This window comes from Bufo bufo, chromosome 2 (assembly GCF_905171765.1).
Source record: "Bufo bufo chromosome 2, aBufBuf1.1, whole genome shotgun sequence".
Taxonomy (NCBI): Eukaryota; Metazoa; Chordata; class Amphibia; order Anura; family Bufonidae; genus Bufo; species Bufo bufo.
Window position 1 is genome coordinate 805,082,404 of NC_053390.1, and position 144,179 is coordinate 805,226,582.

Consider the following 144,179-nt stretch of genomic DNA (forward strand, 5'->3'; position numbering starts at 1 on the left):
TCCATTCCAACAACTCCTTCTTGGTGCGGGATCTGTTCTCAATGAGTGCATGTTCATGCTTGGTATGTTACACCTGTGCAGTGCCGCGCGTCTGTTTGCCCGCGGTGGGGCCTTCAATCACAGACTCCCAAATTTCAGTGAATAAAAGTCTAAACAGTTTTTATTTTCCATCCCACACAAGTCAGAGGCATGGGCGTTCATTACTCACTTTCATGCATCCACTTCCAGTACAACTACAGAGAGATCAGGCTTTGCCCGGCCTCCACAGGTCATGCAGTTATCCCCACAGTATTCAGACTAGCAGCTACTCCTGGGTTCATCTCTGGCTAGACGAAAGTGTGTACAGGAGTGGGGAGGGGATGACAAGTCCCTCTACCAAAACCTACCAAACATTTCATAAAAATCCAGGCCGATGCATACGTTAAACAAAAATGCCTTAGCAGACTACACTTTGCTGAAACCACCCAGCTTTCCTGGATTCTTGTACCTCACCCATCTGAGCATTGTGGGTGAGATATCCACCCCTCCAGTACTTTACTATATATATATATAGTTATTCTTCCTCCTGTATACGCCCTTGGTTCCTCCCTCATCCTCTTGATGCTATCGGTCATCTTAATAATGGGAATGTGATTTCCTCCGTTGACTATAGGGGGCGCGGTGTACCTCGCGCCTCACCGATGTGGCTGTTTTCTATTACATTTCCTATGAAACGACGGTCTCCATTGTTAGCGGGTGATGAGTGTGGCTCGATGTGCTCCAAGGATGGAGGTTTCCTTTGCAAAGTCATATAAATAGATGATCCGCTCGCCGGCTCGGTGACTTCCCCTCCGCCGGCTCGTGGTCAGCTGTAATATATTACATATTTCATGACTGTCAAGAAAAGCCCACCCTTATACTAATAGGCAGAAAATTGGACTTCCTCCTTAAAGGAGAAGACCGGCCTCCCCACCTTTCTGCCACGTGGATGGTGAGCACGGTTTTATGCCGCTCCAGACCTGAAACTACTGTAGTTTCATCTCCTGATCCACTACCATCAGCACCTTCAAACTAATTTTTATTGTCTCAATGTCTCTAAAATGATAAGTAAAACAATGTTGTAATAGGTTTTTTATTAAAAATTCCCTACTGTTTTTCTTCTACAGCCTCTAAGATTATTCATCTCCATGGCGACAGACTACAAACAAACCCTGTGTAGTCTGACCCTGCAGTCGTACCTCCTTCCATGTGTCCTCTACCTTAGAGTAGCGTCAGGGGTGCCTGAGGCGAAAACTGCAATGGCACCCCTCACTCCCCAATGCCAATTCCTTAACCTAACCCCGCTGCCCCCCTCTTGCCCCTGGTGCTGCCTGAGGCCTCACTGGTGGTGCGCCCATGAGTAGCGTATGAGAAGAAGTGGCTATAACTGCAGGAGCAGACTACACAGGGTTTGTTTGTTGTCTGTTACCATGGAGACCCCCAGGTCTGTGTATGAGCCGTAGAGATCAGACACCATATTGTGGCCATCAGACGCCATAAACGTTAGGCTGCGTTCATAGTGTGTTTTATACCCCCCAGGGGGGAGCTAAAATGCAGTGAAAGGGGAATTTCACGCCGCCTGTCCGGCTTCCATCATGGTGTCCGTCGTTTTACTGGAGAAAACCGGCTTATGACCAGAAAGTTGTGTGTAGAGACACACGGTTTATGGCCGGCCTAGCCCACCACCGCTCCTTAGAGTTGCAGCTGCCAGCTGTGAAAGGGGGGGCACCTGTAGTGACCAGGGATGCCAGCGGGGGCGGTCACCACCTCACACACACATAAACTGCAGGATAAAACAGAACAGACTGGATCCACAGCAGAGCTGAGAGGAGCACACAAGCCAGTGATTGTGACAGGATGCTGCTCATGTGTGGGAGTGCAGCTGGGGACGGGGGCGTGGTCGGAGGAGTGATTGACAAGCCGCGCAGCTGGAGAGAGGGGCGTGGCCGGGAGGGCCGCGCCGTTCAGGAGGGGCGTGGTCCGGAGCGGCTGGCGAAGCCTTGGAAAGGGCGTGGTCGGGATTGATTGGGCGGCGAGAAGGCGTGTCCGGAGGGAGTGATTGACAGGCGCTGCTCCCAGGCTCGCCTAGTCCCTTCCTCTTTTCTGTGCACAGGCATCATGGCGGATCACACAGGGCTGTAGCAAGCACACCCTCCCGCGTACCCCCTTCCCACCCTACCCCACGGGCCCTAAGTGGGGGGCCACCATGAGGCTGCTGCACTAGCTCTTTGCGCCGCCAGGATTCGGGTGTCGCTGCAGCCGCCCTTCCATTGCTGGATTGTAACTTCTCCGGGACGGGATCGCGTACACCACCCTGGAGCTCGGAGGAAAACACGGCGCACCAGATCCCCCGATCGCTCGATCCCCTGCCGATACTGGATCCCTGAGGGTAAGATGCTGATCATGGAGGACGTGTTTTCTCCAGTCATGATATTGGGGGGGCCTCTAGAGATATTGGGGGGTGCAGAGTCCAGTCTGCTGTACATTGCATAGGTTACAGATGTAGCAGAGCTGGATGTGTCATGTTGCATTATGTATCTTGTGCTCATGTTACTCTGTGCTGCTGGGAGGGAAAGAGCTTGGATTCTGCATGTCAACAAGGGGGAGACCCCCCCCCCCCAGGCCTGGGCTCTGTTAACCCCTTCCCTGCCTGCACAGTCTTGCTCTTTCCACTTCTGCTTGCTGATCCCTGGGGTCATTTGCAGAGACGCCCTGTTTTCAGTCTGTACGTTTTTTTTTTTCGTTTTACTTAATATTTTTTTTAGTTTTTTTTTTTTTCATTTTTCTTGTTCCATGCGGCGTCACCGTCCATTAAATGTTAAAGGACACTTCCCGGAAGAAATGTGTGGTGAGGATGATGATGATGCTGGATGAGCCCAAGTCATCATGTCCCTTTAATATCCTTTATTTCTATGGCCGGAGTGAGGAGGGTGAGGGAACCCTGACCCCTGCAGCTTACAACCTAACCCCCCCCCCCCCCATATAAATAATTCCCCAACCTTCCAGGCATGACCGGGATGATGGGTGTTGTCTTTTCCGCCGTCCTGTTGTGTAAAGGAATTGATAAGTAGATCTTGGAGCACGTTCCTGTATTTGCCGCCTCCTCCTCCGTGTTTTGGGTGATTAATTAAAGGGGCACACTGCTTTCCCGGGAGTCCGAATCTTCTTTCTCCCATAGCGCGGTGTAAGTAGTCTGATTAACTGGTCAGTGTTCCGGGAAAGTTGGGTGACTGATCTGACTAAGAAACGTAAACTGAGATATTCTATGAGAGAACCCTGACCGTTGGAGCTTACAATCTAACGCAATCTGTACATATGTAATCTCTGACACTGCCCCCCCCAATATAAATAACTTGAATAACTCATGCGTGTATTCGCCATATCCACTTTCACACTTGCTCCGGCAATCTGTATGCAAACGGAAACTATTTGTAGACTAATCCGGATGCGGCTCCGTCTCACAAATGCATTGCAATACCGGATCCGTCTCTCCAGTGTCACCTGGAAAAAACGGATGCGGCATTTATCTATTCTTAGGTTTTTAAAGGTCTGCGCATGCGCAGGCCAGAAGACCGGATCTGTCAATGCAGCAATTTTAATACCGGATCCGCCGCTAATACATTCCAATGGAAAAAAAACGCGGCATTTCGGCAAGTGTTCAGGCAGCATGCTGCGATATTTTCTCCGTCCAAATACCGTAAAAGGACTGAACTGAAGACATCCTGAACGGATTGCTCTCCATTCAGAATGCATGAGGAAAAAACCCAGTATTGAGCCCCTAGGACGGAAATCGGTGCCGGAAAAAACTTTGACGCAAGTGAGAAAGTGCCCTCATCTGTGTCTCTGTTTCTTACTAAGAACTGTGTGAAAATGACGGGGGCACTCAGCTTTCCCAGGAGTCTGAATAGAAAATCTGCCTTCATTCTCCCATAACTTGGTGTAAATAGTCCAATTAGCAGTTTGGTATTCTCGGAAAGCTGGATAACCGGATAAGCCGTATCGGCATGGCTTCGTGAAGGATCGGTCATGTCAAACTAATTTAATCAGTGTCTATAGGAGGTATCTTTAAGATTTCTTAATGATCTTGTAGAAGGCTTGCATAGTAAAATATAAATTTTCGCAGATGACACTAAACTGTGTAAAGTAATTAACACTGAAGAGGACAGTATACTGTATATATATATATATATATACTACAGAGGACAGTATACCGCTACAGAGGGATCTGGATAGATTGCAGGCTTGGGCAGAGAAGTGGCAGATGAGGTTTAACACTGACAAATGTAAGGTTATGCACATGGGAAGGAATAATGCAAGTCACCCGTACATACTAAATGATAAAACACTTGGTTAGGCTACTTTCACACTGGCGTTTTGGCTTTCTGTTTGTGAGATCCGTTCAGGGCTCTCACCAGCGGTCCAAAACGGATCAGTTTGCATTCTAATGTATTCTGAATGGAAAAGGATCCGCTCAGAATGTATCCGTTTCAGTCTCCATTCTGCTTTAGAGGCGGACACCGAAACGCTGCTTGGTGTCCGTCTGATAAAACGGAGCCAAGCGGATCCGTCCTGGCACACAATGTAAGTCAATGGGGACGGATCCGTTTTCACTGACACAATCTGGCACAATAGCCGCCTTGGCTATGTTAAAGAGAATACAACCGGATCCGCTCTGAACGGATGCAGACGTCCACGACGGATCCGCACGAAACGCTAGTGTGAAAGTAGCCCAAGGCCTCATGCACACGACTGTGCTGCAAATTACGGATCCGCAAAACACGGAAGCCACGCGTGTGCCTTCCGCAATTTGCGGAACAGAACAGATGGCCCATTGTAGAAATGCCTATTCTTGTTTGCAAATGGACAAGAATAGGACATAGTAAGCAGTAGATGCGGGAACCGCGCTATGTATTGGTGGTTTATGAAAGTCGTTAGAACAAAAACCCGTAAAAGATGGGGAACTGGGTTCACATCCAGCTTCCGGAAGTACCAGTCACAGGTACGTCATTCTCACATACAGGAAAGCTGCTATACACCTCCAGCCGGTCATCAGATCCCGCCTTGAGCCACTTTCATAAACCACCAATACATAGCGCGGTTCCCACATCTACTGCTTACTTTGTCGTTAAGGGTCCATTCACACGTCCGTAAGTGTTTTGCGGATCCGCAAAACACGGACACCTGCAATGTGCGATCCGCAATTTGCGGATCCGCACATCACAGACACTATAATAGAAAATGCCTTTTCTGGTCCGCAATTGCGGACAAGAATAGGACATGTTCTATTTTTTCCAGGAACTAAATTGCGGATCCCGAAAAAACGGATCCTGAAAAAACGGATGCGGATCCAGGAAATGTGAATTTGCATCCGTTCCAGCCCCATTGAAAGTGAATGGGTCCGCAAATTGCGGAACGAATGCGGACCCAAATTACGGACGTGTGAATGGACCCTAAGGAGACTGAACCTACTCTATTAAGGGCACCGCTGCTTTGTCCAGTCCCTCACACTAAATATCATTGGTTTTGCTAAGAATAGGACATGTTATATTTTTTTTGCGGGGCTACGTAACGGAGCAACGGATGTGGGCAGCACACGGAGTGCTGTCCACATCTTTTGCGGCCCCATTGAAGTGAATGAGTCCGGGTCGGATGTGGAGCACAACGGTCGTGTGCATGAGGCCTAACACTGACATGGAAAAGGACCTAGGAATTTTAGTGAACAGCAAACTAAGCTGTAGAAACCAGTGTCAGGCAGCTGCTGCCAAGGCCAATAAGATAATGGGTTGCATTATAAGGGGCATAGATGCCCGTGATAAGAACATAGTCCTACCACTTTGCACATCACTAGTCAGACCACATATGGAGTACTGTGTACAGGTCTGGGCTCCTGTGAACAAGGCAGACATAGCAGAGCTGGAGAGGGTCCAGAGGAGGGCAACTAAAGTAATAACTGGAATGGGGCAACTACAGTACCCTGAAAGATTATCAAAATTAGGGTTATTCACGTTAGAAAAAAGACGACTGAGGGGAGATCTAATAACTATGTATAAATATATCAGGAGTCAGTACAGAGATCTCTCCCATCATCTATTTATCCCCAGGACTGTGACTGTGACGAGGGGACATCCTCTGCGTCTGGAGGAAAGAAGGTATGTACACAAACATAGAAGAGGATTCTTTACGGTAACGCTCAGTTCACACCTGAGCGTTTTACAGCGCGTTCCTACGCGCTGTAAAACGCTCAACAAGGAGAAACCAATGCTTCCCTATGGGAATGGTTCTCACCTAGGCGTTTTACAGCGCGTACGATCGCGTTGTAAAACGCCCGACGCTCAAACAAGTACATGAGCGTTTTTTGGGGCGTTTGTCGCGCGTTCCCGTACATAGACTTTCGGGAACGTGCGACAATGTGTGTTCGCTTGTCTCTGTATGCGCGATTGTAAACGCCCGTACAATCGCGCATACAGAGCGCTCCTTTCAGAACGCTCAAGTGTGAACCCAGCGTAAGAGCAGTGAGACTATGGAGCTCTCTGCCTGAGGAGGTGGTGATGGTGAGTTCACTGAAAGAGTGCTGGAGTCCTCTCCTGCATAATGGAAACCGGACGGATCGGTTATGCTGGCCATAGACTAATATCATGACAGAATGAATAACCGAATACCTCTAAAGGCATTCTGTCATGTAATTGCTTTATGGTCCGTAGTAACGGAATCCATAATGCAATTCAGTAAATACCACAACACGAACCCAAACTTCAAAATATGAAATTCGCTCATCCCTAGTCTTGTGTATGGAAGCAGTCTCGGAATGTGGTTCCCATGTTGCCATAACAACCAAAGAGCCCTGGTTGCTATGGTCCGCCGGGACAGCGTCGAGGCCCTGGTTGCTATGGTCCGCCGGGACAGCGTCGAGGCCCTGGTTGCTATGGTCCGCCGGGACAGCGTCGAGGCCCTGGTTGCTATGGTCCGCCGGGACAGCGTCGAGGCCCTGGTTGCTATGGTCCGCCGGGACAGCGTCGAGGCCCTGGTTGCTATGGTCCGCCGGGACAGCGTCGAGGCCCTGGTTGCTATGGTCCGCCGGGACAGCGTCACTAAGCTTTGTTACATGGGCTTGACATGTCAAGGTACTTAGTAACTACATGGCTTCTAGGGCCCCATCACAGAAGAGTGAGACCCCACCATAGCCTTCATTATAGGCCATGGCTACCAGATTTTCTGCCATGACTACTTCTAAAATGGCGTCCAGATGTAAATCTTTCTAGTATTTCCCTTAGGGCTCGTGCACCCAATAATAGGGCTGCCATAGGAATTCATGCTGTGCCTCCATTTTTCATTCCATGTGAATCTGACATTCAGTATTTTTATAAAGCGCCTTACGGCCTTGTTCACGCACGTCCGACGTGGAATCCGTGACAAACTTCTGAGGCCGACCCACGTGTCTCTACCACAGGTTTGCATCGGCCATGCCGATTTCTGTCACGCGGACGGCCAGTTATGTGAATTTTGTCATGGACTCCACAGCGGGTGACATGGCGACCAGCCATAAAGTGATCGCGGCGGGAACCTAGTCACTGTCTGATGTAAGAACTACTCTCCGGTAGTTGGGTAACATGCGGCTGAGAGGAGTTATAGTTTCTCAATATTGTGCCGCTTCTCCATGCGAAACATAAAGAAATATAGCCTGCGTCTGTGGTACTACAACACCCAGCAGACCATAACTGTTACCATTAGCCATGTATAGTCACTGTAAGGCCTCTTGCACATGAGTGTGCGCCCCGTTGCCGTATTGCGTACCACATTTGCGGATCCGCAATACACGGGTGCCGTTCCTTGGGCATTTCGCATCACGGATGCGGACCCATTCACTTCAATGGGTCCGCAAATCCGAAGATGCGGAACGGAAGCACGGAACCGAACCCTACGGAGTGCTTCCGTGGGGTTTCGTCCCGTACTTCCGTTCCGCAAAAAGATAGGACATGTCCTATCTTTTTGCGGAACGGCCTGATCCCGGACCCATTAAAGTGAATTGGTCCGCGATCTGCTGCGGCTGCCCCATGGACTTTTGCGGGCCGCAGCACGGCCACGGGGCGCACACGTTCGTGTGCAAGAGGCCTAATAGAGGTGGTGATGCCTATAGCAACTGCGTGTCTCTGATAACTTGTTGCTATGGGCAACAGAACCCCCCACCACCCCCTCTCTGTGGTTTAACCAGCGTCATATGCAGCGGTCAATGACAGCGGAGATGGCGGCACTCTCCGTCACGTCCCACAATGCATCAGTTTGTGGTTTATCAACAGGATATGTCTTACTCAACCATCGGCATCTCTGATGCATATCGATAAAGTTTTTTATTTTTTTTATTCTCAGCATCTACGTCTCACAGCTGGAGGTTTGTTACAGTGACGAACGGTCCGCAATACAGCGCCAGCCCGGATCTCTGTCCTGCTCTGATAACTTTGCTACAGTGTGTCAGTGGCGGTAAAAGTGTCTGACGTCCCGGCTGTTTAGCTGGTAGAAGATTGTCTAGACTGGATGCACTTGTAGCAAACCCTCTGCTGTGAGCAGTTTTGAGTGGCTGTGAAAAAAAAAAAAGATGCTGTGAATCTTCCCCTAAAATGTGTAACCAGAAGCTCTGACCTGAGGTTTGGGGTGCTTTTACATGGATGTCGTTCGGTGCCAAAAGGGTGTTCCCTTCCACAGGATACAGCATAAATGATGGGTGCGGGTCCTATCTTAAGAATGGGGCCCCGTCTTACGCCTGCCAGGAACGGAGAGGTGGTCGCGCATGTGCTTCTCTCTTCATTCAGATCTATAGGACTTCCAGAAATATGAGCAGAGAGTTCAGAGGTCGTAAGGAAGAGAATGGAGAGGTGGAGGGGCACGCCCCATTCAGAGAGGGGTCTTGCGGTCAGTCCCAGCGATCGGACAGATATCACTTATCGTGTGATAAACATCCTAGAGCATCCATTCCTCTATTATTCCTCCTAGAAGATATGAATGCAGTACTAGCTGTTAAGGGCTGTGTGCCTGTACAGTCGGACACTGCCTGCGCTGATGAGGTAGTGTCCGACTGTGCAGGGGCACACCCCTTAACCGGTAACGGCCTTCGCAGACTGCTAGTAATTCATCATTTATAGCAGGAATAATAGAGGAACAACACAACATAGTTATATGACTAGATAAGGAGACATGTCAGGAGAGGAGGGGGGTCTCTCTCTCTGGTGCGGTGGGCTTGTGGTGCGGAAAGCTGATGTGGCTGATAACAGCGAGCAAATAGCTGACGGCAGATACCGCGTATTTACAGACGCTGCTTCTGTTTGTCACATGAATGGCAGCTGACTGGCATTGTGTACACAGTGTTCTCTCTAGATGGAGATGGGAATCCCCGGCACGTCTGACAATCGGCCTTTGGGTTGTCGCATCCCTCCCCCGCTCAGGGTGGTCTCTTCATCTGCCCCCGTATAAATATGTTTTAACCAGACGTCCTCTTCAGTTTGCCCCCATTGAAGTTTTTTTTTCCTTATTTCTGCTATGCTTTGAGTTTCTATCTCTGCTGGCAGTCAGTGAACGGAAGCGTCCTTGTTTTACATCCTCTTACGGACCCAATAGTTTGCTCAGCTGAGGGTCTGTTGCAGTTGTATCCATTCTAACCAATCCAATGGCCTCATGCACACAACCGTATATATTTTGCAGTCGCCAAATATGTACACCGACTGCGTTTTTCGCGTTTGCTCAATATGAGAAATGCCTAGGACGTGTTACAGAATTTGCAGGGCAGGGTCACGTCTGTATTTTTTGCGCCCCCCCCCCCCCTAGAAATGAATAAGTCCGTGTGCGGTCTGCAAAAAAAAAAAAATGCGGATGGGACGCGGATGAAAAATACTATTGTGTGAATGAGGCCTAAAGCAACAGAAATCTGAGTTTTGATCCAACCGGCCTGGTGCTTATGACTGGATACAATTGAAACAAACCCTCAGCTGTTCACATGGGTTTAGGCGCCATTTCCGTCCTGAAATCCGCACTAAATCTGTGTTCCGTTCACACAGCCCTTCCACGTCAGGAGGGGGGGGGGGGGTGTTACCTATTGAAGTGGAAACCACCATCAGGTAGTCCTACGTCATTTATCACCGTTTAATCGGTCTCATCCGCCGTTGGATCCGTGACCTGGCATTCTGTGAATGCGATTTCTGACGCGGATTCCTTTGATTTTCTTCCAGCGAGTATTTTGGGCCGTGTGAACATGGCTTTAGTCGTGTCAAGAATGTTCCCATTGACTGACAGCAAGCAGTGATCTTGGAAACAGGGATCAATTGTAGCGCACAGTATCTAACTCTTTGTTATGCAGGGATTTCAATTTATTAAAATCCACAATGGCAAATCCGGGGCGTGTCCTCCATGTGCAGCTCGTCGCCCTGAGCCGCTTTCCTCCTGGGAGGAGGAGTAGTAGTCGTCGCAGAACCACCAGTCCTGGCAGGAGGATTAGCTGAGGGTTTCTGCGCTGGAGATGCAGCTTCACCAGGCGACGATCTGGCACAATAGATGCCCGCTCCGCCGACTATTAACATGCGCAACGCGTTTCTTTGGAGGAGAACATTCCTGATTCTATAGAGAGTGGATGTATGGACTCTTGTGTGCCGGGTCCTATGGTGTAACCAAGGGCGTCACCGCCCATTCATCTCTGCTGCTATAAATCATGGAGGAGAAACAAGGGGATTAAAATATGGCGCGTACTGGGCGGGAGGCCACAAGTACCCGGGAATACGTGTTGTGTTTTTATAAAAAAATTTGCGGACCGTATGCAGAACCATTTATTTCAATGGGTCCGCCCAAAAAACGGAAGTTACTCCTCATGCATTCCGTTTCTGTATGTCCGTTCCGCAAAAAAGTAGAACATGTCCTATTATTGTCCGCTTTACGGACAAGGATAGGACTGTTCTATTAGGTGACAGCTTTTCCGTTCCGCAAAATACAGAATGCACATGGACGTCTTCCATATTTTTTTTGCGGATCCGTTTTTCGGGGACCGCAAAACGCATACAGTCGTGTGTGTGTGTGTGTGTGAGCCCTAAATTTTAGCTTCTAGACAACCCGTGGAAGGGAGATAGTTTCACTGCAGCTTACCGTTCTGTCGTGCCGCCGATTCTGCAATCTGGGCTTTGCTCATGTGACCTCTGCTCCGCCTCTTGACCCGATCTGCTCATCCGCCAAATGTACATACAGCTGAACAGGAAGACACAGGAGCAGATCCAGTCGACACATCAGCGGAAGAGCCCAAAGCCAGTGTCTGGCAGTCATGTGAGCGCCGCCTACGGTGCGGAATTGGCGCAGTGACGGAACGGTAAGACGGGTAAGTGGTGGAGAAACTAGCTTCCTTCCAGAGCTTTTCTGAAACTAGAATTTAGTCAAAGCCCAGAGAACCTTTTTTAATTAAAGCTGAACTGCAATACCACACACGACCCATGGACAGGGGTGGCGCTGTTTCCAGTCCCGGACCACCCATTCAAAGGCGAAGTCCAGTTACCACAAAATGTTATGTTGCCTAATCTTAAAAATTATATTCAAATTATTTTAATAACTGAAATAATAAAAAATCTATCAGGACCGTTTTATTAAAAAAAAATTCCTAATTGTTTCCCATCATGCATCATTCTGGGTGGAGTTTAGTTGTGTCATCACCTGACAGCAGATGGGGGGATTGTTGTCATGGAGATGACGGCCACGGCGTGGACACCGTACTGTTACTGCAGTTATTTGTTGTTCACCTGGTTTTGTGTTTCTTTGAAATCCCTGACTCGAGGCAGAATTATTGAGAAGCCATTTCTGGAATAGAGGCGGCTGAATGTAAGCGGGCGGTCAGCAGGCCGGGGGGGCACTGCGGGCACGTGCTGGCTGGGTGGCGTGCACAGCGCTCGGCTGGGCTTGTCACCCAGCGGTATTGCTCACACGCAGAGGAAATGTGTCTCCTTTGCTTGCTTCATACATTACCTGCTGATATATAATGTACTAGAAAGAGCCCCCGACGCTGCCCGAATCTGAAGTATCGGCCTGTTTGTGTGTTTATTGGATGTGTTCAAAGGGTGCCCAGGAGGCCGATCCGTGCCCAGGAGGCCGATCCGTGCCCTCGTGAAATTGCTAGTAGTCCTGTATACCTTGGCGGTTACACACTGTTATTTTATGTTTAACTGTCCTCCTTAACGGGGACCTCCACCGCGCCTCGTCCCCTTGACGGGGACCTCCACCGCGCCTCGTCCCCTTGACGGGGACCTCCACCGCGCCTCGTCCCCTTGACGGGGACCTCCACCGCGCCTCGTCCCCTTGACGGGGACCTCCACCGCGCCTCGTCCCCTTGACGGGGACCTCCACCGCGCCTCGTCCCCTTGACGGGGACCTCCACCGCAAATTAGCTGTGTTGTAATGTAAAACTGTGTATGTCAAGACTGAAGGACCTGTGAGCTTCTTTTGGCCAATAAGGGTCATGAGACCATGTGTGATCCAGTTAGGCTATGAGTGAAGGACCTGTGAGCTTCTTTTGGATAATGCAGGTCATGTGATGAGGCCATATTTGCATTTTTGGGGAATATCTCAAGAACGGTATGTCCTGGAGAGCTGAGAACTTCACGAAAACCTTCCCAGACACCCGATGTACCTATGTGCCACATATGCTGTCTTCTGGCGTCTGGATGCCTATAGAGGACAGGCATATTGTGGGAGCCAAACCTGACCATCAATGGTCACCTTCTGGCTGACCATCTTGTATGGGGGTGGAGGCTTCCCGGTTCTTCCCTGACTGCAGATTTCAACATCCTGAGTGTGCATGTGGTGGCATCGGAAAAGATGGCGGCTGGCTGACAACTGTGTAATGTGTAACTTAAACCAGTGACCCCATGCTTGTCAACATTTTAGCTGGTAAATTTGTGTTGGAACACCCCAACCCACCCGTTAATGTGCGGGGCTTGCATTATCCACGCCCATCTTTTGCCCCAGGACAGCCCGAATTTTCTAGGACAGTCCCTGCAAATTTGGGACAGTTGGAAACTATGGTGCGTCTTGGAAATTTGGCGCATCTTCTTACAGTTTGTGTGTCGCGTCAGCGTTTTTAGACCATCACCACAGCGGAAATATGACCAAAGTCTTGGACCCTCCATAATAGGGGGTACCGAAGTGTTAAGCGGTGGCCATTTTGAAGAATGAGGATGTCACACTTAGATGGATGATGGACGTGGTCTCCCAACCCCCAGGACCTCCATATCCCTTAGTAGCGGAAGTGTGCTTTATATTAGTATTTATCAGGACCTCTTAAGGACCCTGCTGCCTCCATCTTGACCAGGGGTCACTGTGATAAGTCTCTTTCAGACACTGCGCCCGTACTGATGGATCCTGTGTGGACAGAAGACTGGCACCCCGCGCCGGGCACAGACGTTCATAGCGATTGTTTGGGATGCGGCAAAGAATGGGAACTGTAGTAGGAAGGAAGGGAGTTTTTCTGTCTTGTACGCGGGGCTCTGCGGCCCGGCCGGGGGAATAACATCATCTGTGAACAGTTTTAGCCTATTCTGGATGACACCAGCTAGTAGGTCAGCGACTATGGTGGGGTGGGGGGGGGGAGCCACGACTAAACATAGGCCGGGATCCCGTTTGAAGATGGCAGGCCTGTAATTTTCTGGTTACTCTGCGGTTACGTTAGCAGAAACACACACCACAATGACATGTTTGGTGGCCGCGTCCACACCTCCGCTTTCCTACTTTCACGGTATGAGGAAGGAAAATACCGGTCCTGGTAAACATGATGGATGCCGCATGTATGAAAGTCAACTGGCGACCAGTCGCCCTGTTGCTTTTAATTAATTGGTTGCCATGGGCAACAAATTCTTTTTTATTTTTTTTTGTCTATGCTTTATAAAGCACATTCGAAGAAAAAAAAAAATGTTGTCCCTAGCAACCAGAGTCTTTGAAGGATATCAACCAATGGGCCTTGGGTATAAACGTGGAGTGGTTTCCCTTGCTACCAATCAGATCTCAGCTTTTATTTATTTTTTGGGCGGAGTTGATAGGCAAATGAAATATCATTGGTGTTGGTTGCTATGGGAAACCAGGCCTATTGAACCTGCTGCTGACAAAAGGCAAGGAATTTCCCATAGCAACCAAGTAGATTGAAGATTGTGATGTTATAGGATGTGATTGGTTGCTATGGAAAGTATTCACAAATTTGCCAGCATCTTGAGGCACAATAAGTCTTATGTCTCAGGAAAAGATAGCCTTGTTGCCTATAGCAACAGGGATCTGACTGGTTGCTATGGACAGCCTTTGCATTTCTTTACATGTATAGGTTGCTATGGGCAACCAGGCCTGTTGAGCCTCAATAATAATAACTGACAGAAAGCGAGAGGTTTCCCATAGCCACCAACCTGATTGTAGATTGCATTGTTCGTCGATTGGTTGCTGTGGACAATTCCTCTAATTTGTCAGCATTTTTTTTTGTGGCTTGAAGTACAGCGGCCCAAATTTACGAATGTGTCGGCGCCAATATTGGCGCAAATTGGCGGACCTGGAGTTTCTACACCTTTTTCTCCGATTGTAATCAGGACTTTTTTCTGATATGTTTGCAGCAGTCTTATGTGCCACTTTTGAGACTACTGCTCGTTAGAAGTTTCTCACCGTTTTTCACCAGCTCCCTGTGTGTCTCCATGGTAACAGACAACGAGCTAGCCCTGCGTAGTCAGTTTTGTAGTCCTACTCGCTTCCTCTGCTTCTTCCTAACGTGCAGCTGGTACAGGGGACAAATGGAGGGAGCGTGACCGCAGCATCGGACTGCACGGGGTTGGTCGTCTTTTATCATGTGGAGACACATTGACTTGCCTAGGAGCTGCAGACCTAAAACGGGAGAAGTAAAAAAATATATAATAATGGTTGTGAAGGTAGGAACATGACAGCAACCTTTCACCCCCAAACCCCCCCGCCCCCGATGATCAACTGAGCGCCCCCTGTGGTTTTTGACCCCACCGCCATGGTCCTGAGCATGCCCCACTGTGTAACGTCCATGTGGAACGAGGTTGTCAGGATTATTCTAGATGTATTTCGAGGGACATTACATTAGTTTTTGTATAATAGTAAACTTTATGCTACGTCGGGGAGCGCACGTGGCGCCAGGTACAGAGAGGCGTTTCCGTATTCCATGAGCTCAGGTTTCCAGAACTTGTCCCTTCTTAAAGTTGTCGCCTAAGGCAAAGGTAGTCGCTAAGTGTCGTAATTGCCTCTAAGAACTTAAGACGCTGAAATTAGTAAAGCTCCCCCCCACCCCCCACCCCTTAGGCCCACAGATCATAAGACGCCAGACGAGAACAGGTTGTGTGGCACAGAAAGAGCGTGTCCCCTTCAAGAGGAAAAAAACTCCCTTTTATAGTAGTCCTCTTCTGTGTCGGTTTCTGAGAAAGCTGGGTGACAATCAATATGGCTGTCCTCCACGTGGTGGTAGTAGTGGTGGTGGTCACCATTGGGATTAAGCCATGTTCGCCAATGGACACCAACTGCAGCTTCCAGTGGCGCACGCCCTGGCTCCGTGCCAAGAAAGGACACGCCCAGTTGCAGCTTTAAATCGCCAGGAGCGCAATAAGACAGAACACTACATGTTTTGGCGCATTCCGTATTACAGATTCAATGTGGTTTCCATTCAACAAATCAAATGTATATATAAAAAAATCTAAGAAAAAAAATAAAAATCTAATAATAAAAACTTAAGACTAGACCTGAGCGCTGCTGTTTCACCTCTATTTTATTTTTTTTCTGCATGTGTTCCTCTACTCCGCAGCTGTGCACGTGGATTCCGGCCTCGCCGCTGCTTTCCCCCGTTCCCTGTCATTTCCCATCTCTCTGGATTTACTGCATGCTTGCTGAGTTGTGCTCGCCTAGATGCGTACGGCTTCATCTGTCCGGACACGGAGCTCCCCGCTTCCAGGGTCTGACATTTGCTGCAAGTCGGAGAACAGACGCGCTGTCACAACTCGTATTATCTGCACGCTCCATGGGCCTATGAGCCTGGAGGTGCAGGAGCGTGGCGCTCATACCGCCTGGAAACGCGCTGTGTGCGGAGAGCGACAAGTTGTAGTTTACCTTGTTCGTATTGTCAAAAAAATTATCAGATAGAATCATTCTTGTACATAGGAGCAGTATTATAGTAGTTATATTCTTGTATATAGGAGCAGTATTATAGTAGTTATATTCCTGTACATAGGAGGCAGTATTATAGTAGTTATATTCCTGTACATAGGAGGCAGTATTATAGTAGTTATATTCTAGTACATAGGAGCAGTATTATAGTAGTTATATTCTTGTACATAGGAGCAGTATTATAATAGTTATATTCTTGTACATAGGAGCAGTATTATAGTAGTTATATTCTTGTACATAGGAGCAGTATTATAGTAGTTATATTCTTGTACATAGGAGGCAGTATTATAGTAGTTATATTCCTGTACATAGGAGCAGTATTATAGTAGTTATATTCTTGTACATAGGAGCAGTATTATAGTAGTTATATTCTTGTACATAGGAGCTGTATTATAGTAGTTATATTCTTGTACATAGGAGGCAGTATTATAGTAGTTATATTCTTGTACATAGAAGGCAGTATTATAGTAGTTATATTCTTGTACATAGGGGCAGTATTATAGTAGTTATATTCTTGTACATAGGAGCAGTATTATAGTAGTTATATTCGTGTACATAGGAGCAGTATTATAGTAGTTATATTCGTGTACATAGGAGCAGTATTATAGTAGTTATATTCCTGTACATAGGAGGCAGTATTATAGTAGTTATATTCCTGTACATAGGAGGCAGTATTATAGTAGTTATATTCTTGTACATAGGAGCAGTATTATAGTAGTTATATTCTTGTACATAGGAGCAGTATTATAGTAGTTATATTCTTGTACATAGGAGCAGTATTATAGTAGTTATATTCTTGTACATAGGAGGCAGTATTATAGTAGTTATATTCCTGTACATAGGAGCAGTATTATAGTAGTTATATTCTTGTACATAGGAGCAGTATTATAGTAGTTATATTCTTGTACATAGGAGCTGTATTATAGTAGTTATATTCTTGTACATAGGAGGCAGTATTATAGTAGTTATATTCTTGTACATAGAAGGCAGTATTATAGTAGTTATATTCTTGTACATAGGGGCAGTATTATAGTAGTTATATTCTTGTACATAGGAGCAGTATTATAGTAGTTATATTCGTGTACATAGGAGCAGTATTATAGTAGTTATATTCGTGTACATAGGAGCAGTATTATAGTAGTTATATTCTTGTACATAGGAGCAGTATTATAGTAGTTATATTCTTGCACATAGGAGCAGTATTATAGTAGTTATATTCTTGTACATAGGAGGCAGTATTATAGTAGTTATATTCTTGTACACAGGAGCAGTATTATAGTAGTTATATTCTTGTACATAGGAGCAGTATTATAGTAGTTATATTCTTGTACATAGGAGCAGTATTATAGTAGTTATATTCTTGTACATAGGAGCAGTATTATAGTAGTTATATTCTTGTACATAGGAGCAGTATTATAGTAGTTATATTCTTGTACATAAGAGCAGTATTATAGTAGTTATATTCTTGTACATAGGAGGCAGTATTATAGTAGTTATATTCTTGTATATAGGAGGCAGTATTATAGTAGTTATATTCTTGTACATAGGAGCAGTATTATAGTAGTTATATTCTTGTACATAGGAGGCAGTATTATAGTAGGTATATTCTTGTACATAGGAGCAGTATTATAGTAGTTATATTCTTGCACATAGGAGCAGTATTATAGTAGTTATATTCTTGTACATAGGAGGTAGTATTATAGTAGTTATATTCTTGTATATAGGAGCAGTATTATAGTAGTTATATTCTTGTACATAGGAGGTAGTATTATAGTAGTTATATTCTTGTACATAGAAGGTAGTATTATAGTAGTTATATTCTTGTACATAGGAGGTAGTATTATAGTAGTTATATTCTTGTACATAGGAGGTAGTATTATAGTAGTTATATTCTTGTACATAGGAGCAGTATTATAGTAGTTATATTCTTGTACATAGGAGGTAGTATTCTAGTAGTTATATTCTTGTATATAGGAGCAGTATTATAGTAGTTATATTCTTGTACATAGGAGGTAGTATTATAGTAGTTATATTCTTGTACATAGGAGCAGTATTATAGTAGTTATATTCATGTACATAGGAGCAGTATTATAGTAGTTATATTCTTGTACATAGGAGGCAGTATTATAGTAGTTATATTCTTGTACATAGGAGCAGTATTATAGTAGTTATATTCTTGTACATAGGAGCAGTATTATAGTAGTTATATTCTTGTACATAGGAGGCAGTATTATAGTAGTTATATTCTTGTACATAGGAGCAGTATTATAGTAGTTATATTCCTGTACATAGGAGCAGTATTATAGTAGTTATATTCTTGTACATAGGGGGCAGTATTATAGTAGTTATATTCTTGTACATAGGAGCAGTATTATAGTAGTTATATTCTTGTACATAGGGGCAGTATTATAGTAGTTATATATTCTTGTACATAGGAGCAGTATTATAGTAGTTATATTCTTGTACATAGGAGCAGTATTATAGTAGTTATATTCTTGTACATAGGAGCAGTATTATAGAAATGACTTAATCATTTGTTTTTACATTTCTTTTCACAAATGACTAGATTATATAAAACAGTTTTGACTGGTTTTCCTTTTCTTAGTTACCACCACTGTTTGCATACTGGGGCATGCTGAGACTTGTAGTGTCACCAGTCACTGCCCGCCTGACGTGGTTAGCCATATCTTTCTGCTTGATTACCGGCAGTCAGGACGGTTGCCAGACGTCTCTCTTTCTGCAAGATGTCTCTATCCAGTAATTACATAACCGCCGCTGTGCTGTTATGATGATCATATTGGAGCTGGTTGTTACCCACTTCCTCACCCACTCTCCAGTTATATACCCAGGCTGGATGCCAGCTTGCTGACCACTAACCCCAGCATGCAGCGTGTGCCTTGCCTGTGCTGTTGGTTCGCTACTCGCTATTCCGTGTTTTATACTCTTAGTCTCGCCGCCGCGGCCTTCTGACGGAAAGATGACTATAGTATAATGTATAGCTGGTAGATTGATTCTTACAAATGAAGCTCCAATACCTACACCCTGTTGCAAAAGTCCTAGCACCCTCTCCTTTATGATGAGTGATTGCCTTATGCTACACCATGTTGATTCATTTTTCCGTCACATTATGCAATGCTCGTTTCCATGGTTATGACGACCCCGCCATCCAGCAGCGGTGGTCGTGTTTGCACAATATAGAAAAAAGCACCAGTTTATGTGCGCTCCAATGGTCCCAGAGAGGCTGGCGCTTTTTCCTATAGTGTGCAAGCACGGCCACCGCTGATGGATTGCAGGGTGGTCGTAACTATGGAAACGAGCGGTGTATAATGTGATGGGGGGGGGGGGGGAATGAATCCAACCAGCAAAGGAGGCAATATGGACAATCGCAATACATTAGAAAGTGCTTTGAATTAACTTTCTCTACATGATAAATGCCATTTGCTGAAGTGAGACAACCCCCTTTAATTTTACCGAGTAGAATGCCATAGCTTCAGTTGAGACTGACACGCGTGAAGATCAGTAGGGGAGAGGCGTTGGGGATGAAGAGTCTTGTTGCTATACATATGTATTCAGATCCTGGAGCAAGTCTAGAATCTGTAGGCCCAATTGCAAAAGTTTTGGCTCCCCTAATTGTCAATTTTACATCTTTTTCTGCTAATTTACTGAAATTCTGAGGCCTGAGGAGGGAACGGCTTGGCGGGGTACAGGAAAGCGGACTTCCCCTGACGGCTGCCATGCTTCCGTGTTGTGGGCGGTGTGTTACCCCCCTCCCAGATGCAGCAGTGATGGAGGGTAACACGTCCTAGACCTCATGTCCCTCTCGTTTGGAGAATTCGCCGTGGAAAATCTGTGCCGACAGCAGAGGAAGTATTTCATGTGCGAACACTTGTCCGGGGCTGGGGAGCAGATGCTGGCGGGAGGCGTGAAAAGCCTCAGTGTGCGCCGGCAGCTGAATGTCTGGATGTGATGGGACGCCGCATGGTGATCATTCCTCTGGATATAGCCCAGTCACGTGGAGGAAACTACAACTCCCAGCAGGCTGTTGCGTGTCTTTGTACGGGTTATTGTCGCATTTCACTTGTTCCTTTGTTTTATTTATGACCACACAATACCCGTAAAAAAAATGTAGTTCTGTACCTGGCACGCCCGTCTGCCCGCACGCCCTTCCTGGCTTTGAGCAGTATTCTTCCAGGTCACATTATTTTTGTACTGCATTAGCGGGTAGAGGAGAGAGAGAGCTGGAAATGGATGAAGAGGAAACCGTCAGAAAGCAGGCACTTGAGTATCCGTTGTTTTTAGAATGGACGAGATTTACGGATTTTCCGCCGCAGATTTCGCCCTTCTGCATCGCTGAAGAGTAAAATTCCTCCTCCTAAATTGTCTGCGGGTTTAAACACCGCACTACAGGTCAATTTCCGCTTCTGCTTAGTAGGCCCAAGGGCGCATTCACACGACCGTGGTTTGGTTCCGCAAAAAAAAGATGCGGACCCATTGACTTCAATGGGGCCGCAAAAGATGCAGACGGCACACCGCGTGCTGTCCGCATCCGTATGTCAGTTCTGTGGCCCTGCAAAAGTGATAGATCATGTCCTATTCTTGTCTATTGTTTTGCGGACAAGAATAGGCATTTCTATAATGGGCCCCCCATTCCGCGATTCGCGGACTGCAAAACGAGCCCTAAAGCTCGTACTAAGGGATCATGCACACGACTTTATGTATTTTGCAGTCCGCAATAAACACGGATCCGCAAAAGAGAAGGATGACATCCGTGTGTCACCCGTATTGCATCTTTTTGTGGAACGGACATACGGAAACGGAATGCACACAGTCCTTCCCGTTTTTGTTTTTGCGGACCGATTGAAGTGAATGGTTCTGCATGTGGGCCGCAAAGAAAACTGAATGGAAACGGAAAAAAAAAGTTTGTGTGCGTGAGCCCTAAGGCCCAAGGCTCCTACTAAGGCCTCATGCACTGATTTTCTGCGGACCCATTGACTTTCAATGGGTCAGTTGAAAACTCGGCTAATGCACCGTTTGTCATCCGCGTCCGTGATCCGTGGTTCCAGTCCGTCAAAAAAATATAACCTGTCCTATTTTTTTCACGGAAAACGGTTCGAGGACCCATTCAAGTCAATGGGACCGTGAAAAAACGCGGAGGCACACAAGATTGTTGTCCGCGTCCGTTTTTTTTCCTATCATTTGCATGGCAAACTTGACTTAGACTTTTTTTTACTTTCCTTCATGTCTGGTGATCCTCCAAAAATAAAGGAAGACACACGGAAACGGATCACGGAACCCCATTTTGCGGAACGGAACACAACAACGGTCGTGTGCATGAGGCCTAAGGGCTCATGTAGAGTTGTTGCGATACCAAATTTTTGATTCGGTTTCGATACCATGAAAAAGTATTGCGATACTCGATACCATTCGATACCACGCGAAAAAAATAAACAAAAAAACCCACGTGCATTCCTCATTTTTAAAAATGGCGAATCGCGCAGTTTTTATTTTATTTTTTCTGTTCCGGCATTCACCACCTAGATTTTTTTTTTAGATTTTAATAGTTTGGACTTTTCTGATGTGGCGATGTAATATGTTTATTTATATATTTTATATGTGAAATTGGGAAAAGGGGGGTGATTTATACTTCATATTTTAGTGGGTTTTTTTTTTCACTTTTTATTTAATAACTATTTCCCCCCTTAGGGGCTAGAACCTGGGATCTTTCATCCCTTTTCCTATTCACCCTGATAGATCTCTATCAGGGTGAATAGGACTCCACACTGTCCCTGCTGCTCTGTGCTTTGTGCACACAGCATCAGGGATGTTACCATGGCAACCAGGGCTTCTGTAGCGTCCTGGCTGCCATGGTAACCGATCGGAGCCCCAGGCTTACACAGCTGGGGCTCCGATCAGAAGCTGCCACTGCACCACCAATGAGGGGGAGTGGAGAGGTCCCTGTGGCCACTGCCACCAATGATTTTAATACTGGAGGGTTGAGAGGGGCCGGCGCACTGTGCCACCAATGATTTTAATGGGATGGGGGGATTGAGGGGGGGGGGCACACTGCACCACCAATGATTTTACCCCTTTATACAGGAGGCGGGTACTAGCAGATCAGCAGCTCCCTGTCAGGGGCAGGGTGCCGGCAATGCGATTCTGCTGCCGGCACCCGCCTCCTGTATGTGTTAAAGACTGACTACTGTATATGAGTCCAGACTTTCACTATTAGGCCACACAGAGCGGCGCCCAGCGATGTCTCAGCACTCACCATTTAGTCCTGGGCGCCGCTCCGTTCGCCCGCAGTGCCCCATTACTGTCTCCTCTCCTGCTCCACATGCTGCTGATTACTATCGGAGCGATGGGAGGAGACATCAGCTTCACTAGTGGGCGTTCCTTCTCCCTGGCTGTAGCGCTGTCCAATCGCAGCGCAGGAAGAAGGAACGCCCACTAGTGAAGCTGATGTCTCCTCCCATCGCTCCGATAGTAATCCTATCATTGGTGGCGCAGTGCGCCCGCCCCTCCTCCGCCCCTCTCTTCTCATTGCCGCCCCTCCTCCACCCCCTCTCTTCTCATTGCCGCCCCTCCTCCGCCCCTCTCTTCTCATTGCCGCCCCTCCTCCGCCCCTCTCTTCTCATTGGTGGCAGCGGCAGCAGCACAGGGGGAGGGAGGACAGCTTCCTTCTCCCCGTGCTGCTGAGAGAGAACATGAGCGCGCCGATAGCAGCGCGCTCATGTTCAGAGATACTAGACTGCGCAGAAGCGCAGCCCAGTATCGAAAAAACGGAAATCCCGGTATCGTATCGATACCGGGACAAAAGTATCGATTGGGTATCGAAATTTCGATACCCGCAACAACCCTAGGCTCATGTACACGGACGTATTTTTTTTTCGTCCAGTTTTTTTTTTTTTACAGGTCCGTATGCGGAACCAATAATTTCAATAGGTCCGCAAAAAAACTGGAAATGACTCAGTGTGCATTCAGTGTCCGTATGTCTGTTCCACCAAAATAATTGAACATGTCCTATTCTTGTCCGTTTTGCGGCAAGGACAGGCATTGTTACAATTGATCTGCAAAAAAAAACGCATGTGATACGGACGTCACCTACTCCTCTGCGTGTTCCTGTAGCATCAAGTATGGATCACTGCTCCGTGTTGTATGAGTCTGTAATATGGCAGCCGTACTAGATTTTCTAAGTCACATACCCTTGGATTCCGCAGAGATTTTGCGGTATACTGCGCCCTATGGCGGCACACACGGTATGCTTGATCTCCACTGGTTCTGATGCTGCAGGCGACCTCTCAGCCGGTGGTCCCATCTTGGGCCTTGCTCCTCCTCAGCATCGTATGGTGTGTACAGGGTTCCTGGTGTCTGCAGTCATTTCCACGTATTCGCCGGCTGACCCCCCCCCCCCCCCCCCTCCCTCGCACAGGAAGCCGCCCGCATCCTCGCTGGTCCCAATCAATATTCCTTTGCCATGTAAATTAGATTAGGGCCTTTCATATTTATAAGCAGCGGCTCCGGAGGTTCCTGCACAGATCTACTGCGTCCTCTGCCAGATGTTTAACCCTGGCGTACCGCACACGAAAGGCTTAGATACACAGCAGCCGCAGACATCGTACATGATGGGGACTGTAGTCATGTAGGGTCCTCTGAGACCGTATCGCATGTGCCAGCTCGGATACTATCACATTTGACAGGCTAGCTGTATCACACAGGATAGTTTGGGGTACAGCTGACTGTATCACATTATAATCTTAGATACTATCCACTGTATCACAAAAGATATGCTTGGATACACCAGCTCAGCTAACTGTATGACGCCGAATGGTCTCGGATACACCGGCTCAGCTGACTATATATCGCATTACACTCTTAGATACACTGGATTGTATCACAGAAGATGCTTGGATACATCAGCCTTGCTGACCGTATCGCACTTCATGGTTTTGGATACACCGGCTCAGCTTACTGTATCACGTATTAGTGTCTTAGATACACTGGTCTGTATCACACATGATAGAATTAGATGCACCAGCTCAGCTGACTGTATCATCACGATGGGCTTGGATACTCTGGTTCAGCTGACTGTATTCTATATCCTAGTCTTAGATACACTAGACTATAGGACATGTTACAGGCTTGGATACACCAGCTCAGCTGACCATGTCTCACATGATGGGCTTGGGTACACTGGTCTGTATTACACTTGATAGGCTTGGATACACAGGATACAGTCCAGCTGAGTGTATCGCATATTATGAGCTTGGATACACTGGCTTACTGATAGTATCAAATACTCTAAATAGTATCACACAGAACAGGCTTAGATACACCAGCACCTCGACCCTGTAGGTTTTCTGCAGCACACTGTATGGTGGGCTTGGATACATGGGATCTGCAACTGTATCACACATGATAGGCTTAGATATAGAGGCTCAGCAGACTGTGTCATGTATGGTGGGCTTGGATACAGAGGTTTAGCAGACCGTATCACATGTGGGCTTAGATATAGGTGCTCAGCAGACTGTATCACACATGATGGGCTTGGATACACAGGCTCAGCAGACTTTATCACATATATGCTTATATATAGGATCTCTGCAGACTGTATCAACGCTTAGATATAGAGTCTCATCAGACTGTATCACACATAATGGGCTTGGATACACAGGCCAAGCAGATTGTATCATACATGATGGGCTTGGATACACATGCTCAGTAAACTATATCTCACATAATGGGCTTAGATACACAGCTTTAGCAGACTGTATGACATATGGGCTTAGATATTTGAGCTCACCAGGCCGTATCACCCATAATGGGTTTAGATACAACGGCTCAGCAGACTGCATCACACACGGGCTTAGATATAGGAGCTTCTCAGACTGTATCACACATGATGGGCTTGGATATACAGGGTTAGCAGACCGTATCACACATGAGCTTAGATATAGGTGCTCAGCAGACCGTATCACACATGATGGGCTTGGATATACAGGGTTAGCAGACTGTATCACACGTGGGCTTAGATATAGGTGCTCAGCAGACCGTATCACACATGATAGGCTTGGATACACAGGTTTAGCAGACTGTATCACACGTGGGCTTAGATATAGGTGCTCAGCAGACTGTATCGCACATGATGGGCTTAGAGACTGTATCTCACTTGAGAAGCTTAGATTCTCCAGCTCAGCAGCACAGTGGCCATTAAAGGGTGGCGGCTGGGAAGTACAATGTTCCTATCCCTTTAAGAACACAGAACATTTCTTGGAAACGCGCCGCTGAGTGGATCGTGACTAACGGAACGTTTTACGCCTCCAGATTAGTAACGTGGAACAAGTGATTTACACAGCGCAGAGTGTCCATGTATTGCCTCCAGACTGAGAGATTTTACCTGCGCTGACACACTGTAGCAAATCCTCAGGACAGATTTCCTCTTCTGATATGTTTAGCTCACAGAATGTTGTCTGCACTGATGCATTGTAACAAAACCTCAGCTGTGTGAACAGAACTAGGTCAGTCTATTTCTGTTCGCTGACAGCTAGCAAATGTATTCCTTTATTTGGCTCCCACAGGGTTGCTTAGACTGGGAACAGTTGTAGCAAACCCTCAGCTGTGAGAAGTTTTAGGCCTGTACGGTATTTCAGCCTCGATCACGGGCGGCTTTTCTCCAGATTGCCCCCTTGACAACCTGTTTTAATGTAGTGGGGTCGTCGGTTGCCATGGAAACGCTGTGACTCACGCCTTAGGCATCGAATCGTGAAACAGCCTCACAGAAAAATGTCCTTGTTGCCCATAGCAACCAAAAAGAGCGCAAGTTTTGGTGAAATTGAAACTGAACTCTGGTTGCCGTGGGCAACAAGGACATTTAGTTTTGATGCATGAAACTTTATTTGTTTCTATGCTGACGTGGTGTCCGTGTGATTGGGGGATGTTGGTGGCATCTCCATTCAGGCTGATAGGCCCTGCGGCATCCATGAATCATCTCCCGGTGGACACTGACAGGGATTGTAGGATGTTATTCACTTCCCCTCCTCGGGATGACGGGGCCGGAGCTGAGGAAAGCCCTGCTAGATGAGGCAGCCTGATTCACAGCGTGGGGCTGGAGGCCTCCATTATCACATGGAGATGGCTCCTGTCATTAGTGCAGGAAGTGAGTGCCCCCTCCCCCTCCGGTCACTGGGGGTCCCCGCTGACCACCTGGAAATATTCCTGGGGACAGAATGCGTATGAATGGCGGAGGGTCAGTGGAACAGAAGGGGGATTGAGGCCGCGGCAGCTGAAAATATAGAGTTTACAGGTCCGGAAACGACATGTAGACCGGGGGAAGTGCAAAGGTAAAAAATATCATTTCTGCATCGATGTTGTGGATTAAAAAAATGTAAAGTGATATCTAAAAATATCTAATAATTATATAGTAATTCATATATTTTTTTTTTTTGCTGCATTCGGCTTTGCTCGCCCCTTTCCCCTCCGCCACCTGCTCGCCCCTTTCCCCTCCGCAGCCTGCTCGCCCCTTTCCCCTCCGCCGCCTGCTCGCCCCTTTCCCCTCCGCCGCCTGCTCGCCCCTTTCCCCTCCGCCGCCTGCTCGCCCCTTTCCCCCTCCTGCCGCCTGCTCGCCCCTTTCCCCCTCCTGCCGCCTGCTCGCCCCTTTCCCCCTCCTGCCGCCTGCTCGCCCCTTTCCCCCTCCTGCCGCCTGCTCGCCCCTTTCCCCCTCCTGCCGCCTGCTCGCCCCTTTCCCCCTCCTGCCGCCTGCTCGCCCCTTTCCCCCACCTGCCGCCTGCTCGCCCCTTTCCCCCTCCTGCCGCCTGCTCGCCCCTTTCCCCCTCCTGCCGCCTGCTCGCCCCTTTCCCCCTCCTGCCGCCTGCTCGCCCCTTTCCCCCTCCTGCCGCCTGCTCGCCCCTTTCCCCCTCCTGCCGCCTGCTCGCCCCTTTCCCCCTCCTGCCGCCTGCTCGCCCCTTTCCCCCTCCTGCCGCCTGCTCGCCCCTTTCCCCCTCCTGCCGCCTGCTCGCCCCTTTCCCCCTCCTGCCGCCTGCTCGCCCCTTTCCCCCTCCTGCCGCCTGCTCGCCCCTTTCCCCCTCCTGCCGCCTGCTCGCCCCTTTCCCCCTCCTGCCGCCTGCTCGCCCCTTTCCCCCTCCTGCCGCCTGCTCGCCGCTACCAGCTCCGTCCACTACACAAAGTGCGGCGCTGTGTAGTTACAGCACCAGATCTACTGATCAGCAGGGGTGCGGGATTTTAGACCCCTGTCGATCTGATATTGATGGCCTATCCTTAGGATAAACCAACATTACCAAAATCCTGGACAACCCCTTAAACGGGTACTTTCAGAAACATTGGCAAAACTCCACCACAGACTTTGCAGCAAACCTGTGGCAACACAACGGTGAGATTGCTGCAGATGTCGCCTTTTTGTAGTTCACACAAATCCAAATTGCCTTCCAGCTCCTCTAGGGGCGGTCACCCAGCTCTCCTGGTATCCTGATAGGGCTCTCTGCACCAGTCTCTCAGGAGCCGTTACTTTACGGAATTGCTTTTTGAGCAGTTTCCTGTTCTTCTCCTTCGTGGCCCATGACGTGCACCGTAGTTTAGATAGCTGTGCAGTTACTCATCATGTAATGGACCTGCCTTCTCCTCAGCTGGCGTTGTGCCCGCGTAGGAGTAGTCTCTGGCGGTGTGTGCTCACAGAGATACGCGGGCTGCGCTGCTCCGTCCCTGACCCTGCCTATACACATGTGCTGGAGGAGGTTGCAGCATATTCCAGGTATTAAAGGGGACAGGTCATCGCAGCCAAAAAATGCCAAGATTTTCATTTTCTATTGGTAGAAGGTCTGACCTGCAGGCGGCCCTTTCAGCCCTCTGACTATTCTTCTGTGCCGCCATCTTGTTGTGAGGTTTGCAGTATGTGGTTTGTCTTGGTACAATGTGATGGAAAAAGAATCCAGCCAGCAAAGGAGGCAATATGGACAATCACAATACATTAGTAAGAGCCTTGTAGTAGTAGTTCTCTACATAGTAAATGCCATTTACTGAAGTTAGAGGACCCCTTTAACTTGCTTTTATGGGTTGTACGGTGTTCTGGACGTGTTCCCGAGCCCCCGCAGTGATTTCCAGTACAGAATCAGGCCTGTTTAAAGGGGTTGTCTCATCGTGAACAATAAAGGGAATATTGCTAGGATATGCCCCCATTGTTTTATAGGTGCGGGTCCGCCCCAATATCGAGAAGGGAGCCCCGCAAGGTGGTGGCTGGAGGACTGGGGGTCATTTGTTATGGTCGTCTGGCGTGAAATTAGTCGCAAAGAGCGACTATTTTAACGCCCCTGCGACAATACTTTTTTTTTTTTTTTTTACACCATGCTGGGGCCGTCCCGGACTACTTCACTACTACAGGTGAAATGGTAGACGAAACACTCCGCCAGCATGGGGCATAGACGGCTATGTATGCAGATATAGCGCCTGGTTTATCACATACCCCATCATAAATTATATGCAATATAGTATAGATATATGGCAGTGCAGGGGGCACAAAAAAGCCGCTCCATTCACAGTCAGAAAGCAGAGATCTGCACCGCATTAACCCTCAAAATATATTAGATGGGAGCAATACGATTAATTGTATAATGATTCAGCTTCACAACCTCAGCTCTGCTACATATATTACTATAACAGCACCCCGCAGCATAGTGCTGCCCCCCCCCCCCCCATATATTTTCTCACCCTTGGTTGCCCCTGGATCCCGCACTGGTGGTCCCATCACGTACAGGTGGTCTGTAGGAGTACGGCAGCTGGGAGATATGACGCTTTCGCTGCAGCGACTGCCAATATTCCTGGAACACGGGCCCTTCTCTGTTCCCCGCCGCGCTCGCCGTCTTCCTGTTAACGCTTCAGTAGTGGGGGGATCGGGGGGTGATATCATGTATCGTGTGAGATCCGCTGCATGTTATGGTGCTGTTGAATTTGGGAAATATTACCGCCACACAGTGCACAGCCTAGTCGTGTCTACTAGTTAACCCTACACTGTATTTTTCTGAATATAAGACAGGAAAACTGAAAAAATAGGTTCTACTTTACTAAACCTTCCCTGAGCCGGAGGGGTGAAAGGTCACCGCCAACCGGGTTTGTTAATCTTAGAGCAGGAATCGGCAAACTTCATCACTCCAGCTGCTGTGAAACTACAACTCCCAGCATGCAAACATGCGCGGCTGCTCTTCTAACCCCCACAGAAGTGAATGAAGCATTCTGGGAGTTGTAGTTTCTGAACAGCTGGAGTGCCGGAGGATGCTGATCCCATTCCCTACCTTAGAGTGTCACGAGACAGATAGCAGTGGAGCATGTCCTCATTATACACACAGCTCTGCGGTGCCCACATTGCGCGCACCTTCACAGCTCTGCGGTGCCCACATTGCGCGCACCTTCACAGCTCTGCGGTGCCCACATTGCGCACACCTTCACAGCTCTGCGGTGCCCACATTGCGCACACCTTCACAGCTCTGCGGTGCCCACAGTGCGCACACCTTCACAACTCTGCGGTGACCACATTGCGCGCACCTTCACAGCTCTGTGGTGCCCACATTGCGCGCACCTTCACAGCTCTGCGGTGCCCACATTGCGCGCACCTTCACAGCTCTGCGGTGCCCACATTGCGCGCACCTTCACAGCTCTGCGGTGCCCACATTGCGCGCACCTTCACAGCTCTGCGGTGCCCACATTGCGCGCACCTTCACAGCTCTGCGGTGCCCACATTGCGCGCACCTTCACAGCTTTGCGGTGCCCACATTGCGCGCACCTTCACAGCTCTGCGGTGCCCACATTGCGCGCACCTTCACAGCTCTGCGGTGCCCACATTGCGCGCACCTTCACAGCTCTGCGGTGCCCACATTGCGCACACCTTCACAGCTCTGCGGTGCCCACATTGCGCACACCTTCACAGCTCTGCGGTGCCCACAGTGCGCACACCTTCACAACTCTGCGGTGACCACATTGCGCGCACCTTCACAGCTCTGTGGTGCCCACATTGCGCGCACCTTCACAGCTCTGCGGTGCCCACATTGCGCGCACCTTCACAGCTCTGCGGTGCCCACATTGCGCGCACCTTCACAGCTTTGCGGTGCCCACATTGCGCGCACCTTCACAGCTTTGCGGTGCCCACATTGCGCGCACCTTCACAGCTCTGCGGTGCCCACATTGCGCGCACCTTCACAGCTCTGCGGTGCCCACAGATTTCTTCTCCTCCTGTTCTGGCTCCTCCCACTGGTGACGTCATCAGAGATCCTCAACCTGCATTAGGCCTCATGCACACGGACGGTTTTTTTTTGCGGTCCGCAAAAACGGTTTCCGTTGTTCCGTGATCCGTGTCCGTTTTTTCTTCCGTGGGTCTTCCTTGATTTTTGGAGGATCCACGGACATGAAAAATGAAAAAAAAAATCTAAGTCAAGTTTGCCTTTGAAAAAACGGACACGGACGCGGATGACAATCTTGTGTGCATCCGTGATTTTTCACGGACCCATTGACTTGAATGGGTCCGTGAAAAAAATAGAACAGGTCATATTTTTTTCACTGACTGGAAACACGGACACGGATGCCAAACGGTGCATTTTCCGATTTTTTTCCACAGACCCATTGAAAGTCAATGGGTCCGCGGAAGAAAATGGAAAACGGAACAACGGCCGCGGATGCACACAACGGTCGTGTGCATGAGGCCTTACTCTGAGCTTTCCTCTCCCTTCCCTGCAGGTTGGGGACCTCCTTGATACAGGGGGCGGTGTTTCTCACAGTCCCGTCCATGTTCTGAAGGTTCAGCCTCCCTCCTGCCGGCAGTGGTCACATAGACCGGGGTCAGGCAGGGTGCAGATGTATGGGTGCTCTGCAGGACCATGACTGAAGCAGTCAGGGAGGTCTGGCACTGTCTTATAGTCCAAAAAATACGGTAATATAATTTTTTAATCCAGAGGCTGCTCTGTAGTACTAAGGAGGTAGATTGCTGCTGCAGAAACCTTCACATCTGTCAGCAATATAGACCATAGCTCCGCCCCTTTACCAAAACTCCGCCCCATCCATAAACATGTGATCTACTAGTGGGGAGAACAGTAAAAAATTGTGATGTGGCTTTTTTGAGTCTTTTGTAAGTTTCAGTGATTGATATATATTTTTTATTTTATTGATAGTATCCCTTTAAATGTCTCAACGTTACCTGTCATGTTTCTGAATCTCAGGACGCTGAGTGTTTTTGTATAGACTCCTTCAAAAATTGTATTCCTCGCCATTGCTGATCTGTCCCCTTCAGAGCCTTTGTTTAGTCTGTGTGCAAATCCCAGAAAAGGAAAGGAAGCTTCAAAGAATCCGATGTATCTCCAGATGGATCAGGAGGTGGTCACACTGGTAATGGGGCGAGCGCTCAGCCCTCCTCGTTTCCTGCTGGTTCAGGCAAGACAACATCTCATTCTCAGGCCCATATGATAGACATTTGAAGATTTGTAGGGGTATTTGGAGTTTCCCTTGGCAGCCGTACCCCCCCGACCGATCACTTCTCCAAGTCACATAAAGATGCAAACAGGATCCCAGTCAGGAATTATCGCCATCCCCTGATGTATCCCATTCATTTCTACACCATACTGCAATCCTCTGTAGTTCAGGACTGTATCTTCCATTTGTAATTGATTTACAATATTAATGTTATAAACTGGATCATCGGGATAAAAAACAGGAACGATTATAAATGTGAAAACACCTGTACTGTATTATAATCACCTGAACTACCATAATACTGCTCCTATGTACAAGAATACAACTACTATAATACTGCTCCTATGTACAAGAATATAACTACTATAATACTGCCTCCTATGTACAAGAATATAACTACTATAATACTGCCTCCTATGTACAAGAATATAACTACTATAATACTGCCTCCTATGTACAAGAATATAACTACTATAATACTGCTCCTATGTACAAGAATATAACTACTATAATACTGCTCCTATGTACAAGAATATAACTACTATAATACTGCCCCTATGTACAAGAATATAACTTCTATAATACTGCTCCTATGTACAAGAATATAACTACTATAATACTGCTCCTATGTACAAGTATATAACTACTATAATACTGCTCCTATGTACAAGAATATAACTACTATAATACTGCTCCTATGTACAATAATATAACTACTATAATACTGCTTCTATGTACAAGAATATAACTACTATAATACTGCTCCTATGTACAAGAATATAACTACTATAATACTGCTCCTATGTACAAGAATATAACTACTATAATACTGCCTCCTATGTACAAGAATATAACTACTATAATACTGCCTCCTATGTACAAGAATATAACTACTATAATACTGCCTCCTATGTACAAGAATATAACTACTATAATACTGCCTCCTATGTACAAGAATATAACTACTATAATACTGCTCCTATGTACAAGAATATATCTACTATAATACTGCTCCTATGTACAAGAATATAACTACTATAATACTGCCTCCTATGTACAAGAATATAACTACTATAATACTGCTCCTATGTACAAGAATATAACTACTATAATACTGCTCCTGTGTACAAGAATATAACTACTATAATACTGCTCCTATGTACAAGAATATAACTACTATAATACTGCCTCCTATGTACAAGAATATAACTACTATAATACTGCTCCTATGTCCACGAATATAACTACTATAATACTGCCTCCTATGTACAAGAATATAACTACTATAATACTGCTCCTATGTACAAGGATATAACTACTATAATACTGCCTCCTATGTACAAGAATATAACTACTATAATACTGCTCCTATGTACAATAATATAACTACTATAATACTGCTTCTAACCCATCTTCTACTAGTCACAGATTGAAGGATCTGATTAGCGGCGGCTCGTTACCTTTTATGATAGCGTCTTTTGGTGCTGCGTGGTTAACCCCGCGCTCGTCCTTGTTTTTCTCGTCTATTGACACTGTTATGGTTTCCACACCCACGCTCCACTCCTTCCTCTCTATAAGTCCTTGGCTCTGTGTGCAGACAATAAGCGGATTGTTAGCCCGGACTGGCGTGATCTCTACTTCGTGTATTCCGCTCCCCAGGTTTTAAAAGGTTTTCATTTTCCTTCACAATTTCATCATTGACTCTTCAGAAATAAAACCTGTTTTTCCTTTTGATGCTGACACCAGACCGCATCTTCCCCTATGTAATGTCTGTGTGATTGAGCAGTGCCCAAAGACCTGGGATCCTGGAGGGGTCCCTGGACGCCCATGCTGCAGGGATGAACTAGCGGCCTCTGGTTCCTCTGCTTCTTAGCTGTGGAGCGTCTCCATGGTAACAGACTACAAACAAACTCTGTGCAGTCAGATCCTACACTTCATCTGTCTTCTACTTCTTGGAAACATACATTTGGTAGATTAGCTAGAAGTAGGGTGCAGATACTGTGTCAGGGGGTATCGCGACGGGATTAGACTAGACTACACAGGTTTGTTTGTAGTCTGTTACCATGGAGACGCATAGGCCTGCATAGTTTACTGGTACATGTGGATTGTAAATTGGGGGCAGAAACCGCACTGGAAATCTGCAGCACATCCGTGAAGGTTGAATTCATCCTGAATGATTAGAAAAAAGACTCTGCTTTCTTCTCCCCCGAGAAGCAGCGCCACACTTTGTCCATTGGCTGTGTCTGGTACTGCAGTGTATTTTCATTCTATTAAATGGAGCTGGACTGCAATACCAGACACAGAACATGGTTAAGTCTAGCGCTATTTCTGAAAAAAAAAAAAATACAAATCCCGCTTAAAAAAAAAAAAGCAAAAATCCTGGTAATCTCTTTTAAAATGGGTTCCAACCTTTATAACAAATTTATAATAAAAAAAAAATAAAAATTTACATTTTTCCGCCCAGAAATTTATATTTTGGAATTCTATTTTAGGCGAGGAATGTCATGTAGGGGGCCCTGGATATGCTACTCTCTTTCATTTCTGCCAGCATAGTACAAGATCTGTGTCTGACAGACTGGTTGCTAGGGACACCATGCTTAACAACCACAGTAATGTCAGTAGTCGTCAGGCAGCAGATCACTAGTAACTAGCGTCTTCATCTTTAAAAGAGGTTTTCTGGTAAAAATGATATTTTTTTTAATTAAGTTCCAGCATGGCCTCTGTTTCATACTTAACTGCTCCAATCCGCTCCAGTCCTCCATGCTGCCTCTGCTCTCCCCATCTTCCAGTCCTCCATGCCGCCTCCGCTCTCCCCATCTTGCAGTCCTCCATGCTGCCTCTGCTCTCCCCATCTTCCAGTCCTCCATGCTGCCTCCGCTCTCCCCCTCTTCCAGTCCTCCATGCTGCCTCCGCTCTCCCCATCTTCCAGTCCTCCATGCTGCCTCTGCTCTCCCCATCTTCCAGTCCTCCATGCTGCCTCTGCTCTCCCCATCTTCCAGTCCTCCATGCTGCCTCTGCTCTCCCCATCTTCCAGTCCTCCATGCTGCCTCTGCTCTCCCCATCTTCCAGTCCTCCATGCTGCCTCTGCTCTCCCCATCTTCCAGTCCTCCATGCTGCCTCTGCTCTCCCCATCTTCCAGTCCTCCATGCTGCCTCTGCTCTCCCCATCTTCCAGTCCTCCATGCTGCCTCTGCTCTCCCCATCTTCCAGTCCTCCATGCTGCCTCTGCTCTCCCCATCTTCCAGTCCTCCATGCTGCCTCTGCTCTCCCCATCTTCTAGTCCTCCATGCTGCCTCTGCTCTCCCCATCTTCTAGTCCTCCATGCTGCCTCTGCTCTCCCCATCTTCTAGTCCTCCATGCTGCCTCCGCTCTCCCCATCTTCCAGTCCTCCATGCTGCCTCTGCTCTCCCCATCTTCCAGTACTCCATGCTGCCTCTGCTCTCCCAGTCCCCGTGCTGTTTATATCTAGCTGGCTATGGACATGGTCGCATGTACCGTTCCAACCGATGACTGGCTTCGGCGGTGATGTGGCCACAAGCAGCATGTCACCGCTGTAGCCAATCATTGGCTGGAACAATGCATGTGACCATATCCATAGCCAGCCGGATGTAAACCGTGCAGGGACCAGAAGACTGGGAGAGCAGAGGCAGCATGGAGGACTGGAGCGGTATGGAGCAGGTAAGCATTAATCTTCTGTTTTAGGGGCCGTGCTGCAGGATCTTGTTAAAATAAAATAATAATTTTTACCACAAAACCCCATTAAAGGGTATGGAAACCTTCAGGGTAGGGGTGCACCGAAATGAAAATTCTGGTCCGAAACGAAAATTCAGGATGCCCTTGACCGAAAACCGAAACTGCCTTTTTGCCCAAATACTTTTAAAATACTTTTTTTTTAATGATTGGCTCTGTTATGGAGAGGGGGATCTGTGGGTGGTGCTGTTATGGAGAGGGGGATCTGTGGGTGGCGCTGTTATGGAGAGGGGGATCTGTGGGTGGCGCTGTTATGGAGAGGGGGATCTGTGGGTGGCGCTGTTATGGAGAGGGGGATCTGTGGGTGGCTCTGTTATGGAGAGGGGGATCTGTGGGTGGCGCTGTTATGGAGAGGGGGATCTGAGGGAGGGGATATGTGCACTGTTATGGGCATAACAGTGCACAGATCCCTTTCCCCATAACAGTGCACAGATCCCCCCTCACCATAGCAGTGCCATAGACTGATCCCCCTACCCATAACAGCCCCGGCCCTGCTGCTCACAGCAGACTAATCACTCACTGCATCTTTATTTTACCTTACAATCGTGACGCTCCAGTAACAACTCTGCAGGCAGAGCGGAGAGCGGCGTAACGTCACTTACTCACGTGACGCACCTGCTCCGCCCACTTTATGAATGAAGGAGGCGGAGCAGGCGCGTCACGTGAGTAAGTGACGTTACGCCGCCCTCCGCTCTGCCTGCAGAGTTGTTACTGGAGCGTCACGATTGTAAGGTAAAATAAAGATGCAGTGACTTAAAGTAAACCGCCCGCCCGCAGATGGTGAGCTACTTGGTGGGTGACAAATCCCACACCCCATATTTTCGGCCGATATGTAACAATATCGGCCGAAATGGATTAGGTACATTTTCGGCCGATGTTTTCGGCTGCCGGAATTTCGGTGCACCCCTACTTCAGGGTACTTTTTTGGTATGATTGCATTTTACTCATTTTGGGCTAAAGTCATTTTTTTCAATTGGTGTTTATTTTAAAATTTTTAGCAGTTTTTGCGATACATTAGGTTAAAAAATCTGTCTATTTGCAGACTGTCCCTCCTGAGTTCTTTCAACTGACTGCTCATGTGACGCCTCATTAACACTCGTTTAAGCCATCTTCTTATCAGTTTGATAAGTGTTTAGCTATAACATGAGATCAGAGGTAAGAGCTACACATGAGACGTCAGCTGAAGGAACCCAGGAGGGACAGTCTACAAGTAAACTGATTTTTAACTGCATGTATCACAAAAACTGCTGAAAATGTTTAATAGAGCCCAATTAAACATTTTCAATAATTGCAATAATAAAAAGAAACTGCCCCAAAGGTGCCTTTTCAAGGGGTTGTTTCGCTTCAGTAAGTGGCATTTATCATGTAGAGAACGTTAATACAAGGCACTTACTAATGTGTTATTATCCATATTGCTTCCTTTGCTGGCTAGATTTAGTTTTCCATCATATTATACACTGTTCGTTTCCATGGTTACAGACCACCCTGCAAACCATCAGCGGTGGTCGTGCTTGCACACTATAGGAGAAAGCACCAGCCAATGTGCGCTCCCACGGTCCCGGCCACCAGAGAGGCTGGTGCTTTTTCCTATAGTGTGCAAGCACGACCACTGCTGATGGATTGCAGGGTGGTCTGTAACCATGGAAACAAACAGTGTATAATATGATGGAAAAATGAATCCAGCCAGCAAAGGAAGCAACATGGACAATCACAATACATTAGTAAGTGCCTTGTATTAACTTTCTCTACATGATAAATGCCACTTACTGAAGTGAGAGACGACCCCTTTAAGCTGACCGTGCACATTAGATTAATGTCTGCCGAACCCATGGACTGACCCACCGTGTAATATTTCTGTGGGCCTCCCGAATGACCGCCAGTCGCACGTGTCAAGCCAGAGAGCGATCAGGCCTGGCGGCGGCCTTCTTCTCATTCAGGACATGTGCCCGATTGGCCGAGCATGCATGTGTCGTGAGAGATGGCTGATGAACAGCATACTTGGTACTGCTATGGCGGTGGGTATAATCGGCCCTCTCGTGTCATCGCCCCAGATCCCCGGAGCTCCTCAAAGGGAAAATTTGATGAATTTGCGTACGACGTGCAGTATGGGTTCCCATAGTGTTGTTTCATTGCTGCTGTAGACGAGCAGTCATCATTTCTGCCATCTGTCCCCTACTACTTCTTCTTACCCTGTCTGAGTGTGTGGAAGGTCAGGGGTTAACGATCTTTTTCGGTTTTTGTTTTCAGTTAAAAAGACGGAGTAATGGAGCTTCCGGCTTGTTAACCGCCGGCCGCACATTTCCTGGCAGTTAACGCACATGGCGCTGCCACTTGTGATGTGCTCTTTATTGCTCCTTGGTTTGTCCCCTTTCCTCTGTGACTAGAGGTCTCTTCTGTGGTCACAGCGAGAAGACAAGTCCGTGACAAGGAGAGAACCTGACGTGACTTGCATCGATTCTTATGACTCTATGTTGTGTCATTCCTCTATTATTCCTTCTTGTAGTTACTAATGAATTGCCAGCAGTCTATAGAGGTCCAGGTGGGTGTTAGCTGTTGGTTGAGCGTCCCTGCACAGTCTGACCCTATCCTATCAGTGCTGCCAATGTCAGACTGTGCAGGGACAGACCTCCAGTTGGTAACAGCCTTTATTGCAAACTGCTTAAAATCAGTTTGTGAACTTCTAGCAGGAATAATAGAGGAATGGCACATCGTTGTTATATGGAAACATTCTCCAGAATTTGTGTTACATGAGAGAAGTTACTCAGACAGACATGTCAGGGGAGGTGACAGATTAGCCTTTACTGTACTTACAGCAGCTTTTCACCCACATCCTGATCCTAGGAGGAGCGCGTTTTTGGGCTCATTTTCAGTCCTTGCCGAGTAATGCAGCAAACTGCCAAAAGGAATATGGAATGGGAAGTCCTTTCTGGTGAATATTATGGGGGTCATTTAACTTCTATAATACTGCTCCTATGTACAAGAATATAACTACTATAATACTGCTCCTATGTACAAGAATATAACTACTATAATACTGCCTCCTATGTACAAGAATATAACTACTATAATACTGCTCCTATGTACAAGAATATAACTACTATAATACTGCTCCTATGTACAAGAATATAACTACTATAATACTGCTTCTATGTATAGGAATATAACTACTATAATACTGCTCCTATGTACAATAATATAACTACTATAATACTGCCTCCTATGTACAAGAATATAACTACTATAATACTGCCTCCTATGTACAATAATATAACTACTATAATACTGCTCCTATATACAAGAATATAACTACTATAATACTGCCTCCTATGTACAAGAATATAACTACTATAATACTGCCTCCTATGTACAAGAATATAACTACTATAATACTGCCTCCTATGTACAAGAATATAACTACTATAATACTGCTCCTATGTACAAGAGTATAACTACTATAATACTGCTCCTATGTACAAGAATATAACTACTATAATACTGCTCCTATGTACAAGAATATAACTACTATAATACTGTCTCCTATGTACAAGACTATAACTACTATAATACTGCCCCCTATGTACAAGAATATAACTACTATAATACTGCTCCTATGTACAAGAATATAACTACTATAATACTGCCTCCTATGTACAATAATATAACTACTATAATACTGCTCCTATGTACAAGAATATAACTACTATAATACTGCCTCCTATGTACAAGAATATAACTACTATAATACTGCTCCTATGTATATGGAATAAATATTAAACCTGTTTTTTCTAGTTGTCACTATAGCAGGTATGATCGTTTTAGGTTGAGCAGTGTATGTTTTCCATCGTGTATAATGCCGCCACCTCCTGATGTTGCTTTGAACCTCCTGTCTACCTCATTTCCCAGAGGTGCCATCTTTGATGAAAGCTAAATCTGTAACGGTGCAGTAGCCGTGGGCTCAGGAGTCCGGCGCTTGTCACCATCCGGCTCTGTGACCTCGTTCCATGAATTAGTGACACCGCTCCAGTATGACTAATTGATTGCTTTATCTACCCAACCGCTCCGATCCCTCATCCCCGATCTCTGACTCTGTCACCGAATTCTGTATAAAAGGCATTGAAGAAAAAAATGAATGGAATTGATGGGATGTTAATTTAAAAAATTTTTTTTTTGTAAATATGTATGTTGTGTGTGTTTTTTTTATTTTTATGAAATTGAGTTGCTCTAAACCCTAATCGAGGAGCCCCTGAATGATGCCTGTTGCCATATCTCCTGAATCGTGGCGGTATAATGTCCTAGTCTCGTACCGCCTGTACATACGGTATATGCGCTGTATAGGTATCTGTTTGAAGTGATTTCCTTTCATATATCTTGCTCCCAGAATAGCCGCAGGCGGATGTGGCCCCCGTCCAGCTGCGGCCAGAGCTGCATTGGGTTTTGAATAGCGACATTATTACATTATGAATCGCTGTTTCCTGCAGAGGATTTCATTGTGTTTGATGCTGTCCAGTTCATGCCTCTCCCTCCGAGAAGCCGCAGCCCGCCCCCATCCATCCTCTCTAGTCTTTGTGGGCCTATATGGATCCTTGGACACATCGCCACCTGGCAGATTACAGCGTGTAGTTAGTATGGGGAGTATCAGAATAGAGGGGGAAGAGGGCTCAGTCTGCTAACAAGGGGACAGTGACATCACTAAGTGTGGAGCCAGTGGACAAGGGGGCAGTGACATCACTAAGCGTGGAGCCAGTGGACAAGGGGGCAGTGACATCACTAAGCGTGGAGCCAGTGGACAAGGGGGCAGTGACATCACTAAGCGTGGAGCCAGTGGACGACAAGGGGGCAGTGACATCACTAAGCGTGGAGCCAGTGGACGACAAGGGGGCAGTGACATCACTAAGCGTGGAGCCAGTGGACAAGGGGACAGTGACATCACTAAGCGTGGAGCCAGTGGACAAGGGGGAAGTGACATCACTAAGCGTGGAGCCAGTGGACAAGGGGGCAGTGACATCACTAAGCGTGGAGCCAGTGGACAAGGGGGAAGTGACATCACTAAGCGTGGAGCCAGTGGACAAGGGGGCAGTGACATCACTAAGCGTGGAGCCAGTGGACAAGGGGGCAGTGACATCACTAAGCGTGGAGCCAGTGGACAAGGGGGCAGTGACATCACTAAGCATGGAGCCAGTGGACAAGGGGGAAGTGACATCACTAAGCGTGGAGCCAGTGGACAAGCGGGAAGTGACATCACTAAGCGTGGAGACAGTGGACAAGGGGGAAGTGACATCACTAAGCGTGGAGCCAGTGGACAAGGGGGCAGTGACATCACTATGCGTGGAGCCAGTGGACAAGGGGGCAGTGACATCACTAAGCGTGGAGCTAGTGGACAAGAGGGCAGTGACATCACTAAGCGTGGAGCCAGTGGACAAGGGGGCAGTGACATCACTAAGCGTGGAGCCAGTGGACGACAAGCGGGCAGTGACATCACTAAGCGTGGAGCCAGTGGACGACAAGGGGGCAGTGACATCACTAAGCGTGGAGCCAGTGGACGACAAGGGAGCAGTGACATCACTAAGCGTGGAGCCAGTGGACAAGGGGACAGTGACATCACTAAGCGTGGAGCCAGTGGACAAGGGGGAAGTGACATCACTAAGCGTGGAGCCAGTGGACAAGGGGGCAGTGACATCACTAAGCGTGGAGCCAGTGGACAAGGGGGAAGTGACATCACTAAGCGTGGAGCCAGTGGACAAGGGGGCAGTGACATCACTAAGCGTGGAGCCAGTGGACAAGGGGGCAGTGACATCACTAAGCGTGGAGCCAGTGGACAAGGGGGCAGTGACATCACTAAGCGTGGAGCCAGTGGACAAGGGGGCAGTGACATCACTAAGCGTGGAGCCAGTGGACGACAAGGGGGCAGTGACATCACTAAGCGTGGAGCCAGTGGACGACAAGGGGGCAGTGACATCACTAAGCGTGGAGCCAGTGGACAAGGGGACAGTGACATCACTAAGCGTGGAGCCAGTGGACAAGGGGGCAGTGACATCACTAAGCGTGGAGCCAGTGGACAAGGGGGCAGTGACATCACTAAGCGTGGAGCCAGTGGACAAGGGGGCAGTGACATCACTAAGCGTGGAGCTAGTGGACAAGGGGGCAGTGACGTAATTGCCAATATAGCCTATGAATTAAGAAGAGGCTGATGGTCTCACTGTTGGTGCAGACTATGATATAAGGAGGCCGATGACATCACTGATTATGCAATGTAGTAAATAACAGAGGACAATGACATGACTGATTGTTCTCGTGTTATTTACTACTTTGCAGAATGACATCACTAATTGTCCAGTCTATGAAATAATAAAAGGACATTGACATCACTGATTTTGCAGGGGCTGATGACATCACTGACGGTGCAACCTATGAATTAAGAAAGACTATGACATCACTGTTTGTCCAACCTATATTTTAGCTATAGGTTAATGACATAAATGACTGCCGAAGCCGTGACCTCACTAGGTACACAGCCTATTAAATACCCAGGGTGAAATGACATCACTAACCATGCAGCCCGTTACGTAGCAAAGGGGCAATGCCCTCACTAACTGTGCAGCCAATTAAATAACTGGGGCAGTAACATTACTACCTGTGCAGGTCATTAAATGACCAGGAGAACAGTGATCTGGTTTAACCATGCAGCCTATTCAGTATCGAGGGACTGATGACATCACTGTGTGCAGTGTATGCATTAACAAGGGCACAGTGACCTCATTAACCATTCAGCCAGTTAACAAGTAGATATAATTGGCACTGCTGCCTATGAATTTTAACAAGGGAACAATGACATCACGAACCATGCAACCTATTAAAAAGGGGATAATGACATCACTTGCTAACAGCTGATTAAATAACAGGCTAATGAGGTAACAGCCAATCAATCAACAAGGGGAAGATGACATCACTGACAGTGCATTCCGTGACACAACTGACTGTGCAGCCAATCCATTAGCAATGGGAGGATGACATCACTTACAGCTCAGCCTATGAGTTAACAAGGAGCTGATGACATCACTGCTGCTCTTCCTAGGACAGTCTGAATGCTGTTGCTGTGCTGTAACCCAGCTTTCCCAAGCACGGATACACTTTAGAGGACACACTGCGGCCATTGGCCCATCTCGCCTTTGGCACGCGCTCCCTCTGCTAGCGTCAATGAATTGATCTTTTTGGATCCTGAATGAGAAGCGTTTTTCAGCCTTTGTCTTAGATTGAATTCTAGGACTGAGATGACTAATTACCAGGACGTAAAATCTATACCTCCCCTTGTCTCACCACGTGGCCCCGTTCCAGCACTGGCATCCCTGCCAGGGATCTGCACCCGCTCTGTACAAAAGGTGCTTTATTGGGAAATGAAGCAATAATGTGGACGCTAAACTAATCTCCGCATTAACCCCGTCATTGCCAAGGGTGGCAGCCAACACTCGGGCGTTGTATGGGGGGGTGCGGGTAGGTGCCCTGACTGGCACTGTAGAGGTAATGAGGCATGATCTTGCATGGGCAGAGGCAGTGTGGTTTTGCTACTTCCTCTAACTTACTTTGTGTTCCGATTTTAATGTCTGCTTGCTGTCTATGAATGAATCCAGAGGCCTGAAACCTGTACCTATCTAATGCGCCTCACAGCTGAGGGTTTGTTACAGTGGAATCAAATCTAAACCAAGCAGGATTAATGCATTTTATCTGAACTGATACATTGTAACGGACTACCAGCCCCTGGAGCGAGAACTGACTTGATGGTGTATTTGTTACAGAACTGCAGCAGTGTGAGCAAGGCTAGGCAAAAGGATGCCCTTTCGGCGATGCTTCCGTGCACTGAAAGCAAGCAGAGATCTTTGAAATGGCCAGGGCTTATCATGGCAAATAAATTACACATTTGCATTTTACTTTTATATAGATTTTCAAAGGTTTGTCCAGGATTTTAAAAACATGGCTGCTTTCTTTAAAAAAAACAGCGCCACCCCTGTCCATGGGTCGTGTCTGGTATTGCCGCTCGACGCCATTAGAGTCAATAGGGCAGAGCTGCAATACCACACACAACCTGTGGATGGGGGTGGTGCTGTTTTTGGAAGAAGGCAGCCATGTTGTTCTAATCCTGGACAACCCCTTTAAGGAAGTGATGAGTTCCACTATTATTGCTGTATCCCGGTGAATTCCGCGTTTGGGTCTTGGTTCACGGTCGTGTTCTTCGAGGGGATGAGTTAGAGGAAGTCCAGGTCCTCTCCGGGGACGTGTGTGACTAATCCCACCTCTGCCGCACTGTTATGAGGTGCCAGCTCTTTAAGCCTTTCCCGTGTCCTGGCAGAGAAGGGCATGTCAGCAGGCATGTGGATAGAAAGTGGCACAGCGGGGTAGGGCGTGACCTGCAGGGGGCGCAGGGCGGCCAGGATGTGAGAGCTGGTTATAAATAGAGCGCTGCGGAATTCCTGCTCGGAAATCCAGGCTTTACCTCTGACACGACGCAGACCCCCGGCTCTGTCGGGCTATGAAGCACACTTGCAGAATATGACGTCTGTACACACTGTGGAATCTGTACCGCTCTCTGATGATGTCACCGATTCCTTCTCGTCGGCTTATAATAGTGCGGCAGTGATGGAAGAGGAGCGGCTGAGGGGTGGGGCAGAGTTTATGGCTTTCCTGTCAGTCATCCCATTGATGTATGGTATAGTTAACCGCTCCCCATTCTAAAGTGGCTGATAACTAAGAGTAGTACATGAGTTATGATGGAGGTGAAGGTTAGTGTCCCTTTAAGTTGACGGTGTTAACAAGGGGGCAGTGACATCACTCACTGTGCAGCCTATTAAATAACAAGGGGGCAGTGACATCACTCACTGTGCAGCCTATTAAATAACAAGGGGGCAGTGACATCACTCACACTTCAGCCTATTAAATAACAAGGGGGCAGTGACATCACTCACTGTGCAGCCTATTAAATAACAAGGGGGCAGTGACATCACTCACTGTGCAGCCTATTAAATAACAAGGGGGCAGTGACATCACTCACTGTGCAGCCTATTAATTATGACCAGGGGGCAGTGACATCACTCACTGTGCAGCCTATTAATTATGACCAGGGGGCAGTGACATTGTTGCCTTTGAATTAGTAAGCGGCTGCACTGTCAGTGATGTCATCAGTCTGTGATATAACCAGTGGTCGATGGTGTAAGTAACTGGGCAGCCTATCAATTAACAGGGGAGATGGCATCCATTACTACACAGCCAGTGAGGTGACAAGTAGCTTATGATATCACTAGAAGGGATTAGTGACATCATCAGAGAGCAGTACAGAGCGTGCCAGTGCAGTACTTCATTTCACCTGTGGTGGTGCTGAACAGTAATTTAACCCAGGTTCATCTGCAGATCACCACTGACAAGTGATGGTTCCAACGAGGGGGAATCCTTTTGCTCACTTTATCATTTGGGATGGGGGGGGGGGGGGGGGTGTTGTCCAGAGCATACAACCCCCTGTAATGTTGCACCCTATAATGCTCATGTTCACCCTTTCTATAGTTTACACCGTAAGATGGTTTTTAGTGCTGTATAGAAAATGTCAGGTGTTAACTGACGTGGAGTATGGGGGAATAGGTTTATTCTTCCTAAAAAAAAGAATATTTTTATTCAGTTGCAGTACTGCATTTTACCACTAGAGGCAACAGATTTCTTTCTTTCTTTAGTGGTGCGCCCTCTTAGTTTGATTAGATTGAACCTTACTGCAACTTTAGCTGTAATTTTGGCAACAGTTCCTCTTTGTAGGGTGACATAAAATGCCCTTGCTGGGTGCGCTCCTCTCCTGAAGAAGAAACCTGGGATGACTCTGAAGCAGGACTCGCCAACCTGCGGCCCTCCAGCCGTTGTAAAACTACAATTCCCACCATGCCCTGCTGTAGGCTGATAGCTATAGGCTGTCTGGGCATGCTGGGAGTTGTAGTTTTGCATCAGCTGGAGAGCCGCAGGTTGGTCGCCACGTGACTGAAGCGGTGCGAGCCTCTTCCTACCGCTTCCCGATACTGGCAGGAGGTTTTCCTGGAAGCCAGGATTCCAGAATGAGTCATGTGACCTTTTTGTTTTCCCTTTGAATCTGAGACAAAAACTGAGCTGTTGGCTTCCTCTTTAAAGAAAGTGGACGTGGGCCCGTCCCAAAATCCCACCCGCCATCCCACGTATGGCAGGGCTTGTTTGATGGTTAACCCTTGACTTCCTGGGCAGGTAAAGATGGACTAGGGGGTCAGAGTGAATGCCAAAAAATGTGTGACCCATTTCAGAACCTGATACTTGTGTGAATGAGGAGCCCCACCTTATGTTACTATCCTAACCCTATGCAAAGGGCAGTATGGACCTACACAGTACCCCAACGCCCCTTCATATCCAAAAACGAGGGGGAAGGGGGGAAAGCAGGGGCTTAAAGGACTTGTCCCCTCTGCAAGGAAAGGGGGTATGGCCGACCATAATGTTTGGCCAACAGCTCTCCCCCCCCCCCCAATCCCTCCATACACATGCATGCTCTGCCGGGCTGAGCATGCCTGTATCCTGATGGGGGATGGGAGATAATCTGGCTGCGGCCTATGTCCCTGAGGGCTGAAGGATTGGGCATATTGTAATCCAACTGCTCTATCCTTATCTTCTCCACATCTGTTGTGGGAGGAAGTCGGAAGGCTGGTCCCGCCTGAATCGGTGGGTTTGGCGCCCATTTTATGGTGGGGTCCTTAGTTTTATTTATTTTTTCCCCCTTTTAAGGACCTCCTATAATTTGAGGACCTGTTACGTGTCTATTTCAGCAAATCTTTGTGTTCTTTATGAAATCACACTTACCTCATTTTACCTTAGCATTCAATGTTGTGCCGCCCCTCTGTTATTCCTCCTAGAAATCGGTCCATTATTTGACAGCTGGGTGTTACTAGATGGGGTGCGTCATTGTCCAGCCAGCACTGACACACCCCATCAGCAGGGCTAACGGTAATAATGAAATAGGAGGAATAACAGAGGAGCAGCACATTGAAGACTTAGTAGAAAAGATGCTCCTGAATTATTTTATGGGTAACAGAAGTATTTACGTAGAAGGACATTAGGGGGCGGTCATCTATTTAATGGAGTGCGCAGGACTCATACTCTTCCTTCTTGCAGGTGAGAACAGCACGGTTCCTACAGATGATTCTTTATGGAATACGGCTTGTGAGGACTGACGGCTGACCGGACTCTTCTCATACGGTAAGGCCACGGTTACGTGGAACCTCCCGTATCTTTGATTGGAACTTAAGAACTTTTGACTGTTGGACGATTCCGGGCCACAGTTGAGTTTGGGACTAATTTTTAAAGTTTTTTCCCCCTCAGAAGCCTATTGATGTGATTCTCCTAGATGTTATGTTTCTGGCCGGTCTGATATATTCAGGGTCCGTGGATAACCGCCAGGGGTAACAAGGATGTGACCAGGTGGATTATTTTTGCCCAGATGTCTGTGGTCACTCCTTCAAGACGAAGATCACAATACCTGCCTTATTTAGTGGCCGGAGTGATGAGGTGGCTGGCTATTAGTCGTTACTGGGGAGAGCGATGCAATCAAAGCTTTTGTGAAGCTTTTATCTGGAGTAGTGAGAATATGAATCTGTAATCTGCAAGAGCCCAGGAGGAGCTTCACTGTGAAGTGCTCCCTGCTCCGAGTGACAGCTGTAGTGGTCTCCTGGTTGGATGCTACAGCTGTCACACAGAGGGGAGGGGCTGTGAAGCAGCTTAATGCAGGGAGCACTTCACAGTAAAGCTCCGCCTCCTGGGCACTTGCAGGAGCAGAATCTGGCAGAACAAAGCGTCATATTCTCTCTACTCCTGGGTAAGAAAAGCTCCACAAAAGGTAAGTTTGTCCAGCTCTCCCTGCCTAGTGGCTGTCAGCGATTTAACATGGTCAAAATGCTGGCAGGTTCCCTTTTTAAATGTAAGCCCTATCTACTGGATAGAGGACGGGTGTCCAATCAATGAGACCTGCACCGATCACTAAACTGGGACTCCTGTGTCGCTCTCGTATGAATGCACCTGTGCGCGAGCATGCACTCTGTCCCATTCATGAGACTGCCACAGAGAAGCAGAGTACAGCTATCTCTGGAAGACCAATGGAGGTGAAGGAAGGGGCAGCGTGTGTGCTCAACCGCCCCTCCCTTCTTAGAACAACCTCTTTAAAGGGGTTGTCCGAGTTATTTTTTTGTTCTTTCTATGTTCCTAACTAAGCAAATGTAACAGCTTTCCAATTCACTCACTTTTTCTCCAGTGGCTGGTTTCTCAGATTTCACTGAGGGTCACATGACCTGTGATGTCAGCTTCTCTCCCTGCTCTGATAAAGTTTGTTTACAAGCCTGTAAAGGAGACGTCACTGTGCTGGCCACGCCCCCTTCACTGCCATCTACTCTCTGCTAGGATTCTTAACCCCTTCAGCTGCACAGCTCTGCAGGCAGTGAGACAATTCTGGGCACATGATCTGACATACTAGAGAGAGCATTTCACAAGAAGGTAGGGGGAAGATCCTGTGTGTATTAGCAGTGTCATTATACAGGTGGGACATGTAGTCCTACACATACAACATGCTGCAGAGTCTCCCAGCACTCAGGGCAGCTCTTGTATCCACTCCCTTAACAGTGTCTTTATACAGCTGGGACTTGTAGTCCTACACATACAACATGCTGCTGAGTCTCCCAGCAGGCAGACATGTCACTCAGGGCAGCTCTTGTAGCCACTCCCTTAGCAGAGCAGGGGGAGGGGCAGAGATTGTTTGTTTTTATTGCATGTAAACAAAGGACCAGAAAAGAACCAGGGAAATGAGGAAATATATATATTTTTTGGCATAAAACTTGCTTAGCTTAGTTATATATTGCTGCCTATCAGATTTTCAGCGCTATATATTTTTTTTTCATAACTCGGACAACCCCTTTAAGGGATTGTATAGGATTAGAAAATCATAGCTGCTTTCTTAAAAAAATAAAAATAAAAACTGGTCCACGGGTTGGTATGCTAGCTCATCTGTATTGCAGTCAATGGGACAAGCCTCAATACTGCACACAACCTATAGAGAGGTGTGGCGCTATTATTTGAGGAAAGCGGACATGTTTTTTTTTTTTCTAATCTTGTACAACCACTGTTAAGTCAATTCACTTTAAACTCCTTTCCATATACATTATTCTGGATTAGTAGAGGGGGGTCCTCTCTTCTGGATACTCATCTCATGGCCACGTAGAAGAGTTGTTACAAAGAGTGTCTCTTGTACTGGAGGACCGGTCCTGTCCTGCATTACACACACAACCCATTTATATGAATAGACACGGTGTAATGCTTCATTTCCCCTGTGGTGGCGCTGCAGGAGAATTGAACACTTACTGCCAGGTTTCCTCACAGATTACAGGTGATTGCATTGTGATCTTCTTATTATCAAGAGATTCTTCTAGCAACTAGATTGTCCAAAGCTCAGAAGCCTTTTAAGGAGGTTCCTTGATATTGGACATTGAGTTGGCTCTCCACGAAATCCCTTCAACAGGTGTTGGGACTTACTGAGAAGGTTACCGAATGACGTTACTGGTGGTGTCATTTTGGGGAGAGATCTACTGGGAAACGTAATGGTTGATGTCCCGAAGAAAAGAAAGTGATGTTTTTGGATGTTGGGTCTACTGGGAAAAATCATGGGCTTTCATTGCTCTTCTGTGATGGTTTGGTCAATGAGTTATGAGATCATGACTTAAGACTCCCATGACTTTTTTCTGGTGTGTGGTGACCGACTATGCACCAAATAATATTGGACTCATTTGCGAGTGTAGATATGACGTGTTATCCTGGTAATGTTTGTTACACCCATACTCTGCCAAACTAACACTGCCCCTTTAAGGATGTCTACTAGACATCCAGTGCATGTAGCCTTACCCCCTGTGGACCAGTTTGCTACATTGGCACATAAGAGCCAGTGTAGGTGACGGGAGGTTTGTGGATTTTTTAGTAATGTGTATTCCGCTTTAACATACATCACTTGACTGGAATGTGTGTTCTTGGGTGTATGTTGACCCCATGGCGGTTCCCTCAGAGGCTGCATGTAAATCATGAAACGTATCGACATTCCTGAAAGATGTTGTATATGTATTTTTTTTTTTTTTTTTGTTAAAGGCATTTTACAGGACTATAAAAACACCACTCCTTTCTTACAAAAACAATGCCACTCCTGTCCATGGGTGTATCTAGTAATGCAGCTCAGCTCCAGTGTAATGCCACATATAACCTGGACAGGTGTGGAGCTGTTTTTGGAAGAAAGCAGACATGTTTTTCTTAGAGCTCATGCACACGAACGTGTGCCAGCCATGCCCGTACAGGAAGCAGTGCGGATACCGGACACCATTCAAGTTAATGGGTCAGCATCCGCAGACGGCGGGCACACAGCCGATGCCCGTGCTTTGCGGACCGCACTTTGCAGTCCACAGCACGGCCGGCACCGTGTGCATGAGCCCTAATGCTGTATAACCCCTTTATAGCCTAACTTTTTGTCTTTTGCAATTGAACAATGACCGACCGACCACATGAGGTTTACCACTGAAGGTGGCAGACGTGTCGGGTGGCCCACAGCATAAAAAAGCTATAAAAAAAACAAAACACTTGCGGTATGGAAAAAAATTGCAAGCTGGTTCTATGGGGTTGTTTTAGTAGTGAAAAAACGCCAGACCGAAATCATGCGAGTAGGGGACCTTACACTTTGTATTTTAAAGGGCTTTTAGGGCTGGAGATGTTTCATCAGATCACAGTATGGCCTATTTATTATTAGTTTTTTTGGTATTTGTCGCCCCCCCCCATGACAACGTGTGTGCACTCGTGTTTTTTCCCTTGTGGTGCTGTGATGTGGTTTCCGAGAGAAATTCCTTAGAACTGCCTTTTCATACCAAAAAAGCAGTAAGAGCTAATAAATTCTATTCTAAGGTCACTAAGCCTCCGCCGTTCCCAATATATCTTCACTTTTGCACCCTTGGGATTGTCGTATTATGTCAGTCGATTCATGCAACTCGCTTCCGTCATGCATCTTGGTTGGGTAACTACCAAAAATGGCTTTCTCAATGCTCAAATTTCCAAGTCGTGCTCCCCATACTACAGTGTGTCGGTTTTCACTGCGTTCTGGCATTCTATTCATGAACCAGGAGGCTGAGGCTGAACAGAACTGTAGGCGTATTGCAGGGTTCATGGGTTGGAGAATCCCCTTCAGATGTTTGTTCCTTTGTTCGGCTCCCTTCATTTATATTCCTCTCACCTCGTCCTTTGGTGTGCTCTCTGGAGTGTGCCGCAGCCCTATTACCGCTCCTCATCTCGTCGGCCAAGAGCTGCTCGTCACGGAAGGCATTCTTGGACGCGCCCGAGCTCATTCTGATGACATTTCCAGCATTTTTTTCCCCTCTCTCTGTGTTTGGATCTTTGTTTGGAAATTCTTTCATGAAAAGGAATTTCAAGGCGATTTTTAGAAGGTTTTAATGTGCCTGCTGATGATTTTATGTGTTTTATTACTACTATTATTATTATTATTAATAATAATTATTATTATTTATTTATTTTTAATCTATTTTTTCCTCTATGAATTTTTCATGGTGGTCCAAAAAGTTAATTTGTGTCCATGTTATGGACTTCTCCTGTGCCACCAAATGGTGCCCATGTAAGGTCCACCTCCTAAGAGCAGGGCTTTTATGGGAGATTGTTTCCAGAATATGGTTTGTGATGTTTTTAGGCAACTTTTTGTCACGATATAGAATTGTGTGGATGTTGTGTTACAGTGTATTAAAGATGGATTCTGGTTAAAACAAGGTATGTGCTGAATTTGGGGGGGGGGGTCTGACTGATGGGTAACCCGCTGATCAGGAAAAAGGGGGTCTCATGTCTCCTTTAGAAAAGAGCTCTTGGTAGAACATGTCCACCACCACTTGGTTCAATAGGAGACTATAGGAATAGGGGTGGGGGGCTTCATTGGTGGAGACACTTCCATGGGTTCTTCCAGAGTAGTAAGGCTGAGAATCCCACTTTTAGAAGACGTAGTAGACGTTCCCGGCAGGGCCTTTGCTTGCATCTTATGAAGTTGACATCGTCGTGTTGCCTGCATTTCATAAACATGCCACAACTTGAGCCGTATAGCTTTCTGTATGTGTATCTTGTGCATAACGAAACCACAAGACTGGCGGCTACCTGGGAGGCACACCACAGAAGTATCGAAAGGCAGAACATCAACTACAACCTTTCAAGAAGCTTACTCAGTCTATAATGCCGCTAGGAGTTTCTGGATACAACTAGGAGGTGAAGACCTCTAGGTGATGGAAGTTCCCTGGGTGGTGGAGACTTCCTATAATCCCACCCAGGGTATACCCTCTACTCATGGTCTCCTCTGTCAATTGGAGATGGGCAGGCTGGTAAGAAGGGCAGAGACCATGAAGGGTAGGGACAGACTGACTACCAACTTAGTGCTCGGTGGCCATGGAGGTAGGGTTGCTCTTCGGCAGGCCAGAACCTATGTTTAGTTGCTGTCTCTGGACCTCCTGATAAACTTTCTCTTCATTTGAGATGAAGAATATGTTCCAGCAGAGACCATGGAGTGTTAGACTGAGAGAGTACCATCTTGGTGCTTGGCAGTCATGGTGGTAGAGTTGATCTTTGGTACGCCAGGACTTATATTGAGTTTGTTTCTAGACCTCCTAATAAACTTTTTCTCTTCATCGGAGATGAAAAAGTTGAGGCTTTAGAAAATATCTGGCATGGACCAGGCCATTATCTACTAAGAGTAGGGTATAGGTCAGGCATGCTCAACCTGGGACCCTCCAGCTGTTGTAAAACTAGTACTCCCACAATGCCCAGCTGTAGGCTCTTCGGGCATGCTGGTAGTTGTAGTTTTGCAACAGCTGGAGGACCACAGGTTGAGCATGCCTGGTTTAGGTCATCTGTGGTTCTGGGTCCGATCCCTCTGCCTCTGTTTTTGGGGTCTGCTCATGGGTGAGGGCTAACAAGTCCTGAAAAATCTGTAGTTGAAGAATCCATGTTCCTCTCTGCAGCACATCAGGCCACGCCACCAAATGATTTTTTTTTTTGTCTCCACATGACTGGTTGTGATGTGTTTTCTCTGATACCTCTCGTGGTTTGGACGCTGACGGGGGTATACATAATTTAAGGGCGCGTGGTCTAATTTTAGGATCCTTTTAGCATCTCGGTCGCCATGTGCTCCTCTCAGGCTCCGATTTGAAGTAATGACCCAATTTTTTAAAATAGTTTTTTTCTTTTGGTGGGTGATCCAGAAAGGAAGACATGGTGTTTGCCTCTCTCGGTTTCTTAAGGGAGGATTGATGTTATTTTCTTCTCGGCTCGGTGGGTAAGTGACACCAAAATAATCAGCGGTTTGCTTTTAGCTTTGTTAACTACATTTTTATTATACTTTTCTTTTAGTAAAATTTCTCTAAGAGTTTTTTCTACACTTATCTCCTATCCAAAGGACTGAGGATGTGCCTGACTGGTGGAGGTCCAAACGTTGGGACTCAACGCCAATCACGAGACGGAGTGTCTCCCGTAGCAGAGTATATCAGCAGTGGACTTTTACAATCACAACTCCGACCTCAGGAGGCTTTCTGTTGGCGCGTGGCCACAGGGGTTGGATTGCCACAGTTCTGCGTCAGTCCCTCGTTTGGCACCTCCATTAATTTACCAGAGCAGGAATCGGCCACATGGAGTGTCTCTTGCTCTGGAGGACCCGCCATGTCCTTCCATTAACATCAACAGCCCATTGATTTGAGTGGGAATGTGCGCAATGCTTCATTTCTCCTGTGGTGGCGCTGCAGGGGAATTGTACACTTGCAACCCAAAGATTACAGCTGATCGCTGGGACACCATGGGGGAGTTTTATAAAACGATTAAAAAAAAACAACTAAAACTTAAAAGCTGCGCCGTGATTGGTTGCTGTGGTCAACAAAGACCATTTTTACCCTCCATTTCATCTCCTTGCTGACGGTTTCCCAGTGATAGTAGTGAGGAACTATTAGCTTATTAAAAGGAAACCTCCAAATGTAGATGTCTGCACTCCTCCAAGAGACGCGCGCTGTGGTCAACTCTCCAAAGTGACAGACAACATGGAACAATAGCCTGCCCTTTAAGGGATGAAATGACGCAATTTTTGAAAATCCAGATTTCTTATGGTTCTGATATAAGTACATTTGACATGTTGAAGCGTGCAAGACTTGATAGGAGAGGTCGGTAAATCGGAGCTTTCACGCCATTTATCCGATTTTGCCGGCCTCCGGAACTTTCTCCATTGTGACGTGTCCTCGGCTGCTCTCCACCTAATATTATCCCCTTAGATGATGGGATTTCAGCGTTTGATCTGTCTGACCTCCAGCCGCCGCTTCTTATTTTCTGCTTATCCTTTCACTGTCTCGCACTCTGAAGATTATGTTTGTGCTCCTGGGGAATTTCATGTAAAGCCGTGTTCTCGGTGACATCCGGAGGAACAACAGCGTCCGCGCGTATAGCGGCCATATGGAGGGGGGTGGGGGGGTGCCGCAGTTCCCGTAGGGTTTCTAGACTTTTGTGGCAGATTTAATCCATGGTTGCTCTACTTTTCTTAACACGCATGCAAAGAAAACTCATCTCCAATCACATCCAAAGCTAAATTCGGCTGTCACCTGAGAGCAGCGCACGCTGGGATCTGAAACAATTTGGTCACAAGTCCATAAAATCTCCAGATGGACATTTCGTGTAGAATTCTTCTTCTTTTGCTTTGGATGTGATTAGGGGATAGGACAGGACACAACTGAGAAGTTGTTTAGAATAAGGGCTCATTCAAATGAACATACTTTTTTCTGTGTCTGTTATAGGAGTGAAAGGATTACTCGATTTAATTCGACACAAAAAAATCCTCGAATCGATGATTTGTTTGTGCCATGTGACCACAGAGTGAGAGTGAAGAGCTTGCTATTACTCACGCTCCGTGGTCACCCGCCTGCTCGCACAACGCTGCACTGGATCCTGACGTATACACATCGTCAGGACATTTTGGTTCACTGGCACTGCGGCGAGGAGGGGCAGTGGGGGGAGCTGGTGGCATTGGGGAAGGAGCTGATAGCACTGGGTGGGGGAGAGCTGAAAGTACTGGGTGGGGGAGAGCTGAAGGCACTGGGGTTGGGGGAGAGCTGAAGGCACTGGGGTTGGGGGAGAGCTGAAGGCACTGGGGTTGGGGGAGAGCTGAAGGCACTGGGGTTGGGGGAGAGCTGAAGGCACTGGGGTTGGGGGAGAGCTGAAGGCACTGGGGTTGGGGGAGAGCTGAAGGCACTGGGGTTGGGGGAGAGCTGAAGGCACTGGGGTTGGGGGAGAGCTGAAGGCACTGGGGTTGGGGGAGAGCTGAAGGCACTGGGGTTGGGGGAGAGCTGAAGGCACTGGGGTTGGGGGAGAGCTGAAGGCACTGGGGTTGGGGGAGAGCTGAAGGCACTGGGGTTGGGGGGAGAGCTGAAGGCACTGGGGTTGGGGGAGAGCTGAAGGCACTGGGGTGGGGGGAGAGCTGAAGGCACTGGGGTGGGGGGAGAGCTGAAGGCACTGGGGTGGGGGGAGAGCTGAAGGCACTGGGGGGGGAACTGATGAACTTGGGCTGATCACAGAGGGGGAAATGAAGGGTGTTGGGGACTGATGGCAGGGGATCTCCGTTTTTATAAAGGAAAACAGTCTATTAATTTATTTTTTCTTATTAGAATACTTGATTAATCGTAAACAATAATCGGTAGAATACTCTATTTCTAAAATAATCGTTTACTGCAGCCCTAGTCTGTTACGTGTTTTTTTTTTTGTGGCCTGTATGCGGAACCATTTATTTCAATGGGGCCATAAAAAAACCGAAATGACTCTGTGTGCATTCCATGTCTTTTCCGCCAAAAAATAGAACATCCTATTCTTGTCCGTTTTGCGGACAAGGACAGGCATTGTTACAATGGATCTGCAAAAAAAAAAAAAAAAGAATGCAACACTGATATCATCAGTTTTTTCTTTTTTTTTTTTTTTGTGGATCTCTGTTTTGTGGACCGCAAACTACATCCGGTCGTGTGCATGAGCCCTAAGCCTAATCCAACATTTATTTTACAGAAATACAAGGCCGGTAATACGATTCCTGGCGTGGATCCACCTGGGGATTACCCCAATTGTCATTCACGCCAAAACCGCAACGTAAGGATGCTAGTTATTCTCGCGGCTTCCACACGGAAAAGCCGCGAGAATAACTAGCATCCTTACGTTGCGGTTTTGGCGTGGATTTTCGTGCTGACATCTATACACAACCCCGCCTCGTAAGTGCTGGGAAAATGATAGATTGTCCTCTCTGACGGGTCCCATTGCCCTATATTCGCACTAATCCCTGCGGCCCCCTCCTAATTATCCTTACCCGCACTTTCTAATTAGCATCGTTCCCCAAGAGGCTCCACCTTCTCCGCTACAATTGGGTCACGTTGCCCCTCGATAAATTAGAACGGATTGTTAGTCGCCAAGCGCCGGGCCTATTATAGAGAGAACCGTATCCGTGAGAAGGGAAGCTGAACATGATGCTTTCTGATAGGACGATTCGGAGCACTCGATTGCTTGAGACTTGGCAGGTGAGTAAATCAACAGACCACCTCTTCTACCCTAGACCACCAGGGAACAAAATATTATTCTTATGTATTCACCCGAGACCACCAGGTATTCACTCAGCATTTTATCCTAGACCATTGGTAAAATATTACCCTAGAACCCTAGACCACCAGAGAGCAAAATAGTAATAATATCCCCTACATACCCCAGACCTCCGGGGAGCAAAATAGTAATCTTATGGATACATCCAGAGGATAGGAGAGAACTATCAGATAATCCCTGAAATGACCGGAGCTGCTGATCGCACATATGCACGCTGCCGTTCCATTCATTTCTATGCGAATTCCGGAGATAGGCGGGTACAGTGCTCACCTTTAACGCTATGCTACCCTAGACCACAAGGGAACAGAATATTAACCTCCTTTTATAAACCTTAGATGATCACAAGTCATTAACCTTCTGTTCTACCCTAGCCACCACGAAACAAAAATGGTAATCTGGTTTATGTACCCCCAGACCATCTGGGAACAAGCTGTAGTGCGCCATAAACTCCCATCCATCACCTAGACCACCAGGGATACGCTGGGTCAGGATACAGTTCATTGAATTCTGGGAGCCGCATGCTCGTTCACTTTTAAAATAAAACCGGATGTATAAATCTATATCCTCCTGCCAAGCACCCCCCCCCCCCCACCTCTCAGTAAAGGCAAGTGGGCTGACGTGGTGATCATAATTAGGAGTTTTTGTTTTTATTTTACTAAATATTTTATTTTAACTACAATTGTCATGTTCGTTTTTACTATATTTTCCCTTTCTCCTGACCATGTCGTACGACCTGAGGTACTTTTAAAGGGGTTTTCGCTTTAATTTTGCCATGTGTGTCTTGTACCTTTTTATTATCTCCTGTTCTGGGCTGTGGTCACATGACCATGTCCATGCAGCTCTTTCTTGTTTCCTGTGATGTCATGTTAATGGGCGGGGCAATGATAGGGGAGTGTCTATGTAACTAGCTGGGTGGGAGGAGCTATGAACTAGCTTGACCTTCTCAGGGGCGGTGCCCGAGCTGTGGCAGAGGAAGAAGAGGTGCATCATGGGTTTGGTTGGATACAATAACAGGAAGTCGTTGGTTTTACATGGTGAAAACCGGTCAGTACACGAGACAACTAGATAAGCGTATGTAACTTACCGTCATAATCCTGGATCCCCGAGGATCTCCTCTTCGCGCACTCAGATCTCCTCCCTCAGTATTACATCATATTCTCCTTCCGTTATGGTGTTGCGGTAATGCCGGCAGCTTTATCCAATCTGCTCTCGCCGCTGAGCTGCCTGACAGGGCAGGGGTTAATAGGTTTACTGCGTTTTGGCTGCGATTCTGTCGTTCCCTGCAGGTAATTCTCGGCTCTTTGGCTTTGTTCGTGTTTTTTTTTTTTTTTTCGTCTGGCTTTGTCAGTTGCCACGGCAACCTGTCCTACGCACCAAAAAACGTCCTTTTAATTTAAAAAAAATTGTTGTAATAGAACGGTTCCGTTTGGTCCTGAAAAAAAAAACTTTCGCCGCGAGCATGCTCCGGATTCTCAAATCATCCTGTTGCACATATGCAGCAGATTCCGCCCCTTCGGTGTGCAGAGAGTGAAATCTACCGTCAGTCCGCAGCACACTCTGCGACTAACGCGGGTTCTGATGTGAAATCGCTGCGGCAGGAATATACCGCCACGTCTGGGCTTACCCGTCGGTGTATGCATCAACTCCAGTCGCTTCCAGATCAACTGAATTTGAATAAACTGTTATGTTGCTGTGTGAGCATGGCGCTTATACCGCCATACGGTGCACAAAATCAGTTGTCCCTATGGGCAACCATTTCTTCAACCCGTTTTAAAGTGAAAATGAAGCAGCCGTGAAGGTTTTGATTTCAGTCACTACATCCTATCCACGGCGCCTGTGCAGTTCTATTGGTCTCCATGGTTACAGACTACAAACAAGCTGTGTGTAGTCTGATAAGGCAGTCGTGTTTTCCTCTGCTCCTCTTCTTTCTAACCCTCATATGGTAGTGTAAAGAATGGAGGTTTGCATTCTATTTGCTACATCCAGGCTCGTGTACGGTTTATGTTTACTGTACAATCGGTGACATTTGGTCGTCGCACGCCGACGCGGCTATTTTATTGTGTGCGTGTGGCAACCGGATTGTCTGCGAGTCCCATTAATTACGGTATTTTCTCTGTGTAAGATCCGGCTCTAAAATAAAACCAACCCAGAGCCGATCGTGGAAATGTAATTTTCCTCTTTTGACATTAATCCGGTCTGTGCTATGAAAAAAAATAATAATACTCTCCAGAAATGACCCGACGCAGCGCCCTCGCCAAAAATTGCCACCATTACGGTGCCCGTGGAGAGAGTCGCCCTGAAAGGCTCATCCGTATAGATTATCACGCAGAGTAATGAGGGTTCATTTACACGTCCATATGTGTTTTGCGCAAAACACGGACGCCAGCAATGTGCGTTCCACATTTTGCAGACCGCACATCGCCGGCGCTCTCATAGAAAATAGGACATCTTCTATTTTTTTGCGGAATGGAAATGCGGATGCGCACAGCACATTCCAGCCCCATTTAAAATGAATGGGTCCGCAGCTGAAATTGCGGAACGGATGCGGACCCATTTTGCGGACGTCTGAATGGACCTTTCATTTTGCAGAACGGACTTGCGAATATACGGATATGGAATGTACACAGAGTCCATTCTGGGTGTTTTTTTTGCGGCCCCATTGAAATGAATGGTTCCGCATAAGGACCTTAAAAAAAAACGGACATGGACAAAAAATACTTTCGTGTGCATGATCCCTTACCCAGCTCAAGCCCACTCTCTGCCTTTGTGTCAGTCTTCACTGTAGTTCTGACATTCTATTCCTCCCCTCTGCTAAAGAGAAGATAATGAAGAGAGACAGAAAAATCTCCCCCAGCTCTTCCTATAAAGAAATCATCTTGTGTTCCCCATCTCCTCCGCACTACCCCGTGTCAGGCTGCAGCAGGAGCCTCCCCATCTCCTCCGCACTACCCCATGTCAGGCTGCAGTAGGAGTTTCCCCATCTCCTCCGCACTACCCCGTGTCAGGCTGCAGCAGGAGCCTCCCCATCTCCTCCGCACTACCCCGTGTCAGGCTGCAGCAGGAGCCTCCCCATCTGCTCCGCACTACCCCGTGTCAGGCTGCAGCAGGAGCCTCCCCATCTGCTCCGCACTACCCCGTGTCAGGCTGCAGCAGGAGCCTCCCCATCTCCTCCGCGCTACCCCGTGTCAGGCTGCAGAAGGAGCCTCCCCATCTCCTCCGCACTACCCCGTGTCAGGCTGCAGCAGGAGCCTCCCCATCTTCTCTGCACTACCCCATGTCAGGCTGCAGCAGGAGCCTCCCCATCTTCTCTGCACTACCCCGTGTCAGGCTGCAGCAGGAGCCTCCCCATCTCCTCCGCACTACCCAGTGTCAGGCTGCAGCAGGAGCCTCCCCATCTCCTCCGCACTACCCCGTGTCAGGCTGCAGCAGGAGCCTCCCCATCTCCTCAGCCCAGAATGGACCAGATCATCAGTATATTAAAGGGGGATTCCCACCTCCATGCATGTTCTACCTGCCGTGTCTGCTGCTCTCGCCAGTGTCCCTTTTTTGTCATCCGTATTCCACGGACACTTCTAGGCTGAAAATGAAACTCTCCTATCAGTGGTCCATGAAAAATCACTGACGCAACACGGTGTAATGACCGACGACACGCACAGGGAGGAAAACAGGGAAAGCCCTGCCCAAGGGAGAGGGAAAGGCGGTGACCCCTAACTCACCTGGCGGCTGGCACCTGACTGCCCTGACGTCCCTAGACGGGTTCCTCACCCGTGCGGCGATCGCGTGCCTAAACCCTGGCTTTCCCTAATATGAGCCCTAGATAGTGAACGGGCCGGTGGGATCGCTAGTCCACACCACTATCACTAAGAGGGAAACACCAGGGAGAGGACAGACAAAACATACAAACACATACACCCAGGTGGGCGACCACAGCAGACCACAAAGGTCCAACAGGGATCTGGAGGGTAGCGTACTGGACCAACTACCAGCGAACGCAGCAACACAGCTCCAGAAGGTCAGAATAGAAGTCCAGGCAGGAAGCTCTATCTCTGGCAACCAGAGAAGTGTGAGAGAGAAATATAAGGAGGTCTGGGAGTGCTGGAGTGAGCCAAAAGGGCAAAGCAAACCCAGAAAGCTACCATAAGGAAAACAGCCCTATCTTAAATAGAGCGTGCAGCCAACCGCTGCGACTTCCTGACCCCGGGTATAACGGAGTCAGGCGTGGTTCTCGATACCCTTGTGACAGTACCCCCCTCTCTACGAGGGGCCACCGGACACTCAGGACCAGGTCTCTCAGGATGAGAGGCATGAAAAACCCGAACTAGCCTGTCTGCGTTTACCTCAGACGCAGGAACCCACATTCTTTCCTCGGGACCGTAACCTCTCCAATGCACCAGATATTGAAGAGAGCGGCGGACCCGACGAGAATTAACAATTTTGGATATCTGAAATTCTAGGTTACCATCCACGACAACAGGAGGGGGTGGCAGCGGTGACGGTTCTAGAGGTGGAACATATTTTTTGAGTAACGACTTATGAAAAACATTATGAATTTTAAAAGTCTGAGGTAACTCCAGGCGAAAAGCCACGGGGTTGATGATGGCTACAATTTTGTAAGGGCCAATAAACCTAGGACCCAGTTTCCAAGAGGGAACCTTCAATTTAATATTTCTAGTAGACAACCACACATAGTCATTCACTCCTAGGTCCGGACCTGGCGACCGTCTCTTATCAGCCATGCATTTGTATTTACCTCCCATATTTTTCAAGTTAGCTTGCACCTTCTGCCATACCGATGAAAGAGATGACGAAAACCGTTCCTCTTCGGGAACCCCAGAAGACCCCCCCTCTTTGAAAGTACAGAATTGGGGATGAAAACCATATGCACCAAGAAATGGTGACTTGCCAGTCGATTCCTGACGATTATTTATGGCAAACTCAGCTAACGGTAAATATGATGACCACAACTCTTGGTTTTCAGACACAAAACATCTTAGATATGTCTCAAGGTTTTGGTTGGTACGCTCAGTCTGTCCATTCGACTGAGGATGGAAAGCAGAGGAAAAGGACAAGTGTACCCCCAAACGAGAACAAAAAGCTTTCCAAAATTTAGAAATAAACTGGGTACCCCGATCCGAAACAACATCGGAGGGGACCCCGTGAAGCTTCACGATTTCACTGACGAATACCTGAGCAAGAGTCTAAGCATTAGGTAGTGCGGGTAACGCAATGAAGTGTACCATTTTGCTAAACCTGTCCACTACTACCAAAATAACTGTTTTACCCGCAGACAAAGGTAAGTCAGTGATAAAATCCATTGACAGATGTGTCCACGGTCTATTGGGAATGACGAGTGGTAATAAAGACCCTGCAGGACGTGTATGTGAAACTTTTGCTCGCGCACAGGTAGAACAAGAAGACACAAAATCCAATACATCCTGACGCAACCTTGGCCACCAAAAACGATGAGACAATAGTTCCAAGGTTGCTTTACTACCCGGGTGCCCAGCAAGTGCCGAATTATGATGTTCCTTTAATAATTCGAAACGTAAGTTCAACGGTACAAACAATTTCTCTGAGGGGCAAGAGACCAGGGAGTCCCCCTGGGCCTCTAAAACCTTCCCCTCCAAAACAGAGTGTACCGCAGAAACAACCACTCCTCTTTGAAGAATGGGTACCGGATCACTCACATTACCCCCTCCAGGGAAACAACGAGATAACGCATCAGCCTTGGTGTTCTTTGCCCCAGGACGATAGGTAATCACAAAGTTAAACCTGGTAAAAAATAGCGACCACCTAGCTTGTCTAGGGGTGAGACGCTTAGCTGATTCGAGGTACAGAAGATTTTTGTGGTCCGTAATTACAGTGACGGGGTGGACTGCCCCCTCTAAGAAGTGACGCCACTCCTCAAACGCAAGTTTAATAGCTAATAGTTCCCTATTGCCAATATCGTAGTTCTTTTCTGCTGCAGATAGTTTTTTAGAAAAGCAAGCACAAGGACGCCATTTGCCAGGAGACGGACCCTGAGACAGCACCGCCCCCACTCCCACCTCTGACGCATCTACTTCAACAATAAAAGGCTGGGAGACATCAGGTTGGACTAGTACAGGTGCTGAGGTAAACCTCTCTTTTAGAGAGGAAAAAGCAACTTTAGCGGCGTCAGACCATTTAGAAAAATCAGTCCCCTTCCTAGTCATGTCAGTAAGCGGTTTTACAATAAGTGAATAATTTTTAATGAATTTTCTATAGAAATTCGCGAAGCCCAAGAACCGTTGTAGTGCTTTGAGGTTCTCAGGAAGATCCCAATCTAAAATTGCCTGGACCTTCCTAGGATCCATACGGAAACCTGAAGCAGATAAAAAATAACCCAGGAATTGTATCTCTTGAACGGCGAAGACACATTTTTCAATTTTAGCATATAATTCATTCGTAGGACCTGCAGTACTTGTCTGACATGCACCTCATGTGTTTTCAGATCAGACGAATAAATTAAAATATCATCTAGGTATATTACCACAAACCTGCCGATTAGATGACTAAAAATTTTATTAACGAAATGTTGAAAGACGGCAGGAGCATTGGTCAGACCGAAGGGCATGACTAGATTTTCATAATGCCCCTCAGGGGTGTTAAAAGCTGTCTTCCACTCATCCCCCTCCTTAATACGAATCAGATTGTAGGCACCCCTAAGATCAAGTTTGGAGAACCACCTAGCACCCGCAATCTGATTAAACAGGTCAGGAATGAGAGGAAGAGGGTATGGGTCTCGGATGGTTATCTGGTTTAATTCGCGAAAATCTAAGCAAGGACGCAGGCCCCCATCTTTCTTTTTAACGAAGAAAAACCCTGCAGCCACGGGTGAAGAAGAGGGTCTGATGTGTCCCTTAGCCAAGCTCTCGGAGATATAATCTTTCATGGCTTGTCTCTCTGGACCCGAAAGATTATATAACCTGGTCTTGGGTAATTTTGCGCCGGGAATAAGGTTAACCGGGCAATCATAAGGACGATGAGGTGGTAACTTCTGACAACCCTTTTCAGAAAAAACATCCTCAAAGTCCGAAATAAATGTAGGTAGGGTAGTTATGGAGGCGACTAAGCAATTGCTATTTAAGCAATTTTCTCTGCACTGCTCACTCCACTCTAATATCTCCCTGGCCTGCCAAACCACTACTGGATTGTGCGCTACCAACCAGGGAAGACCCAGCACTACCGGAGTGGGAAGCCCCTCCAGAACATAACCTGAAAGCATCTCGTTATGGTGGTCCCCTACCCGAAGGTGTAAATTATGGACAATGTGGGTGAGGTTTCTCTGAGACAGGGGAGCAGAATCAATAGCGAATATGGGAATGGGTCTCTGTAAAGTACAGAGAGACAAACCCAAAGTGCGGGCAAAATGGGCATCTATCAAATTTACCCCTGCTCCACTGTCTAGAAAGAAAGAAATAGTCTCCGTCTTATCACCAAAAATAATAACCGCTGGCAACACAAATTGCGATGTACGTATGGAGGAAACGTATACCCCCCGGCTGACATCCTCCACACAGCCTGGGGTTAGTAGTTTTCCGACGGTCTTTTGTTTCTGAGGAAAGAAGGACAGACATTAATGAAATGACCCCTCTCCCCACAAAAAAAACAAACCTCACGCCTACGGCGAGCCTCAGGAGGACGGACCTGACGAGTAGTTCCTCCTAGCTGCAAAGGCTCGTTTAAGTCCGTACAGACTAACTGCTGCTTGGGAGGGGTTACCAATTGCTCCCATTTTTTTCAACCTGACCCTAAGGCGTCTATCTATTCGGATAGAAAGGGACATAACCGCATCAAGGGAAAAGGGGGTCTCATATAATGCAAGCGCATCCTTAACCCTTTCGGATAACCCAGAGCAGAACTGACTCCTGAGAGCCGGGTCGTTCCATTGGGTATCTGTAGCCCACCTACGGAAGTCAGAGCAATACTCCTCTACCGGCCGCTCTCCTTGTAGGAGTCTCCGTGATCTTGATTCAGCCAGGGCGACTCGGTCAGGGTCATCATATATGAGACCCAAGGCCCCAAAAAACTCATCCACTGACCGAAGAGCCTGGGAATCAGTAGGTAAAGAGAACGCCCAGGACTGCGGATCCCCCTGCAGCAGGGAAATAACAACCCCCACCCGCTGATCTTCATTACCAGAGGAGTAAGGGCGCAGTTTAAAATATAACTTACAGGCCTCACGGAATGTCAAAAACTTGTCCCTTCCCCCAGAAAATCTGTCAGGGAGAGGGACCTTGGGTTCCGCAACAACCTGGTTACCAGTAGCAACCGCTGGGCTTGCAGTCAGTTGTAATCGCTGCTGTTGCTGGAGGACCGACGCCTTCAATCCTGCCACCTCCAAAGACAGGCCATGAAATTGTTTGGACAGAGCAGCAATTGGATCCATACTGGATTCTAAGTAGGTAAAAAATTTTTTTTTTTTTTTACCTACACAAAATAATGGCCAGAGATAATGTAATGACCGACGACACGCACAGGGAGGAAAACAGGGAAAGCCCTGCCCAAGGGAGAGGGAAAGGTGGTGACCCCTAACTCACCTTGCGGCTGGCACCTGACTGCCCTGACGTCCCTAGACGGGTTCCTCACCCGTGCGGCGATCGCGTGCCTAAACCCTGGCTTTCCCTAATATGAGCCCTAGATAGTGAACAGGCCGGTGGGATCGCTAGTCCGCACCACTGTCACTAAGAGGGAAACACCAGGGAGAGGACAGACAAAACATACAAACACATACACCCAGGTGGGCGACCACAATAAACCAAAAAGGTCCAACAGGGATCTGGAGGGTAGCGTACTGGACCAACTACCAGCGAACGCAGCAACACAGCTCCAGAAGGTCAGAATAGAAGTCCAGGCAGGAAGCTCTATCTCTGGCAACCAGAGAAGTGTGAGAGAGGAATATAAGGAGGTCTGGGAGTGCTGGACAAGGAACAGCTGAGGAGAAGGAGCTACGGATCCCTGAGTGAGCCAAAAGGGTTTGCTAAGCAAACCCAGAAAGCTACCATAAGGAAAACAGCCCTATCTTAAATAGAGCGTGCAGCCAACCGCTGCGACTTCCTGACCCCGGGTATAACGGAGTCAGGCGTGGTCCTCGACACCCTCGTGACACACGGATGACCCATAGATTATGATGTGCGTGATGGCTCCGTAAGCACTTGCACAAATATGCCATGCTTCTGTGGTGTCACGCTGGACCACGGATGTGTGACCTCGCACAGTAAAAGGCTGTAGGTACGTGTGCGGTTTGTGGCGACGTCTGTGATTCACTGAAGTGTGAACAAGGCTTCATGCGCCCGACAGTAGCCGTTTTGCGGTCCACAAACCGTGGTGACGTCTGCCTCATATAACCGCCACAACCGTATATATTTTGTGGTCCGCAAATTGCCGATCCTCAGAATATGGATACCGCCTGTCTTGCATGGGCTTTTTTTGGGGGGACTCCTTGACTTCAGTGGGTTTTGCGGACATGTTTTATCTTTTTTCAGAACGGACATACGGATGGAGAAAGTTCCAAAAAGATAGAACATGTCCTATACTCTGCTGCAAAATGCAGACCGTGAAGTCCACAGGTCCGCCAAAAAATGTGGACGCAAAACGGACCGCAATATACATACGATTGTGTGCACGAGGCCCTGGGCATAACCTGGTGGAAGGTCTCTATCGGCTTCGCACAATTTGACTATTTTTCTTATCTTTTTTGCCAAACCTTTCTGTCAAGTATGTGGCTTGTCTACAGTATGTTTGAGAACGTTGCGGTTCTCCTGCAGACTGTCTTTCACCAGATGTCCCTGTATTTTACTGTTCCTAATGTTTTAGATTTATGGCTGAACGTCTCATAATGCAGATAACATAGGTTGGCTTCCTGAAGGCTCGCTGCCTCTAGTTGAGGAGGTCTGTCAGGATTGTGGCCCCCCCACTCCGGAAAATAAATGAGCACGGACTAATGAATCTGAATTAAACAGGGAAATGAGGACAGGAGCATTTCTCCAGTAGGGTTTCTTCATCTGTTACCTGAGGAGAATTAATAATCAACCATCCCGCGTGTCCTCACACTGAGCATCTTCTATATGAACTTTTATCGAGGTTAGCTTGGCCAGAGTCCCAAGTGTTCGCCCCGTATCAAGGACGTTCCAGCCAAATAGAATCATGACCTAGTTACAGTGAAACGCTCAGAAGTTCCTTTCTGATTAAAGTTCTCTTGATGGAAGAAATCAATGAAGGTGGCCATGTCTTCCCAGACGTGACAACTCAAAAATGGGGACATCTCCTGGAAGATCTAGCAAATCTATATATTTTTTTTTTTTAGGTTATCCGGTCTGAGGTCTGTATCTTTTAGGCGGTTCTTTCTGGTTTCTACATTTTTAGGCTTTGTGATGTGGGGTCTGTAACCTACACTTGACTGAGGTGACATTCCTTTAAGGAATGTCACCTCAATCAAGTGTAGGTTCCAAACATCAGAAATAGAAGTGTGAATGATAGGCAAATTAAGCTACAAAGTGCCCAACGGGACGGGATTATCGGAGCCCAAGCTGGATTTATCAGAGCCCAAGTCCATGTGATGAGTATGCCAACTGTATCGTACAAAAAGATCGTTCTTCACTCATACTAAAGATCACTTGAACAGATTTGGTTTGAGTATACTCCTAAGGGCTTTATCTAAGTGCCCCCTTCCCCTGCTTACACAGGGATCTGGTCTCCGCAGCAGGGGAACCACCAGGCAGGTACCTCTCGGAGTAGTCTGTGTCCAAGTGACTGAAGAGACGCTGGTTATGGGGCACTGAGGGAACAGGCAAAACCATAGGTAGGGAAAGGCCAAAGTCAGGGCAGGCAGAGTTTGTGCAATCCGTTAAACAGGCCAAGGTCAGGTCGGGCATCTCATGGTCAAAACAGAGATCAGATAGCAAATTGTCAAATCTGGGAAACAGACACACTGTGCATGGGTAGATGAACTTAACTGGTACGCCTTTGCAGGAACCTAGCGTAGTAGAACCTATTTTGCTCAGGTGTTGGCTGGGGAAGATTAGGGTGCGCGCATGCTGGCCCTTTTGGAACCAGATGCGCCCTATGATTGAGAAGGCAGGGCCTTCAAGGAGCATGCCACAACCTGTGTGGCGGGAACAAGCAGAGCTACTCCGGCGGCCTGGAGAACAGAGACGCCTGTAAGTCCTAGCCATCGGAAGCAGGTGAGCAGAGCAGCACAGAGGGGGGCATGGACCACCGCCATGACATATATATTCAAGCAATGTGCACCGATTTGACATTTCCAAGTCACAAGTTCCCAAAAGAGAAGGTGGTCAACCCTTGGCATGGTTGTCCATTCTGCAAGATCTTTCGACCATGTTCCAAAAACATACTGGTAAAATAAAAAGCTGGCTTTGAAATCGGCCCCTCGAGGGACAGCAGAGGACGGATGTGGGTGATTGCAGTTGGTGCACAACCCCGTCGAAAATCATGTCCCTCTGTAAACATTGGTCAACAATTGGTTTTAGTCTATCTGTGCAATTAACAAGTAATTCCCCGTACCCACAATTCAGAACTTTCCACTTAAACCTTAAAAATGCCCCCTCTCCGAGGTCCTTTAAATATGAATCCTATGTGACAGTTCTACGTATGTCCAGATGTCCTACAAGACGTACACAATCCCCGTCCTTAATCTCTAGCGTCCCCTTATCTCAGCGGGATCAGCCCCCTGGGGTGTTCCATGTACTTTGCTTCAGGATAAGTAAAAATTACTTCTAATCCTCTTGTCTTGGAGCCGATCATGGGATCGGTGACTACACGGATTTCCTTTATATTAAATTTGTCACAATGAATGTACGTGCCGGCACCTCTGCCCCCTGCACCCGCCCGAGGGGGGGCAAATCTTTAGGAAGACTTGTCCTTAATTAAATATAGATTTAATTTCTATAAATCCCGTTTTACGTTTCTTTGTTGCCTCCTTTAACAGGATTATTAAAGGGTTGTTAAATAGAGCCTTCATTCTTAACCCATTCATAGCATTTCAACAATCTTGCACATAAAAATAATGTTATTAGTTTTTTTTGTTTTGTTTTTTCCTTCCAATTCTTTTGTATTGACGGTTTCCGGTATTGCAACTGAGACCAATTCATTGTATTTAGGCTAAGCTGCAGTACCACTCATCACCCGTAGACATAAGTGGCGCAATTTCCAGGGGGAAAAAAAGCAGTCCCTCCTGTAATATAGTACAGCGCACCTTTTAGTTCACACGTGATGAGCGTTGCCCGCATCTATGACCCCTGGGGGGGGGGGGAAGGGGGGGGTTCTGTCCCCTTCTACAATTTCAGGCATTTCCTGTAAAAGTTAATTTTCTTCATCGCAGATGTCTGTGAAGGGCAGAGCCGGGAGCTGTTTACACTGATTACGATATGGCAGTGATGGCTCTGCCGGAGACGGGCGACGCGAGCAGATATAGGGTGTGATGTACATGGGAGCAGGGCGTGGATCAGCAGCTTGTCCGCTAGCAGTGAGCACAATCTGTAATGGGAATCAGTGTGATGTAATGCTGCAACCGCTAACCAGAGCCAGCGAGGCCTGCCAATAGAAACAGACCGCACAGAGGAAGACCGCGTTACATCGTGTTCCCAAAGAAAGCGCTGCTCACACCAGAGGTGTAATAAAGGAATATTTCTACAATCTGCTGCTAAACTCAAATCAACTAAATAGTTTGATCTGATTTCACTTAACGTTAATGTGATACTGCCCCCGGAATACAAGAATATAACTACTATAATACTGCTCCTATGTACAAGAATATAACTACTATAATACTGCCCCTATGTACAAGAATATAACTACTATAATACTGCTCCTATGTACAAGAATATAACTACTATAATACTGCTCCTATGTACAAGAATATAACTACTATAATACTGCCTCCTATGTACAAGAATATAACTACTATAATACTGCTTCTATGTATAAGAATATAACTACTATAATACTGCTCCTATGTACAAGAATATAACTACTATAATACTGCCCCTATGTATAAGAATATAACTACTATAATACTGCTCCTATGCACAAGAATATAACTACTATAATACTGCCTCCTATGTACAAGAATATAACTACTATAATACTGCTTCTATGTACAAGGATATAACTACTATAATACTGCCTCCTATGTACAAGAATATAACTACTATAATACTGCCTCCTATGTACAAGAATATAACTACTATAATACTGCCTCCTATGTACAAGAATATAACTACTATAATACTGCCTCCTATGTACAAGAATATAACTACTATAATACTGCCTCCTATGTACAAGAATATAACTACTATAATACTGCCTCCTATGTACAAGAATATAACTACTATAATACTGCTCCTGTGTATAAGAATATAACTACTATAATACTGCTCCTATGTCCAAGAATATAACTACTATAATACTGCTCCTATGTACAAGAATATAACTACTATAATACTGCTCCTATGTACAAGAATATAACTACTATAATACTGCTCCTATGTACAAGAATATAACTACTATAATACTGCTCCTATGTACAAGAATATAACTATTATAATACTGCTCCTCTGTACAAGAATATAACTACTATAACACTGCTCCTATGTACAAGAATATAACTACTATAATACTTCCCTCTAAATACAAGAATATACCTACTATAATACTGCCTCCTATGTACAAGAATATATGTAATCTTTCCGCCCGCAGCATATAATGTCGTGTCCCTTGCGGTTTCGCGGTTTGTTGCTGTGTATATAAGTGTATCTTGATGTGCGGTGGCGCAGTGCAGTGGTTTGCAGTATATTTTTTAGTTTTTTTACTAGACATCGCTCCAGTACTGAACATTACATAAAATAGGAAAGCCGTCTCTTTCTTCAGTACACTTTGCGGTGGTTTCCACAGTTATCCGTTCTCCGTGGCGTCGCCGGAGCCGCCGCTGTGTTGACATTCGGGCCACGTCTACAGATAATGCGTTTTCTGCTCATTGAATATAATTTATTTATTTCTTTTTTTTTTAACACTTGGGCAAAAATGAAGAAAAAAAAAAAGTAAAGGGACATCGAAGGCTGAAATATTTAATTAAGAAATATAATCCGCTTTACTGGAGCAGAGCGTTGCCATGGTAACTGGGATTTAAGTTGTGATAGCGCTGCCCTTCACTGCAGAGCTGGACTTCCTGCTCCATACATGGAGATTACCGGCGCGCTGCCTCCCTCTGCTGGGCACGGCGATAACTGCAAGGGTCCATTCATAAGGAAATGCATGTATAGCTGCATCGATTCATTCAGAGTTTGTGACTCCCACAGGTGGATGATGGGAGTACAGGAGGGGGTGTAGCGTTATGATGCTTGTTTTTCTTTCTTTGAATAGAAGTCTTAAAGGGACAGTAACCCCTCGGCATGTTCTTTGCCTAGATCAGAAACCTAGCCTGTAGCAGTTCCATGATGATATTTGAATCAATCCTCATTCATTGACAGCAAGCAGAACTCTACAAAACTGCTTCAGCTTCATTTTTGTAGAATCCTGTTTGCTGTCAGTGATTGGGAACATTCTTCTTTGCATCCAATGACCTGCTATTACTCGCAGCTGAAGGTTTGCCACAGTTGTCTCCAGCCTAGATCATACTCTGTCATTTAAATATTTCATCAGCTCAAATTGCTCCCCTGTTTGTTACAATGTATCAGTGCAGGTAAAGCGTAGCATTCCGGGCTCCCCATCGATGGCGTCACTGGGGCCTCTGAGCGTCCATTTGGGTAGTGAAAAATTAAAGGAATTGTTCAGAATGAGATAAACCTCTTTTAAAACAGCGCCACACGTGCCTGCAGCTTGTGTGCAGTATTGCAGCTCCGTCCCATTCACTTCAGTCCGTTAACAGATGCGGGCGCTATTTTTTTAAAGAAATAAACCGCAGAAATGACGGTAGACTGGCATTTAATATGGCGTAAATTTAAAATCCTGCACAAATCAATGTTAGCCCCACCCCCTACCCGTTAACCCCACCCACTTTAGTTTTTTTTTGTCAAGAGCCGCGAAAAAAGGAATAAAAGTCACACTTTTTTGCGCATCTGTGGCTTGCCGCGGTATTTTGCAATTGAAAACGTACAATTCACACAATCAATTACCCCACCCTCAATTTTCAGTTTGACTGGACCCTTTTAAAGGGATCCTCAGGGGTCTAGGGCTCTGATTCTGTCATTTTCCAATATTTTTCTGCAGTCATATAATGCACTGACGACAGTAAATGTAGGACGCAGCAGCCGCCATTATTATGTGAGGTCTGTATTCTATATGTCATACTGCAGAGGTTTCCTGAGTCCTCTCCATTCAGCAGCAGAGCAGTGCCATCTAGTGGCGGATCAGGAGAAGTGTGGACATGGGAGACTAGAATATTAGCAACCCTAGAATAAGAATTCTGTTATGTCGATCCATGGGATTTATTGGACACAAAGGGGGAGATATAGCAAAACATACATTTTCCTTGCCGATCTTGATATCCTCTGTGCTACTGGAGGATGCACTTAATTTATAATGAATCACACTCCGCATCATAAAAGAAGTGCATCCTGGAGTCCATGAGCCTACCTCGTAGCTGGCTTAGATTTCCGTCATTTACACCAGAAAACCTACATACAACAATATAAGTACTGTAATGCTGCTATCATATGTACGGCAATATAACTACTATAATACTGATCCTATGTACAAGAATATAACTACTTATAATACTGCTCCTATGTGCAAGAATATAACTACTATAATACTGCTCCTATGTACAAGAATATAACTACTATAATACTGCTCCTGTGTACAAGACTATAACTACTATAATACTGCTCCTATGTACAAGAATATAACTACTATAATACTGCTCCTATGTACAAGAATATAACTACTATAATACTGCTCCTATGTACAAGAATATAACTACTATAATACTGCTCCTATGTACAAGAATATAACTACTATAATACTGCCTCCTATGTACAAGAATATAACTACTATAATACTGCCTCCTATGTACAAGAATATAACTACTATAATACTGCTATGTACAAGAATATAACTACTATAATACTGCTCCTATGTACAAGAATATAACTACTATAATACTGCTCCTATGTACAAGAATATAACTACTATAATACTGCTCCTATGTACAAGAATATAACTACTATAATACTGCCTCCTATGTACAAGTATATAACTACTATAATACTGCTCCTATGTACAAGAATATAACTACTATAATACTGCTCCTATGTACAAGAATATAACTACTATAATACTGCTCCTATGTACAAGAATATAACTACTATAATACTGCCTCCTATGTACAAGAATATAACTACTATAATACTGCTCCTATGTACAAGAATATAACTACTATAATACTGTTCTTATGTACAAGAATATAACTACTATAATACTGCTCCTATGTACAAGAATATAACTACTATAATACTGCCTCCTATGTACGAGAATATAACTACTATAATACTGCTCCTATGTACAAGACTATAACTACTATAATACTGCCTCCTATGTACAAGAATATAACTACTATAATACTGCTATGTACAAGAATATAACTACTATAATACTGCTCCTATGTACAAGAATATAACTACTATAATACTGCTCCTATGTACAAGAATATAACTACTATAATACTGCCTCCTATGTACAAGAATATAACTACTATAATACTGTTCTTATGTACAAGAATATAACTACTATAATACTGCTCCTATGTACAAGAATATAACTACTATAATACTGCCTCCTATGTACGAGAATATAACTACTATAATACTGCTCCTATGTACAAGAATATAACTACTATAATACTGCCTCCTATGTACAAGAATATAACTACTATAATACTGCCTCCTATGTACAAGAATATAACTACTATAATACTGCTCCTATGTATAAGAATATAACTACTATAATACTGCCTCCTATGTACAAGAATATAACTACTATAATACTGCCTCCTATGTACAAGAATATAACTACTATAATACTGCTCCTATGTACAAGAATATAACTACTATAATACTGCCTCCTATGTACAAGAATATAACTACTATAATACTGCTCCCATGTACAAGAATATAACTACTATAATACTGCCTCCTATGTACAAGAATATAACTACTATAATGACGCCTGTACATTTCTAGTTTGAATTCTGTACTTATAATAGATGTGACAGGATTGAGATGCGTACAAGCCCCTCTTGTGCTGACATCCCCCAGTAGGGTCTGCTCGGCTCCTGTGAGACTTTTTATCGCCCCTCTGACATCTTTGTAAGGTGCCTGCAATTTGCTGGTCCCTCGGCAGTGTAATCACTGGGAGGAATAAATGAGTCTCCCACAGACGCAGAGAATGGGGCCGTCATTCCCACAATCAGCAGCCATTATTCTAATATTCACTCCATGGTTCCTTAGCTGATCAGATGTTGTCGGGTTCACAATACAAGGCGTCTTGGAGACTGCAGCTCTCCTGTACCATGTGACTCATTTACATATAAATGAGATTTATTACTTCAGAGAAAAAGATTCTTCCTGGAGAATAGCATCCACAGTTACAGTGTCAAGTACATTCATCTGCATAAATTAGGCTTTTGTTTCAAAAGGTTCAGATTAGACTCAAAAGAGATTAACAGTGTATTATTACACCCACCGCACAAAGAATCACCGCTACACCGAACCAGGAGCAATCTCACTGCAAGGGGACGGAAACGGCAGTATTTCTATGTGAAAAAACAACCATAGACACATCAGTATTAACCATAGGGGCAGTATTATAGTAGTTATATTCTTGTACATAGGAGCAGTATTATAGTAGATATATTCTTGTACATAGAAGGCAGTATTATAGTAGATATATTCTTGTACATAGGAGGCAGTATTATAGTAGTTATATTCTTGTACATAGGAGGCAGGATTATAGTAGTTATATTCTTGTACATAGGAGGCAGTATTATAGTAGTTATATTCTTGTACATAGAAGGCAGTATTATAGTAGTTATATTCCTGTACATAGGAGCAGTATTATAGTAGTTATATTCTTGTACATAGGATGCAGTATTATAGTAGTTATATTCTTGTACATAGAAGGCAGTATTATAGTAGATATATTCTTGTACATAGGAGGCAGTATTATAGTAGTTATATTCTTGTACATAGGAGGCAGGATTATAGTAGTTATATTCTTGTACATAGGAGGCAGTATTATAGTAGTTATATTCTTGTACATAGGAGCAGTATTATAGTAGTTATATTCTTGTACATAGGAGGCAGTATTATAGTAGTTATATTCTTGTACATAGGAGCAGTATTATAGTAGTTATATTCTTGTACATAGGAGCAGTATTATAGTAGTTATATTCTTGTACATAGAAGGCAGTATTATAGTAGATATATTCTTGTACATAGGAGGCAGTATTATAGTAGTTATATTCTTGTACATAGGAGGCAGGATTATAGTAGTTATATTCTTGTACATAGGAGGCAGTATTATAGTAGTTATATTCTTGTACATAGGAGCAGTATTATAGTAGTTATATTCTTGTACATAGGAGGCAGTATTATAGTAGTTATATTCTTGTACATAGGAGCAGTATTATAGTAGTTATATTCTTGTACATAGGAGCAGTATTATAGTAGTTATATTCTTGTACATAGGAGCAGTATTATAGTAGTTATATTCTTGTACATAGGAGCAGTATTATAGTAGTTATATTCTTGTACATAGGAGGCAGTATTATAGTAGTTCTATTCTTGTACATAGGAGCAGTATTATAGTAGTTATATTCTTGTACATAGGAGCAGTATTATAGTAGTTATATTCTTGTACATAGGAGGCAGTATTATAGTAGTTATATTCTTGTACATAGGAGGCAGTATTATAGAAGTTATATTCTTGTACATAGGAGCAGTATTATAGTAGTTATATTCTTGTACATAAGAGCAGTATTATAGTAGTTATATTCTTGTACATAGGAGCAGTACTATAGCAGTTATATCCTTGTACATAGGAGCAGTATTATAGTAGTTATATTCTTGTACATAGGAGGCAGTATTATAGTAGTTATATTCTTGTACATAGGGGCAGTATTATAGTAGTTATATTCTTGTACATAGGAGGCAGTATTATAGTAGTTATATTCTTGTACATAGGAGCAGTGTTATAGTAGTTATATTCTTGTACATAGGAGCAGTATTATAGTAGTTATATTCCTGTACATAGGAGCAGTATTATAGTAGTTATATTCTTGTACATAGGAGGCAGTATTATAGTAGTTATATTCTTGTACATAGGAGGCAGTATTATAGTAGTTATATTCTTGTACATAGGAGCAGTATTATAGTAGTTATATTCTTGTACATAGGAGCAGTATTATAGTAATTATATTCTTGTACATAGGAGCAGTATTATAGTTGTTATATTCTTGTACATAGGAGCAGTATTATAGTAGTTATATTCTTGTACATAGGAGCAGTATTATAGTAGTTATATTCTTGTACATAGAAGCAGTATTATAGTAGTTATATTCTTGTACATAGGAGGCAGTATTATAGTAGTTATATTCTTGTACATAGGAGGCAGTATTATAGTAGTTATATTCTTGTACATAGGAGCAGTATTATAGTAGTTATATTCTTGTACATAGTAGCAGTATTATAGTAGTTATATTCTTGTATAGGAGCAGTATTATAGTAGTTATATTCTTGTACATAGGAGCAGTATTATAGTAGTTATATTCTTGTACATAGGAGCAGTATTATAGTAGTTATATTCTTGTACATAGGAGGCGGTATTATAGTAGTTATATTATTGTACATAGGAGCAGTAATATAATAGTTATATTCTTGTACATTGGAGCAGTATTATAGCAGTTATATTCTTGTACATAGGAGGCAGTACTATAGTAGTTATATTCTTGTATATAGGAGCAGTATTATAGTAGTTATATTCTTGTACATAGGAGGCAGTATTATAGTAGTTATATTCTTGTACATAGGAGCAGTATTATAGTAGTTATATTCTTGTACATAGGAGGCAGTATTATAGTAGTTATATTCTTGTACATATGAGCAGTATTATAGTAGTTATATTCTTGTACATAGGAGCAGTATTATAGTAGTTATATTCTTGTACATAGGGGGCAGTATTATAGTAGTTATATTCTTGTACATAGGAGCAGTATTATAGCAGTTATATTCTTGTACATAGGAGGCAGTATTATAGTAGTTATATTCTTGTACATAGGAGGCAGTATTATAGTAGTTATATTCTTGTACATAGGAAGCAGTATTATAGTAGTTATATTCTTGTACATAGGAGACAGTATTATAGTAGTTATATTTCTGTACATAGGAGGCAGTATTATAGTAGTTATTTTCTTGTACATAGGAGGCAGTATTATAGTAGTTATATTCTTGTACATAGGAGCAGTATTATAGTAGGTATATTCTTGTACATAGGAGGCAGTATTATAGTAGTTATATTCTTGTACATAGGAGCAGTGTTATAGTAGTTATATTCTTGTACATAGGAGCAGTATTATAGTAGTTATATTCCTGTACATAGGAGCAGTATTATAGTAGTTATATTCTTGTACATAGGAGACAGTATTATAGTAGTTATATTCTTGTACATAGGAGCAGTATTATAGTAGTTATATTCTTGTACATAGGAGGCAATATTATAGTAGTTATATTCTTGTATATAGGAGCAGTATTATAGTAGTTATATTCTTGCACATCAGAGTCAGTATTATAGTAGTTATATTCTTGTACATAGGAGCAGTATTATAGTAGTTATATTCTTGTACATAGGAGCAGTATTATAGTAGTTATATCCTTATACATAGGAGCAGTATTATAGTAGTTATATTCTTGTACATAGGAGGCAGTATTATAGTAGTTATATTCTTGTATATAGGAGCAGTATTATAGTAGTTATATTCTTGTACATAGGGGCAGTATTATAGTAGTAATATTCTTGTACATAGGAGGCAGTATTATAGTATTTATATTCTTGTACATAGGAGGCAGTATTATAGTAGTTATATTCTTGTATATAGGAGCAGTATTATAGTAGTTATATTCTTGTACATAGGGGCAGTATTATAGTAGTTATATTCTTGTACATAGGAGGCAGTATTATAAGTAGTTATATTCTTGTACATAGGAGGCAGTATTATAGTAGTTATATTCTTGTACATAGGAGGCAGTATTATAGTAGTTATATTCTTGTACATAGGAGGCAGTATTATAGTAGTTATATTCTTGTACATAGGAGCAGTGTTATAGTAGTTATATTCTTGTACATAGGAGCAGTATTATAGTAGTTATATTCTTGTACATAGGAGCGGTATTATAGTAGTTATATTCTTGTACATAGTAGGCAGTATTATAGTAGTTATATTCTTGTACATAGGAGCAGTATTATAGTAGTTATATTCTTGTACATAGGAGCAGTATTATAGTAGTTATATTCTTGTACATAGGAGGCAGTATTATAGTAGTTATATTCTTGTACATAGGAGGCAGTACTATAGTAGTTATATTCTTGTACATAGGAGCAGTATTATAGTAGTTATATTCTAGTACATAGGAGCAGTATTATAGTAGTTATATTCTTGTACATAGGAGGCAGTATTATAGTAGTTATATTCTTGTACATAGGAGCAGTATTATAGTAGTTATATTCTTGTACATAGGAGCAGTATTATAGTAGTTATATTCTTGTACATAGGAGCAGTATTATAGTAGTTATATTCTTGTACATAGGAGCAGTATTATAGTAGTTATATTCTTGTACATAGGAGGCAGTATTATAGTAGTTATATTCTAGTACATAGGAGCAGTATTATAGTAGTTATATTCTTGTACATAGGAGCAGTATTATAGTAGTTATATTCTTGTACATAGGAGCAGTATTATAGTAGTTATATTCTTGTACATAGGAGCAGTATTATAGTAGTTATATTCTTGTACATAGGAGCAGTATTATAGTAGTTATATTCTTGTACATAGGAGGCAGTATTATAGTAGTTATATCCTTGTACATAGGAGCAGTATTATAGTAGTTATATTCTTGTACATAGGAGCAGTATTATAGTAGTTATATTCTTGTACATAGGAGCAGTATTATAGTAGTTATATTCCTGTACATAGGAGCAGTATTATAGTAGTTATATTCTTGTACATAGGAGCGGTATTATAGTAGTTATATTCTTGTACATAGTAGGCAGTATTATAGTAGTTATATTCTTGTACATAGGAGCAGTATTATAGTAGTTATATTCTTGTACATAGGAGCAGTATTATAGTAGTTATATTCTTGTACATAGGAGGCAGTATTATAGTAGTTATATTCTTGTACATAGGAGGCAGTATTATAGTAGTTATATTCTTGTACATAGGAGCAGTATTATAGTAGTTATATTCTTATACATAGGAGCAGTATTATAGTAGTTAGATTCTTGTACATAGGAGCAGTATTATAGTAGTTAGATTCTTGTACATAGGAGCAGTATTATAGTAGTTATATTCTTGTACATAGGAGCAGTATTATAGTAGTTATATTCTTGTACATAGGAGCAGTATTATAGTAGTTATATTCTTGTACATAGGAGCAGTATTATAGTAGTTATATTCTTGTACATAGGAGCAGTATTATAGTAGTTATATTTTTGTACATAGGAGCAGTATTATAGTAGTTATATTCTTGTACATAGGAGGCAGTATTATAGTAGTTATATTCTTGTACATAGGAGCGGTATTATAGTAGTTATATTCTTGTACATAGTAGGCAGTATTATAGTAGTTATATTCTTGTACATAGGAGCAGTATTATAGTAGTTATATTCTTGTACATAGGAGCAGTATTATAGTAGTTATATTCTTGTACATAGGAGGCAGTATTATAGTAGTTATATTCTTGTACATAGGAGCAGTATTATAGTAGTTATATTCTTGTACATAGGAGCAGTATTATAGTAGTTATATTCCTGTACATAGTTGCAGTATTATAGTAGTTATATTCTTGTACATAGGAACAGTATTATAGTAGTTATATTCTTGTACATAGGAGCAGTATTATAGTAGTTATATTATTGTACATAGGAGCAGTATTATAGTAGTTATATTGTTGTACATAGGAGCAGTATTATAGTAGTTATATTCTTGTACATAGGAGCAGTATTATAGTAGTTATATTCTTGTACATAGGAGCAGTATTATAGTAGTTATATTCTTGTACGTTTTAGGGTTGCATTCATAGCACATAGAGGGCAGTATTATGATTTTTTATATTTTCCTTGACCCATTGTTAATGCATGTTTGACAGTAGTGGTATTTTATATGCATCTTTTCAGCAAGTAAATTTCTTGAATTGTTTTCCAGACTACTCACTCTCATTCTGATATGTTCTCAGGTTTTTATTTTTATTTTATTTTTTTGGTTGATTAATTCCTCCTCCTCCTCCTCCTCCTCCTCCTCCTCCTCCTCCTCCTCCTCCTCCTTCATTATCCTGTCTTGTTCCCTCTGATCTTTGTCTCCTTTATCTTCTGTGCTGGTTGATGTGGGTCCTGGTGGTGTATTTCTGTAGGTTCTGCATGGCGTGTGATCTCTGTGTAGGTTACTTTGTAGTGTTGTATATCTTGCAGTTTCTTCATGCTGTCTGTAGTATACTGTAATGATGAGGTCTGTACAGCGCTGCGGAATATGTTGGCGTTATAGATATATATATAAATAAAATGTATACTGTAAGGGATATTCTCTTTTGATCCATCATAGATAACCTGAGAGATAATTGGATGGACCTGTTAAACCTTTAGTGTAAAGCTTTTATTAAAGGGCATCTGTCAGCAGTTTTGTACCTATGACACTGGCTGATCTGTATCATGTGCACTTGGCAGCTGAAGACATCTGTGTTGTTCCCATGTTCCTTATTGTCCGCATTGCTGAGAACAATGAAGTTTTAATATATGCAAATGAGCCTCTAGGAGCAACGGGGGCGTGGACGTTACACCTAGAGGCTCTGCTCTCTTTTCTGCTGCGCCCTCTGCACTTTAATAGACAGGGAAATCATTATCACACCTGTCCCTGTCAATCAAACTGGAAAGGGCGCAGCAGTTGCAGAGTGCGCAGATCTTCAAGGTGTAACGTCCACGCCCCCGTTGCTCCTAGAGGCTCATTTGCATATAATAAAACATCATGTTTCTTACCAATGCAGGCACATAGGAACATGGGACCAACACAGATGCCTTTAGCTGACAAGCGCACATGTAACAGGTCAGCCAGTGTCATTGGTACAAAACTGCTGACAGATGCCCTGGTGACAGATGTTCTTCACGCGGTTCCTCCCCAATTCTGTCACCATATTCTGGGACACCATGTTAACATGTTACTATCCTTATATATACATGTTCATACCTGACATGTATGTAAGTGGTCAGTAGTGCTTAGCACTAGAGATTCCCTTTAAGCGGACCCTCAGGTCAGTCATCTGTGGTCTGTATCTGCAGGACTTGGTTGGAGGCCTCCAGTGATCATCTTTCCCTCTTGTATATTTTGCAGAGTATCATGGCTTCCTGGCATGTCCTCCTCCTGCTGGTCTGCTCCGTGGCCTGCACGGTGGCTGAGAACTTCACCCTCGGTGAGTAGCGAACACTGTGGTCATTTTAGGTTTCTACCTAATCCCAAAATGTCCAGAACTTGACGGAGGGCATGTCCTCCTTTTTAAAGACCTGCAACCAACAGAGAAGGAATGGCAACGACTGAGCAAGATTTGACTTTTCATGTTGATCGATCCTTTGAGTTCATCCTGGTAGAGTTGATCTAAAGTATTATGCCTCCAACAGAAAATATTGTACTAGGAAACTATCAGCAAGCTGCTGTTGACAGATCTGTCTCTGCCGTTCTACAATCTCTGTTGGGTGCAATATGATGCCCTCCACCCTGGCTCGTGAGCTAAGCATCTTACTCAAGCTGTATTTAGAATAAAAGAAAAACCCTCAAAGTCTCAAAGATCTGTCAGCAGCAACTATCCTTCTTGGTGACTGTTTCCTTGCACAGAGCATGTTGCATTCACAGCCAGTAATGGTATAAGATGGAGGTTCTGGACTGGTGAATAGAAGTGGGATATCACCACCTCTAAACGCGGTGGGCTGGGTATCGGCATAGAAGGAAACTCACATGGTACCTGCTGGTCGGCCTCCTGGTACCTGCTCCTTCTCGAAGGAGGACCTGAGGCTACGGATACGACGCCGCAGCATCAAATATTGGATCCTGCTTGACTGAAGGTGACAGGGGTCGGCGTTCAGCACAGTGGAATATTTCCCCGTCATGTAAATGCTGAGGAAGCATGGGATTTAAAGGAGCCACATCGTTTAACGCACTTCACAAAATGTTGGATTAATATATTTAATTCGGGTGGTACCGTCCCTCCTTATGGAGATCGCTTTAATTGGCGAGAGGACTCTTATAGGCCATGCATTCTCCTCTGGGGATAAAAGGGATGCAAATGAGCTCCTAACGAGCTCTGTCTCTGATGTAACGCGGCTTTCCTAGAAGTCAGTGTTCAACCCTTTAAACAGGCCTTGAGACATGACTCGGATATTAAATAAGCCAGCATCTCATCTGCAGACAGCTGTTTCGATTGCCCCTTATTACTTTCATACTTTCTTCCCAGAATTCGAGAGGAGCATGTATGGCGTATAAAAGTCCTCACATCGATTTAAGGCGCTCTCCGTAAGGACGTAGTACCCCCCCCCAAATCCTGACCTCAGCCTCTCACCTAGTTAAGCCAGTACTATCTGCTCTGCACAAAGGCAGAGCTTGCCAAGAGCTCATTTGCATGTCGTCTTTCTAGATTTCATCCTAAATTCTAAATTAAAATGTCACCTTTTATATCATGACTGTCCACTCTACAAGTCATGTGCCAGTTCACCCCTCTGATTTGAAGCCACCAATGTTTAATTGAAAGCGGGATACAGAGCTCCAATCTGCTGCGTGGATGAAGTTAAAAGAATTCTCACTGCTATGGACCACCACTAGAGGGAGCTCCTTGCAAGTTGTTTTAACCCCTTTGCGACCTCCACCGTATAGGTATAGTGAGAAGCTGGCACCATGGGCGCGGAAGCTGACAGATTTCTGCTGTTTGAAACTGCAGAGACCTGTGGCGGATGTGTGGCTGATCGCACACATTTAAATGTGGCCACAGCGCGCCCGTAACAGCGTTCCCCGGCTGAGATCGGGGAACCTGTTACATTTATAGTAAAAGAAAACCCATTAAAAAGTGGCAGAATTGGGTTTCCACCCCATTTAGAATTTGCTTCACACTACATCGTATGGAACCGTAAATGGTGCCAATAGAAAGTACAATTTTTCCCGCAAAAAATAAGTCATCATAGGGCCATGTGAATGGAAAAAGAAAAAAGTGATGACTCTGGGAAGGCGGGGAGTGAAAAATGAAAGCTCAAAAAACGGAAAATCTCAAGGTCCTCTAAGTGTCAACGTTCTGTATGAATGGTATGTAGTGAGCTCCCTCTAGTGGTGGCTGCAGGAAGTTCGATTTTATTATTAGTTCTGTAGCTGTGCTGGGTGTTTAGAGGTTCAAATGGGGTTGAAAAGTGAACACAAGGAAGGAGTATCCTGAACATTTCCCTTCTATCAGCCATGCCCAGTCAGTCAATGGACGCCTCCCGATGGGGACCAGCAAAATATAGAGGATTCGTCCAACCCTTTTAAACAATTTCTCGGATCAGTTGTGTTGCATTTTTTTTGTTCATTCATTTCATTCTTTTCTTTCCCCTAAGTTACCCCTACCGCAGACCTTCTGAATGCTACCTCCAGCGCCACGCAACAGATCCCCCGGGTGCTGCCGAGCACAGGCAGCGGTGCCAGCCTTGATGGTACAAACCCTAAGTTGGACCCCTTCATCGCTACAACCACTGCCGCAATCATCGTCGCCCCTACCTCCAATGTTACCCACAACATCCCCACCATCAACGACACAGACTCCAGTAACCACACAGTGTTTGATAATGTCACTGCTCATGCCACCACCGTCAGCCGCGTCAATGGAACAAGCACCCCAGTCATCCCCATCATTGATGAAAGAACAACTTTGGAGAACATCCCAGAATCAAGTCCAACCTGGAAATTCTCAACCGATGAAAGCTTCACAGCCACAGGTAACAACTGGAAAGTGTAATGATCTCCTGCAGTTACACCCTGTATTATACTCCAGAGCTGTACTCACTATTCTGCTGGTGCAGTCACTGTGTACATACATTACATTACTTATCCTGTACTGATCCTGAGTTACATCCTGTATTATACTCCAGAGCTGCACTCACTATTCTGCTGGTGGAGTCACTGTGTACATACATTACATTACTTATCCTGTACTGATCCTGAGTTACATCCTGTATTATACTCCAGAGCTGCACTCACTATTCTGCTGGTGGAGTCACTGTGTACATACATTACATTACTGATCCTGAGTTACATCCTGTATTATACTCCAGAGCTGCACTCACTATTCTGCTGGTGCAGTCACTGTGTACATACATTACATTACTTATCCTGTACTGATCCTGAGTTACATCCTGTATTATACTCCAGAGCTGTACTCACTATTCTGCTGGTGCAGTCACTGTGTACATACATTACATTACTTATCCTGTACTGATCCTGAGTTACATCCTATATTATACTCCAGAGCTGCACTCACTATTCTGCTGGTGCAGTCGCTGTGCACGTACATTACTTATCCTGTACTGATCCTGAGTTACATCCTGTATTATACTCCAGAGCTGTACTCACTATTCTGCTGGTGCAGTCACTGTGTACATACATTACATTACTTATTCTGTACTGATCCTGAGTTACATCCTATATTATACTCCAGAGCTGCACTCACTATTCTGCTGGTGCAGTCGCTGTGCACGTACATTACTTATCCTGTACTGATCCTGAGTTACATCCTGTATTATACTCCAGAGCTGTACTCACTATTCTGCTGGTGCAGTCACTGTGTACATACATTACATTACTTATCCTGTACTGATCCTGAGTTACATCCTATATTATACTCCAGAGCTGCACTCACTATTCTGCTGGTGGAGTCACTGTGTACATACATTACATTACTTATCCTGTACAGATCCTGAGTTACATCCTGTATTATACTCCAGAGCTGCACTCACTATTCTGCTGGTGCAGTCGCTGTGCACGTACATTACTTATCCTGTACTGATCCTGAGTTACATCCTGTATTATACTCCAGAGCTGTACTCACTATTCTGCTGGTGCAGTCACTGTGTACATACATTACATTACTTATCCTGTACTGATCCTGAGTTACATCCTGTATTATACTCCAGGGCTGCACTCACTATTCTGCTGGTGCAGTCACTGTGTATATACATTACTTATACTGTACTGATCCTGAGTTACATTCTGTATTATACTCCAGAGCTGCACTCACTATTCTGCTGGTGCAGTCACTGTGTACATACATTACTTATCCTGTACTGATCCTGAGTTACATCCTGTATTATACTGCAGAGCTGCACTCACTATTCTGCTGGTGCAGTCACTGTGTACATACATTACATGAGCTCCCGGCCCCTATAGATGAGTGACTTCCATGTGTGAAGTGTGTGGTTGGTATTAGAGTAGGTTTGTGTTGTGAACAGTCAGATATTTGCCATTATCTGATTGTTCCTTTCTTGCCATTTCTTTTCTCAGGCTCCCCGGAGGAAGACGGTCAAGGTAAGTCCCAATTAGTTAAAGAAGCAGGCAGTGTGAATGGCTCTGCAGGGGGGGCAGTTTCTTGGTGGCAGGTTCCCTTTAAAACGCAGGAGGAGCTGAGCAGATTGATATATAGTTTTATGGGAAAATATTCAGTAAAACTTGGAATTTATTCATTTAAATCATATTTGGCTTTGAAGTCCAGGAGGCGGAGCTATCAGTGATTGACAGCCTTCCCTCTGACTGTGCATCCTCAGCTGTCAATCACTGATAGCTCCGCCTCCTAGACTCTAAAGCCCAGAATCAGCAGGAGTTTAAATGGGTAAACTACAAGTTAGGCCTCATGCACAAGAATGTATCTGTTTTACGTTCTGCAAATTACAGATCCACAATATACGGATGAGCCCCATACACTTCAGGTGGTCTGTGGTTCGCATTTTTTGGACATATTTTTTCTTTTTGCAGAACGGACACACGGGTGTAGAAAGCACACAGATGTTGTGTGATGTCCGTTCTGAAAAAATGATAGAACATGGCCACAAAATGTGGACCACGGACCCATCGAAGTCAGTGGGTCAGCAAAAAATGCTGATGCAACAAGGACCGTATCTATATTTTGCGGATCATCAATTTGTGGACTGCAGAAAAATGCATATTGGTGCATGCCTGAGGCCTAATTGTGTACCTTTTCCCGTGAAGCTAAATATCTGTCTACTCGGCTCTTCCTGCTCTATAATACGCAGCCCGCAGCCGAGACGCCATGTTCAATGTGACTGGTTCCCTTTAACTGAAATCAAAAGAGCTTCAAAATCCTGTGTTGTTGAGTTTCCTGATATTTTGCCAGTGATCGGATCACCATTGCACTGTTAGAGCTCCACGCCCCTTGCATAGACTCAGTAATATGTTAACATTCTGCCTACCTGCAGTCACCACTAGGGGGAGCTTGTGAGCTAATTGCGTACTGTAATAAGACAGTACACATTAAGCTCCTGAGCTCCCTCTGGTGGTGCCTTCAGGTAGCTAGCACAGTATTTTGGACCTAAAAGTGACAAAACTGGATTCAGTTTATGTTGAAAGCAGAGGAGTTGGGTCTAAGAAGATGGGGTAGACAAGGAGGCCATTGTGTCTGCCAAGGTTATACCACACGTCCTAGTCTGTTTATAGACATGTTTTCTTGTTTCAGATGAGACCCCCATTATAGCCGTCATGGTGGCGCTGTCATCTCTCCTTGTCATCGTCTTCATCATCATAGTGCTGTACATGCTGCGGTAAGTGTTGGCGTTTTTATGATGTATCACCTGTAGGCCAGTGACCTGATCCAAAGGTCCAGTGGTGGACCCCAAGATCTTAGTCCAGGGGTCATCTCTCATTATTTGCATCACAATTCCTTGTCACACACACAGCTCCAGATCGTTTGCCTATCCTAAAACTCTTTCTGCTGGCAGCCACCACCAGGGGGAGCTCACTGTTTATACAGCTACTGTTCAATTCTGCTGCAGCTGTAAAATCTCTGTGCAGTAAGCTCCCCCTAGTGGTAGATATAAGAAAGCTATGTCTGAGGAGGAAGCAAGAAGAGCAGTTTGGTGTTGGCCTCCCTCTTACCCCTGGCTTCGTAGCTGTCATGTGGTCTGTCTTTCTGAAAAATATTAGATGAAAATTCATGTAAGCAGCAGCCAGAAAATGATTGACTTCACAGGCGGCTGCGCCTCCCGACCTTGTAAATGTCCTTTAATTTGACAGAGGATCAGATTTTCTTTTCTCCCCTCGAAATCTATGTTGCCATCTGTAATTCTCCGGGTCTGACTCACCAAAGGTTTATCTAATGTCTCCCACTAATTACATTTCTGCTTCTTTTGTATCAGTCAGAGCAGTAGAAAGCGCAGAAGCTTTTCTGCATGTTTCTATTGTAATTCAGCTTAAAGGGGACTTGGCATTGCTTAACTTATACAGCTAGTGACTTACAGTCTTTATTATACTCCAGAGCTGCACTCACTATTCTGCTGGTAGTCACTGTGCAGATACATTGTTACTTATCCTGTACTGATCCTGAGTTACATCCTGTATTATACTCCAGAGCTGCACTCACTATTCTGCTGGTGGAGTCACTGTGTACATACATTACTTATCCTGTACTGATCCTGAGTTACAGCCTTTATTATACTCCAGAGCTGCACTCACTATTCGGCTGGTGCAGTCACTGTGTACATACATTACTTATCCTGTACTGATCCTGAGTTACATCCTGTATTATACTCCAGAGCTGCACTCACTATTCTGCTGGTGGAGTCACTGTGTACATACATTACTTATCCTGTACTGATCCTGAGTTACATCCTGTATTATACTCCAGAGCTGCACTCACTACTCACTATTCTAGCACTCCGATGGAAATCCATCATCAAGGTGTGCGCTATCTCCTGGGAGGATGATGCAAGGTTCTGGTATAGTGTGTGAATACAGCACAGTCTGCCCTGCCACCTAGTGTCCAGTGCAGAGTATAACATCTGTATCACTTTAGAATTTTCAGACTTTTTGCAATATTTCTTTGAGCCAAATATTTATGTGATCATTTTTTTTCCTTTTAGGTTTAAAAAATATAAACAAGCGGGAAGTCACTCCAATTCTTTCCGGCTGTCGAATGGCAGGGCTGATGACATGGGTAAGTAATGTGTTAATGTTCATCATGGTGGTCATTCTGTCTTCATAAGGCAGAGTGGGCATGCTCAGTGCGGGGGGTCCATGGCCACCAAATGTTGATTATGAGCATATCCGATGTGCTGCGGAGTGCCGTGATCGTTGTCACTTTTCGTTTTGGGGTTTTATAAAACGTAAATGTTTCGTTGTATGGCAGAACCTCAGAGCATGCCGCTGTTGGCGAGATCTCCCAGCACCAACCGCAAGTACCCGCCTCTTCCCGTCGAGAAGCTGGAGGAGGAGATAAACCGCAGGATGGCCGACGACAACAAGCTCTTCCGGGAAGAGTTCAATGTGAGTGTTTGGGATTACACCTTTAAATGTGACATCTGCTGCACCCTCTGGGGGACTCCTGCAACCCGCTGAATTTTTTAGCAGTCGCCAGCCAAGTAATTTTTCACATTCGCTGGCCTAATAAGACATGGAGCTAACTGACGAAGCGTGCACATCTTATTTTTTTACCAAAGTATCCCCCCATATACTGCAGGTGTGGCCCCTGTAATCAGCGGAAGTCCACATAAAGTGGCCGGACCGCACCATGTGAGCACCTTAATTACAGATCCTGTATATGTGGTGATCAGCCAACACGCGAAATAATCTCTGGTCAGCACCACATTCCAGGAGATGTAAAAATATGGGGTATGAACGATAGTAATTGCGATCATTTGTACCCCATTCTTTTTCTGTCGATTTTTACATTGCTGAGGATTTGCTGCCATCTAGTGGACTTCCGTAGGTACAGCAACTACTTCTCAAAGCCAGTCTGTCACCACATCCCCCTTCGGGACTTATATCCTATATATTTTTTGTGTTTTACTAATTTTTCACCTCAAAACCATTTTTATTTTTTGACACCCTTACATTTCCCACTATGGAATCTCTGATGGCAAAACTCCTGTCCCTCACAACCTCTGTTTAACTATGAAGATGCCAAGATCTTTATTGACTACACCAAGATGTGCAGAGAGTTGTAGTACCGTGTTGGATGTCCCCTTTATACATTTATGCTATCATCTGGATAGGTCATCCGTATCTGATCTGTGGGGGTCCTACCCGGGACCGCTGCTGATCAGCTGTTCGAGAAGGCATCGGCACTCGCAGTAGCACCGTGGCCTTCTCTCAGCTTTCCCTAGGCCATGTGACATCACGTTTATCAGTCACGTGGCCTAGAGCGAATAGAAGTGAATGGGGCTGAGCTGCGACCGGTCACTATACAATGTACGGCGCTGTGACTGGTAAGCTGAGGAGGTAGCGGTGCTACTGCGAGCACCAGTGTCCTATAAAACAGCTGATCCGCGGGGGTCCCTGATTTCGAACCACCACTGGACACAGGATAGGTCATCAGTATAAAAGTCCCGGAAAACCCCTTTAAAGAGCCTCGATCAGCATGATCAACCCTATTAAACAAGGCCTGCTCTCTGGTAGGGTTGATCATGCTGATACCTTTCTATTATATATGCGTTTATATTTATATCTGCGTTTATATTCATATGCGAATAAGTATGTTGGAGCACCAGGAGGTGGGGCTGAATCCTTGGAGCACTGCATGTGTAACACCTCTGTGCTCTGCACACATTGTGGAGTGAGGACAGAGCGGTGTCCTAGCATGTACATATAGAAACTATTTACTATAGCCTTTCCATTTTGAGAATGCAGGTTTTCTATATTTAGAAAGCTAATACATATTACTATAGAAACTATTTACTATAGCCTTTCCATTTTGAGAATGCAGGTTTTCTATATTTAGAAAGCTAATACATATTACTATAGAAACTATTTACTATAGCCTTTCCATTTTGAGAATGCAGGTTTTCTATATTTGGAAAGCTAATACATATTACTATAGAAACTATTTACTATAGCCTTTCCATTTTGAGAATGCAGGTTTTCTATATTTAGAAAGCTAATACATATTACTATAGAAACTATTTACTATAGCCTTTCCATTTTGAGAATGCAGGTTTTCTATATTTGGAAAGCTAATACATATTACTATAGAAACTATTTACTATAGCCTTTCCATTTTGAGAATGCAGGTTTTCTATATTTAGAAAGCTAATACATATTACTGGTGTCAAAATAGTAGTACAGTGGCTCACTGGTTTGGAATTATGGACAGAGGTGCACGATCGTCGGCACACCCAAAGCCGTTCAGTAAATGCAGGTAAGTATGAAAGGTGCACTCACATCTGATGCTGCACGGAACAAACTCCTTATAGGTCACTGAGTATCAAGTACTTCACAACCTCTCAACATATTCAAGTTAAAATTTAACATAAATCCCCCCCCCAAAAAACATACAAAATAAAAAATATAAGATAAAAATATATTAATCAAACATACTAAAAATACTAAGAAAAACCCCGAAACGCTCCTGCGTTTTAAATGCGTTTCTGGTGTTTTGTTTATTTTGTTTATTTTTAGGAATCTTCCAAAAATAAACAAAACACAAAAAAAACACATTTAAAACGCAGATGTGTTTTTTGGGTTTTTCTTAGCATTTTTAATACATTTACTATCTGCTTATGTTTGGTGTTTTTAGGAAGCGTTACATTCACCGGTATTTGTTACTATTCATCCTACAACCAGCGACACTTTTCTCGTATGTTCATATATCCGTAGATACCCATGTTTGATTAATATATTTTTATTTTGTATGTTTTTGGGGGGATTTATGTTAAATTTTAACTTTAATATGTTGAGAGGTTGTGTAGTACTTGATACTCAGCGACCTATAAGGAGCTGTTTCAATAAATAAGCTTAACATGTAACCAAGTTATCGCCATTTGTTCCGTGCAGCATCAGATGGGAGTGCGCCTTTCATACATCTTCTTACTTACCTGCATTTACTGAACGGCTTTGGGTGTGCCGATGATCGTGCATCTCTGTCCATAATTCCAAACTAGTGAGCCACTGTACCACTATTTAGATTTTCTATTACGTACACCCATCAGTCAAGTTCCTAGTAGGGCAAATATGGACATTTGGAGCTGTGTGGAGAACGAATGTAAGGCCCCTTTCACACGGGCGAGATTTCCGCGCTGGTGCAATGCGTGAGGTGAACGCACTGAATCCGGACCCATTCATTTCTATTGGGCTGTGCACATGAGCGGTGATTTTCACGCATCACTTGTGCGTTGCGTGAAAATCGCAGCATGCTCTATATTGTGCGTTTTCCACGCAACGCAGAAGTGAATGGGGCTGCGTAAAAATCGCAAGCAAGTGCGGATGCGGTGCGATTTTCACGCATGGTTGCTAAGATGACAGCCTATTCACTGTATTATTTTCCCTTATAACATGGTTATAAGGGAAAATAATAGCATTCTTTAATACAGAATGCATAGTAGAAGGTCAATTGAGGGTTAAAAAATAAAAACATTAACTCGCCTCCTCCTCTTGATCGCGTAGCAGCCGGTCTCTTCTTACTACTTTAATCATGAGCTGCCGGCTAAAGGACCTGTGGTGACGTCACATCACATGGTCCAATCACGGTGATGGACCATGTGATGAGCTCAGTGACGTCACCACAGGTCCTTTGACAGGCCCTGAAGAAAGAACAGGAGACCGGCAGCTACGCAATCAATTGGAGGAGGTGAGTTAATTATTATTATTTTTTTAACCCTCAATTGACCTTGTACTAAGCATTCTGTATTAAGAATGCTATTATTTTCCCTTATAACCATGTTATAAGGGAAAATAATTACATCTACACAACACCGATCCCAAGCCCGAACTTCTGTGAAGAAGTTCGGGTCTGGGTTCCACAGTCAGTTTTTTATCACGCGCGTGCAAAACGCATTGCACCCGCGCGATAAAAACTGAACAACGGAACGCAATCAAAACTGACTGCAATTGCGTATCTACTCGCGCGGGTTTGCCGCAATGCACCCGGAACACATCCGGACCTAATCCGGACTTGCTCGTCTGCAAGGGGCCTAAGAAGATAGACCTTTATCCACATTTGATGAACAAAATATTGGTGACACTACAACTGCAACAGCTATATCCAATACAGAGATTTTCAAAGAATTAGAGAAACTACTCCACAAACTACTGAGACACAGATGGGAAATAAAATCCCTTCCTCAATATTTGGACAGGGACCTAATACCAAAAGGGTTGACACTGATTAAAGACCCAGCACAAGATTTATATAGTTAGGAATTCCAAAAATAGTGGGACCCTTTTTGAAAACACAATCGCGTACACTGGTACAATTAATAATAGAGACGCACACAATTGTTGGATGAAATTATGACTCTGATAAATTTAGGGAAACGCTAGATAAAATTCCACAAGATGAGGAATATACAAAGTGGCAAGATAGAATCTGCAGGGGATTAAACCTAGAAACATAGAATGTGTCGGCAGATAAGAACCATTTGGCCCATCTAGTCTGCCCAATATACTGAATACTATGGATAGCCCCCGGCCCTATCTTATATGAAGGATGGCCTTGTGCCTATCCCATGCATGCTTAAACCCCTTCACTGTATTTGCAGCTACCACTTCTGCAGGAAGGCTATTCCATGCATCCACTACTCTCTCAGTAAAGTAATACTTCCTGATATTACTTTTAAACCTTTGCCCCTCTAATTTAAAACTGTGTCCTCTTGTGGTAGTTTTTCTTCTTTTAAATATGCTCTCCTCCTTTACCGAGTTGATTCCCTTTATGTATTTAAAAGTTTCTATCATATCCCCTCTGTCTCTTCTTTCTTCCAAGCTATACATGTTAAGGTCCTTTAACCTTTCCTGGTAAGTTTTATCCTGCAATCCATGTACTAGTTTAGTAGCTCTTCTCTGAACTCTCTCTAGAGTATCTATATCCTTCTGGAGATATGGCCTCCAGTACTGCGCACAATACTCCAAGTGAGGTCTCACCAGTGTTCTGTACAGCGGCATAAGCACTTCACTCTTTCTACTGCTTATACCTCTCCCTATACATCCAAGCATTCTGCTGGCATTTCGTGCTGCTCTATTACATTGTCTTCCCAACTTTAAGTCTTCTGAAATAATTACTCCTAAATCCCTTTCCTCAGATACTGAGGTCAGGACTGTGTCAAATATTCTATATTCTGCCCTTGGGTTTTTACGCCCCAGGTGCATTATCTTGCACTTATCCACATTAAATTTCAGTTTCCAGAGTTCTGACCATTCTTCTAGTTTTCCTAAATCCTTTTCCATTTGGCGTTTCCCTCCAGGAACATCAACCCTGTTACATATCTTTGTGTCATCAGCAAAAAGACAAACCTTACCAGCGAGGCCTTTTGCAATATCACTTATGAAGATATTAAACAAAATCGGTCCCAGTACAGATCCCTGTGGAACCCCACTGGTAACATTACCTTGTTTTGAATGTTCTCCATTGACTACAACCCTCTGCTGTCTGTCACTCAGCCACTGCCTAATCCACTCAACAATATGGGAGTCCATGCTTAATGACTGCAGTAGACACATTTGAACGAGAAATAATATATAAAAAGACGAAAAAATTAAAACAGAACACATATGGTGAACGCACAATTAGATATACTGAACACGTGGTCAATAATACACAAGATTTTTCACAAAATGATAGGGATTCAAAGAAAAAGAAAAATATAAAGAAGATGGGAAAGATAAAAACACTAATGTAAACACTCCACTTTCTCAGTATAATATTCCAACTACAAACCGGTCTGAATCACTTGCTACTCCTCCTTTTTTAGATCAGACTCCACCACACCTCAGATCCAAACACAAACGAACATCTCCACGTCCTTTAGGGAGGAAACCTGGTCAGACACATCCCTCTACTCGCGACTACAATTTGAGACACAGACACAACAATACACATGTGGAACCAAAGAAGGGATCGGCCAATGAGATACGAACAAAGACGAGGGTCACCACCAATGGGATTATCCACCACAAGAAACTTGGATCTCACCCAGACCACACACACACACATACCAAAGAAGAGAAAGATACGAAGGGGTAGGCGAAGAAAACAATTCATTCAGACAACACACAAGATAGAACAAGAGGATAGAGTTGTTAACTTAAGTCGAGTTGCACGATCAACAGACCAAAATAACTTCATCAAGAAAGGACTAAAATTTGCACCGACAGCCAATATGAATACATTTGCCACTTACAGAAATTCATCAGAAAATGATGTCTGAAAAAATATTGTATAAAAAAAAAACCATCACTAGACGGATATCAGAACCTGGAGAATATGTGCATGCAGAATTAAAAAATAAATCTAAAAAATTTCCTAGACAGGAAATCGGTCAAGAAATCGTAGCATTCCGCAAATGTGTTGAGCTAGATATTAGGAAACTTAAGAAGAATCCAACTATTAATAATTTAACAAAGAAAGAAAAGGAAGGAAGGAACGAAACAGTCAATGGAAGAGATCACAATAAGACCTAAAAGAGGGGCCAGAATGTAGATATCCACTCTCAGGTGACGAGACATGCAGGAAATTGGGATATGACCCAACAGATGAATACTGCAAAAAACTCATTGAATATTGCACTGCAGGACAAATTAAAGGTATTCTGTTAGAAAGAGAGTATCAATTCATAACGTCAACACAAAAGAGTTAACCTGCCTTTTATTGCTGACCCAAAATCCACAAGAATCCAAATAAGCCACCCGGAAGACCAATTATTTCTGGGATTGGTTCAGTAACATCCAATTTGTCCCAATATATTGATAATATTCTACAACCGTTTGTTAAATTAATCCTCCCCTATATAAAAGACACTACTGATATTATTATCACACTCAAAGCATTAGAATACCAACAAAATTGGATCATAGGAACATTGGATGTAAATTCTCTTTACACCGTTCTAGACCATGAACAAGGCATAAATGCACTCGAAAAATACTTAACAAATACCACACAACTAAAAGAAGAACAAATTAATTTTACTATTGCAGGAGTTCATCATATACTAACACATAACTATTTCATTTATGAATCTGAATATTATTTACAACAAAGAGGGACCGCCATGGGCACCAGATTCGCCCCCCCAGTTATGCCAACATGGGAAGAGGATGTTGTGCAACCTTTACTGGGGAAGAGCCTGGTGCTCTGGAGGCGATACATCGACGATGTCATATTTATCTGGCAAGATACTGAAATAGCTTGAGGGCACTTTCACAATACAAAGCTGAAGCCAACAATACGGTAAAACCGAACTCATTGGGGCATAAGAGAGATAACTCTATTTTATATTTGAATGTACGTATTGGGACCAACCCTGTAACCATCATTTGAGCACCCGATTATTATACGCTATCTTCACACTACCAGCGTTATTCCATCTCTGAGCAACGCCCCTATTTTTGCTTTTTATAAGGAATCGGCAGTTTATTTGATACGAATCGGACTTTACTTGGGATGAAAGATACTGACCGCAATAAAGCTACTTGTAGGATTTCAGCGCAATTGATCTATAATGTAATTAGCCTTTTCTATTCTTATTTTTTACTCTATGCTGTAAGTGATTAGCAAATTCGCGCTATGTCTGGGGATTGGAACCGCCGTGATATCCATATACTACCACTTAGTGGAGATATGCCAATCTTCCAAAAATAAACAAAACACGAGAAATGCATATAAAATGCAGATGCGTTTTTGCGGGTTTTCTTAGCATTTTTAATACATTTACTATCTGCTTATGTTTGGTGTTTTTAAGAAGCGTTACATTTACCGGTATTTGTTACTATTCATCCTACAACCAGCGACACTTTTATCGTATGTTCATATATCCGTAGATACCCAAGTTTGATTAATATATTCTTATTTTGTATGTTTTTGGGGGGATTTATGTTAAATTTTAACTTGAATATGTTGAGAGGTTGTGTAGTACTTGATACTCAGCGACCTATAAGGAGCGGTTTCAATAAATTAGCTAAACATGTAACCAAGTTATCGCCATTTGTTCCGTGCGAGTGCGCCTTTCATATTACTGGTGTCTTTATACTTATCTATTGTGCGAGGTTATAGTAAGTAGTGTGTATGATATGTACATGCTAGGACACAGCTCTGCCTTCAGAAATTTGATGTCTAGGGGTGTTACAAAAGCGGTGCTCCGAGGATTCAGCCTTGCCTCCTGGTGGTGCTCCAATGTGCACGTTTGCCTAGGAATAAAAACCCAGCTAACCTACAGACAAAAGAAAGGTGGTGTTTTAACCCTACCAGTGTTTTTATCTCTTTTTCTGGGACACCTTCCCTTGGTTTCCTTTTGACAGATATCGCCCCCTATATCTGCTATGTCGGCAAATTCCACTAGATGGCAGCACACTCCATGAAATTTTCTAAGGAAAATGAACATGTGAATTCCTTTTAAATATACGTCCATGGATCTGATTTAGAATGTGGGCCCTCTGACAGATGTAGGAGGTGTCCTTCTTAAAGTTCCTACTGTATGCAAAACGTCTGTTTTTTTTTTGTTTTTTTTTTCTTCCTCCAAATGTCTAGGCTCTGCCGGCCTGTCCCATCCAAGCGACCTGTGAAGCTGCCTCGAAGGAAGAGAACAAGGAGAAGAACCGATACGTGAACATCTTACCTTGTGAGTGCTCATTAGCCCTTACAAGACTGAGCCAAGTTTGGCGGCAGAATCTTCTGCGGTCGCTACTGACTGTGGCATCTGAGGATTTAAACAGCCAAGAGGATGAAAAGTTCTGCAAATTCTAATAAATATTTTGAATTCTTTGTTATATTCAAGTCCTCCGCTTGCTGTCAGTGATTGCAAACATTTTGCATTACACCCAGAAGCTGGAGACCTGTATAGACCTTGTAATACTTCTCACAGCTGAGAGTTTGCTGCAGTTGTATTTGTCTGCGAGCTGAACAGTCTGCTACCTTTCATGTGCGCTGATAAGTTTTTCCAGGATTCTCTAGGCTGGATACGGCCAGGGCTGGTTTTCAGCCTTCGAATGGTTAACAAGAACGTTTCCATTCAGTGACGGCAAGCAGTAATCTTTATAATGGCAGAGAATACGACCCAGCCGATTGACCTCCTGTCTTTTTATTTTTCCCATTATAGATGATCATTCCAGACTTCACTTGAGTCCCATCGAAGGAGTCCCAGATTCCGACTACATTAACGCCTCCTTCATCAATGTAAGTCCTAGCCTGTAGTCCGGCATTACCAGGTCCTTAAAGGGGCTATCCATGTTAAGTGTAATAAACGAGAATCGGACATCATACAGCACATGTCCATCTCTTTCTAACAAAGCTAGAACCAGCCCTGGACCTCACATGGATCCAGAGATCTCCCCATTCATTGCTCTAGTTAGTATGCTAGGTTTAGTTCAGAGGACGTGTCCTTTCTGCTGCAGCTCAGGGGACATGGTCCTGTTGCTGTTCTGAAAGTATTGCTCTTGCTTTAATTGCTGTTTCTTTTGGGTCTTTTTATTTTTGTTCTTGGTCTTTCAGGGTTACCAAGAGAAGAACAAGTTTATAGCGGCGCAGGGTGAGACTGACGTTTTCTCGCCGTTCTAGATTTCTGTTAAAGGGACAGTACAGGCAAAATTAAAAACCTACTTACTTCTCCGTTTGCATGCTAATGGTTTCTAGGTCCAAAAGAGGAAACTGTGAACGATTTCTGGAGGATGATTTGGGAACAGAATACGGCCACCATCGTCATGGTGACAAACCTGAAAGAAAGGAAGGAGGTGAGGCTTGTACGCCCCCCAGTAAGTAATACTACTCGCCTCACTGGTTTCCCATCGCTCCCGTTCCCGCGGAGCGCACAGGATATCTCCTCTCAGCCAATCACTGACTAAGGTGGCCTGTGATTGGCTAAGTCCTCATACTTCCTGTGTGTCAGGTGGTATTAGTGTTTTTGTTTTTTTACTATTAAGTTATTTTGCCCTTTTATTTCCCCCCCCCCCCCCCCAATTTTTTTTTAGATCTCTTGCTTGCTGTCATTGAATGGGAACTATGTTTCTTTTTAGTCAGCAGATCTCTATAGGTCTTGCTTTAATAATCCAAAATGTCTAATAGTCCAACCCCCATCAGGCCCCGTTCCTTCTGGATGGAAGATATTTTGCAGTACATTGTAACACACCCTCAGCTCTGAGTGTAAAGAAAAATCTTCCTATTGATTGACAGCCAGCAGAGATCCTGTTGAGCCCCTTGAGATTTCGACTTATTGGTATTGAGGGGGATTCGTTCACATAACTCCATCCACTTCCCATTTTTCTGCTCTGCTAGCTTTCCTTCTGGAAACAGCGCCCCCCTTGCTCATAGGTTGTGCCTGGTATAGCGTTTCATTCCTAGTGACTGGGGCCGAGCTGCAGTACAGCCCTCCGTATTGTGCATTGATCATGTCTTGTGTTTCCCAGTGTAAATGTGCCCAGTACTGGCCGGACCAGGGCTGCTGGACCTACGGAAATATCCGGGTGTCGGTAGAAGATATGACCGTCTTGGTGGATTACACTGTGCGCAAGTTCTGCATCCAGCAGGTAATAGAACCAGTGGACTGATCTATGGTGTTATGGCCGCTAGGGGGCGATGGCGTGCAATACGTCTCGCTGTACAGGGCCGTAGGCGGACCTTTGTGGTTTTGTTTATTCTGCCCCTCTGGTGTGTAAAAGGGATTGTCCTATAGGACACATGGACTTCATAGAGAAGGTCCCCCACTGTAGATGCCCATTTATTAGCCAAACCTCAAGTCTCAAGCACTGTGGGGGGAGGGGCTATGTTATACATGAAAGGCCGTCCATTTGAATGGGCACCGTGTAATACCATGCTTCTCCTGCAGAGGGTGCTGCATCAGAATTGTGTAGCTACCCACAGCTTCTCCAGCAATCACAAGGGATCACTGGAGGTTTGGAGAACTCCCCAGTAAAAGATCCTTCAGAGGTGATGGCGATGTGTGTAAGATTAATGATCCGTCTCCTTCCAGGTCGGTGATGTCACTAATAAGAAACCTCAGCGCCTTGTCACTCAGTTCCACTTCACCAGCTGGCCTGATTTTGGGGTGCCTTTTACTCCCATAGGGATGTTAAAATTTCTAAAAAAAGTGAAAACCTGCAACCCGCAGTATGCCGGACCCATCGTTGTGCACTGCAGGTAAGAGACTGAAAGTACTGCCCCCCCCCCCATCTGTGATGCCATACAAAGTTCAATCCAATAGAGGGCAACCTCAACAAAGTTCCCTTCCATCTGCCTTTCTCATTTGCGCTAGCTGCCAATGCCCGCCTTTCCCTGCTCCCACCCTTGTGCGCCAGTTGCTGCCACCCTCATCCTTGTGTGCCAGCTGCCACCCTCCTCCTTGTGCGCCCGCCGCTGCCACCCTCCTCCTTGTGCGCTCGCCGCTGCCACCCTCCTCCTTGTGCGCTCGCCGCTGCCACCCTCCTCCTTGTGCGCTCGCCGCTGCCACCCTCCTCCTTGTGCGCTCGCCGCTGCCACCCTCCTCCTTGTGCGCTGGCCACCGCCACCCTCCTCCTTGTGCGCTGGCCGCTGCCACCCTCCTCCTTGTGCGCTGGCCGCCGCCACCCTCCTCCTTGTGCGCTGGCCGCCGCCACCCTCGTCCTTGTGCGCTGGCCGCCGCCACCCTCCTCCTTGTGCGCTCGCCGCTGCCACCCTCCTCCTTGTGCGCTCGCCGCTGCCACCCTCCTCCTTGTGCGCTCGCCGCTGCCACCCTCCTCCTTGTGCGCTCGCCGCTGCCACCCTCCTCCTTGTGCGCTGGCCGCTGCCACCCTCCTCCTTGTGCGCTGGCCGCCGCCACCCTCCTCCTTGTGCGCTGGCCGCCGCCACCCTCCTCCTTGTGCGCTGGCCGCCGCCACCCTCCTCCTTGTGCGCTGGCCGCCGCCACCCTCCTCCTTGTGCGCTCGCCACATTGTCACTTTCCTAGATGCCTCCTCTGTAATCCATACTTGTAACCAGGATAGCAGGTAGGTAGCACCAGTAGTAGACCACCCTGATAGTCATATGTTTTCATGTGTTTTTAAGCGCTGGGGTGGGACGCACCGGGACATTCATCGTCATAGACGCCATGCTGGATATGATGAACGCAGAGAAGAAGGTGGATGTGTACGGATTTGTTAGTCGGATCCGGGCTCAGCGCTGTCAGATGGTACAAACAGATGTACGTACTGAAGACCAGATCTCACTGCTGCTAATTCATTATATGTGAAAAATCTGATGTCTGATTTTATCCTGATGGGCAATCCTGTTGTTGGTGGAGTTCCCCTTTAAGAGTAGCTAATGGTGTGTGCTGGTTACTTCCATAGTGATGGCTTTTCTCTATGTGTGACACAGATGCAGTACGTCTTCATCTATCAAGCGCTGCTGGAACATTTCCTGTACGGAGACACGGAGCTGGAGGTCACCTCTCTAGAAACCCATCTCCAGAAGCTGTACAATAAAATCCTGGGGCCCAGCAGCAACGGCCTGGAGGAAGAGTTTAAGGTCAGTACTTAGGGCCGGGACCGGAGACCTAGTCTAAATCCCCATTTGTGGGACGTTTTTAGCCCCATCCACAAACACTCCCTCTGTATATCCTAGTAAGGCCCATTTCGTCCCAGCCCCTCTTAGTTTAATTTTGGGGTGGTAGGAAGGTATGACAACCTTGGTACTCCTGCAGTGTTTTTGTAACCGTCACATAGACCGCACCCCTTCATATGAGTGTAAAACATAATGGGGTCCTTAAAGGGGAGGTCCACTTTTTGGACTTGCCCTTAAAGGGGTTGTCCAGCAGGGTCTGAGTCCCAGCCCCCCCCCCCCCCCCCTCCGCTCAGCTGTTTCGGGAAGCTGCGACCCTCACCGGAGCTCTTCCTCCAGGGTGCTTACTAAGCACAGCGCCGTACAGTGTATAGTGGCTGTGCTTGGTATTGCAGTGACATGAAAGGGGATGAGCTGCAACTAGGCCACGTGACCGATGTACGGCACCAACACTGTCCTTGGACGAGGCCACTGAGCGCCCAGCCGCTCCTGATCTCTTATTGATCACCTATCCTCACGGATGCGGGCGGCACGTGGATGAGATCTGTGTGCTACCTTCATAGAAATGAATGGGTCTCTGTGCGATCAGCATGAAAGGCGGAAATTGCGGTTGTATGAATGTAGCCTTAAGGGTCCATTCACGTGACAACGCGAGTCCACAAAATACGGATGACGTCAGTGCGATGTCCGTTTTTGTTGATATGGATGCAACATGGACGGCATCTGCGTTTCGCATGGTCATGTGAACTCGCCCTGAGACTGATGCACGTTTTCTGGCGTAAAAGTGATAGTAAATGTGCCAGGCGATCCGCGCCCGCTCCACTGACCGTATCTATTCTGATCCTTTTTTTACTCATCACAGAAATTAACGTCCATTAAAATTCAGAACGACAAGATGAGGACGGGTAACCTGCCGGCCAACATGAAGAAAAACCGGGTGCTCCAGATAATTCCGTGTAAGTCTCGTAACCACTGATCGCCAATATAGAGATCGATCTTCTGAGTACTGGGTGTTGCGGGGCCGGTTTTAGAAGGTGGCAAACTGGGCAGTTGCACAAGAATTTTGGACTAAAAGGGTGCAATTCACTTTTAAGCTGGTGACGTGCCGCCATATCGTGCAGGTGTCGGGGGAGGGGAACGACCTGTACCCCAGGAGTTCATTATACCTCTTTTTATTTTCCTAGATGAATTCAACAGAGTCATTATTCCAGTGAAGAGAGGAGAAGAGAACACGGACTACATGAACGCCTCCTTCATCGATGTAGGTGCCTCCTGTGGACTGTACTGTAGAGTGTATGTGAGGTATGGATGGGTGGCGGATCATGATCCAGTAGGTCCCGCCACTTACATCACCTATGGGAGATGCGTCTCCTGTCCGTGGTGGACGGTATATATATGAGAACGGTGCATGCTGCTCAGCTTCTGTTGCTTTTCTGTAGAGCCAGGTTGATTGATCTCATGGGTTTACTGGTAAGTAGTTACTGGTGACCTGGCCTCAGGATAGGTCATCAGTATACAATCGGTGGGGTGCTGACTCCTGGTACCCCCATTCGTCAGATGCCTGTGGAAGTTGTTGGGAGGCTCCATCCATTGGGCAGTGTCTGTGCTGAAGGTGAATGGTAGCCGAGCTGCAGTACCCCGCACGGCCACTACATGATGGGCGGAGTCTTCTGCTTCCGCCTCCATCTGCAGTACAGATTCCAGCTGATCGGCGGGGGGTGCCAAGTGTTGAGCTCCCAATAATCAGATATTGATAACCTATCAGCACAAAGTGCTGGAAAGGGCCTTTAAAGGCTATGTACACCTTTTGGGAGAATTGTTTTTCATTATTGCATTGTACTCATTTTGAGCAAAAAAAAAATAGTTTGTAAATTGGTCTTTATTAAGAATATGGCACCTTTTTTTCTGTACATAGCTGAAATGCTCTTGAAGCAGCCTTTGGATTTTCTGTCTTTTCCGTCAGACCAGCAGCTGACGGGCTCCTTATCTCTGCTCTCTGACGTTATAAACACTCATGGTAACTCAGTTCTGATCTTGCTGATAAGAATGTGGTGTAAAGGGGTATTTCCATCTGAGAACAATGGCGGTGCCTACACCAAGAATGGAGCAGGGAATGTGGTGGCCGGAGGACCCTCGGGTTCGGCCACCACCAAGTGCTCTCCCTATAGTACTGATTGAGAGCGCACCACGCTTGCCCGGCCACCGTTTCCATTAATTTCTATGGGGCCGACGGAAATCGCCGAGCCAGCGCTCTGCTGTTTTCGATGGCCCCATAAAAATGATTGGAGCGCGTATGCGCAGTGCGCCCTCCACAACTTTCAGGGCTCCGTTCTCGGTGTAGCTGGGACCCGCACCTATCAGACAATGGGGGCATATCCTAGCCATATGCCCTTCCCCCCCATTGTCTGAGATGGGAAAACCCCTTTAAATAAGAGTTCATGACCTCTCAGTAGTTTAGAGATGAGGTTTATTAGATGACCGGCACAAAGTGAAAGTACCAATCACACAGCTAGAAATAGTTAACCCTTTGTGACAGAACGGCTCAATATTTTTAATAAAGGCCAATGAAAAAAAATATTTTTAGCCAAAAATGAGTAACATGCAATCATAAAAAAAAAATATTGCCTCTGAAAGTGTACATAGCCTTTAAGAGAAACTTACCAAAACTGGCATATCCTAGGTGGCACAGGAGGCCATGGTGAATCCTTTGGGGCTCCTTCTGTCACCGACATAGATCGCTTGAAGACTTGATACGAGTCCTGAAAAGATGACGACCTCTCCCCAGTCCTGGAGTAAGGATTGCTATTGGGTGGGATAGGTCATCGTAGGTGAGGATCGGCATAGACGGGGTTAAGCGTGATCTCTTAATCCGTTCTGCTGACCGCTCTGGTGTTAAGGCCTCCAAGCTGCATTATCTTCACATTTTAGTTTCCTCCCTCCGTTCCCCTGCGGCTCAGGGCTGATTGCTGCATTGAGTAAGAATACGGGGTGCCCCATTTGCGGCAGTCGAGTTGGTGATTGCCCCCTTTGCGGGGTCAGTTGTGTGCGCTTGTTCTGAGCGGGGGGCACGTTTGCTGGTTTTAAGTTGTTTACAGCTCGGAAATAGAAATGTAATGTGTTCATCAGCGCGGCTTGTAGTTCTCTGCTGGGGCGATGGCTTCTGTGTACAAAGACAGTAAGCGGGTGAGGGGCATGTCCTCTACCACTTAGAGGTGTTTGTGCTGGAATTGGTCGTGGTCCTCCATATTTATCCAAATGTGACCCCATTTCCCTATATAAATAAAGCCGGGCGCCCAACAGAGGTCAATTGATATTGAGGCTACAGCTCAGTGACTCCATCTTGGCTGCATTGTCTATTGTAGTCTGAAGTACTACTGTGAGCACCTGGAAGGGGCTGCCCGCTTTCTGTTCACATTGTGATGTGCAATGGCGCATGAAATGCTTCCCCCAGTGCGTCCATAGAAGCCTATGTCCGCAAGGGTCACAGTGATATACCCACGTGACCACTGGCCCAGTCGCGTGCTGCTTGATGCTTTCACTATGTGCCCAGTGAAGGACCTAGTTGGTAAGGTGATCAGATAGGTAAAACGCATGATTTCCACCATCTTGGAAGCCGTGAACGTGATGGTCTGCTCACATATACAGCACCCGTGGGGGGGGGGGGGGGGTTGAGCATTGGACTGTGCTAGCATTTCTCCAATCATTTCTATGGGGCCACCGAAAATTAGCAGAGCGGTGGCCCGGCTATTTCCGTCGGCCCCATAGAAATGAATGCAAACGGTGGCCGCGCAAGTATGTGGCTTTTTAGAAACGGAAAACGAACAACCCCTTTAAGCTATCCATACACATTAGATATAGGCGCTGATTTTGGCGACCCTCTCCTATGGACGGGGGGGGGGGCCCCCAATCTGTTTGTTCTTGGGTAGATTAGCTGCTGACAGAGGTGTCTGGCCCTGACTTTGTACCTTCGCCCCACTTAGGTCACATGCATGCTACACATGATTAGGGATGAGCGAATCGACTTCGGATGCTTCATCCGAAGTCAATTCGCGTAAAACTCGTATTAGAATGTAGAATCTCCCAAACCTCAGTGACCCTTTAAATGCATTTTCATCTCCTCTTCGTTGAATTTCTACGTTGTCATTTACGTTTCGCACAAGATCCCAGCGTTCACTCCTTCACCCACATTGATGTGTAATGGCGGGCCCCTGGGCTCCGCTGACGAGTGCTGTTCCATCCATTGTTCAGGTTCTTGCACCATCTATATTACTCTGTTTTCGAGCGTCGGAGGTTCGCTCCCCGGGCGGAGGATTAAACGATGACGGCAGTAGCATCTACCTCGTGGGGCTTTACCTTTTCCATCCTGTTTGTTTATGGTAAATCGTACATTTGCTTCTATGACTATATATTAAAATGTTAGCAGAGGCTTAATATCCGGAATATGAGGGGGGGGGGGTCTCTGCGGTAAACTGTCTGGAAATAGTAAAGGAATGAACTCGCCGATGATTCCCCTAGAGCCGTTCAATAACGCAGTCATGTGACCCGTGGACGTGACGTCAGCGCGGCGCATTCATAGGCAGAATTTGTATATGGCCTCGACCGCAGCCATGATCACAACTAAGCTGTGGCTGTAATTGATGTTGGGGGTTATAGTCCAACAAGTTTTTTATAATTGTATATTTATTATTAAGTAAACAAAGATGAAAACACACTTTTACAGTAGAATAATGCCCAGAAGTACAAAGTAAGGGCGATACCCTAAATACATCACTTACATATTGAATGGGCATGTGTAACACTGAATAATAGTCAGTGATGAAGAATGGAAGACCAATCAAAAATAAAGCAATAACATGGACTAACGGAGACCGTGTCTATCCGAAATCGGTCTCAGCAAAGACTACTATGCAACGCAAAAAATATATAATCATCAGGAAGGAGCGGGAGAGCCTTAAAGAGGACCTTTCACCAGAAGAAAGTATCTAAACTGACTATACAGACGTGTAGAGTGGCCCCCAGGGATCCCCCTGCACTTACTGTTATCCCCGGGCGCCGCTCCGTTCGCCCGGTATAGCCTCCGGTATCTTCATAGTTAGGCTCCACCCAGGGGAACCTGTCGCCGTCTCCTTCTCCTATGCTGTAGTGCTGGCCAATCGCAGCGCTCAGCTCATAGCCTGAGAGGCTTTTTTTTCTCTCAGCCTATGAGCTGAGCGCTGCGATTGGCCAGCGCTACACCATAGGAGAAAGAGACGCCGGCAGGTTCCCCTGGGTGGAGCCTAACTATGAAGATACCGGAGGCTATACCGGGCGAACGGAGCGGCGCCCGGGGAAAGGTCCTCTTTAAAGACCCAAAAGCCCGGAGCTTCTCAGCCAATAATGCCTAACCCAGGGATCAGCAACCTGCGGCTCTCCAGATGTTGTGAAACTACAATTCCCAAAATGCCTACTTGCTGTATTCTTCTCAGAACTCCCATAGAAATAAATGGAGCATGCTGGTAATTGTAGTTTCACAACAGCTGGAGAGCCGCAGGTTGCTGATCCCTGGCCTAACCTAACAAATAACCAACAGAAAAGACATAGACAAAGACATAATGGAGGGGGGGGAACATTCCTTTCACATGAGGTCGTCAAGGTTGTCTAGTGGCCCAGTAATTATCCCATAGGTCCCATATGGCTTTGAAGAGTGCCATTTTGTCCTGAAACATAGCAGTGGAGTACTCCATTGTTCGGACCTCCATCACCCTAGCATACAGATCAGAGACCCGTGGTGGTTCGGGGTTTTTCCAAGCTCGGGAGACTAGACAACGAGCTGCTGTTAGTATCAGTAGCAATAGCTTGAGTGCTTGTTTTTTAACTTGGATGGGGACCACATTGAGCAGGAAGGACATGGGATATCAATTCCAAAGACATCACTCAGGAGGGCGCCTACTCCGATCCAGTAGGGGCATATCTTGGGACAGTCCCAAAAAATGTGAGGCAACGTACCCCTAAGTAAGCCGCATCTCCAGCAATCACCCGGGACTACTGGATTCATTCTATGGAGGAGGTCAGGAGTGTGATACCAATACATTTAGATTTTATATTGGTTCTCCTGATGAAGTACCGACATAGAGGATTTCACTGCCCTCCTCCATATAAGGTGCCAGAGTGAGTCCGGCAAGGCCCTCCCCAGATATTCCTCCCACCGCACCATGTAGGAATGCCTTTGGACCCGATCAGGGAAGGGAGTCAGCAATATGGAGTAAATCTCAGAAATCAGACCTTTCGCATGTATCCCTTCCCTGCAAAGGCGTTCAAAGGGAGTCAGGAGGGGCGCTCAGACAGGGACCGAGGTTGTGGAAATGCAACCCACATTGGCTTAACTTACTGGGTGATTTATCTGAGATTTCATTGGCGGTCACGGAATACTTTACTGTTAATGTAGGGACGGCTTCAATTCACGGTGTCTGGGATGCTATGAAAGCGTTCTTGAGGGGAGTATTGATAAAAGAAATTAGTAAGCACAAATCCAAGTCTAGAGAAGCAGATGTTAAGGCACATTTACAAGTGGCATAAGCCGAACGGGTGTTTGGCAGGTTGCCTTCCCTGGTTAATAGTGAAGCGCTGGTGGTTGCTCAGGAACAGTTGAGGTGCCACTTAATTCAGGCCACGGAGCGGAAGCGTAGTTTTTACCGCCAAATATCTTTTGAGGAGGGCGAGAAGGTAGGTCATCTGTTGTCTGTCGTCTCTCGGGCTCAACGGGGATCTTCTTGTATACAGGAATGAGGGATGGAACTGGGAACAGTAGGCAAGATACAAAAGGAATATTGGATATACTGAAGGGTTTTTATGTGTCCCTATATGAATCCACTGTCCCTAGTTCTGGGGATGCTCTGACCGTCTTTTTAGAGGGGGCGCAGCTGTCGGTGTTGTCAGATGAGGATAGGAACTGGCAGCAGCACTTGGAGGTGATGGCGAATGGTAAGGCCCCGGGGGCAGACGGCCTACCTGTGGAGCTATACAAGAAATTACAGAGGGTGCTCCTTCCTTAATTGCTAAAGGTGCTGGAACACTCACTGGAGATGGGTTCGCTACCACACTCGATGCAGGAGGCTATAATTGTAGTCATTCCCAAACCTGGGAAGGATCCCAAATTTCCAGACTCCTATAGGCCGATTTCGCTTCTAACAGCTGATGTAAAGCTCCTAGCGAAGGTGCTGGCGAACAGGTTGTCCTGGGTGATTCTGACTATTGTACACTCAGATCAGACCGGCTTCATGCCTGGGAAGTCGACTGCTATAAACATCCGCAGGCTATATGCTAGTTTGAATATCCCGGCAGATAATTGTGGAGACAGGGCCTTGCTTACTCTCAATGCCGCTAAGGCATTTGGTAGTGTAGAGTGGAATTATCTGTGGGGAGTCTTGAGAGCTATGGGTTTTGGCGCTCGGTTTATACATTGGGTACAGGTGTTGTATTCGAGTCCTAGGGCCCGCATCAGAGCCAACGGGGGGCTGTCAGACAACTTTACTTTGGCTAGGGGCACCAGGCAGGGATGCCCACTGTCGCCTTTATTATTTGCTCTGGCCATCGAGCCACGAGCAGCTCTAATACGCCTGTCACCTCATATTGTGGGGTTCAGATACGGTGAGGTTCAGAACAAGGTGGCTATGTATGCTGATGACACCTTGCTTTTCTTGGGCGATACTGGGACATCTCTGGATGCAGCCATGTCACTGATTGATTCGGGAACTTCTCTGGACTTAAGATTAATTGGCAAAAGTCTGCTTTGATGCCTGTGGATGGGCAGGCCTTGTCAGCTGAGCGAGTTGATAGTAGGATTCCCTGGGTGGACAAGTTCAAATATTTAGGGCTGTACAAAACGCCTAGATTGCTGGACTTGAAGAACTAAATCTGACCCCCTTGCTTGTTACTTTCAGACTTAAGGTAAGGACTTGGTGTAGGCTCTTTTTATCTGTAGTGGGTAGAGTGAACCTTTTTAAAAATGGTAATGATGCCTCAGCTGCTCTATGTACTTAATAATGCTCCTGTGTGGATCCCTCTAGATAGGTTCAGGAAAATACATTCCATATTTAGGGATCTCATTTGGAAGTATGGCCAAGCAAGGATCAAACTAGATTGGGCTTTAATTTGATATGCTTTGTGCCTTAAAAATGTTGCCATATTTAATGTAGATGATGTACGTTGTATACCATTTCAGTTACTCATGACTGTGTACATTGGCTAATGTTGAAATGGACAAGTCGTCCGATGACGTACTTTGTTTCTCACCATGGTGAAATGTCAATGTGATTGCAGAAAATGCTTATTTTAAGTGATCAATAAAAATGATTTGATTCAAAGGGAGTCGGGAGGGAAACTGTGACCCCTGAAAAAATGGACTGGGTGAAGTGTCTAATCTGGATATAAAAGAAGTTGGAGGGGGGGGGGGGAATCATATTTGGCCTGTAGGGTAGGAAACTGCAGAAGGACCCTAGTGAAGGGGTCTACAATATCAGCAAAACGAAACGCCCCCCGCTGAAACCATGGTCTCGTTGTGGACGTGGTAAGACTAGCAGGGAGCGTGGGGTGATAAAAGGAGGTCATGGTGGAGTGAATGGACTCCAGAGGGAATCTGCTGCTGCACTGCTGCCAGATGCGTCTGGTACAAGCCATGGGCCCTAGGAGATCCTTGGCTGGCAGGGTCCCATCCGGTCCGGACCATAGCATGGAATTAGGATGTACAGGAGCCAGCCAGAGTCTTTCTACCTGCATCCAGACATGATATGGGTGCAAGGAAGCCCAGGCTGTGACAGAACGCAGCTGAGCTGCCCAGTAATATTTGGACAGATCCGAGACCCCTAGACCGCCCTGGTGCCTACTAGATAGGAGCACCCACCGCGGGATTCTGTGCCGCCTTCCCGCCCATATGAATCTAAGGAGGTGAGATTGAATGGATCTCAGATCCTTAAGGGGCACTTTAATCTGTAAGGTCTCAAAAAGGTACAGAAGCTTGGGCAAGATTGTCATTTTAGTCGCACCAATACTCCCTATGAGAGAGAGTGGGAGAGGATGCCACCTCTCTAGAAGACCCCTAAGACCCCTGAGAGAGCCCAGGGCCATCTGAGAAATATTAAGAGGGAGGGCCTCAGTTTTATGGGTGTTGACCTTATACCCCGAGAGACGACCAAACTCCCGTAGGATGGAGTGGAGGTTAGGTAGGGAAATGAAGCTTGGTAAGGGTAAGGAGGATATCGTCAGCATATAGCGATAACTTAAACTCCCTGTCCTTGACCATAACACCTCTGATGTCCAGGCAGGCCCTGATCTTGGCCGCCAGGGGTTCAACACACATGGCAAAGAGTAGGGGAGATAGGGGGCAACCCTGTCTCGTTCCGTTAGCAATGCTTATGGGTCGAGATTGAGCATGAGGTAATCTGATCGTCGCTGTGGGGGAGGAGTATAGACTATGAATGGCTCTAACAAAGGGTCCAGGAAGGCCGTAAGCCTGTAGGGTAGCAAAGAGGAAAGGCCAACCTAAACGGTCGAATGCCTTTTCTGCATCTAAATTAAGAAGTAATGCCTCCTCACCCGAGCGAGATAAGACATCTATCAAGTCAATGTTTTTTCGTGTGTTGTCGGCCCCCTGACAGCCCGGGACAAATCCCACTTGGTCTTTATGAATCAGGGAGAGGAGGAAGACGTTTAGTCAGGTAGCTAGGGTTTTGGTGAAAATCTTAAGGTCTGAGTTAAGTAGGGCAATGGGCCTATAGTTAGGGCAATCATGCGGATCTTTCCCAGGTTTTGGAATCATCGTGAGATATGAGTGATACATTGGGGGAGGTACCACGTTGCCAGCTAGAAAATGATTGACTAGGGTTACTAAGTGGGGGATTAGTTCAGTCTTAAAGGTCTTATAGTATTTGTACGAAAAGCCATCAGGCCCCGTGGATTTACCCTCAGGAAGATGTTCTACCACCTCAATCTCCTCCGGCGTAATCGGACTATTAAGGGCGGCAAGGTCGGAAGGTGACAGGTTGCCAAATAAGACTGAAGTGTACTATCTCTGTCTCTCATCTGTGGGAAGATCAAAGGGTAAGTTATACAGGGAAGAGTAATAGGCTGAGAACCTCTCTGCTATTACCCGGAGGTCATAGTGGATTGTACCGTCAGCCCCCCTAATAGCACTTGGGCCCGTTTGGGAACTATGATTCCTGAGTTGTCTGGCCAGCAAAGTGTGGGGCTTGTTCCCTCAAGCATAATAACGCTGTCGTGTGTAAAGTAATAACTTGCTGACACGACCTAAAGCTAGACTCTTCAATTGGGCCCTAGTATCTACAATTCGCCTCAGTGTGCAGCGTGAGGGATGAGCAGCCATCTTGTCTTCTAGTGATTGTAGGCGGGACGTAAAGGTCTTGACTAAGGCAGTCGAGTCCTTCTTTAATTTTGAGCTTATTGCAATACAATGACCGCTTTATGTGCTTCCCACAAAGGACGGACATCCCCTACTGATCCATTATTTAGGTCAAAGTACGTTTTCGCGTAGTTCCTCCCTAGTGGTAGGTTGTTTCAGGAGGGAGTCATTAAGTCTCCAGTGGCAATGGCGAACATGGCCCGGCTCACTACTAATGTCAACTAGTACCGGAGCATGATCTGACCAGGTAATTCGGCCCATGTCCGCTCCCTCCAACAATCTGAGGGTCGAAATGGTACCAATAGTCCAACAAGTTAACTGCTGCTTTCTATCATGTGATATGACCCCTCCCATTTACATTCTACACTAGGGGGCGCTCTAAACCGCTCTCATGCATTTCTTTGTCTTTCAGGGCTATAGACAGAAGGACTCTTACATTGCGAGCCAGGGCCCGTTACGTCACACCATGGAAGATTTCTGGAGGATGATTTGGGAGTGGAAATCCTGTTCTATCGTAATGTTGACCGAGCTGGAGGAAAGAGGACAGGTAGGGGTTAAAAATGACATCCTTTTTCCACGGATTTCCTTCTCGGAGGAGGTTAAGCACCGTTGGAGGACTTGCATTTTAGGGTTGTCTGTGAAGATTGGAGATATAACCGTTATGTAATGGAACGTTTGGACACTTTGTAATAATTTTCAAGATCTGTGCTTGCTGTCAAGATATGGATATGTTCTTATTAACATCCAGAGGTTTAAAACCTCTGCTGATCATGTCCTGCTTACACTTGTGCACGGCCCATGACTAGGGATGAGCGAACTTCATATTTTGAAGTTCAGGGGTGGGGTACATGCTGAATTGCGTTATGGATTCTGAGATTCCGTTACCAAAGACCATAATGCAATTCCATGACGGAATGCCTTTAGAGACAGTACCTTTCAGTCTATACAATGGTACCGTGCAGTGGTCCCCACATGGCAGAGAGATTACATAAAATAGCGGCACTTAAGAAATACTGTACATGTATGTATAATATTTTTACTACACTATAATAGTGCCACGTAGCATACTGCCCCGCATCACACTCAACTTATAGGTATATAATGCCGCCATATAGTCACATCCATGCCCTGTATAGTAGAGATGGTGGCACAGTACCGTTACCCAGCCATCTGCAATGTTATTTTAGTTGTGTGCTCATCAGATTCATCATGAATGGTAATGGACCTTTTCATGATCCTCCTCCTAGGGGCACAGTCTTGGGACCAAGAGCAGCAATTTGGAAACATTTCAAATTACTGTAGTTCATTGTTTTTGTAATCCTTTCTTTCCATACAGGAGAAGTGTACACAGTACTGGCCGTCAGAAGGCATCATGTCTTTTGGGGACATCACTATAGAACTGAAGAAGGAGGAGGAATGTGAGAGCTACACAGTGCGAGATCTACTGGTCACCAACACCAGGGTGAGTACTTCCCTGAAGCGTACCTCACCTTTCAACAGACTTGGCTTTAATCAGTAGTACAGTGTGTGTACATGAGAAATATCTTGTAGTTTTCTCATCTGTATGCTATATCTTTAGTTGGTTTGGTGGAGACTAGCTCCCATCCAATGCGCACAGAAAGTAGAGGAGAATCTGCTTCCTTTGACCTGGATATGAATAAAGCACTTGAGCTGAGATAGAAACTGTTTAGCTGGAGCAGTCTCTTTGTGTTATCTCCTGCCTTACTCATCTCTTGCTCACTCCTCCCTTCTCCAAAGACCTGTATGGCATAATGTAATCTGATCCTTCCGTGAGCAGGCAGTCAACTTGGTCTCACCAAGGCTGATTTCTCATAAATTTCAGAGACAGTTATTTTAGAAAAGTGTGGGAGAAGGAGAAATGGCTCATTATTCTACAGCAATGTTTTATTTTTTCTCTGATGAGATATATTACAAAGTTACTTATGGTCATGTCTACTATTGATTATGCGAAGTTGTGTGAAAGTTGGTGACCATTTTAGGTGTTATTTGGTTCCAAGCAACAGCGATGGCCATTGGAAACTAAGCATTGTCATTTAGGACCCCAGCAAATGAGCTTCACTTGTCTTTGGGGCCTTAGCATGTGGACTCTAGTTGTCTTTTGGCACCTCGGGAGGTAGACTTCACTTAGGGCCCTCAATGATGGACTCCCCTTGTCTATGGGACCTCGGCCAGGACGACTCCTCTTGTCTATGGGGCCTCGGCCAGGACGACTCCTTTTGTCTATGGGGCCTCGGCCAGGACGACTCCTTTTGTCTATGGGGCCTCGGCCAGGACGACTCCTCTTGTCTATGGGGCCTCGGCCAGGACGACTCCTCTTGTCTATGGAGCCTCGGCCAGGACGTTTCCTCTTGTCTATGGGGCCTCTACGCGTCTTTTTGGGATCCCGGTCCTCATTTTAAAAGCTCTGTATGATAGATTATTTATTTTTAGGAAAACAAAGCCCGACAGATCCGACAGTTCCACTTTCACGGGTGGCCGGAGGTTGGTATCCCAACTGATGGGAAAGGCATGATCAATATCATCGCAGCTGTACAAAAACAACAACAACAATCTGGGAACCACCCGATCACTGTACACTGCAGGTGAGGAGAAATGATGCCTGGCTCAAAGTGGTGCCTACTAGGAAATGTCCTCTGTGAGGGTTAACACCTATGGGGTTTGTGTTCTCAGTGCTGGAGCAGGGAGGACGGGAACATTCTGCGCCCTGAGTACAGTACTGGAGAGGGTGAAAGCAGAGGGAATTCTAGACGTCTTTCAGACCGTGAAAAGCTTAAGGTTACAGCGGCCACACATGGTCCAGACACTGGTAGGTCTCGGCTTTCTTCCACCATGTTCCATTTTCTGCATAATTGAAAGTATTTCAACCAATGTTTGAGTTCCTTGTATTCCTAACACTGGTTGAAACTACAGAAAGATAATTACGTAGAAGATACTAGCTAAATTTTTTGTTGTTGTTGACTGCTATATCGTATTAATGCGCTATCCAGAAATACTTCAAGGGGCTGCTGACCAGTGAGAATTTAGGGAAGCACCCATGGCCGCCAGTAGTTCTTTACTAGTGTTGAGCGAACTTCTGTTTTTAATTTCGGCGTACAAGGTTCGGGTCATCTAAGAATTCCAATATGGATTCCGCTACCACGGACCATAATTTAGCGGAATCCATAACGGAACCTTGAACGTCGAGCTTGAAAACAGAAGTTCGCTCATCCCTATTCTTCACTCTTTAGGCAGTTCCAGAATTTCTTAAAGAGGTATTACAACATATGTTTGACCCTAATGGTTGGTTAGGGTTATGACTTTTCATGTCTGGGGGGCCCAAAAAACTGCCAGCCCCATTCCATGTAGAAAGATGGTTTCAGAAAATGTGTTTGAATTGAATTGTATTGGCATTTTGTAATGTAGCCACCATAAGGTACCATACTTACATAGTGCATCGCCATCTGGTAGTGCATTATCAATACAGAGGATAGTCTGGCGGCAGTAAACTGTAACTCCATGACAGACGGCCTGGAAGCTTACAGTGGCATGCAAAAGCTTGGGCAACCCCTGGTCAAAAATAGTGTTACTGTGAACAGTTAAGCAAGTTGAAGATGAAATGATCTCCAAAAGGGACAAATTTAAACATACTTTTCAACATTTTAAGCAAAATCAGTGAATTGTTTTGGTTTTGTACAATTTTTGAGTGAAAAAAAGGGAAGGAGTGCCTTACAAAAATATAGGAACCCAAGAAGATTTGTGCATCCTCACCACAAAATTCAGCATCAGAAGTTTGCAAAAGAACGTCTAAACAAAGCCTGATGCATTTTAGAAACAAGTCCCGTGGACCGATAAGGAATAGAATAAAACTCTTTGGCAACAATGAGCAAAGGTATGTTTGGAGAAAAAAGGGTACAGAATTTCATGAAAAGAACACCTCTCCAACCATTAAGCTTAGAGTGGATCAATTATGCTTTGGGATTGTGTTGCAGCCAATGCAAGGAGAGGGAAGAATGGATTCAATGAAATTCCAGAAAAATTCTGGAAGCACACAACACCGACTGTAAAAAAGCTGACGTTGAAAAAGAGAGTGGCTTCTACAAATGGATAATGATCCTAAACACAATCCACAATAAAAAGGCACAAGCTGAAGGTTTCACCATGGACCTCACGGTCCAAGAATGGATGAAATCCCTCAAACAAGAAAGACTATTTGTTGGCTACAAAAAGTGCTTACAAGCTGTTATATACTTGCCAAATTGGCTACTACTAGGTACTGACCATGCAGGGTGCCCAAAGTTTTGCTTTGGGCCCTTTTCCTTTTTTTTCTTATGATGAAAATGCTTAAAAGCTTTTGCTTAAAATAAAAAGGGAATGTGTCAACTTTAAAAGGGTTTTCCATGATAGATCATCAGTATCTGATCAGTGGGGATCCAACGCCCGGGACCCCAACCGATCAGCTGTTTGAGAAGGCCTTCTCACAGTTTACCAAGCACATTGTATAGCGGCCGGGCTTGGTATCATGCTCAACCCCATTCACTCCAATAGGGCTGAGCTGCTCTTAGGCCACGTGACCGAAGAACGTGTCGTCACTCGGCCTAGGGAGAGCAGGGAGAAGGCCACGGTGCTACTGCCTTCTCAAACAGCTGAACGGCGGGGGTCCTGGGTGTCACACCCCCCACTGATCAGATACTGATGATCTATGCTGAGGATAGGTCATTAGTATTAAATCTCGGAAAAAATCCTTTAACTTTATGCCTTTTGGAGATCATTTCATCTACAACTTGGATAACTGTTCACACTAGAACAGTCATTTTGACCAGGGGTGCTCAAACTTTTACATGCCACTGTAGATATTGGGGGGGGGGCTGCATTTTTTAAAGAATTGAATTAAGACTCTCCCGTTTCTCTCGTGCGCAGGAGCAGTACGAGTTCTGCTACAGAGTGGTGCAAGAATACATCGACGCCTTCTCAGACTACGCCAATTTCAAATGAAACCAAGAGGAGGACGCGACTGTGGCCTTTAATATTTTGTAATATTCTATTTGTTAATATCTAGATCAGTGTATATATCTTAACTGTTTTAGAGGATTGGTACAATGTGCTTTATATTAGCTGGACATTTTATATGTAGCAAAGTGATTAGTGCCGATAGCCATTTAGGTTTGTTTTCTTTTTATTTGAAGACAATAGCTTGATGTTTGGATTCATTTTTTTAATTTTTTAATCCCATCCCCCCCCCCATTCATTCATTTGCATTGACCCAAGCGTCATCTCTTAACGTCACAGGAAAAAGCCTTTGGAAACCATTTTATTTCAAAGAGACTTATGGGAAACACAGCAGCATGACTGTCGCATTTACTGCCGTTGCAAATGCGTTTCGGAAATTTATTCTGTAAATAATTATATAAATAGAAATTATATCATAGATTTTGTATTAAAAAAAAAATGAGATAAACCTATTAGTCTTGAGATTATTGCTACTCAACTCAAAGCATTTTCGATGCTGGAGAGGCCTCCATTTATGACAGGCTCATGGGGTATGACTTGTAAGGGTTGGGGGGGGGGGGGGGGTCGTTCGCCAGTCGTAACCTGAATATGCTGCTTTGTATCACATAGGGCTAATTCTTATTGTACATTCCAGGCATTAAAGATACCCAACCTTGTAATCAAGTCAAGTTCTGAGGAACATGGCTCCAACATCTACACACAACATAGGCAGCCATTTTGTCTGCTCCAGTTATGATGACAAGACTATAGCTTCTAGTATGTACTTACCTAGGACAAGGTTTGAAATGCGTTAGCAGTTAATCTTGAACCTGTAGGAGGCATCGTCCTGGACATCTATCATCGACCTTCAGCGGTGGTTCCGTATCGGAACTGATGGCCATCATTCTCACGGACATTAAGCTTGCAAAATGGCTGACCTATGGCTGGGTTATGTCACTAAAATGAAGGGCTGTGATCTAGACCATCCATGAATTAACAACCCACTTTACTGGCTGAGTAACATGGCTGCCGCCACGCTTCTTGGCCAGATCTTGTATTCTAAAGATGGACTCTTTACAGTCTCCTGGCTGAATGGACAGACTTGTGGTGGAACCCAGATTCTTCATCTTTTTTTGTTTCAGCCCTACGTTCCTGGTCCATTGATGTAACCCACCAGTTCTATGAACTTTCCACAAGTTGTATGCAGAACTCTAAACCAAAGGCATTCCTCATACTAATGTCATTAGAGTTAACGACATGGACTGTAAAAACTTGATGGTTCTGTTTATTACTATGGTTTGCTGGCACAAAAAAAAAAAATCAATTTAAAGGGCAACTCCAGTCATACACGCACATTCAACACATGTAGGTACATATTATTGCCCATAGGGGGTGGTGTTACAGTAATTAGTGCTGGTGTGGGAAAGATACGCCACTTAGTTTAATACGTTAGGAAAGTGTCAACGATTTTGGTGGGCAATCACTTCCCTCACCAGGGGGCGACAAAGGCCCCTCATTGCAAAGCTGAGCTCAATCTTGACGTGAAATCAGAGATGTAAATAACACAATTTAACCCGTTACCCACTTCTTCTTTTTTTTTTTTCTCAGTTTATACATTTTTACTGGAAGCCTTGATGTTATTAGCAAATGTAATTGGAGTTGCCCTTTAACGTGCCCCACAGTGAAGATATTTTACCTGAAAACTTTTTGTGGCACCTTATGTTTTTTTTTTTCTTTACTTAAAGTATCAGTGATGATAATAAAAAGAGAACCTGCTGCCAATGTACAGAACCATGGCTGCGGTTCCTAATGTCTGTATGCTGATTCATTGCTTTTATACAATTGACACAATCCTGCTCGTGAAACCTTTAAAAATGACTGGCATCCAAGGTTTTATGCTGAATTGGATACAACCTGGAGACATAGAAGAGATATTTCCAATCTGTTAAGATTCTTCATTTGATCCTTGTCCAGTTTGGCATAAGTTTTCTTACATCCTGCCGAGACCGCCAAGTTGTAACTCAAACCATCGCGACTCCTATTGCTTCTTCCCATAGTGTCCTGAACTGATTGATCTTTTTTTTTTTAAGCCACTTATGCTGCTTTCTCCTTGAGGGGCTCACTGTTTACTTTGCATCATATAGGGACATGTAAATAGATGGGAAAATGCAGGTTTAATCCACCCGAGGCCTCATGCACACAACTGTATGAAGTGGTAGTATCAGTAGTAATGTTATCTGATGAAGGTTTCTGTACCTCCCTATGTCGCTGTGTTTTTAGAGAGATATTTCGGATACTCTTCATGTTTCATTGGATACCATATCAGTCATTTTTTTTTCTCCCCATACTAGAGGTTCTTCTACACACAAAATCATACAGAATTTAGCAAGTGCATCCTTCAGAGTAGGGGTTGGTACCGAATTCTTCATAACATCATGTACATGGGCCCGAAATATATCCCTGAAAGTCTTGCAAGTGTTCTCGATGACTGCAGTAATAACTGAAGAATTGTAGTCATCACCAGTAACCTCGAGGGGAGCTTAAGATTAGAGGTACTGTACAGCAAATCTTATCAGATGACCTGACTATTTTCCAGGAGGCTAAAGATTCCCTTTAAAGGCTAAACACCTTCAAAGGCGTTTTTTTTATTACTGTATTCTCATTGAGGGCTACAGATCTTTTTTTTGAAATTGGTCTTTATAAAAAAAAAAAAAATTGACGTTTTTGTGATACAGGGGTTACATTTCAGTCGATCTACAGACTATCACTTTACTCTGTCACATATAACTCTTCTCTCTGATTTCCTGACACTCATTTAAGCCATATTCTTATCTGTTTGGTAGCAATTTAGCTATAATTTATAAGGTCAGGAAATCGGCGATAAGAGCTATACATGAGACATTATCTGATGGGACAGTATGCAAATAGACTGAAATTTTAACCCCTGTATCACAAAACCTGCTGAAAGTTTTTAATAAAGGCCAATAGCAAAAATGATTTTTAGCCCAAAATCATAAAAAATGTGTCCATAGCCTTAGTAATCAGTTGGCTGTAACTAATCCTATACCGTACGGTGAACATAGCAGCTAATAGGCTCATTGTCAGACACACGAGCCCTTTTTTCTAAAGTAAATAAAACTGAACTGATAGCACTTACCGTATTTTTCGCTTTTTAAGATGCACTTTCCCCCCCCCCCCCCTAAAGTGGGGGGGGCGAGGGGAAGTTAGTGCGTCTTATAAAGTGAGCCTGCCCAGAAACATGGCTGCAGTGCGGGCGGGCTGAGTGAGGACCCAGCGTGCGTGCGGCGCAGGAACCGCACTGCACATATCAAGAGGCGGGGCCCGGCCCACTGTTGAAAAAGATGGCAGGTTGGCTGGCGGCAGATTGCTGGCTGATAACCAGGAGTGCACCACCAGCAAGTGAAGCTGCGCCCTCTAGGAGAAGTGTGGGGCAGGTGGCAGCCATTGAAGCTGAATGCTGCCAACCTGCATGTCTTGTCCTATGCAGCTGGGATCACGCTCCAAGGCAGAGGAGGAGCGATACTCCCTCTCCTCTTCAGTGCCACCCTGAATGTTGAGCTGATGTTGGTAAGCGCCGGCGAACAGCTGCTTCAACCAATCGGCTTAGTCAGTCTCCCGCCCGGCCACTCGCCGCTGGATAAGAGGAAGACGGAGGGAGTGTTACTGGCCCTCCGATCCCCCAGCAGCAGTGCTATCCTTCGGGACTCCTGGACTGTCTACACCTGAAGTTTCTGGGTAAGTGACAGCCAGGATAGGAAGGGAGCTCAGGAGCCTAAATATGCATGAAATAAGACTATTAAGCCTCTCGTTCATAGGAATAAACCCATGTACTGCAGTATACGGGTGCATTCTTATGGATGAGGGAGGTTATAGTCATTTAATAAAAACACTGTCCAGGGATTGTACTGTAATTGGTCTGTGTTTTATATTAAATGTGACCATAACCCCCTTCATCCATAGGAATACACCCATGTACTGCACATATTTTAGCACACCTTTTGGTTCCAAATATATATATATTTTTTCCTTCTCTAAACCCTAGGTGCGTCTTATAAAGCGAAAATTACGGTAGATATGATATGGTCATTCTGCACGAGTTGTTGTTTTTTTTTTGTTCTTTAGCTTTCTTTATATATAATTTTTTTTTATTCTTTTCCCCAAGCCCCTTTTTCTACATTGTTTGGGATGTATCTCACCTAATTTTGCCATTTTTTTGTCATCATTTTATGGAGGGAGTTTACAAAGATTTGCGCGGTATGGCATCATTTAGGGCAGATTAAGGATTGTGTGGGATTAGAGATGTGAATTTACTGGTACCTCAGAAGGGGACGAGGGATCATTTCTAGGGGAGGCTTTATACAATTTAAAGTACCATACTTTTTTTGTTTTGTACACTTGCTGTTACTTATCTTGATATACAAAGAGTATAAATCCATAAAACTCCACCTATAGAAACCTACAGACTCATTCTATACCTTCACGTGCCTCCTTCATACAAAGATGTGCAGATTTTTCTCTGTCGCATGCAGTATTATTGAGGCATTCTTCCCTTGATGCATTGCAGCTCTGGTCGTTACTGGAGCATAGCACTTGAAGTAAGTTAATATCCCTGCAAAATAAGTAATATTCATATAAACCTGTGAGATATTAATCTCTATATATATATATATACACACACACACACACAAAACTTCAGGTTGCGGCTATCTCCAGTTCCGTTCTACCATCTATGAGATGTCGCCATCAAACCTTGATGTGTAAATATTGCATTCTGCACTTGGTCAATATAACCTCACATTTGTCGGATCAATTTACATCACGTCCACCTCCGACCAGTCTTTGACAATGAGATTGCTGTGTCACCCAAGCAGTCGTATTGACAAAGCGTCACCAAAATTCGATTGCTCATCTGCCAGCTTAACACGTCCTCATCGGCAAACACATCAATATAATTATCATGATATGTAGGGGATGAGCAGAACTGTGTAATGAGGTCATCACTTAAACCTCTAAAACACGTTCTCTGCATTACCTAGAAAGGTTATTTTCACCTTATGTAAATTTAACTTTATTTTTTTTGTTTTGAATTTAATTTTGTATTTATTTTTTTAATTTTCCAATGACTCAAATTTAATGTGATCAGAATACTTGTTTTTGTTTTTTTAGTTGCTGTTACCTTTGATATTTCAAATGCTTAAATTTTTTATTTTTTTTCCCTACTATAATTTTCCAAACGCCTCCACAGCGGCACAGATTCACAGGAGTTTACCCCGCCTCCCCTAGGGACAGGAAACAACGTGGAGATCTTTAAATTGCCCCCTCCAGTTGTTTCCTGTCCCTCTGGGATGTGTGGAGATCCTCCTGTAAAGGGCACGCATCGGCAGGAGTTTTCTTGGACGCCCAGCTGAAGATTCCGAGGAGCACTTCCTAGTGTGCTGGGCGGAGAACAGGGCTCGCGGTGAGGCCCTTCCTGCTTCTCTGGCATAAGTCCTCCGGTGGAGGCAGCCCCGGGCAGCGTCCTTGCGCGTTATCGTGGTAGGACGGGCAGGTCACATGTTCGCAGACGAGATCTCGGTGTGCTCGAGATCTCAGGAGCCGCTGTAGCTGACATACTTCCCTTTAGGCAATGAGCGCTTTAAAGAGAGGGAAGAAATAATTCCCAGCGTCTTTTCTGGGAGAAAGAAGCACTTGGAAGATGTCTACTCCAGGTGACTCAGACAGCGTCCGGAGGTCTGCAGACCCGACCAAAGCGAAATGTGAAATGTTTGGAAAAAATTGTATGGGAAGAATCTCCTTCCCTTCTGGATAATATCAGAAACATTATCAAAGAGGAAGTGAGCAGCGTTGTGGACTGTAAAATGGCATCCACATCTCAAAAACCTTCCACCTCCATGTTGGATGAAGGGGAGTTACTTTCCGGGTCCGACTCTGATTCCTCTGAAGACGAGTCCGGTCGTCCCCTTTGCTGAGACAGATTCTCTCTTAAAAACCATAAGGGCGACTTTAAATCTGGAAGACTCTAAACGACCAAAATACGTACAGGACCTTATGTTTAGAGACTGGGGGGGGGGGGGGTAATGGGTTTTTCCCCTGCATTTTAATTTTATCAGACTTATTAATAAAGAATGGACTGACCCAGAGAAAAAGCCTGGGGTCTCCAGGATTTTTAAAAGGAAGTATCCGTTTACCGAGTAGGATACCACCCTTTAGGATAAATGTCCTAAAGTTGATGCTCCGGTAGCAAAAATAACAAAAAAACATCTGCTCTCCCTTTTGAGGATGTAGGTCTTCTAAATGACCCCATGGACAAAAAAAAGTGAAGCTCTTTTAGAAAGATCTTGGGAAGCTTCTATGGCCATTTTAAGACCAAGTGTAGAGGCCAATTATACTGCCAGGTCCATGGCCATTTGGAATAACCAGATGGAGGAGCATTTAGTGGCAGGAACCCCAAGGGAAGATATTATTGCTTCCTTGTCCATGTTTAAACAGGCAGCAAATTTTCTGGCGGATGTCTCTGTAGATACTGTAAAACTGGCAGCCAGATCTGCAGCTCTCTAATGCCACTAGAAGAGCGGTGTGGCTGAGGTCATGGTCAGGGGATTCAGCCTCTAAAAATAAATTATGCGGTATCCCCTGTGAGGGAGACCGAGTATTCGGGTCTGTACTCAATGATATCCTTGAAAAAGCCACAAATAGGAAAAGTTTTCCTGTCAGAACCCAAAATTTTTCATCAAAGACGAAAGTTAGGCTCCTCCACAAGGGGCAGGCAGGACCAGAAAAAATGATTTTTTTCAGGAAGATGGCAGACAGGTAGGGGTAGAGGTTTTCTATTTAACCCAGCAAATTCTTCTCAAAAACCTAGCAATCAATGACGCCAGAAGTGCAGTGGGAGGAAGGCTAAAAAAAAAAATTATTTCCCTCCTGGGAAAAAATTCTTCAGATCCCCCTGGGTATTAGATATATTATCGTCAGGTCTAAAAATAGAGTTTTCCTCCCCTCCTCAAGATGTTTTTTGCATTACCAAGGAGCTAAAAAAAAGATCAGTCAGTGCTCATAAATCAACTGATGATTCTGCTTCAGAAAAAAGCCATTGTTCCTGTTCCACCTGGAGAAGAAGAAACAGGCTTTTATTCCCCAATTTTCTTAGTGAGAAAACCAAATGGCTCTCAGAGCAATTATTAATTTAAAGGGCCTAAATCATGAGGTCCAGTACAAGCATTTCAAAATGGAAACGATAAAATCTACAAAAAAAATTCTCGGAAAAGACGTTTATATGGCAACCTTGGATCTGACCGATGCATATTATCATATCCCTATATGCAGCGGTCATCACAAATATCTAAGGTTTGAGGTTCAGTTGGGGAAAAAGGTTTCCCATTTTCAATTCCAGGTCCTACCCTTTGGCCTAATGTCAGCAAGTCTACATCAGAAAGGGATACTTGTTATCCCTTATCGGGACGATTTCCTCATTGCCGCAGAGTCAAAAGAAAAATTGGAGAATCACTTGAACATAGTACAGCAGGATCTGGAAGACCTAGGCTGGATTGTAAATCTAGAAGAATCAGATCTTCGTCCCGAAAAGAGGAAGGTTTTTCTTTGCATGTTGTTGGACTGACATCTTATGAAGACTTTCTTCCCAGTAGCTATCTTTAATATGGTGGCAAGACAAAAGAAACCTATGCGACTGAGTGTCATGGCGACAAATAGTCCCTATAACAACAGACACCAGCAGATCCGGTTGGGGGGCTCATTCAGACCTGTGGTGTCAAAATCTAAGCCTATCCTCAACTCTAAAGGGGTTATCAGCAGTGTGGGAAGCCCTAAAAGCTCTTCATTTGGAAGTAAAAGGAAGAGATATAAAAATCCTATCGGGCAACATCACTACGGTCACCTACCTGAACAAACAAGGAGGTACAAAAAGTGCATCCTTGGCGAAGGTATCAAGAAAAATCTTTCAATGGGCAGAAAGGAATATACAGTCAATTACGGCAGTCCATATAAAGGGAAAAGACAACAGGATCGCAGATTTTCTAAGCAGAGATACTTTGAAAGAAGGAGAATGGAGTTTAAATCGATGGGTTTTTCTTTAGATAACAAAGAAGTGGTCAATACCACACCTAGACCTGTTTGCGACCCGGCAGAACAAGCAAACAGAGACATTTTGTTCCCTATCCTACAAAGACCGCCCTTTGTTCGTGAATGCACTCTCCCATCCTTGGCCGAATGAGATCCTGTACGCATTTCCCCCGTTTGCCCTAGTACCCAAAATTCTGTCAAAAGTTTTACAAGAAAAGTCCAAACTAATCCTAGTCGCTCCATATTGGCCAAGAAGATCTTGGTTTCCCCTACTATTGAACATGTCAGCAGGGGATTATTGTATCCTGCCGCCTCTCCCAGACCCTCTTCATCAAGGTCCAGGTTGTCTCAAAATGTCAGTCTACAAGAAGTTTCGTTGCCATCATTTGGTTCTCCAGCAGGTTGTCCGGAAGAGAGGCGTTTTTATAATCTAGATGTTCGCAGATGTGTGTTAGCTTACCTTAAGGCAACAGAAATTTTCAGGAAGACAGACAGACTCTTCATTCAGTTTGCTGGGCCAAATAGAGGACAACCATCGGAAGATGGATCAGATCGGCAATCCTTTTTTGCTACAACTTCAAAGATGTCATTCCTCCTATAAGTCGCAGCTTCCTGGGCAGAGTCAGCGGACGTCTTTCTGGAACAAATATGCCAGGCAGCCACCCGGTCTTCGCCTTCTACTTTTTTTCGACATTATCAATTAGATGTGTTAAAAAATAGGGACTTATAGTTTTCTCGCAGAGTGTTATCTGCAGTGGTCCCACCCTAGTTATTTAATTTCTCTGTTATTCCTCCTGTAAATCTGTGCCGCTATGGAGGCGTTTGGAAAGATTACAATTACTTACCGGTAATCTGTTTTTCCTCTAGCCTCCACAGTGGCACAGGAAATTTTCTCCCCCATATTTATGTAATAATTTGATGCCGTATTCTGGCATTTTGTTTTGTTATGTGAAAAATAGATAAATAACTTTATGTTGCATCTATTTCAGAGATTCTCGGTTATTTACTGGAGCAGGTAAGGGGAGGGGGTCCCTAGGGGAGACTGGGTAACCCTTCTGTGAATCCGTGCCACTGTGGAGCCTAGAGGAAAAAACTATTACTATTAAAGTAATTGTAATGTTTTTTTCCTTTTTAATTTTTAGATAATTTTTTTAATACTTTTTTTTATTTGTTTTATATTGTTCTCTCCACTCCTCTGCAAAGAAAGACAAAGGCATTTTTACCAAAGTCCTTATCTTTAAGGGTACACTTTTCATAACCCTCAAAAGGAAATTAAACACCTCTCTAATAAGGGGACAATTTGATTTTGTAAAAAATTATTACATAAAAAATGTGGATAACTAAAGAATTTGACTTAAAAATTTGATTAGTTGGTGTCTGACCCGCACCACATTTTCAAGACTTTGAACTTTTTGTAAATGCAGTAATTTGAAAAAATGCAACAGGTTTTACAAAATTGGAAAAGCATGGCTGTATTATTATTTTTTTCCCCCTTCAAAACCTGCGCCAAACATGTTCCCAGGTTGTGTGTGATATTGTAACCCATCTCCTTCCACTTCAATGGGTACCTGCAATGCTAGGCACAAACCATAGACAAGGGAGGTTCTCTTTCCTTTTTTATCCTATCAGGTAGGTGTTTTTTTATTTAAATGTTTAGCTTTTTTCATTTTTAATTTATAAAACCTTTTTCTAGACCTTATGTAAACTTTTTATTTTTATATTCTTATTATAATTTTTTTTAATCTCCTTTCTCTTTTTTTGCGGGTGGGGGGCTTGGGGTTTAAAATGACTCTCACATTTTACCCAACAAATCCTAAGTTAGGCAGTATATTATATCCCGGTCCAGTAGTAATGACATTATCAGCCAATCAGGTCAATGTGATTTATCCTAAATCTAAAGAAAAAGTGTGTGTGTGTGTATATGTATATATATATATATATATATATATATATATACACACTCACCTAAAGAATTATTAGTGCCCCCATACTAATACGGTGTTGGACCCCCTTTTGCCTTCAGAACTGCCTTAATTCTACGTGGCATTGATTCCACAAGGTGCTGATAGCATTCTTTAGAAATGTTGGCCCATATTGATAGGATAGCATCTTGCAGTTGATAGAGATTTGAGGGATGCATATCCAGGGCACGAAGCTCCCGTTCCACCACATCCCAAAGATGCTCTATTGGGTTGAGATCTGGTGACTGTGGGGGCCATTTTAGTACAGTGAACTCATTGTCATGTTCAAGAAACCAATTTGAAATGATTCGAGCTTTGTGACATGGTGCATTATCCTGCTGGAAGTAGCCATCAGAGGATGGATACATGTTCTCATTCTGTTTACGCCAAATTCGGACTCTACCATTTGAATGTCTCAACAGAAATCGAGACTCATCAGACCAGGCAACATTTTTCCAGTCTTCAACAGTCCAATTTTGGTGAGCTCGTGCAAATTGTAGCCTCTTTTTCCTATTTGTAGTGGAGATGAGTGGTACCCGGTGGGGTCTTCTGCTGTTGTAGCCCATCCGCCTCAAGGTTGTGCGTGTTGTGGCTTCACAAATGCTTTGCTGCATACCTCGGTTGTAACGAGTGGTTATTTCAGTCAACGTTCCTCTTCTATCAGCTTAAATCAGACGGCCCATTCTCCTCTGACCTCTAGCATCCACAAGGCATTTTTGCCCACAGGACTGCCGCATACTGGATGTTTTAACCTTTTCACACCATTCTTTGTAAACCCTAGAAATGGTTGTGCGTGAAAATCCCAGTAACTGAGCAGATTGTGAAATACTCAGACCGGCCCGTCTTGCACCAACAACCATGCCACGCTCAAAATTGCTTAAATCACCTTTCTTTCCCATTCTGACATTCAGTTTGGAGTTCAGGAGATTGTCTTGACCAGGACAACACCCCTAAATGCATTGAAGCAACTGCCATGTGATTGGTTGACTAGATAATTGCATTAATGAGAAATAGAACAGGTGTTCCTAATAATTCTTTAGGTGAGTGTGTGTGTGTGTGTGTGTATATATATATATATATATATATATATATATATATATAAATTTGCATAAGGTCTAGCAAGAAAACCCCCTTGAGTACATGGTGGTACAGATAGAATAATTTTTTATTGTAAACTTCAGTAGACATTATCAGCACTATATGATCTTCCAATCTTATCTATGTATTGGCTTCCTACATTATACACGGTGGTTAGTCTCCACTTTGCATTTCACCAAAAATTCTATTTTGAGTAAAAAAAATAAAAATGTGCCAAATATTTATTTTCCCATCAGTCTAAGTTAATTTCCATCTTTCTCCTTTTAGGGCAGGGCTGGTGGGGAATAATATTTGATTCCTGTACCTTGTGAGCCGCAGCTGGGGTTTTCTACTGTGATTTTGAGTGTTTTTGACCTTTTTCCATCCTCTGCTCATTGATCCTAACATCAGTTCATGCTATTAATGGTGTAAATAGGCTTGTCCACTCCCAGATTTTTGGGAAGTTGCTCAAGCGACAAGTTTTACTCTGAAATAAATGTGCTCATTCCAAAAAGACTTGTGTGAGTGTGAGGTTCTTTGATCAGCAGATATCTGGAGGAGGTTTGGAGGACTATTTTGGGCATTATGGCAGCACAAAGCCTGTACGGAGCCTCTAGATTTGTGCCTTAGAAACAAAAAATTTCTCTGTATGGGTTGTATTATTGAGACATTCTCCCGTAGAATTAATAATGCCTCCATAATTTGGCAGTCGGTGGAGTATGACATAATTTTTGCCTCCATATGAAACTGAAGTGTCTGGGTACAATATGGCCAGTAATTTTGTCATACTTCCTCAAAGGGCATCTGTCAGCAGCATTGTGCTTATGAAACTGGCTGACCTGTTACATGTGCGCTTGGCAGCTAAAGGCATCTGTGTTGGTCTCATGTTCATATGTGCCTGCATTGCTGAGAAAAGTTATGTTTTAATATATGCAAATAAGCCTCTAGGAGCAACGGGGGCGTTGCCGTTTCACCAAGAGGGTCCACTTTTTCTGCAACTGCCGCTCCCTCTGCACTTTGACGGGACCAGAGATGATGTTTACACTGCCTGACCCTGTCAATGAAGGTGCAAAGGCTGCAGCATTTGCAGAAAGAGCAGAGCCTCTAGGTGTAATGCCCCCGTTGCTCCTAGAGGCTCATTTGCATATATTAAAACACCATTTTTCTCAGCAATGCCATCTCGTGTATTGTAGAAAATATGCAGCATAGTTCACCTACCTTTTTATATACAGGGAGTGCAGAATTATTAGGCAAGTTGTATTTTTGAGGATTCATTTTATTATTGAACAACAACCATGTTCTCAATGAACCCAAAAAACTCATTAATATCAAAGCTGAATATTTTTGGAAGTAGTTTTTAGTTTGTTTTTAGTTTTAGCTATTTTAGGGGGATATCTGTGTGTGCAGGTGACTACTACTGTGCATAATTATTAGGCAACTTAACAAAAAACAAATATATACCCATTTCAATTATTTAGTTTTACCAGTGAAACCAATATAACATCTCAACATTCACAAATATACATTTCTGACATTCAAAAACAAAACAAAAACAAATCAGTGACCAATATAGCCACCTTTCTTTGCAAGGACACTCAAAAGCCTGCCATCCATGGATTCTGTCAGTGTTTTGATCTGTTCACCATCAACATTGCGTGCAGCAGCAACCACAGCCTCCCAGACACTGTTCAGAGAGGTGTACTGTTTTCCCTCCTTGTAAATCTCACATTTGATGATGGACCACAGGTTCTCAATGGGGTTCAGATCAGGTGAACAAGGAGGCCATGTCATTAGATTTTCTTCTTTTATACCCTTTCTTGCCAGCCACGCTGTGGAGTACTTGGACGCGTGTGATGGAGCATTGTCCTGCATGAAAATCATGTTTTTCTTGAAGGATGCAGACTTCTTCCTGTACCACTGCTTGAAGAAGGTGTCTTCCAGAAACTGGCAGTAGGACTGGGAGTTGAGCTTGACTCCATCCTCAACCCGAAAAGGCCCCACAAGCTCATCTTTGATGATACCAGCCCAAACCAGTACTCCACCTCCACCTTGCTGGCGTCTGAGTCGGACTGGAGCTCTCTGCCCTTTACCAATCCAGCCACGGGCCCATCCATCTGGCCCATCAAGACTCACTCTCATTTCATCAGTCCATAAAACCTTAGAAAAATCAGTCTTGAGATATTTCTTGGCCCAGTCTTGACGTTTCAGCTTGTGTGTCTTGTTCAGTGGTGGTCGTCTTTCAGCCTTTCTTACCTTGGCCATGTCTCTGAGTATTGCACACCTTGTGCTTTTGGGCACTCCAGTGATGTTGCAGCTCTGAAATATGCCCAAACTGGTGGCAAGTGGCATCTTGGCAGCTGCACGCTTGACTTTTCTCAGTTCATGGGCAGTTATTTTGCGCCATTGGTTTTTCCACACGCTTCTTGCGACCCTGTTGACTATTTTGAATGAAACGCTTGATTGTTCGATGATCACGCTTCAGAAGCTTTGCAATTTTAAGAGTGCTGCATCCCTCTGCAAGATATCTCACTATTTTTGACTTTTCTGAGCCTGTCAAGTCCTTCTTTTGACCCATTTTGCCAAAGGAAAGGAAGTTGCCTAATAATTATGCACACCTGATATAGGGTGTTGATGTCATTAGACCACACCCCTTCTCATTACAGAGATGCACATCACCTAATATGCTTAATTGGTAGTAGGCTTTCGAGCCTATACAGCTTGGAGTAAGACAACATGCATAAAGAGGATGATGTGGTCAAAATACTCATTTGCCTAATAATTCTGCACTCCCTGTATTTTAAATCTGCATGTCAAGGCTGTGACTTTCCACCAAGGATTAAAATGTCAGCATATAAACCTATCTATGTGTTGTGACCGGTATTGCAGCTCAGCTCCATAGATGCAAAACCAAATACAACCTGTGGATAGGGGTGGCAGTGTTTTTGGAAATCTATATTATTCCAACTATATACAGCCCCTTGTAGACATTACAGGACTTACCAGGATTCATAATTGCTGCTAATGCAAAATTTCAATGAGGTAGACAGGTTGAACCTGTCGGGAGAACAGGGGTCCCATGCCTACCATTCTGCAAGTTAAGACGGTGGCAGGTCTGTAAATGGAGAAGACTGAATCCCGAGGTAACCCATGTTTTCCATGAATTTTGTAGACTGCCACTAAGAGATGTGCACGTGTCTACCCACCAGTCTATGTCTCCGCCGTCGTGGCGTTCCAAATGGATCAAGAACCCCCTTGTTCTGCAGATCAAATTCCAGAGAAGACAATGGTGGCAGGCCCAGAAATATCCACAAACAAATAGGACATTTCCATCCTATATGACGATGGGGCTGTAATATGGGTGGATTTTGCACATGGTAGAGCGGTACACAAGATTCCAAGATGTTCCGTGTGCCGTTATCAACTGCCGCCCTATGGCTCTATTTTAGGAAGTAATTCTTCAAGGGGGGGGACGGGACTATATACATAAAACCGCATCTGACAGCACTAGCCACTTAGTTTTCTGTTGGAATTATTTGGAAAAATCTCCATGTGAAATCAGTGACCCATAGGTACAATGCAGCAGGGCACCATCGATGGTTATACATGATGTAATATGGTGGTGTACAATCAACCAGAGCACATCTTAATTCCCTAAACTGTTCTAGAAAACTATAAGCTGTGCGCAGTATGGTCAGTTTTAATAAATGTGGCCCTGCGATTCCAATGGGCCCTAGCTTTTGGAAGCCACCAATTGACCTTAAAAGGGATGGCCACTTTGTAAACATCTTTGCATCAGGGCAAATCTGTGATAAAGTCCATGGACAAATGAGTCAAGGGTTGGGATGGGATAGACCAGGGAAGTAGAGATCCTGAAGGCCAAGTATGAGCCACCTTAGCACGCGCACAAGTCTCACAAGCTGCCACATAGCTCTCAACACATTTACGTAACCCTGGCCACCAGAATCTCCGGCAAATGAGATCCACAGTGGATCTGCTCCCAGGGTATCCCGTAAGACCAGTATCGTGATGTTCCTTAAAGAGAACCTGTCACCTAAAAAACGTCTCCTAAACCACCATCATTACCTTAAAGTAGCCAGCAGTATGTTTCTAAAGATCCTTTTCTTCCTCCGGCCAGATGCACCAAAATCTTGAAAAATGAACTTTAATCCCCTGCATGCGCTATGTAAGAGCAGAGTTTAAAGTCAAGGGGGCAGAGGAGCAGGCAAATCCTCCAGCACAAAACATGAAATGGATTCAATATGAGAATCTCCCACCTTTAGGCGAATGTCCTGCACCGTTTGAGAAAGACACTTTTGAGAGAGAGGGGGAATCAGTCGCAAACACAGAAATATTTTTGTCTAATGCGCTTGTTGTCAAACCATGCATACGAACAAACTGACCATCCACTAGGTTAACCCCTGCCCCACTGTCAATAAATACTTCCATTTCCACAGTTTTGGAGTCTAGCGCCACCTTGGCAGGCAGGAGAAATCGGGTACTACTGGTAAATGACAAAAGTACATTCTCAGATTCCACACCCACACTACCAAGAGTGAGAAGAGGACTAAACACATTAGTTTTTTTTTTCACCTTGATGTTTAACATAAGGACATACGTTAACAAAATGTCCTCCTTTACCACAGAAAAAGCAAACTCTTTTCTTAACCCTAAACCCTAAAGGTAGTGACCTGCCCCAATTGCATTGGCTCATCACCAGAAATGAGCTCGAGTGTCTCTTTACCCAGAGTGTCAGAAGCTTCCCCATATGATAGTATGTCCCGGGTGAGAGGAACTTTAGATCTCTCCCTCAGGCATCTATCAATATGTACAGCTAGAAACATTGCCGCCTCCAATGATTCTGGATTTTCGTGAAATGGCAAGGCGTCCTTCAGGTTCTCAGACAGCCCTTGACAGAATTGACTATGGAGATCTGGGTCATTTCACTCCATATCAGTTGCCCACCTCCTAAATTCAGAGCAATAGGACTCTGCAGAACGCTCTCCCTGCCGCAAACCACCCAATTTATATTCGGCCAGGGAAACTCTATCTGGGTCATCGTAAATAAGTCCCAGATCTCTGAAAAATTCCTCTACCGACCGGAGGGATTGTGATCCGGTTCGCAAGACTGAACGTCACCTTTAAGTGATGAAATAATAATCCTCACTCTTTGACTCTCATCCCCAGGAGAGTTAGGATGTAGTCTAAAATATAATTTGCACGACTCCCTGAACCAAACAAAGTTGTCACTTCCCCCGGAAAACCTATCCAGAAGAGCAACCTTAGGTTTGGTTCCCGCTGCCGGAACCGACCGCCTGTTGTCTCTGAAATTGTGCAATGGCCGTACGGAGGTCAGCTACCTCCAAAGACAGCGCCTGCATACGATCGACCAGTGCAGAAACAGTATCCATAGCTGCACTGAAAAACACAAAGGATAACGTTTTTTTGGCCGGTTGATAATGTCACAGGTAATGGGGAGGGGAAAACACCAAATACACACAAAAGGAAATAGACAACAGTCAAGGCCTCGAAAGCTAAGGAAGAGGGATGGTGACCCTAGGACTTTCCCTAACTCCTGCCAGTATGAGCAGATCCTGATGGTGGAAATGCTCATACGCCGGATACCTATGCCCTGCTAAAACTGACAAGCCCTAGGATAGGTAGCAGGAGTTGAGACAGCTGGTTCCTTCCCAGATGAAGAAACCTGCGTCTCCCTGAGGCCTAGAACCAAAACACACCAGAGAACAACAAACAGAAAAGGCAACTTGTACTTAGCTTAGAGATGTATGGAGAAGCAGGAGATCCAAGACAAACAAGCTCTAGCATCTCCAAGAGGAAATATCAATCGCAAGGTCAGCAGTGTGAGGCCGACCTAAATCGAGCCTCATCACTAATAACAAGCAGTACCTGAGGAGAGGTGAGATCCTGCCAAACAACAACATACAAAGAGGAAAACAGAGAGACTCACGTGCAGCAAGTCTATCCGATCTTCTCACCTCTGTCACGGGAGGGACCGTGACAATTACATGGTGGCCGTTGAGTTCATTAAGCTGGTCTGCATGGACATACTGGGTGTTCCAGAGACCCTGATAGATGGAGATCTCCCACTATTATTTTTTTTTAATTACTGGAGCAAACTTTAATTTCTTCTAGTCTCCGACATGTCGCCTGCATAGACTTTCCTAACTTTCCTCTGAACTGATTGAGTTCTAGGAGTGAGGCGGATGAAGCCACGGTCAATCACATACGTGTAATTGGTAACAATTCATCCTCGCTGTTTGCCCAGCTAAAAATAAGCTTTCTCCAGATAGCTGTTGTCAATTTGCGACCCTACAGCAAACTGGGAATTATAGGCTGCGTGTGAACGGTGTAACAGATATTGACGATTCTATGTCTTGGGTCTGATGCGCGTAAAGCCACATCTGCCGCCGGCCGCTCCCATTGGCTCGGATAAAAGAATAGTAAATATCAACAGAATAATCCATCACCTCTTCAAACAAACTTGTAATGTAGCAATAAACCAGGGAGGTCCCCGGGGAGGGCAGCAGCAGATGTGCCTTAAGGCAAACAGATTACACTTGGCTCAAGAAGAGGCAGCAATCAGAAGATCTTACGGCCCTGCAAATAAACTCTCTGACTTCTACACTCAAAGTTTCCGGGATGCTAACTGGATCGGAAAATTCCTATACAGGCTGTGAATGAGTAATGTTATGAAGAGCAAAATAGAAAAGATTTAAAGGAAAACTCCCATCATCCCATGATGTTGCATTGATGACCCCCCATCCACACCATAGAGGAGACCAGTGATAGCTGGCATTGAAAACTGAAATCTGTTCTTTGTTAGTTATTTCCCATGATGCATCCTTCACAACCTCAGCTTTGACTCTTGGCCATCATGGGCGGAGCTTAGTTGTCACTGAAGGGAATAACCTAAGACCTGTGATTGGCTGCCAGGAGATCCGATTACGGGGAAAGAAAGTTGGGGGCACCTTTGATTGACTGGGTCAAAGAAAAAGCACCCCAGAGACCGCCAATATGGCTGACAATAAAACAAAAAAGTATTCATATCCCTTGAACTTTTCAAGATTTTTTTCATGTTACACCCACAAACTTACATGTATTTTATTGGGATTTTATGTGATAGACCAACATAAAGTAGCAAGTATGTGTGAAGTGAAAAGAAAATGATACATGATTTTCAAAATTTTTAATAAATAAAAATCTGGAAACTGTGGAGTGCATTTGTGTGACGAAATGAACCTCGCAGCCCGCCTGATGTCACTACTATGTCGGGATCACGCAGTACAGGGAACACGTAAGGTCAGCTTGGCACAGTATTACACAGACACCCCCTGTCCACACGAGGAGTGACAGTGGGTGGCCCACGTGACTTCCGGCGTGGCACAACACTCGCTCACAATCCTGACAGGCTGAGAGAGCCCTTTCACTGCCACCAGTTCTATGTTAGATATAAGCCTGGCCCGTTAACGGGATTGTATCGGGCCAGAAACCAGCCCAGGTAGCATGTAATGTGGATTTGTGCATCTAGATAAAAGAACAACCCAAGATTAAATTGTATATTTATTCGCCTTAAGAGCCCACTAGACAACACTGTATACACAAAGGATATATAAAATGGTCAGAGATGCAAATACAGGTAGTAGTACAATCAGAAGTAGCAGATAACGCGAAAGTCAGTTACCAGATAGATGTGTAGGCCTTGGTGCTGCAGTCACATGGGAGGCAGTTATGCAAGCGGGGTTTCCTGGTCTCTTCCAACACGATACACGGCGTGGCCTCCCTTTAGAAAAAAACAATGGCTACTGCCCCACACGGGCAATTAACCCTTGGTCGGTCACACCTCTCCCACCCCCTGGAAGGGTCCCACTCCCCCTCCATTTAGGTCTGGCAGTTAAGCTCCAAAAACCCAATATGGATCATAACTCCTTACTGTAAGGTCCTAGGGAGCTAGTTCTGGTACTAATGGATCTGGCCAGGTCCCTGGTATATTTGGAGACCAAACACAGCATTGCTACTTGGCTTCTACTATGAGTTCTCCATATCTTCCCTTCCCTGGGTCCTATATGCGAGGTAGGTACAGAGTAATGTTTACTCGTTCCCGGGATCTCGAAGATGTAGATGGTATGCGGCTAAGACGTATAGTAATTTCATAAACCCTTATGAACTCATGGTCCCAGACTGGGGGGTTTCATTGATGCAGTTCACCAGCTCAGGCCCCCAGCAGGGGTTGTCCTGTCAGAGAAGCTTGCTTCCAGTCCGGCTGCTGGAGGTGTGAAGTTTTATCACTTTGAGGCTGGGCCACCTGTGGAGCCTATTTCCTATGCAAGATGCCCATCAACCTTGACAGAAAGTTGGCAGGCATCAGATTATATTTCCCCATATTCCTTACAATTTGTATTCAGCTCCATGTACTCTGATACCCCTAAATAAAATCCAATGGTCCTACAAAGTATTGGGGGGGGGGGGGCTGAATATAAATGCATGCCATTTTCCATTCACTTCACACATACTCGCTACTGTGCGTTGGTCTATTACATAAAATCCCAATAAAATATAATTAAGTCTGTGGGTGTAACGTGAAAAAATGCGGGAAAAGTTCAAGGGGTTTTTCAAGGGGTCGGTTCAAGTTCAATCAGTTTTTAAGCCACTGAAGTTGCAAATGGCTGAATTTGACAAATGGAACATGAGAAATTCTTGCATGGTATTCTGACTCTGTATCTGTCTAACGCAGGGATCAGCAACCTTCGGCACTCCAGCTGTTGTGAAACTACAACTCCCAGCATGCTCCTTCCACTTGTGTGGGAGTTTAGAGAAAAGCCAAGCAAGTGTGCATGATGGGAGACAGGGCCGGCCTTAGGTGTCCAGGCGCCCTGTGCGAGCTAACCTTGTGGCGCCCCCCCCCCCCCCCAAAAAAAAAAACACTGCTTGTTGCTGGCATCATGGCATAGGCTGGCTGACTATCCAACCAAGTAGTTACCAGCCCACACACCCCAAAGGCCGGTGTAATGTCATACTTCCCTACTTCGTGAGATTTCCCTACCCTCGTCACTTCCGGTCGCACCGGACATGATGTGAGGAGGTGTGCAGCGCCGCGCAGGCGCACAACGTCAGGTTAGGGAAGTTTCACAGCAGAGTGCGCATGCGCCAGGAGTCTCGCCGGCGGTTAGAGAAGGGAAAAATTACGTACGGGCCAGTGCTTTTTCCCTACCCTAACCGCCGGCGAAGCTCCCAGCGCATGCGCACTCTGCTGTGAAATTTCCCTAACCCATCGTTGTGCGCAGTGCGCCCCCCCAATATAATAAACATTGGTGACACAGTGCGCCCCCCCCCAACACCCCAGTATAATAAACATTGGTGGCGCAGTGGCCACAGCCCCTATCCTCCTCCTGTCTCTCTTCTTATTGGCAGCGGTGGGGGCAGCAGGCAGGTCAGACAGGGGAGGGGGAGATGGAGGGGGCGCCCCCGAGGGAGAACACAAGTACAGTCTCGCCTGCCGCAGATTACATTGCGAGCTGTCGGCCGCCCAGCGCCCCTGTTACTATGGCGCCCTGTGCGGCCGCACAGCCCGCACACCCCAAAGGCCGGCCCTGATGGGAGATGTAGTTTCCCAACACCTGGAGTGCCGGAGGTTGCTCACCCCTGGTCTAACGGTTAGGACCTTGACTTGACTTCTTGGTATTGACCCAGCTTTGGTATCATATTGCTCTTGGTTTCTGATTTTGTCTCTGATTGTCTCTCCTGGTTTGACTCAGTCCCTCTGTTTACTCTGTTGTAGCTGGGTATTTTCCCTGGTGCCTGTCACTTTGTTATGTTATCCTTGCATTGTTACCGCTTAGACCCCTGCACTTAGTTAAGTAGGGGCTGCCTTCCAGTTGCGGGCCGTCGTTTAGAACAGATCATGCAAGTAGTGCGGGTGGATTTCAGGGCTCACTGTTCCCTACCATGACACAGATATACCACCTCTATACTTGTAGCTATAGAAAATGACCCGTGAAGCCTAAACCACCCGACATACAAAAAAAAAACATAGAAAAAAACACAAAGGAAACTTCCTGGAGTCAGAGTCCATTGAAAACTGATCGGATTACTCCAAAGGTAATGAAGATATGTTAAGCATAATAGTCCAATTAGGCCCTAAAGTCTACTTGTGAGGTCTTGACAGTAAGCCCAAAAATGGTAATAAAAAGAAATAAAAGGTTACAAAAATGAGGCAAGATATACAAATTCTTTTTTTAGGTCCTGCCCTACATAAAATCCAACCACAGCTGCCAAACATGAAGATATCGAGCACTATTTTTACTTTCCCAACCTGCCAACACCTCAAGAAGGCATACTTCATGAGTTTTAGTTATCCAAAACCCCTTCATGGGTGGAGATTTATCTCTCCAAAGAAGAGGTATTAAGAGTTTGGCAGTGGACAATAGATAAGGGTGAAGATTATGAAGAGAGGATCTAAAGCCGGGTTGTGGGAGCCAGAGAAACACCGGTTTGGGAGTGAGATGTATTAGAGTAGAACATATCTTATTAACTGTAGATTCTATTACTGACCAGAAACTGCGAATAAGTGGACAATGCAACCACATGTGAGGCATTGTCCCAGGCTCTGCTTCACATCTCCAGCAGAGATCAGTATCAGAAATGTTCTTTTTATATAAATGGACTGGAGTCCTGTACCATCTCGAAACAGTTTTGGAGGAATTCTCTTGTACTTTTACACTTCGAGAGATACCATGAGACAAGGAGAGAATATCAGTAACCTGCGATCGTGGGAACGTGGTGTGCAACTCTGACTCCTATTCCAAAAGATAAGCAGATTTGGAGGGAGAATGAGCAAGTACAGTAGCAACCCAGAATAGATTTTAAGACAACCATTTAGGAGGAGGTGTCGACAATAAGGTTAGATTTTCTAGCCAAGTGGAGTCCGGGTAGGGGCTACGTTTTTTACTGCGAAAAAGAGAACAGGAACTATCGAAATCAAACTGCTCCAAGTATGTAGGAGGTTCACCATCTACTTCCTGACAAAGAGAGGAGAGATTGCACCCACTCCCGAACCCCACCAACCTGCAAACCCTCAGTTTCGAGAACTGAGCCCAAAACTGTGGGATAACTCCAGTATTCTTATGCAAGGAACCTGGTATACAACTTATTGGAGCCACTGAAGAGAGAAGGTCCCTAAAAGAGAGCTGGATATTCCCCTGAGACTCAATAAAGAGGTTTTAATCCAAAATAGATGGGAGGAAGAATAGCCCAACACTGCTCTCTCCGTGTCAATGTGTGGGGTACATATCAAGGGGTTGGCCATTTGAGACCACTTAGACACCCCACCCTGAGGTCATTTTTGTGTTAACATTGTATATGGTAAGCAAGGCCTCTTACCTCTCACCCATAGAAACCAGGTAAAGAGATGATGTATGGTAAAGTATACAATAGTTGGGGGAGTTGGAAAGTGGTCACATTTAAAAAATAATAATAATAATGTGTCCATCACCCATATCCATCACCAATAACTGTCCTCTTACACTTAAATATTGCCATCATTTTCCATATGCCCTATTGGGGTATATAGATATCATAGATAGGGATCCCCCCCCCCCCCCCCCCATGAGCCAGAGTGGAGAGCCACTAACAATCAGCAACCCAACTCATTCATGTGATACTGTATTTGCCCTGTAGTGGCCCCGGCAGAGTAAATGTATAGCCAGCAGCCGTGTCTTCCCCTGGAAAAATGAGATGTGGGTTGGGGGAAGCAAGACCTACAGCTTAAAGGGGTTTACTTGTTTCATAATGAATTTGTTTCTGTCCAGAGTACCCCACACACTGTATAGATTTGCCTCATATACCTGTTTTGTATCTCAGCACTTCCTCTGTTCTCAGCATCACCGCATCCTGGCAGCGTGGTTACATGCAGAACTTTCTCTCTTCATCAGCTTCCTGCTGGGTTTTCTAACCAAGCCCAGCATGCTTTGCTCTGTAATGTTTCTCAGGGCTTTCTCCGCCTGCCACACTGCTCTCCCTGCAGTAGTCATACCCCCTACACCTCCTTTCTCCATGTTAGCTAGGTGGAACAAGCCCTGTAAAACATTATAGAGCAAAGCATGCTGTGATTGGTTAGCAAACCCAGCAGGAAGATGATAAAACAGGAAGTTCTGCATGTAAACATCCTGCCCTGATGCAGTAATGCCGAGAACAGTGGAAGGAAAGCGGTGACATGAAAAACAGGTACGTATATGGGGCAAAAATATTCAGTGTTTGGAACTTTGGAGATTCATTATGAAACCAGAGAACCCCTTTAAAGTAGTTGTCCTCCCTGTATACTGGGGAGTATATTAAATATGCAATACTAAGAGACCTCTGGAAGATGGGCAGATACTTTTCCAGACTACCATATTTGTGAAATGTAATCCGGTATGTGGTACTATTAAAGAAACAGTCATAATCCTGCGATAACGTAACAACCTACTCATCTGTCTGTTAATAACTGAGAACATTGTGTCCATTGAGTCCATATCTGCTCTCAGCTAATTCTAATGCTGAAGATCTCAAGTCATGTGCACTGAGCTGGCAGCTGCCACCACCTGTCCATGCTTCACCTGGAGCCTGTCCGGCAGCCACACAGCATGTGATGTGCTGCCAACGTGACTCATCTTGTTATACCCACTGCTCCAGCTCACCTGTACCTGTCTATACTGCCAACTAGAATAAGACTGGATAAAGAATGGGAATCTATCTATCATCTATTTATATATCTACTTATCTTTTATCTATCTCGTATCTATCTCTCTCGTCGCTCTATCTCAGGAACTTTATATATTGGGTTCTACACAAGCTTCAGATCAAATTATACAATTTTACTTTAAAAAATACAGAGGTTTTTTTAAATGTTTTTCAGTACGGCACAATCAGTAGCCTCACTGGGTTGAACAAGGGATTAAACAATCCAGTTTAAGCATAACCGCATGAAGTACATAATGTAGAGTCTCTTTATAGATGCCATTCACACAAAGACTAATGTTATTGATATGAAGAAAAAAGTAATAGAGTAGAGATAGAAAGAGAGGAAAGAAAAAAGACAAGGAATAGTGGAGAGGGATATACAGTACATCCCTGATTATATATCGCTACCCAAGCAAGAAGCAGGAGGTGGACAGTTGTGGGTGGCATAGGCAATCCATGGGCCCAGATCTTGGTCAAATTTGAGTATCAACGAGGATAGTAGTGAGCTGCTCATTAGTCATACAGTTATCTAATTGTGTGAGAAGATCCGAGAATGGGATAGGTGGTTTCTTCCAGGTCTGAGCAATCATTTGTGTAGTGTAGCATAGCTTCCCACGCGTCTCTATTAAAAGAAGTACGCAAAATTGTGCAGGCTAGGCTGTAAGACATGTGGACGGGCCCACCACACATGGAACATTCCCTAAAGCAATTAGGCCGGATCGCCAGGTGCAATCTTCACATAAGGACTATGTGCCAGGGCATGAGGACCCAATAGGCAGACTCTATTGTATTGGTATTTATGGAGCAGAAGACTATGTTCCATGCATCAGCCCAGCATGCCCTGATCTTTGTACAGACCAGGTCCATTTCCCATTTATTATCATAGCTATGTACAGAATGGTGGACTTCTCTGTTCAATGAGGAGTAGACAAGGTAGATGTTTGTAAGACACTTTCAAAAGATGAAAGATGTTCATATACTGGGAGAAAACTTGTGGGCCAGTGTCTTCAAATTATACAATTTAATGGAGGAGGGAGCCTGAAGCTACAGGCCTTCACTTCAACCTACTGCTATAGGTTTACAACTGACAGAGGCGAAGGAAAAAGTAGTCACATCTCAGGCCCTGATCTTGGGTGAAGAAACTAAACATGTTCACATATTTAGCATATCCATAGGTCGGAGATCGGTAAATGTTCCTCAAGGTCCATCAGATGTTTCCCTTGTGAACCGTAGAGTGACCTCTTGGCATCACTGAGATAACAGATGCACCTACCTGCTCATATGACGTGAGTCTAGTGACCAGTAAGACCGTGCACTAACAAGTCTGCAGATTTCTCCAAAGATTGGAGGAAGATTAATTTCTGAAACAAAACAGGGAAGTCACATAAAATTCTATCTCAATAGAAATATTAAAGGCAATTTCCTGTATTTTTTCCCCAAATTTTTTTTAAGAGCAATTAGTGCAGAAATATAAAAGTATAGTCGTATAAATGTTTATTGGACATACCCTTCTCATCTTGGGCACCAGTTGGTAGGATTAACCACCTCCACTGACGGCCACTATTCATATAATCCAATGTGGTGCCAATCTAAGCTCCGAAGTCTTACATGGTTGACAGAAATCATGGGAATCCTCCACTGACCGGACACTGTAAAGTATAATAGTATAATTGGTTATACCTTTCTCATTGTGGGCACCAATTGGTTGGGTTACTCACCTCCACTGATGGCCACCATTCATCTAATCCAGTGTGGTGCCCATTTAATCACTGAAGTCTTACATGGTCTATAGCAATCATAGGATCCACTGCTGACAGAACACTACTGTAGTCTTTATGTGCACTCTCAGGCTCTAGGAGGTGGTCATCCATACCCACCCAGGAACCAGTATAAAAAGTGCACATAAGCAAGGCTCTGTTTACACTGTGTTTATGTCACACGTTTGGTGTATGTGCCAGGAAAGCTCCCGGCACATAACGCACACGTATCCATATAGCCCCACTAACCAAGTGAATGCCAAAAGAGATTCCTTTTAGCATACATAGGACCTCTATACATGGAAAAATAATAAAGGGTGGTCCTTTGGGGGTAGTGCGAAGGCACCCCCCAACAAAACTACTCGTAAATAGACAAAAGATGCGAAAAAAAGGGGTAGTGACGTATTAAAACCTAACTTTTAATAGGATAGTTATAAATCCCAACTGGGAAATGGACCCCTACCTGACAGACAAAACACAGACACAGAAAAACAGGGGACCTGGTATAGCAGGTCACCCGATGGTCAAATTGACGTACACGTCCCGGGGTAGAACGGGAACGCGAGCTATATGACCAGTAGGCGTAAACAAAATAACAATAGTAATGAAGGACCGTGGCATGTGCCGGTGGTCTATAAACATGCCAGGGAGGCGAAAATAAGGGTAGGTCTTACCGGTGGTGGGCAAGAGGACCAACCAGTCCAATGCCCTAAGGGAGGTGTTCTCGCGTGTGGATGCGTCCCCCAGTGGTGGTCACTTTGTGCAGGAGGGCCACAGGGAAGAAACTGTCCCTGGTGTTGCCCTACTTGGCCTAGAACTGCCCTAAAGTGCCTACTAATACGGGGTCCGATCCCCGCAAGGGGTGGCCCCGTCCGGAACCTGGCCCTAAAAACAATGACCCTAGATGACCCTGTGAGGACAGGGGAGAGGGCCCTGTGGGGCTCCAATGGCCTAGGTCAGCCAATGAAAAAGAGGGAGGAGGATTAAACGCTAGTGGGAATGGATGTAAAATATCCCGTACACTAGTGTAGATGGATACTCTATGTCCTACGCAGGGCCGGCGCTACAGTAAGGCGACTTAGGCAGTCGCCTAGGGCGCCAAGCAGCAGGGGCGGCCCGGCGCCTGTTGCGGTAAAAAAATAAAAAATAAATTGCTTATATAAGTTGGGGCGGCCGGCGGCGCCCCTCATGCGGCGCCGCCTGAGCGGCTGAGGCTGAGCGCTTGCGCTCTAAAAGAATCCTGCTCTGTCTGTGCTGTTAATGTAGCGTGGCCGAGCTCTGTTCGGTCGCGGTACAGGAGCTTTTTGTTTCCTGTACTGGCCGGACTGACAGGAAGTGCTCACTTAGTGTGCACTTCCTGTCAGTCCGGCCGGGTACAGGAAACAAATGCTCCTGTACCGCGGACGAAACAGAGCTCGGCCACGCTACATTAGAGGTGGGGGTAGAATGAGTGAAAGGGGGGGGGGGAATAATGATTGACAAGGGGGGGGAATAATGAGTGACAAGGGGGGGGAATAATGAGTGACAAGGGGGGGGGGAATAATGAGTGACAAGGGGGGGGGGGAATAATGAGTGACAAGGGGGGGGGGAATAATGAGTGACAAGGGGGGGGAATAATGAGTGACAAGGGGGGGAATAATGAGTGACAAGGGGGGGGGAATAATGAGTGACAAGGGGGGGGGGAATAATGAGTGACAAGGGGGGGGGGAAATAATGAGTGACAAGGGGGGGGGGAAATAATGAGTGACAAGGGGGGGGGGAATAATGAGTGACAAGGGGGGGGAATAATGAGTGACAAGGGGGGGAATAATGAGTGACAAGGGGGGGGGAAATAATGAGTGGGGAGGGGAGGGGAGGGGGGGAATAATGAGTGACAAGGGGGGGGGGAATAATGAGTGGGGAGGGGAGGGGGGGGAATAATGAGTGGGGAGGGGAGGGGGGGGAATAATGAGTGGGGAGGGGAGGGGGGGAATAATGAGTGGGGAGGGGAGGGGGGGAATAATGAGTGACAAGGGGGGGAGAATAATGAGTGACAAGGGGGGGGAAATAATGAGTGGGGAGGGGGGGTGGAAATAATGAGTGACAAGGGGGGAGGGGGGTGGAAATAATGAGTGGGGAGGGGAGGGGGGGAATAATGAGTGACAAGGGGGGGAAATAATGAGTGACAAGGGGGGAGGGGGTGGAAATAATGAGTGGGGAGGGGAGGGTGGAAATAATGAGTGACAAGGGAGAGGGGGGGGGGGGGATAATGAGAGTGACAAGGGAGTCCCCAGAGCCAGACCAAGAGCCAGACTGCAGCCAGAGACCAGATCATCTTACAGATCCCCCTCTCCATAACAGAGCCACCCACAGATCCCCCTCTCCATAACAGCGCCACCCACAGATCCCCCTCTCCATAACAGCGCCACCCACAGATCCCCCTCTCCATAACAGCGCCACCCACAGATCCCCCTCTCCATAACAGCGCCACCCACAGATCCCCCTCTCCATAACAGAGCCACCCACAGATCCCCCTCTCCATAACAGAGCCACCCACAGATCCCCCTATCCATAACAGCGCCAATCATTAAAAAAAAGTATTTTAAAAGTATTTGGGCAAAAAGGCAGTTTCGGTTTCGGTTTTCGGTCAAGGGCATCCTGAATTTTCGGTTTCGGTTTCGGTTTCGGACCAGAATTTTCATTTCGGTGCACCCCTAGTTTATTATGTAATTGTTTAGTTATTAATATTACATTGGAAACTAATTTACTCACATTTAGGGTCCATTCAACAATCCGTGGGTGTTTTGCGGATCCACAAAACACGGACAGCGGCAATGTGCGTTCCGCACTTTGCGGACCGCACATTGCGGCACTATTGCGGACAAGAATAGGACATGTTTTATTTTTTTTCAGGATCGGAATTGCGGATCGGGTCCGCAGTTCCGGTTCGGAGGCCGCACGTGTATGGGCCCGCAATTCCGTTCCGCAAAAAGAGTCGGCTTCAAGAAGCTGGATTAACCCTAAGGGAAACATAGCAGTTCTTTTAATGATAATGATATGGGCAGATCATCTGATAGGGGGTGGGGGGGCGTAAATTTTTATCTTGCCTAGGGCGGCAAAAATCCTTGCACCGGCC

The 144,179-nt window shown here is 45.1% G+C and overlaps 1 protein-coding gene across 2 annotated transcripts; it reads left to right on the plus strand.

The window, feature by feature from the left end:
- The first annotated feature begins 2,083 nt into the window (after window positions 1–2,083).
- PTPRA (protein tyrosine phosphatase receptor type A) lies at window positions 2,084–117,236 on the plus strand. 2 transcript variants are annotated; one of them, XM_040419302.1, is made up of 24 exons: window positions 2,084–2,407; window positions 46,545–46,628; window positions 80,729–80,807; window positions 82,969–83,346; window positions 84,908–84,931; window positions 86,094–86,178; window positions 87,496–87,569; window positions 87,762–87,898; window positions 96,087–96,177; window positions 96,655–96,731; window positions 97,047–97,083; window positions 97,188–97,285; window positions 97,958–98,077; window positions 98,521–98,687; window positions 99,570–99,705; window positions 99,879–100,028; window positions 100,924–101,017; window positions 101,246–101,322; window positions 110,867–111,001; window positions 111,791–111,916; window positions 112,906–113,057; window positions 113,146–113,281; window positions 115,372–115,484; window positions 116,096–117,236. In XM_040419302.1, the coding sequence occupies exons 3-23, from the start codon at window positions 80,735–80,737 to the stop codon at window positions 115,444–115,446; spliced, it is 2,442 nt and encodes an 813-aa protein (XP_040275236.1). In that variant the 5' UTR covers window positions 2,084–2,407; window positions 46,545–46,628; window positions 80,729–80,734; the 3' UTR covers window positions 115,447–115,484; window positions 116,096–117,236. The 2 variants fall into 2 exon arrangements, with proteins under 2 accessions (XP_040275236.1, XP_040275235.1); XM_040419301.1 differs by lacking the exon at window positions 116,096–117,236 and having other exon boundaries at window positions 115,372–115,624.
- The last annotated feature ends 26,943 nt before the right edge of the window (window positions 117,237–144,179 follow it).

What these genes read in the sequence shown, in the direction of transcription:
- PTPRA (XM_040419302.1), top strand. Translation starts at nt 80,735, where the DNA reads ATGGCTTCCTGGCATGTCCTCCTCCTGCTGGTCTGCTCCGTGGCCTGC. An exon ending in GGCTGAGAACTTCACCCTCG is followed by an intron (nt 80,808 to 82,968) that starts GTGAGTAGCGAA and finishes CTTTCCCCTAAG; the next exon opens with TTACCCCTACCGCAGACCTT. An exon ending in CAAGTTTATAGCGGCGCAGG is followed by an intron (nt 97,084 to 97,187) that starts GTGAGACTGACG and finishes AATGGTTTCTAG; the next exon opens with GTCCAAAAGAGGAAACTGTG.